The sequence below is a fragment of the Choloepus didactylus genome, chromosome 14, assembly GCF_015220235.1.
Source record: "Choloepus didactylus isolate mChoDid1 chromosome 14, mChoDid1.pri, whole genome shotgun sequence".
NCBI classification, from domain to species: Eukaryota; Metazoa; Chordata; class Mammalia; order Pilosa; family Megalonychidae; genus Choloepus; species Choloepus didactylus.
Genome location: NC_051320.1, coordinates 45,801,853 through 45,946,031, shown reverse-complemented (window position 1 = coordinate 45,946,031; position 144,179 = coordinate 45,801,853). Strand labels below are relative to the sequence as shown.

At 38.3% G+C, this 144,179-nt stretch overlaps 1 long non-coding RNA gene across 1 annotated transcript; it reads right to left on the bottom strand.

Annotated features, from left to right (window-relative positions):
• Nucleotides 1-53,201: 53,201 nt before the first annotated feature.
• On the bottom strand, nucleotides 53,202-140,031 carry LOC119508978. The gene is made up of 3 exons (XR_005211607.1): nucleotides 139,869-140,031; nucleotides 76,224-76,334; nucleotides 53,202-53,303 (listed from the first exon to the last, which is right to left on the bottom strand). It is a non-coding gene; the product is annotated as an uncharacterized LOC119508978 (long non-coding RNA).
• Nucleotides 140,032-144,179: the final 4,148 nt, after the last annotated feature.

Genomic DNA, 144,179 nt, shown 5'->3' with positions numbered 1-144,179 from the left:
ACAGAAGCCCTCCATCAACCAGGCTGGCATGCTGTCCCAGAAGCTGTAATATTTGACTATCCTGGCAACATTGTCTCTTAAACAAAATCTTTAGGGATTTTGAAGCCACTCAACACAGACTGCACCAAAGCAGCTTGTCCCAAATCCTGAGTTGACCTAAGCTGTAGTCCCTGTTTTTATTGAGAAGAGGTTTCCATTATTGTAATCATGCCAAGCAATTTCCAGGGATATGTGTTCTACTTATGCAATGATGCACTCCCACCATCACCCTGCCAAGCACCATAATGCAGCCCCAGCTCCTATAAGAGATCTCTACCAGGTCTGCTTTTTCATCTTGCCCATAACGTTTCTGTCTGCTTCCACATTTCTGTCTATTGTTGGTTAGCCTGCCATGACTTTTCAAATTGAATTTTTTTAGTGTAAAAAATTCTGTTTGAAGATGATGATCCCTGTCCTTAAGGAACTTACATTTAGAAGGGGAGAACAGACATATACCTAAATTACTATGATACAAATCCCTTGGTAGTGCACTGTTAGAAGGAAGAGATCTCAGAGTTGGAAGGGTGGAAAGCTTCACAGAGAAGGTAGCATCTGAGCTAAGATTTGAAGGCTGACTAGTATTTTGAGCCACAACTAGATTTGAGGAGGAGTTGGCATTCCAGGCAGAAGAAATATTCAAGCAAATGGAAAAAAAAATCAGAAAATTATATGTTCAGAAAACATTTAGCAGCTCAGTTTGGGCTAAAAAACAGAATTCATGAAAATTAGTAGAGGTTGGTTAAGGCTGAAAAGACATCTTTGGGTCATACTATGAAGCACCTTAATTTTCCCGAATTAAGGAATTAGGTTAACATGGAATAGAGGGGAAATGCAAGAAGGGAGCAATGCTTTAGAGGTTAATTTGACAGTGGGATGAAGAATTAATTGGTCAGGGAGAATGGAAAAATAGAATATTATTGAAATAGTGGCAAAGCACTGTTACAGTGTTAAAAGTGGGAATGTAAAATAACTGAGTGTAATAATAAGGGAGTATGAAATAAGGTATAGTGTCAATATATGGCAACTAGCTAGGCAGTGATAGACCTGATAGAGGAGTTAGATAAAAAGGAATGCTATTTTACTCCTCTCTGTATCCTATACAGCATCTATCATTTTGCTTTGCATACAGTAGGTATTCAATAAATATGGATTCAAGAGGCCCTAAATAGTAGGCTATGAGCTCTACTCTGAGGAAAGTGCATGAGCTTTAGTGTGTGACTCTTAATATCTAATTAAACTATTCAGGCTCTTTTGGAGTTAGACTCAATTTTTTTTGCAGCTAATTAAAAATGCTGGATTTATAACTCCTGGAAAATGAAGTATACTATAATATTAGTGATATATTATCACTGTAATTCACTGCAAATTTTACAATGTGCTATCATAAATTTAATCTTTACTTTTTATTTACAAAAGCAAGTCATACGTGTAACAAATTGATAGAATATAAGAGAATATAAAATGAGGGTTGCAAACTGCAGTGCCCCTGGGGACCTGGCAGGTAATGTGATGAATCAACTGGATACTGAGAGAGGCTATATGCCTTTCAAAAGGGGCAACGTTTACCCTGATCCAGCCAGTTGTTGTCAAGCAGCAAGGCAGGAAAGCAGGTCCTGGGCTTGCAAATGTCTTTTTTTTAAACGAGACCAGGAAATCCAGATTTTCTCATGAATTCTTTTAATTTTTAAAACATTTACTCTCTCTCTCTCCTCCCCTCCCCTTCCTTCCATATGTGTGTTCGTGGGTGTGAACAAGATATATCTGCTGGTTGAAGATAACCTACAAGTCACCAGTTTGAAGTCTCTGATATGAAGTAAAAAAGGAAAGTCATTCTGCCCTCTAGCCTCATTCCTTGAAGATGTGCATGGTTGACAATTTGGTGTATGTGCCAAGAATCATGATATATCTATTATTCTCCAAGTTGCTTTTTGAAATTAACAATATATTGAGGGCATTCTACATGCCAGCATATGAAGATACTCCTCTCTCTCCATCTTTTCCTTTTCCTTCTTCCTCCTCTTCTTCAGTCTCAGAGTTTTCCATTGTTAGGATTACCATAATTAAATTACCTGTCCACTCCCTCTTAAGGAAAAATTTGTTATTTCCTTTTTATTCCATTGCAATTGACAATAAATGAAACTCCTTATAGATGTATCTTTGTTGTCTTGTGCTAACAAATTCTGTGATGTGACACTGTTGGATCAAAAGGAAGGTGCAGTTGAGATTTTAATAGATATTTCCAAATTGCACTCCTAAAAGGTACTTATGCTGTTAGAGAATGCTAGGTTTTTCATCCCTTGTAAATGCTGGGCATAAAACTAAAACTTTTCCCCCTACCTGATTATTGAAAAGTTGTATTTGATATTTTTTATTTGTGAGGTTAACCATCTTTCCCTATGTAACTGGCCATTTATACATTTTGCTTACACATAATTTTTTTTTTTAAATTCAGTTTTGAGATATATTCACATACCATACAAACATCCACAGTGTACACAGTCCCATCGTATAGTGCATTCATCACCAAAATCAATTTTTGAACATTTTCATTACTCCAAAGAATAAAAATAAAAATAAGAATAAAAACACAAGAAAGAATACCCAAAACATCCCATTCCCCCATCCCCCATTATTCATTTAATTTTTGTTCCCATTTTTCTACTCATCTGTCCATACACTGGATAAAGGGAGTGTGAGCTACAAGGTTTTTACAGTCACATAGTCACAGTGTACAAGCTACATAGTAATACAATTGTCTTCAGGAATCAGGGCTACTGGGTTGCAGTTCAAGATACTCAGGTGTTCCCTTCTAGCTATTACAATACACTAAAAACTAAAAAGGAATACCTATATAATGCATAAGTCCAGAACAACCTCTTGACTCCATTTGAAATCTCTCAGCCACTGAAACTTTATTTTGTTTCATTTCTTTTTCCCCTTTTGGTCAAGAAGGCTTTCTCAATCCCACAATGCCATGTCCAGGCTCATCCCTGGACACCTATATATTGTTGTTGCCAGGGAGATTTACACCCCTGGGAGTCATGTCCCACATAGAGGAGAGGATAGTGAGTTTACCTGCTGAGTTGGCTTAGAAGTGAGCCCAAATCTGAGCAACCAAAGAGTTGGGGGTGACTCTTAGGCACAATTCTAAATAGGCTTAACCTCTCCTTTGCAGTAGCAAGCTTCATAAGGGCAAGCCCCAGATCAGGGGCTCAGCCTTCTAAATTGGTAGTCCCCAATCCTTGTGAGAATATCAGTAATTCCCCAGGTGGAGACATTTAATATTTCCACATTTCCCCCCAGTCCCTCATGGGGGCTTTGCACATACATTTTTATTCTCTGCCCAAATTACTTTGGGATGTATAGGGGTTTCACACTAACCTGTATAAACCAATCAGATCTCACTCCCTATTCAAATTTCCATGTAATTATTACACATAGCTTTCACTTATTTGTCTACTAGATTGGATACTTTGTTTTTGTTAATGCAATTTTATTGAGAGATATTCATATACCATACAACCATCCAAAATGTACAATCAGTTGTTCACAGCATCATCATATAGTTGTACATTCATCACCACAATTAATTTTTTGAACATTTTCATTACTCCAGGAAATTAAAATTAGAATATAAATAAAAATAAAAGTACAAAAGAACACCCAAAACATGTCATACTAGCCCCCCCACCCGTTATTCATTTACTTTTTGTCCCCCTTTTTTCTACTCATCTGTCCATACACTGGATAAAGTGAGTGTGAGCTACAGTGTTTTCACAATCACACAGTCACACCGTATAAGCTATATAGTTATAAATTGTCTTTGGGAATCAGGGATACTGGATTGCAGTTCAACAGTTTCAGGTTGAACTAGCTATTCTAATATACTTAGAACTAAAAAGGGATATCTATAAAATGCATTAGGATAGCCTTCAGAATGACCTCTCGACTCCATTTGAAATCTCTCGGCCACTGAAACTTTGTTTTGTTTCATTTCTCTTCCACCTTTTAGAAAAGAAGGGTTTCTCATAAATTAGATACTTTGGTTACTGATTTGGAAGACTGCACTGTCTTCTTTCATCCTCTTTCCTTTTGGCTTTGCTTTTGGGCTGTCTGTCACTACATGGAAATTTTAATTTTTTTATATCATCAAACCAGAAAATCACCAAATGTTTCCTATATGGCTATTGAATTCTAGGTCATATTTGGAAGGACCATTTTCTCTTCAAGAATATAAAAGTACTCACCTATATTTTCTGCTAAAGTTTATATATGTGTATGTGAATACACCTATATATATTACGTCTAGATATTTAATCAATCTGAAATTCATTTTTCTATATGATGGTGAGAGGTATCTTTCTGTTTTCCCCAAATGTCTTGTTGTCCAAACACCATTTGTTGAAATACATCTTTTCCCAACTGTTTTGAAGATCACCTTCAAAACAGTTTATATTTGGCCTCTCTATTTTATTCTACTGATCTATTTACCTATTTTAGTACTAGTAACAGATTTTTAAATATCTGTAGCATTATACAACATTTTTGTATCCAATAGGGAAACTCCTTTTTAAATTATTTTTTTTTTAATTTTCTTGAGTATATTAGAGAATTACTTTCTAGCTAAAATTGTGAATCAGTTTGACATCTTTACCATACTGAGTTTTCTGATTCAGGAATAAATTACATCTCATGATTAATCCAATTTTTTTCAATGTAATTTGAAAAAGTTTTAGAGTTTATTCTTAAATGATTTATAGTTGGGGTTGCTGCTATGAAGGACATCTTTTTTCCAACACATTTTAATACTTGGATATGCTTGTCATATAGTAAAGCCATTAACACTTACAGTATTGGGGGGGGGGATTGTCTTATCTAAGCACATGATTTCAGTTCCCTGTTCTGTAAGATGTTGAGAAGAAAACAGTCTGTGAGTTGAGCTGCCATAGAATGCCGAGGTTTCATCTCCATGAAAAGTTTTCTCAGAGTATGCTATGGTTTTCTGTGACCTACTAATGCTCCATAAAAGGAAAATGAGGTGGGTTCCCAATACTCTTTGCTGGTTCAGGAAACTCTCCAATCTAGGCAGTGTTGATAATACATGTTAAAGCAAATTAACCACTAATTGAAAATAAATTAGGATGTTGGCTTGCATTCTCAAAGGGACAGCAGTACTCACTTTAAAGCTCTGAAGAAAACTGAAATATATACTCTGCTAGGAATGATTGTATTAAGAAATCTTAGTTTGAAATGCTTGCACTAAAATTCAGCATTTTATTGAGGTGGAATTTTAAAAATTGACTATAAACCTGAATCAATAAACATGTTGTATACATAGCTATGGGATTACATTGAAAGCTTGAAAAATATCAAGCATTTTTATAAGTGAATTCTAACACTACAATTTTGCACAGCTTTATAAGATTGCATTGCTCTTCTATATATTGGAAGTTGTTTATGAGTCATAAAAATCCTGTGAAATGGAGAGGGAGACTCTAATATTATTCCTGTTAATGAAGAAACTGAAGTTTAATGTGTTTAAATGAGTTGTCCAAACTCTTATAACTTGAAAGTGGTAGAGTTGGGGTTTTAATACAAATGCTCTAATGCTTATGCTAATGTGTACTGCAATCCTGCAGCCTCCCAATAGATCCAGCTTTTCTTAAAATAAGATGTAAAATGTCCTGACTCTGACCACCTTCATTACATTTTTGTTTACCCATGGCTGACCTCTTTGCCATGCAAGTCTGATGATTTACCTTTTTGCCATGGCCAATGACTTATTTGGCTTATTTTTATTTTTAGTGTCTACTGACTTTATCCTAAGCAGTTGTGTCCCATGTTATAATCAACTGCAGTATAATTCTTAAAGAAAATTGTCAGGTTTTACATTCTAAGTTCAATGAGCTTCCTACCCTACCATTGATATCACTATTTGATGCTGATACAGTTTTGAAGATTTTTTGTGAGTTTTAGAAACTAGAATATTTTTAAAGCATTTTAAGACTTTTTTAAAAAACGTGAGACTGTAGAATTCCTTGAATATTATTTTCCTATCCCCAAAATCCTCTTTACTGGTAGAGAGGGGCTAGAACAAAGAGATGGAACATTAAGAACTATGTTTATCTAAAATGGTCAGTACTTTCATTCCCCCAAATCCTGCAGTGAATGTCCTAGTGAGGCCTGGGGTATACTTTGAAATAAATTGGGCTAAAGGAATTAATTTTTTCTTCAAAAATCTTAAGATTCATATATTCTAAGTAGTACAGTCTTGTCATATATTATTATATATTTAGTTAATTATATCCCAGAGCCCTTCAAAATTTTTTTGAGATGATCTTGTTTAGGATCTTTACTTCCTGTCTTATACATTCTTATCCTGCCCTGCTCTTGTAACATCACTTTTCCCCCCAAATTCTAAACCAAATTCATGGTGGTGACCCCTATATTCAAAGCCAGCCCTATACAAGGAAGTGTCAAATAACAGATATGAAAAAGAATGAGTTTTCAAATATTTCAAGTTGAGGAATAATTTAGATCATAAGAGAATATCTTGTTAAGAATTAACTTCAGAATTCTCTTCTATGCTGGCTCTTTCAAGCTTCAATAGTTTGGACATTAGATTAAAAAAAGAACACAAGACCTGAAAGTTAGTAATCAAAATGAAGTAAAAACAAAATTCTTTTTCTGTGAAACTCTCAGAGAGTTCCACTTGTATGAGGAAATGTTGATACACCCTAATAAGGTCGTCCCTTTGTTTAGACATATGCCAAGACTTCACACAGCTAACTCACAACCCAAATAACAGCTGATGGGAAGCCTCTGTCAAGACAAGTCACTGCAGTGAAGGTTGCCTTAAAATATTTAACCCACATCATCTTGGTCCTTCACAAGGACTGATTAAGGATTAAATATATGTCTGTATGGCTTCAGAGTGTTAATATGAAAATGTTCTGTTTAAATAATCTTTTGTATTTTGTAAAACTACTATTAAGATACTAACATGCTACAATAAAGACCATTATAATAAATTCCTATTTGAGTTTAGTTGCAAGAAAAATTTTGTCTCAGTAAGCTAAAATATACGCTTTCCTTTTAAAAATTATGTACCTTGGTGTATTTCCTTTTTTACTTTATCATCAAGAAAGTTTAGAACCAAGTATATTGTCCAAAAGCTGTAATCTGCTGAACTTGTGTGCCTGGAAATATCTACTCTCTGCTTCCTTTAGAGGTCTCTTTTGTTGTATCCTTACATGCCTCATCTTGATTTAATTCATAAGTCGTTTTGAGGCTTTTCAGAAATGGAGGAAAAAATTATAACAAGTTTTAAGCAAATAAATGATAGTACATACTCACTAGAAGTAATGATCTGTGATATTCCCAGAGAAGTTAGAATCATTAGCTAGGGAACAGCATTTGGATAGTCTTGAGCTCTTAGCAGAGCAGCTCTGGATTTGAAATCAAAAACAAAAAACAGAGGGAAAGGAAATTTTGCCTTTGGGGTACAGACAGTCACCAATAAAAACAGCAAATATCCAAAGGTTTTCTCCATATAGTATTTGGTCAGTTCAATGACAGTAGTACTTTCAACAACTGGTTCATTATGTCTACAAAAGGCCCACCTTCTTTTGTGCACATTGAGATGGGTAGGGGTGGTACAAGATGGAGGTTTCTTAGGAGAAACAAGCAGTCAAACCCTCAGCATAGAGACAAAAGGCCAAGTAGGGAAGCTCAACTGTGATTGTGGCAGCCGGGCTATACTGAGACAGCAAAAGGGGCTGCAGATAAGCAGGCAGCTTGGTGTTAAAAATGAAGAGAGCCAATGAGTCAATATTGAGTATCAGTGAGGTTTTCGACTGATGATGCAAACTGCAGTTTGCACTCCTACACCAAAGCCTGTTAAATCAGAGACACTGGCAGCCCAGAATGGCACAGATGCAGGGGAACAGGGAGGAGAGCATGGAATTCAAGAATTCACCTGAACCTTGGCAATCCAGCAGGTGATGGCTGTTTCATACACAACAACATGCCAGGACATGCCAGCCCATACATTCCAGCAGCCCAGCAAGGGAGCTGGAGATAAAGATTTGCAGCCCCTTTCTCTATGCTGAATGTCCTAAGATGTGCCCTTAGCTCCACATCACACTCCCTTGCCCCCAACTACAACTGCAGTTAGTGCTACATGAACAGTCACGTGTTCCAGGCCCTCAGATAATATATGATCTTATGTACCCCTCACAATAACTCTGTGAAAGGGATACCATTTAACCTGGGTTTAAGGTAAGGAAACTCAGGCTAAGAGAAGTTAATCAACTTTTCCAAAGGTAACCCAGCTGGTGAGTGGCTGGACAGGAATTCAAATTTAAGTCTGTCAGAGTTTCAAGTGTTCCTAACCACATTTTCATGGTTTCTGAACCAGAAAAAAAGTCCCTTCCCTGTTCAGAAACCTCCAGAATCAATATTGTCTAACACATTGTGTCCTTCAGGAAAGTATTTAAGGCTTTCTACAAAATGCCCACCATCCCCTTTCCAGCCATCATCATCATTTCATAAATGTCATTGCTTCTTGTACTCCGCGGAGCTGCTGACTGCAGTTTAGCTCTGGATACAAGGGCTTTTAGATAATTATGCCCACTTGGAATCAGCTGTTCCACTCAGTCTCTCAGGATAACTGGTTACACCCCCAGTGTGACCCAGTTGGCCTTTGCCTCTTTGCAAAGCTAAAGATCTGGAGTCACAGCTACTTACATCTGAACTTGTTTTATGCAGGAATTTTGATTGCTGTGGTCTCACACAAAAGAAAATTACAAGTTGGGGCATATGGAGCTTGCCAACAAGCCTTTCCTTCCTTTTCTTGGCTTACATTATTGTATTTAAGTCAATCAACTATATGAACACTCATATTTTGAACTTTAAAAACAGGGGCCCCAAATATCTGAAATGTCACCATCATTTCTATTTTTTACCAAGAATCCCCGGACCTGAGAAAATGATAACCCCATGAGAGTATTCCACTCAGTTTTGCTAATAAGGGCTGAAAGATTACAATCGGAAGCCCAGTGGTGGGCCTTAAAAGATGCAACCCCCCTTTTCCAGGAAATGGGCTAGTTAATGTGGACATCAAATTTTGCCTTTAAAAGCCACTGCTCAGTTGACATATATAGGTGGATGTCCTATATTTGCAAGTAATGGTAGGAGAGTTTTTCGAGTTTCCTTGAGTATATCCCCCATGCTGACGCAAGTGCTGAAGGTTAGGCTTTTGCACACTTGGTCTATATTCACTGCTTGTTTTCAAGTATCTGGGTCAAATTGTAGGTCTGGTGAAATGCCAAATAACCCTATACAAAAGTGAAGCAGATTATAGATTATCAAAGAATGCAAAATAAATGTGCATGCCTATTACAGTCATTTTTGTGTTCACTGTGTAAACCAGTTAAAATGTGGCCACTATTTTCATTGTACCTTCCTGTGGCTTGTAGGAATTTATATTCAAATCCTCTTATTCTAATCAGACTTCACAGAAGACTTTTGGATTCAGCTACTTTCCTTTTTAAATTTCACTCTCAGGAGAGTAGAGCTAATGATAGTGGATCTGTGTGGTGGTTATTTTAGAGAGGTTCTTAGGTTCATGACCCAGTTCTGCTGCTGCTCTGATTTCTTAATCCTGCATGGGGCATGGCCAAAGCACCTTAAAGCCACTTTCCACATAGCTGTGGTGATTTCAGGGCCCCATGGTACTGGCTCATCTCAGTAAGACTAGTCGCTCACTGAGGAGATGAGTACACTAGGAAAAGGAAGTGCGGAGATGTGTCCTGGCCTTACTTAAAATGATTTTGTGCAAGATGCCATTTTGTTCTTTGTGGCAAGTGTTCCTGGTTTAAAAACACAGAACTGCAGGAAGTCTTCCAATTTTGATCAGGAGCTATTTACCATAATTCAGAAATTCATGACTGCAAACCTTTTAAAGATTTTCCTTAATAATGATTAGGTGAAGATTTGCTGTTATCTAATAGAAATGTTTTAGTTGAATGGAATTTGGATCATATCTGAAGCTGCTATTTATTAACTATTGCTCCGTTATATTTCTTATACATGTGGGTGCCATTTTAGTGTGCAAACTGGAGAGCAGATACTGGCTTCAGAGCCAAAGTTGCAAGCACTGAGTGGTGGCAAGTCCTTCCTTTCTTAGCTCATTGTTTGTGAACACTTCAAGATTCAGTGGATCATATTTGTTGAAAGAAATTATACACTTCAAGCATGAATATCCTCCTGAAATAATATGATTCATTATGACCAGGATTATTTTCCACTGAATTTTCAATATCACATCTAAATTAAGTAACAATAAAATATATACACTCATTTAAAATAAACATTATTCCTTGAGTATAAGTTACTTTCAGGGTAAATAACGTCTGTGACTGTTTAGCATATTTGATTTAAACTGTTCAAAAATATTGTCTACTGAAAATAACTTGTGCTTCTAACCATTCTCTGAGATATTATTTTCATTTTTACGAATGAGGAAACTAAGGCACCAAGAAGAAACTTGCCCAAGGTCATAGAAATATTAACAAATAGGTTTTAAGTGGTTCTCCGATTTACCTCAAAGATCATGCTTTTTCCACTATAGTACATGCTGGATGTTACAAAAATTAAGAGGGCATGGTCTCTACCTTTAGATAGCTGATAGTTAGGAAAGCAAAAGCACTTACCCCAAAATTGTTAGTGCCAGGTGGAAAGAAATGCTGTAAGAGATGTATGTACACAATTTTATGCAATTTGAGGGAAGGATAGATTACTTTCAACTGGGGACATTAAGGAGAAAATGGTATTACAGGAGAGTTCCAAATATTTTATACACAGAACAGGGGCTGAGGCTGGGGCAAAATTCCAGGTGAATGGAAGGAAAAGAATCTGGAATTATGGATTAATTATGGGAAACAGCAAATAATTAATTTGGGTCAAACTTGTGGGGCAAGTCTGGCTCCCCTAAGGATTGATATTTTCTATGTAGAATGTATGAGGCTATTGAACATTTTTGAGTAGAAGACAAGCATAACTGGCTTTAAAAAATTGTTTTCCAGGATTATGCAGGATGAAATTAGGAAAAAGAGAGGCTATTTTAGTAATTAAGCAGGATGCCGTGGGATTGTAACAGTGAGAGAAGAGATGAGCAGACTGATAGGAGAGCTATTGTGGATTAGTTAAATTTTGTGAAGAGTGAGCATGACAAAGTCAAAGTTGGTGACTGCAAATCTGAAGATGGATCCTGAAATGATGGTGATGCATGGGTTTAGACAAAAGATCAACTCAGTTTTGAACACAGAATTTGAGTAGCTAATGACAGGTCAAAGTAGAAATATCAAACAGGTCACCAGAGATTTGGAACTGTATCTCAAAAACCCAGCTAAGGCTGGAGCTACAGATGTGTACATCTTCTGCTGGAGGAGAGAGCAGAAAGTGGGTAGACAGACAAGAGAGAAAGGGAGAAAGAGTCTGTGGGTTAAGAAGAGGGACAAAGACAGGACCTTGAGGAATTTTCTTTTAGAAGGAAGAAAAAGTTAAAGGGGTCATTTTCAGACTCTAAGATCTGTAAAGAAAGGGGTGGAGTCCTTTTGTTACCACTATATCTCTAGTTTCTACAGCACTTGCTAAGTAGTAGGTCCTCAATAAATATTTGACATGACTGAATAAAATGATCCTAGACATCAGCAGGTCAAGAGAGAACCGGAACATAAAGACTCAGGAAGGCAAGTTGTAAGTGGGAGGTAACCAAGGCTGCAGAGGAAGTCATCAAGAACGCAAAAAAAGCTTTTTCAATTCAGAAATAAGAAGTGATTAGTGCCCTTTAAGGGGTTAGTTTTTGTAGGGTCAAAGGAAAGAAGTCAGGTGGTAAGAGGTCAAGGCATAAGTGGGTCTTCTGGAAGTCTCCAGACACAAAGGAATGACAGGAAGCCAAGAGGCAAGCTGGTGACTTGGTAAGCGGGCAGAGTTGCTCAGACAAACTTGCTTAGGGTACAGGAGACAAGTGCTTGTGGGCTAAAAAGAAGAATGCAATTCAGAGAAGAAACTGAAAATATGAAAGAAGGGAGATAGTGGCATGAGGTCAGAAGAGGCAAGAGGGCCCAGGAGAAGTTAAAATTGTCACAGAGGAAGAGGACTTTCATGGACTCAGAGAGAAGAAAGGTGGGGATAAGTACTGATTTGCTAAATTTTGAAATGGAAGTTGAGGGATGTCAGATGACATCTGTGGTGTCAGTGAGGAAGATACAAGGGAAACTTGAAGAGGGGAGATGGTTCAGGTTATGTTTTGTGAATAATGTGATAGAAAGTCAATGAACGATGAATGAGAAGAATTTTGAGCAGGAGGGCTAGGGTGAGGTTGCAAACCTAAGTCTGTAAGAGAACAATCTCTGGGCCATGCTTTCTGAATTCTAGAACCCGCACCCTGAGTCTATCAGCCAAGCACCGAGGATACACGAAGCCCAGGATAAAGCCAGCACCCCTTCTTCTGGTGTCAATTTTATGTGAAACATTTGGTAGGAAATTTCAATAGTTTGAGTTTTTAAAATTTTAATTATTTTCATATAGTGGTATGGAATAAAAAATCAGGGTAAATTAATTTTTTAAGATAAAATGGGAAACTTCAAATAAATTAAAGGCTTGTGTTCAACTGCTCTTGATTAAAACCCTCATCTCTCTTTGGTCTGCTACAGTGTCTGTTGATTTTCTTCTTGCCAGTAGAGGAATATCTGTGGAAAAGTTTGAAAAACACTGAGCCAGGATTGCTGGTTTATTCAGCCGGGTAGACAATGGGAGTAGGAAGGGAGGAAGCAGGGGGTGGGTTTCACGCTGGGATTGTCAGAGGCTGTAACCCAAAGAGGGATTCTAAGGCCCTTGTACAAAGCCCTGCACTTGGTGCTTTGCTCCATGGGGTAAAGTGAATCTCACAATCACTGAGTTAGATGTTATATTATCCCTATTTTAGAGATTTGACACCTCAGAGCGGGGAATAGCTTTCCCAGGTCGCACAGTTGATGAGCAGCTGGGAGCTGAGTGTGGTCAGAAAGGCTCTGGTGACATAAAATCAGGGGGCAGTGAAGGGATCAATTCTACTTTGTGTTTGAGGGCAAACAAGGGCCAGCAGGAGGCAGGACCTAGACAATGTAGAATGACAGGAAAGGAAGACACTGCTATTTATCAGTTGTTTGATAACAAAAGCCTAGGCTTAGAGTTAACAAAATTTTGTAAGCTCTGTACAAACACTTCAAAAGACCTTATACCTCCATCCACCTGTTCAGGGCTGGGGACAGGGGTGGTAGTGGTGGTTTTTCTCCACCTCCCCACCACTCTTTCCCAGTTGATAAATGTACAATGAGACTGAAGTTCCTTCTTCGCTTGTGCATGGATCACATATAATACAGACTTCAAGAAACTGGAGTAGATGATATTGGATTAGTTCTAAAAAATTCAGTGATCCTCCAAGCCATCTGTCAGAGGAAATGAGCAAAACTCTAGTAAATTGTCTCTTTCTGTTTCTCCCTATTAACAGACATATATTATGCCAAAGATTTGGGAACTTATGAGTTTCTGCCCCACCAGCTACACATCAGTGAGTTCTTCGTGATTTGGGTTTAGACTCTTCCCTTTCTTTAAAAGGATTTTTCCATGCTAACATCAAATGTGACCTTTTAATTGTCTTGGGATTTATTATTATTTAATAATTCATTTAATGCAAATTTCTTGAATGTAGACTACATTTCAACATGTGATACAATTTTCTTTTTTGGAAAGTCACCAAGGGACTTACGACCCAGGGATCATCTTTAGCTGCTACCCAATTTACTTACAAATCAGCTGGAAAATCATCTGCTTTCTGACAGATAGGAACTATGAAAAGTAAGATCAAATACAGGAGAGAGTTTGCAGTAAGTCTGGTTGGTCCAGTTTGGAATCTGGTCTTTCCAGAGAAGCAGAATACAGGAGAGTGTTAAGAGTCAGACAAAGGAATGGGGCCACTAATGTGGAGCTACAGTCGTAGATCATCAGAGCTGGAAGGTCTGAGTAAAATTCTTACACATTACATAGGTCAAAGATGCACTCAGTGTGCTGTAACATGCACTCATGGGCTGTCTGCCCAGCAAGCAGGACTCAGCCTGGGCAGCTCAATCCTTAACCGTGATTCCCTTCCTCAGTTCAAACCAACAGCAGGAGCAGCTGCTCGTAAAAACAGCCAACAGTGGCTCTATTTCTGCTAATCCAACCCTCAATTCCTACTCCATAGAAGGTAGTATCTCTATCGGTTGAGTCAAAAAATGTCCCCCTGACATGAAAATAAGTGGGGCCAAGGAAGAGGTGAATGCTGGTTAGGAGAGCTTGCCGTTCCTGAGCAAGGTAGATTTTTTTATTATGAACAAGGAACAATCTTGGTGCTTTGTCTGGGAATCGGGATTTCCAGATTCTTTTGACATATTTTGACCATACAGTGGAGGCTGATCGGAGGAATGTGACTGCTTATCAGACAAGTTAATTGTTAACCGAATACAAAGTCAACTAATCTAACATGTGCATCTAGTTGGACCAGGAGGACCTCACTCCATACAAATCAGTTTTCCGATCAAAAGAATTTTTGAGATCATATCATTTCACTGTCTATTTGGACTATCTTTTAATGGAAAATACTGAAAGAATACATAAGGCTAAGACACGAATGATTCATATTGTATTTTGAATGCCACATTCGTAAAGATCCAAAAATCACTTAGTCATCCCAAAGCAATACAGAAGTGTCATGAGGAACAGAAATGTTGAATCCATAAAGTACCATCTGAGAGACATTTGGCTAATAGTTTAGCGGAATGGGAGCAGTGTAATTTAAACAACAACAACAACAACAACAACAACAACAACAACGGCAACCAGCCCCATGAGACCTTTCTGTCCTACCATTAGATGTTTATGCTGCAGGTCTGAGGATACTTTCACAGGGAGTTTGGCGATTTTATCAGGATGACTTTCTCCTTTGTGGATTATACTGGGAGGGGACAGATATCAGGTGTCTGCCACTCGTGCAGTCTTTGAGAGGAAATAGCCTTTATAAGAGTACACCACATCCCCTAACCATTTAGGTGTGCAATCTGCACCAAGCATCGGGCTAACTGAAAATCGACTTGCTCCATTTTTCTATCATTAAATGGAAAGGGGGTAGGAGGATATGGGGAGAGGGGCAGTGTGAAAATAGTGGTAAGAGGGATTTGCTAAGAACATATGGGCAAAAAACTCAAAGGGTCCCTTAACTCCTGGGCAAATTCAAGTATGCTTAGGAAAGGACATTTAGAAATCACGATTATAGCATGAGTTGGAAATTTGGTATCAGAGTTTGCTTTTAAGTCTATTACAACAGATATAGGTGGAATTTTATATACAAGCTCATGTAGATATTTCCTTATGAAGCCAAGTCAAGAATATAATGCTTTCATTTTCATTCACCAATGTGAATTATTTTCATAAATCCAGGAAGCCTTATTATGACTAATTATTGTTACTTTCCTTTATCCTGAAACCCTGTTCACTTTTGCCTTGACTGACTAGAAAATGCTTTTCCAAAAGGTGAATTCATGTTGCCTTCAATTTTCTATATTCCTTTTGGAGTGGTCCAGGTAGCAGACAGTTTTAGGAAGAGCAACAGTTGATTGACAGGCACCGCATAACTGAATGGTGGGGAGGGCACGTACCACATGGCTCCCTCAGGTCCACCCCACCCGTGTCCAGCAGCCTGGTGTCAGTATAAGCACCAAGAATTATGGCCTGCAGGACTCCTCTTCATTCAATCCTCTTTCAGTTTGGGCTCTACTTTAAATCAAAAAGCACTATATCCCTTGTCCTCACTGAGGAATTGACCTTTAATGTAACAATTTTCTCTAAATTTAGACTTCAGCAACTTTACACCTGAGACCAGAGATTGGGTTATAATAGCAGCTATTTAACGTCTGTTAATCTCTGGCATTCAAAAAGAGAGGTTGTGTCCCTTGAGCAGTTTTTCATCTAAAAGGGAGGAGGAAAATTTAAATGTGAAAGTCATTTCCCCATCTGTATCTAGAAAAGAAGATATTTAAGAATGAATAACCTTTAATGATTATGATGATGACAATAAAAGGAAGCTAACACTTCCTGAATTCTTTCTATGAGCCAGGCACTGGGTACGGCTGTTTACAGGGGTTATGCCATTTACGTGTCAGGTTGACCTCTGAAGTCTCGTCCTATTATTTTAATTTAATTCACACAGCTGGAGAATGGCCGAGCAAGGGTCAAACACAGGCCCGTGAGCACTTCACCACCGCAATTCATTGTTTGTTCCTACTTAGCATTTTTTTTCAGGTTGAAAGAAAAGGAAAGTAAGGATGTTATTGTGATAAATACAGAAAAGATCACTGGTATGGGGAAGAGAAGAGAGAAGAAAAAGTCAAGATGAGAACAGAAGAAACACAGAAAGATAGCAAAGAAGTCCAAGAGTAACGGGAGGAGGGAGGAGGGGGGGAGGAAGAGGAGGGTACTAGTAAAGGGAGAAGGGGAAACTGAGGCCACATGTGTTTACAGCACAGGGTGCTGCCAGAATGCAGGAAGGACAAGTTCCAAACCTGGCTCCTCCTCTCAGGGGGTCTGCTGTGGCTTGTTATTTAGTGGGAGGAGACAGTGTAAGGTAGGAGTTAAGATGGTGGGGTCCGGTGGCCTCCTGCCTATTTCAAACCTCAGCTATGTAGGCAGGTTATTTAACCTTTCTAGGTAACTCAGTTTTCTCACTTGTAAAATAGGGATGAGACTAGCCTTTATCTCACACTGTCATAATGAGGATTAAAAGGCCACATGTAAAATATCCAGAACGGTGGATATGGGCTCATATCCATGGCGTGGGCTCAGTAGGGATTCACGCTGTTATACAAAAAATGGGAATCTCATTAGCCTTGGGTATTATTAGGATTAGAAACTAAGTAGAGAAAAAATAGTAACTACCACATTTATTGTTATTTCTATACTGAGGTTTAAAATGTTCTTTCTACTTAATTTTTAAAGGCTGCTTTCTTTTGCCAACTCTTAAATCAATGTTTGCAGTTTTCTGAATTGATGTCTTTAAAAGTCTGGCTCTAGTAGTGATACATTCTAATCTCTGGGTATGTTTCCTTACAAGGCCTTTGCCCTCAATAAACCAGTTTGATAATTTAACTTCAAAAATGCAGAGAGATATTATCAGCCCATTCCTATCAGAGCAAATTCAGATTGAAGAACCAGGCTGATCTCTGCCAACCTGTAGCAAATTTACCCACAATTCACATTGGGATCTTTTGTTTTTATTCAGGAAGTTTTAGAAGAGATCAGTCAGGTTGTGATGGAGTTCAAGTAGAAAATGCCCAGAGAGGAAAGAACTCCAACCCAAAGCAGAAAACAAAGCTAGGGAAGAGGGAAGGAAGAAGACTCAAAAAGCCCCAAAATGAACATAAAATCCAGATGAGTAAATGTGTGCATAATGGAATCACAAACCCGACTTTTATTCAGATTTGAAGGGAACAGTAATTTGATATAAATTTTAAGTAGCCACTTATTTGCTAATTGAGTTCACCAGCTGGTCTTATTATGTACATACTAGCATGCATGGCTTGCTTATAAACTGGGTGCAAACAAACTCCAGGAAGCTCTTGAGATATTTTGAAAGATCCCAATGTTTGATGGTTGTCTTTAAAAAAATGCCAGGATTTTTAACTGGATCATTAAGTTTCTGTAACAGTGCAGGTGACAGTAAAAAGATTGTAAATGGTTGCTCAGGTCTTTTTTACCCCATCTTTACCGGTGGTGACTGCAGTAGGCTATCTGAATTGCTTGGCACTGATGGCAGTGTCTCACTAGATTTGAGAAAGGTGTGAGGAGTGAAGCAATATTAAATAAAATTTAGAATGTGTATTCTGGCCCTTCAATTCTTTACAGAAGTTCCAGTTTGTAGGTCTAATGAAATATGGACTCCTAGCACAGAATCTGTATTATAAAAACAAAACCCTTCTTTTGGCCACTAGACATTAGTAAGTCAGGCTGAGGCAGAGGCTGGAAGACTGGGGTGATAAGAGGCTGTTTTCCCTTTCCTTCTAGAGTCTTCCAAAGGCTTCTTTCTCACTTTTTAGTTAAAGGTAAGAAAGATCCTTAGAATACTGAAATTAGAATTTTACTTGGTCTGACAAGATGTTTCTGTTTATTAAAGTATTTAGCTTTTATTATTTGGCTCTTGGAATCCACTGTATGTGGAAATACCTGTCAAAACTTTAAAACAGCGTGTTTAATGATAGTATTGTCTTTTCAGGGGCCTAACAATGGGCATTCTTAATTTTAGGATGCAAATACATTTGTATGTCCTTTAGAATCTGTCCCTATATTTTGGATACTTTGTAAAGAACTTCATTATTGATATAGAGTTCATTAAATCCTAACTGCATTTCTATGAGCCCACCCTGTAGTACTGCATATAACCACAGGATGGCAGGATGCTAACACTTTTGACCTAGTATTTCACTAAACCTTGGTTTTATCTTTGGAAGTTTTTACAGTCTTTTTTGGACCCGTGTGTGTGTGTGTGTGTGTGTGTGTGTGTGTGTGTGTGTGTGTGTGTGTGTGTGTGTGTGTGTGTGTGTGTGTGGGGGGATGTTTAAAAGACTAGCTATATATATTTTTTGAGTGATGAGTGAAATATTAATATTTGATTTGCAGGAATACATTTTTTATTAGCCTTAAACCAAATAATGTTAGAGTTTTATGCATTTCTGGAACAAATGAACCCATCCTAAAGACTGGATTTACCACAAGTTATATGTGTGCCAGTTAATTAGAAGCAGATATGTAGCTCCATTCGCTAGGTAATGTAGAAGCACCAACAGACAGGTTTATTGATCCTAAATTTTAAGGCTTCCCTAAAGAAGAGACTGAGAAGTTACACTATTGTTTATAAAAGACGTACTGAAGAAGTACTACTGATAGCCTATTACTGAATTTCCGAGACATTTGGATTTCAGAAATAAGCATCTTAACAGGGCTTTTCAAAGCTCAGAATCAAAAAGCTTAAATCTAAATGAGATATCAGAAAATCATGGGTTAAACTAGTAATATATGTAGATCAGTCTTTGTGACTATTTCTTCTATGTCTGTTTAGAATTCTTATTTTTTTATATGTAGTGCTATTTTATGATTAATGCTTGAAAAAGAAATGAATAATACTTGCAATACTTCAGACACTTAAAAGAACTCAGTTTAGAGAAATAAATTTGAATCAAAGAATCAAAGTAGTTTGAAAATCTAATTTACTTAGACAGGGTAACATTATAAGCCTTTCTTCTGTGTCATTGAATTTTTTTTTCTCATTTTTTAAATATATTTTTTATTGAGATTGTTCAGATACCATACAACTATCCAAAGATCCAAACTATACAATCAGTTGCCCAATAGCACCACCATACAGCTGTGTATCCATTGACACAATAATTTTTTTTTCACTACTCCAGAAAAGAAATAAAGACCAAAAAAAAGGAAACTCAGATCCTCCCATACCCCTAACCACGCCCCCCTCTATTATTGATTCATAGTTTTGGTATAGTACATTTGTCACTGTTGATGAAAGAATGTTAAAATACTACTAACTGTAGTATATAGTTTGCAATAAGTGTATATTTTTTCCCTATATGCCTCTCTATTATTAACTTCTAGTTATAGTGACATACATTTGTTCCTGTTCATGAGAGAGATTTCTAATATTTATATAGTTAATCATGGACACTGTCCATCACAAGATTCACTGTTTTATACATTCCCATCTTTTAACCTCCAACTTTCCTTCTGGTGACATATATGACTCTGAGCTTACCCTTTCCACCACCTTCACACACCTTTCAGCACTGTTAGTTATTCTCACAACATGCTACCATCACCCCTGTCCATTTCCAAACATTTAAGTTCACCCTAGTTGAACATTCTACTCATAATAAGCAACCGCTCCCCATTCTTTAGCCTCATTTCTATATCCTGGTAACTTATATTTCATGTCTATGAGTTTACATATAATTAGATCATATCAGTGAGACCCTGCAATATTTGCCTTTATGTGTCTGTCTTATTTCACTCAATATAGTGCCCTCAAGCTTTCTTCATCAACCCATCTCTTTCAAGATGATTTCGTTCACACACCATACATTCCGTCCTAAGTAAACAATCATTGGTTTCCCGTATAGTCAAGTATGTATGTTTTGAGCACTATTGCCACTCTTTATATAAGGACATCTCCATTTCTTCCACAAAGACAGAGGAAGAGTCAAAGAAGGCAGAGAGGCAAAAGAAGAAGAAAAGAGAGAGAGAAAAACAAACAAAAAAACAACCAAAACTTGATAGCTGGAAAGAGACAAAAGGAAAGATAGCATTAACCTAAAGTAGAATAAAGAGTCAGACAACATCACCAATGCCAGGAGTCCTATACCCTTCCCCTATTTCCCACCCCCCATATGCATTTAGCTTTGGTATATTGCCTTTGTTACATTAAAGGAAGCATAATACAATGTTTCTGTTAATTCTAGCCTCTAGTTTGCATTGATTTTAGCTTCCCCTCAATCCCACCCTATTTTTAACACCTTGCAAGGTTGACATTCATTTGTTCTACCTCACATAAAAACATATTTGTACCTTTTATTACAATCATTGAGCACCCTAGGTTTCTCTGAGTTACACAGTCCCAGTCCTTATTAGTTCTTTTGTTCTGGTGTCCCACATGGTCCCAGCCTTCCTCTTTCAATCATATTCACAGTCATCTTTGTTCATTGTACTTACACTGCTGTGCTACTATCTCCCAAAATTGTTTTCCAAACCTCTCACTCCTGTCTTTTCCTTTCTGTCTGCAGTGCTTCCTTTAGTGTTTCCTGTAGAGCAGGTATCTTATTCACAAACTCTGTTATTGTCTGTTCGTCAGAGAATATTTTGAGCTCTCCCTCATATTTGAAGGATAGTTTTGCCAGATATAGGCTTCTTGGTTGGTGGTTTCTCTCTTTCAGTATCTTAAATATATCTCCCCACTTCCTTCTTGCCTCCATGGTTTCTATTGAGAAATACAGTCTTATCAAGCTTCCTTTGTATGTGATAGGTTGCTTTTTTCTTACTGCTTTCAGATTCTGTCTTTGATGTTTGATAATCTGATTATTAAGTGTCTTGGCATAGGCCTATTCAGATCTATTCTGTTTGGGGTACGCTGTGCTTCTTGGATCCATAAGTTTATGTCTGTCATAAGAAATGGGAAATTTTCATTGATTATTTCCTTTATTATTGCTACTGCCCCTTTCCCCTTCTTTTCTCCTTCTGGGACACCAATGACACGTAAATTCTTGCTTTTTTTTTGTCCTTAAGTTCCTGGAGACATTGCTCATATTTTTCCATTCTTTTCACTATCTGTTCTTTTGTGCATAGGCTTTCAGGTGCCTTGTTCTCCAGTTCCTGAGTGTTTTCTTCTGCCTCTTCAGGATCTGCTGTTGTATGTTTCCAGTGTGTCATTCATCTCTTGTGTTGTCTCTTTCATTTCCATAGATTCTGCCAGTTGGTTTTTTGAACTTTCAATTTCTACCTTATGTACGCCCAGGGTTTTCATTATACGATTCAGTTCCTTCGCCATATCTTCCCTAAACTTTTTGAATTGACTTCTTATTAGTTGTTTCAATTCCTGTATCACAGTTGAAGCGAAAGTTTGTTCCTTTGACTGGGCCATAACTTCATTTTTCTTAGCGTAGGTTGTAGTTTTCTGTTGTCTAGGCATGTTTTCCTTGGTTACCCCAATTAGGTTTTCCCAGACCAGTATGGGTTCAGGTCCCAGAAGAAAGAAGTATTCAGTATCTGGTTTCCCTGAGGGTGTGTCTTAGAAAATTGGTACACCTTGTGATGCCTCAGGTCACTGTGCTTTTCTGCCCAGCAGGTGGCGCCTGTTAGCCTGTAATTCTAGACTGGTGTAAGGAGTTGTGGCCCGTGGTTATTTTCCCCCAGGCTCTGGGGTCTGGTTCTGAATGGAAGGTGGCTAGTAGATCTGGGCCCTACCTCTTTCCTCTTAGAGAAGACAGACCCCATATGGGGAGGTCATTACATTTCCAATGGTCTCTCTCTGCCTGTGCTATCTCCATCCCTGTGTGGGTCAGAGCACTGGGAACTGAAAATGACTAAGGCTTTCTCCACTGAGCTGAAAAAGGAACAGAAAGTTTCTTTCAGGGCTAGTCCACAGCGATGCTCTGGCTCTCCAAGGTCAGTCATCACCCAAAGCTTCTGTCTGCTTGTTGGGGATTCATAGCTTGTAGTGAGCAGTTCATACTCACTAATTAAAACCCCAGTTGGAGCTCAGTTGAGCTACATTCTCTTGCTGGGAGAGAGCTTCTCTCTGGCACCATGAGGCTTTGCAACTCAGGCTGTAGGGGGAGGGGTCTCCCAGCTTGGATCTGCAGTTTTCACTTACAGATTTTATGCTGCAGTCTCGGGCATTCCTCCCAATTCAGGTTGGTGTATGGTGAATGGACAGTCACGTTTGTCCCCCCGCAGTTATTCCGGATTATTTACTAGTTGTTTCTGTTTTTTTTTAGTTGTTTCAGGGGGACTACTTAGCTTCCACTCCTCTCTATGCCACCACCTTAGATCCTCCCCCACTGAATTTTTCTAAAGTGATATTTTGAAGCTTTTTGAAAAAAATTTGATTACTTCCATTTCATACATACTAGTTTTTAACACTTTAAATAATTTGTTTTTTCTCTGAGATACACATATACATAAATTAACATGAGTCTATTTTCTTCATTTGTAAGCTCACTTAGGGAAATTAAAATATATTATCACATTTATAATTCTTCCTGGAAATAGACCCCAAAGACATCAGGCATAGACAAAGAAAATAGAAGCTCATGAAATTCAGTTGAATGAATGACGTTTTGCAGAAATTAGTTTAAAAATGATTTTATGTTTTTATATTTTTTGTGTACATCATTTATATTTATAAAATTATTTATGCAGGGTAAATATAATTTAATAGTGTTGTATATGTATTTTGATATAAGCTGAATGTTAGAAATTGTCTTATATAATGAAATTGAAGTCTTCTGCCTATGTCTTTTCATATAACCAATGATAGCATATTTGCTACTCTTCTATTTATTATAAAAAAAGGATAGTGTCCAAAGGAAAACTGACTCCTGGAAATTTACATAGCATTTTTGTGACATTACTCTGAAAAAAAAAATCTCTTTCCTATAGGTAACTTTCATTGATTTGTGAACTGTGGAATAAATGTAGAACTCTTAGCCCAGTTCTTGACAAATGTTAGTCATGATTTTCAAAGATTTGAAAATATTAAAAAGCCTTTATATTTCCAGATGCTTTCCCCTAGTTTTGAGTGTTTGCTGTGCCTGTCTTAGAGTTCAGAACTTCTTTGCAAAGGAGGGAAAGAGTGAATGTCTGCATCTGCTCTATGCTGTCGGATGCTCTGCAGTTGTGTTTTCACAGCCACGCATCACGCTGTGTAGTAACACACTTACTGGTGGGGTGATTGTTACCATCGGTCTCTCTTACTCAATTTAAGTTCCATGAGGCCAAGACTGTATCTGTTTTGTTCACCATTATATCCCCAATGCCCAGAAAGTGCCTGTAACTTAATAAATGTCCCCGAAACATGTGTGGACTGAATGGTTTGTGGCCGACTGATATTCCATGAGGCTGATATAGCACATCTGACTTCTGAGGGCTGCCACGTAGGCAGTCCCCAGCCCTACCCTCTACCCAACTCCATTCAAAACTCTCTCCCAGGCACATCCCTCCATCGGAAGATTAAGGTGGGTCCCAGGGTTTTCATTGGAGAAACAAGTCGTCTCAGGGAGGCGGAACTCAGTTGATTACTCACACCTCAGTGCCCATTACTTGGAGGAGGTCATCACCTCCTGCTTAGGGTTGCTTTTCCATGGATGAGGAGTAAAGGATATGAGAAAAGAGAAAGAGGAAACATAACAGGAAGACCCTCTGGACATCCTGTCCCTGTAATTGCCAGTCCCCCTTCTGGTTGGTCTCCTACTCACCCAGATGGAAGGACAATATTTAATACCTGAGGAGGTACAGAGTGTTAGCTCATGTAGAGGGAGAAAGAGGTTTCACATCAATTCAGTTAAGATTTAATCCAGAGCACGTATTTTGGGGCACATATGGTAGAATCAGTTAGATTCTCATGATTTCCTTGCCCCATATTAGGATCCCAGCTTTGCCACTTTGTTATACAATTTTGGACAAGCGGATTAACTTCTTTAAGCTCAATTTCTTAATAATACCCACCTCATAGACTTGTGAGGAGAAAACAAGCTAAAATACATTAAAGGCATAAAATATACTTGCTACAGCATAGGAATTCAATAAATGGTAGCTATTATTGCTATTATAAAATAATGAAATATAATCATGGATTTAATACCTGAAGAAATGGAATCTTCAGCTAGCTCTTCGCTAAGTGTTTAAAGAATTTTCTACAATTCACAAAGAAGATTCTTCACAGCACATATATTCTAAGGAACTTGAAGCCATGGGTAAATTTTGATATTGGGTAGGACACAAAAAAAGGGGTGCATGTACCCAAGCCACTACCTCATGGTGGTCTGAGGAGAGTTGACTGCAGTGTCTCCTCCTTCAGTTTCTAAATGTCAGAGTGTCTTCTCTTCTCTGTGTACTCTCATGACTTTTGTAATCACCTCTATTATTGCCAAGCACCATCAACAAACCCCATCCAGGGAAGTTCTCCCCCCTCGCTCCCGAAATCCTGTCTCAGCTCTCCAGCTGCCTACCAAACATGTCCACTTCAGTGACCATAAGCATCTCAAACGCAACACGTCCAGAACCAAAGTTCTGATCTTTGCCCCACTCTAGGACTGTGCCTCTCAAGTCATTTCAGGAAGCTGCAACTCTACCCTTTCAGTTGCTCAGGCCAAAAACCCTCTATCCCTCTCTTTCTTTCACACTCCACATTCAGTCCATCAGCAAATCCTATTGTCTCCTCCTTCAAATACGCTACATACATATACATGTATATTTGTGCTCACACACAACACATATACATACACATACACACATACACACACACACACCCATCTACACATGTAAACATTTATACACACACATATCTACATAGACACAAATACATGACACACATACATGCATATAGACACATACACATTCTCACATACACACTCCTATGTGTGTGTGTGTGTATCTATATATACACATATATAAAGAACCCTTTTTTTAATGAAATCACTTCTGCTGCTACAATTCTGGTTGGAGTCACCACTCTCTTTCATTTAAATTATTGCAATTACCTCTGTACTGATCCCCGATTCCGCTTTAGCCCTTTCAGTCTATATTCTCACTGTACCAGCCAGAATGGTATTTCTAAAAGCTAAGTCAAATCTCAACATGAATTCTCTGCTCAAAAACTTCCATTGGCTTCCCATTTCGGCATAAAAATCAAGTCCTTACAACTGCTTATTAGATCTGGTCCCTTTACTTCTCTGTCCTCATCTCCTACTGCTCCCTGCTCAGACAATTCTCTCCAGTCTCACTGGCCTCTCTGCTGCTCCTGAAGCCACTGTGCTAACACCTGCCTCTGGACCTTTCAGCAGCACATATTGACAGTTATGGACCACAAGTTCTTACAGAAAGATATTTACAAGCAACAATATTCTGTTTTCTTTCTAAAACTGTGTATCAACATAAGCTGGAATCAGAAACTGTCTCTTTAATGTTTTTTTTTCTTTTTCTTTTTTGTTTCTTTTCAGTACAGCATGAAGCTTCTGTAATCTACTAGAACATAAATTTTAAAAGCTTTCCCTTATGTCTTGGTTCCCTTTCCACAGAAAAATCTTCAAAACATTTTAGAAAAAAGGAGAGTTGTCAGGAACAAAGAATTTTTAAAACTAAAAAAATATAAAGAAACCCATGTTTGAAAGATGGGAAGAGACAAACAGTGGAAGAAATTTAACTTGGAAAGCAAAGCAAAAAATAGATGTGAACTAGAACAGATAAGAACAAAGTTGAACATTAAGGCACCTCCTTTTAAGTTCTGGAATAACAGGCAAACCTGGAGACTGTAAAAAGGAAGTGAAAGGAAGAAAAAGAAGACGAAGTTGGAAAAGTATTTAGAAAAAAGGTATCAAAACAACATTAAGCTATGAATCTTTTGGCTTTTTCTTTTGTTTTAATTTTTTAAAAAATATATGATAATATACTTAAAGTTTGACTGGACTTATTTTATTGCATCATTTAAAATTTCTGTTGAAAATTTGGGCCACCACCTGACTAAAAACTCCTTCATGAAGAGAAAGCAACCCTATGAGAAGAGAAGATTAGCAGGAGGGCAAATAGAAAAGAGAGGTAATAAAGAAGAGGAAACTAATCAAAATACCACAATTACAAAAGTACGTTTGCAACATTTGGGATAAGTACTAGGTAGTAGTTAAATTTTTTAAAGTTAGATAGCTCTGGATTTAAATTCAAACTTTGGCATCTGATGGCTGTGACTTTGGGCAAGTTAATTAATCTTGTCTGGTTCAACTTGCAACCCCTGTGCCTAGAGCAGTGCCTGGTACAGAGGGAATGCAATTAGTGTTTGCTGAGATAATGAATGAATGAAAGAATCCTATAACACAAATAATAATTGTTACTTAATTGAGTTGTGGTAAGGGTCAAATTTGACAATATCTAGTAGCTTATCATTAGACTAGAACCTGAATTGAAAGTGGACTATGTTCTAGGTAATGTTGGAGTTATACACTAACGGGGCAGCTTTTCACAGGTTCTTAGCACATATTCTAGGATCCAGAGTTGTTCTTAGTCATATGTGGCCCCTGAGCTGCTTCTGTGTTGACAGACTATTAATAGATAACCTGCACCCCCTAACCTCTAACATCCTGTGCTACAGGTTACCATATACCTTGTCCCATAGTATATAGGTATATAATATACAACCTCATACACAGTACTTAAGTGCAAGGAAATTTGTGATTAAGCAACCAAACCTTATACAGCGCTTGAAAATTCAATAAATGGGGTAAAAATCTGAACAGTTGGGGTAAATGTGGAGTTGGCACTCCATCTATACATCCTTCTCATCCTTAAAGACACTGCTTGATGAAAATGGAGGCACATAGTGGACTGACAGATGTGGAAGTTTCCACCCACTCCTCTGAACTGCCCAGCTCTATACATAAAGAAATATCAGACAATATGTGTTAAAATATTATCTTAAATAAGTTGAAAAGCAATAACAGAAACTAGGAGTCTGACATAAAGAGGAAGCTCAAAAAGCCATCATGATGACTGAGATTTGAAGCCAAGTTTAGCCTTTGGGAGTATGAGCTATGGAATATTATTCCAACGTCTATGAGGGGGCTGGAGATAGAGGTCATAGGAAGTTGGACTCCCTGAACAATTTGCCAGTTCTTAAACTCGGAGATTAAGCCTGTCCATCAACAGCAGCACTTGAGCACAGTTGGGTGCCAGATCACTGTCAGGGCTATGAGAGATAGGCACATACAAGAACTATGAACACCAAGCTCATTGGTAGGGTGTAAATATACACTACCTTCATGGGGAAGAAACTCAGCTGAGAAGCTAATATAATAACTGGTGTGGAATGAATGAAAGTCATAAAGTTTTAGTGGAGGCAAACACAAAACCATCCTAGGCAGGATTCCCCTGCAATCCAAAGCACAGGAAGCATTTTTACAATCACCAAAAATGAGCTCAGTCAAAAATAATATAATACATGCCAAAACTCACCACCAGTAGAGATTCAGAACACAAAACAACTGTGACAATTCACAACTATAGATCTACAGATGTAGAATGGTATGAAAGGGATTTTTCAAGTAACTATTTAAACTAAACAAATAGATAAAGGAATGAATGGAATCTATGAGATAAAATCAGGACATTAGGGAAAATGATATTTGGATTTATTAAGAAAAAAACAGTAATTCTAGGAAAAAACAGTTATTCTAGAAATGGAAAATAGAATAATTGAATTTTAAGATAATTAATACATTAAACAATAGGCTAGACCTAGCTAAAGGAAAAAATTGTGAATTAGAAATTAGATCTGAGGAAATCACTAAATGCAACACAGTGGGAAAAAGATGGAAAATATGGAGAATTATGATACAGAGATAAAAATTAAAAGCTTAAACACAAGTATTAGGAGTTCCAAAGGTGAATATAAAGAGGATGGGTTACAGATAATGTTCAAGGTGATAAAATGGCTAAAATATTCCACAACTGAATTAAAAATAGAGTGGGGAAAGTATCCATCTCAGAGCTTACTTTTCAGAGTACCTTGCCTGATCCCACAAACTAGATCAGCTGCCTTGATGTGTGCTCTGATAATACTCTTACATATTTTTATCATTGCCTCTAACTCTTTGGACACAGAAATGAGGCCTTATTTATCAGTGCCTAACACGCTTGGCAAACAATAGGTACTTGACAAGTATTTTTGTAGGAAGGAAAGAAGAAAGGAAGGAAGAAGGGAAAGAGATGAAGTGAGGAAAGGAGAAAAGAAATGGATGGATAAGTTAGAGAGAGAGAGAGAGAGAGAGGAGTCTATTAGCATTAAATATTAAAGAACTCTTTGAAAAGATATGTAGATGCATATTTATATGTGCATATGAATGTATATCTGTATATATCTGCACAAACACAACACATGCAAAACATACACACATGCCTACACTATAGGCATTGCATAGCAAAACTGATTATATATAAGCCTATTAATTGTCACACAAAGGGCCTTGTCCATTTCCACTGGGGAAAGAAAACAATTTCTAAGGAAAGTGCTACATATTCAACATCTTTTCAAGGCTCAGCTATGATGAATAGTTATGAGTAATCAGTTGTGCAAGAATCAAGTACAAAAGTTAGCAAGTACAGTGGCTGTTTAGTGCTCACTTGGACATGACATCCTGCCTGATTTCTGAATGTATCTTACAGATTCAGGTGATTGAAGTATTTTCACTTCCTACTCAAAGTTGAATCAAGTTGTATCTGCACACCATTTAAAAACTGACATATTCTACCTCAGAGACTCTGCCTTTTCAGCACTGATTGACATGATAAATGCTGATGTTCAACTTATAAAATAATTTTCTTTTTAAAAACATAATAATTTGAAGTCATGAAAATCATGAGAAAATTGTTTGTGAAGGAATTTCAATATATTACATCGGACAAAATTTATCCTTTCAAAATAAGTTTTAATAGACTTTCTAGAAGTATTTGGGGACTAAACTTCCACCTATTGCAGACTTCTGCATGCTCTCCAGTGGGCAACTCACACACATTATATCCTTCAGTACTTTCCCAAATCCCACTTTATAGATAAAGAAATTGAGGCCAAGACAGATCATGTATATCCCTTAAGGTCACACAGTAGGAAAAGTAGAGTTGATAAGGGCCTGCTATCTCCAAATCCCTTCCTCTTTCCTCCATCAAGTACAGACTGTTTAGATCTCTACAATAGTCTGTGGGAGTGGTGTTTGATATGTAAACATGAATGATACGAAGAGTTAATGTGACATACTTTCCTATCCAGCCTTGAGGAAATAACTGGCACCAGACTAGTCCTCCTGCTGCAAATAACAATAAAACTAGACAAAATATATGATGGAGACATAGGACAACAAGCACCACAGGGACATGATCCCTAAACAAAGAGAAACCCATGAGTGAGCTTCACAATCACCCTAATCTTCTGCCTGGAGGCACTTTTTGGACCAAGATGTAGGATGTGGAGCCCAAGCAGAGCAAGGAGCTCTTCCCGAGCTGATGAAGCAGAGACTGGAGTTCAGAAAGGGGAAAAACTAGAATGAATCCTGGAGTTTTGGATTGAAATTAAGGGTATTAGGTGATCTCATGATTTATAATAAATGTATGTAGATACAGAAATAAATGTAGATGCAAATATGTATATGTAAATATACTTACTATATATTTCCTAGTTCTACCCACTGAGAAGGCCTTGGAGCAGCAGTACATCAATAGCAATTAGCAGATCTAGAGCCCAAATTTTGACTTCCAAATATCATTTTTCTCTAAAAGGAATTAGAACTTCTTATATAAACAGCTAATTCTAGATATAGGTCAGTGGAAGCATAAGACGAGCCTGGGATATCTCATGTCCAAAAGTAAGAAAGTGTTGAAAGAATGATTGGAGCATATCAAAAGGAAACAAAAGCTCTTGCAGGCCAAATCAGGGATAATTTGAACATGAAAGTAAGTAATGAGAATAACAGATCCTGACTTGAATAAAGAAGAAACCATGAAACCACACAGATAGAAAGAAATAAAAATAAATGAATAAATTAAAATTTGGTGGAAAATGAGATGTTTATATAGTTTGAAAGTAGCTTCTCATGTAACACTTACTACAAACAGGGAAAGACTAGCTTCATAGTGGAAAAAACTGGCTGATGCCACCCTAATCAAGTGATCAAAGCCCACAACATGAGTAATAGAAAAGTTTGATATCATGTACTCTTTGATAGGATGCAATGAGAAGAACTCAGCATCATTTCTGTGATATTCTGGTCAAAGACATATCAACCAAATCTAATGCTGAGGAAACATCAGACAAACCCAAATCAAAGAACATCTTACAAAATAACTGGCATGTAAACTTCAGAAGTGTCAAGGACATGAAAGTCAAGGAAATTTTGAGGAACTTTCCCAGACTGAAGGAGACTAAAGAGACATGACAAAAAAATTTAATGAGTATTTCTGAGCTGTGCTCTATTCTGTAAAGATATTAGTGAGACAATTAGAAATTGGGTCTGAGTTTTCAATGGTACTAATATATCAATATTACTTTTCTAATTTTTGTGCTTGTACCTTGGTTATGTAAGATTGAAATAATACAAGTATATTCTATGACTATGACAAAATTAAAATAGAAATCAGTAACAAAAAGATCTATAAAAATCTTCAAGTATTTAGAAATTAAGTAAAACATTTAAAAATAATCCATGGATCATAAAGAAATCATGAGGAAAATTTAAAAAATTTTCAAAATGAATATGATTGGAAACAGTTACAAGTTACTAAACTGCCTCAAGAAGAAACAGAAAATCTAGATTTAATATAAAGTCTATATTTATTAATGAGATCAAACTCATAATTAAACACCTTAGCAAAAGAAAACTCCAAGCCCAAATTGCTTCACTGGAGAATTCTACCATACATGTAAGAAAGAAATAATACAAAACTTACACAAACTCTTCCATAAAATAGAGGAACAGGAATTCCTAACCATTTTAAAAAACTAGCATAATAGTGCTAACAAAACCAGACAAGGGGATAATAAGAAACCTTTAGACCAGTATTTCCCATGAATATAGATGCAAAAGTTTGTAACACATATTAGCAAATTGAATCCAGAAATACATAAAACTTTTATCATGATCAAGTAGAGATTCATGCCAGAAATGCAATATGGTTTAACATTCAAAAAATAACGTAATTCACCATATTAGCACAATGAAAAAGAAATTACATTATTATCTCAATAAATGCAAAAAAACCATTTGATAAAATTCAACACCCATTTGACAAATGCTCTCAGCAAACTAGGCATGGAAGGGAAATTACTTGCCATGATAAAGAGCTTCTATTAAAAAAACAAAACAAACAAAAAGAAAAAAAAAAAAAATCCCTACTGCTAACAACTTGCTTAATGATGAAAGACTAAATACTTTCCTTCTAACATTGGGGAAAAGTGCAATGTCCACTCTCACAATTTGTATTCAAAATTGTGTTGGAGTTCCTAGCCAGCACAATAAGATAGAAAACACAATATAATACAATAAAATGTATGCAGATTGGACAGAAAAAAGGAAAGTTGTCTTCACATACAGACATAAGTGTGCATGCAGAAAATCCTAAGATATTTAAAAGAACAAAAACACATACATAATGCAGCAGAACAACAAGTGAATTTAGCAAAGTCTCAGGACTTGAAGTCAATATACAAAAATCAATTTCCATATACTAGCAACAAATAGATGGGGAGTAAAATTAAAGCCAATACTATTTAGAACAGCTTCAAAAACAGAAATACCTAGGAATTTAATAAAATATTTGCAAAAAGTACTCTGAAATCCACATAAAACAGCCTAAATAAATGGAAGTATAGGCCATGTTCATTGATTGGAAGACAATATTCTTAAGATGCCCATTCTCCCCAAATTGATTTAAGCATTAAGTGACTTCTAGTTAAAATCCAAACAAGCCTTTTTTTTTTTCAGTAGAAATTGGCAACTTGATTCTAAAATTTAAATAGAAATGCAAATGACCTAGATTAGCTAACACAATATTCAAAAGAAGAACAAAGGTTTAGGGTTCACACTACCTGATTTTGAAATTTTTAATAAAGCTGCAGTATAGCTCTGGAGGTCACCTGACCCGTGACTTGGGTAGAGAGAAGCACTTACCTGTGGAAACCAAAGGAGGGGAGCCAGGTAGATAAACTCTTTCTATTCCTGAGGTCAGTTTATTGATACAATGAAGGTCAGCTCTCAGGACACAGAACAGGGTAGATAGGAGTGAAGAACAAATCTGGAGAAGAAAATGGAAATATTTCAGAAATACATTTCATATAGCCACATATTCATTTCTAGTTTTTTTTGTGTGGTCATATCCTATAAGACTGTGGAGGAAAATGGGAAAGGACCTTAGAATCCTCTTCCTATATAAACTCTGACCACATCTCATGTGAGTAACTCACAAGGGACAGATAATTATATATCACATACTTAAAAATGATGCACATTAAATCAATGCCAAGGAAAATGAAGATGATTCTCATCGGAATATGTTAACTCTGCCTAGTACTGTTACTGTTAGGTAGTTATACTAGTTGAGTCTTATTTAAGGCCATTAGGCCTCTGCATTCACCAGTGTATGATCCCCAGGGCTATCCACAGACAAAACAATGAAAAAGTTGAGACTTGTCTTCATGTCTCTCCTTACCCACTTATTTGTGTATCCTTTGGACCTCAGTCAAATGCCCTCATGCTACCCCTGGTTATCCAAGACCCCCTCCCCCACCCGCCCCCCAGTGATGCAGAGTTCAAGTCTGTACTCATGAAATAATCTACAGTCTAGATATATTTTTTTCAAATATATTCTCAACCCTTAATAACGCTCCCTTCTCTTGGGTCCCATTCTGGTAGACCCTGCCTGGGACACATAAATTAAGAAATCAATGCCAACAGGGAAAGGTTTAATGGTGAATAAATTTTTAATACATTGCCCTGTTTGTTATATAACAGGGATCTTCAGTGGCTCAACACATGGAAAAGTTTGAAGTAAGGGGATTTGCTCACACCTTTCAAATCACAGTGGACCCACATTGACTACTGTTTTAGTTTCCAGGCTGCTAAAACAAATACCATAAAATGGATTGGCTTAACAAGACATATTTATTGGCTTACAGTGTCAGAGTTTAGAGGGCTCACTTCCTCCTGGGGTCGGTATCTTCTGGCTGACTGCAATCTCTGGGGTTCTTGGGCTTTTCTCTCTCTCATGGCAATATACATAGCAGCCTCTCCTGGATTATTTTTCTCTTCCTGGTTCCATTGACTTCCAGCTTCTGGCTGCTCTCTGTGACTTCTCTTTCCATTTGACTTTCACGCTGCTAACAATGGACTCCGGTAATCCAGATAAGAGCTCAACATGATTCACCTGGCCCACTCCTTAGCTGATGTTGGAGAGATCTTATTTACAGTGGGTCCACATCCACCAGAATGTAGACCAAGACCAAGAACACGTCCAAACTGGGGTACACAATTCAATCCACAATCACCCAGGGTATAAAGCCAGGGCTGTTTTTTTTAATCTTTAAACTGTCAAGCATTTGTTCAAGGTCTGCTATGTGGCAGGCATCACACTGGTGTTAGGAATATTGAGATGAAGTGGTGTTGTCACCCTCAAAGTGTCCAGAATCAATATTTATCTGAGCACAGTGAGATAAAGTCTATGAAGGCAGAATGTCAGGGGCTATTGGAGTAGAGAGCAGGAGAAACTATTTTCAAATTGGGTAGCAGAGGGTAAGGGAGAGTCAGGAAAACTTTCTGAAACAGTTTATTCTTCAGCTGAGCCTTGAGAGAATTGGGTAGGAAAGGGTTAAGTGAAGAATAGAGGGAAGGTTTTCCAAACAAAGAAACCACCTGAAGGCAAAAAACATTTGAAGGACACCTGATGGAGAAGGGAATGCCTTGGGGGCGGGGGGGCAAGAGCTGGGATTGGAAACTGAGGAACGAGCAGATTCTTAAGTCATTTTAGGCCAAGTACAGGACTTTGGAATTTATGCCTAAGGCAGTGAGGAATAATTTTAATTGGTGTGTGTAAAACCCAGGAAATTACACACAATGTGCGTGCCTTTGTGTTATTTTGTGAAGAGTTGTGACGATGTCAATTATAAATGTTAACTTAGCTATTTCACTTTCTTTCTAGTCACAAAGAAGACTGCATTTCCCAGTTCCTGGGAACTAGCTGGGGCCAGAAGACTTGTTTTAGCCAGTGGAAGATGTGCAGAAGTGATGTGCCCTACATTAGGGCCTGGCCTCCAAAATGTCCTGTGTCAAGCCCCACATTTTCTCAGTTTGCTTGTGAGCTGGCTAAATGGAGGCGATCCAGTAGAGGACTCCATGGAGGGTCAAAGGGACAACAGAGCTACACGATGGGAGAATTCCTATGTCACCACTTGAAAACTGTCCAGGGAGTATCCTGCATTGGACTATGGCATGAGCAAGGATGACCCTTTGCTGTGGTAAACTGCTGCGACTTGGCAATATATATATATATATATATATATATTTAGAGCAGATAACATGAATTACACTGACCAATAAGAGAGAATCAATCAGGTCTTCAGCAGGGGGGTGATATCTCTATATTTTAGCAAGCTTACTCTAGCAACTGCAGAGGGAATAAACGAGTTGGTTTGGGGAATCTAGAGGCAGGGAGACCTGTCCAGTGATCAGTGTGATAATCTATGAAGGAAATGAATATATCTTGAATTACAGCAGTGGCTGTGAAGATGGGGAGCAGAAGATATACTCACAGGATATCAACAGCCAGAGAAAAGTGCAGAGTGATTAGTTTCATGGCTCCAGAGCAGTGGTTCTTAACCCTGGCTGCACACTAGAATCCATGCTGCACACTAGAATCACCTGAGGAGCTTTTAACAAGGCTATGTCCAGGCTTCACCTGAGATCAATTCAGTCTGAATCAGTATTTTTTTTAACTCCAGGTTGATTCCAATGAGCATCCAAAGAGGAGAACAGCTAGTCCAGAGGAGTGGCTCACAAAGCGTGGTCCCTGGTCCAGCTGTGTCAGCATCACCTGGGAACTTGTTAGAAATGCAAATTCTTATGCCCCAACCTGGGGTCACCGCCTGTCCCAGTTTCCCTGAGATTGAAGGGTTTCCCAGGGGGTGGGTCTTTCAGTGCTAAAACTGGGACAATCTGGCTCAGCCGGTCTTCCGAGCCCCCCGCACCAGAGCCACTGAAACAGAAACTCTAGAGGTGGGGTGAAATTAAAGCATTTTTATTCACCTGAACTATTATGGAAATAAATTGTAGCCTGTCCATTGAGTTTGAAAGACTTTCCTGACATTATAATCCAATATAGTAAAACCTATTCAGATAGAACTTTTGATTTCCTGAAATTAAAGGAGCCAAATGCTGGATTTTTTTAAATGATCACACAGTTCAGTCTTCTCATTTACTTTTAAGGAAAGTGATACTCAGAAAGGTTAAGTTATATATTCAAAGCCTCACTTCATATGTGTGGCAGAGTGAAGGAACACAGTCACTCTAGGGCAAGAGCTAAATCTCTTTCTCAGTTATATCATCAGCCCATAGAATTGTGCTTGGCGCATACTAAGCTCGTGCCATTTTGCTGAATGAGTAAATGAATGGTGCCTCCTTCACTTCAAAAGTGTCCCCGTTTGGAAGATTAATTATATGGTTGCCAAACAACTGAGGAATGCAAATCTGGCAAGTTGATGTAACCAAACCCCTGTCATAGGTTAATGACAGAAAAAAATTAAAGATGTTCATCTCTTTATATATTAATCTGCTTTTCCAATGGTTCCTAATGGAAAAGTTTTTAGTTTCAAGTTTTAATTATAAACATCAGTGCAGTATTTTGAAAAAATATATAGCCTGTCTCTATGTTCATTTTGGAGTCATAGAGGATCCTGAGGAGGATGATTTCCGGCATAATGACACTAAGTCCAAAGTTTCTGATTTTAAAAATCCAATATAAATGACGCAATCTCATCCCAGCATAGTGTGGCAGTTAAACATACAGATTTTGCAGCCGGATACCTATGTTTGGATCCCAATGTTATCAATAACTAGCTCTGTTGCTTTCATTTTTCCATGCCTCAGTTTCCTTGTTTGTAAAATACAGATGATGATGATTAAACCAACGGATGAAACTCCTAGGATTTTTAAAGAATTAGCTGAATTAATTATATATGAAGCACTTAGACTGATGCCTGGTACAACACAAGTGTTGTCATCACATCATCTGCCACAAACTATGGTTCTCTCAGCAGCACTTCAAGGATTAGCAATGATGATAGACCTTGTCCCTGATCATGTTGCTTCAAGAATCTTGCACATGATGGTTATAAAACTCTATTCTAATATATTTATATAGAAGTCTTTCTCCCATTTCCAAATTTGACTATCTCAAAGACAGAGGCTACAGCTTATTGATTACTGTGTCCCAACCAACAAGTATGGAACAATATATGCTCTTGATACCTGCGTCTTGAATAAATGAATGAATAAATGGACTCATATGTGAGAAACAGAGGAAGAGAAACTCTGAATAAAGAGACAAGGGGCTGCCACTAGGGAGCTGGATGGTCCTGTTACTGTGGTGGTCCACTGAGCACAAATATCTGGAACTTTAAAATTCTGTTTTCCTATACTGCCTATCATTCTAACAGTTGGACAAGAATTTCAATTAATAAGTATCTTCTTTGTAAAAGTAGAAACACCCATGGGAAGGGTAAAGTATTAACAATCCCCCCCAAATCAGACAATTAAGTTCAACCAGATTGCATTTTTCCTGTTACCAAGTAACCCACCTGCACTGAATTTAATGGGTATTCTGATTGCAAAAGTGGAGGAGCTGGAAAGAGGAATTAATTATTTGGAGCATGGGAAGGGGCAGGACTGGAAGTATGTCTTGAATGGCTCAGGACCAGGGGACAAGGGTATTAAGAGACGATAAGGAGATACACAAACAGAGGAATATTTAAATGCTTCCCTGGTTTCTATTTTTTTTTCTTTTTTTCCCTAGAGCCATCCCTAAATGCAAGAAAGAAGAAAAACCTTTCTTTTTGTTTTGTTTTCTGTTATTTTCTCTCATAATTATGTGGATACTGCACCCTCATGGAGTTTTTAATAAATGTTAAGCATAGCATCGAAACTACTTATAGATACAAAAGCAAGAATGAGTTATGTTTTTAAAATTCACCTTGATATAATTAGAGAGAGACAAATGTATTTCTAAGCTATAACAGTCAACTTGTCTATATTAATCAAAGGAGACAGAGGTATAGCAAATTCAAAATAACCAGTGTTCCAGTTTGCTAATGCTGCCATTAAGCAAAATACCAGAAATAGGTTGGCTTTTATAAAGGGGGATTATTTGGTTACAAAGTTTTAGTCTTAAGGCCATAAAGTGTCCAAGGTAAGGGAATACCTTCACTGAAGGATGGCCAATGGCGTCTGGAAAACCTCTGTCAGCTGGGAAGGCATGTGGCTGGTATCTGCTCTGGAGTTCTGGTTTCAAAATGGCTTTCTCCCGGGATGTTCCTCTCCAGGCTTCAGCTTCTCTCCAAAATGTCACTCTCAGTTGCTCCTGGGGTGTTTGTTCTCTCTCAGCTTCTCCGCAGCAAAAGTCTGCTTTCAAAGGCCATCTCCAAAATGTCTCTGTAAGCTTTAGCTCCTCTCTCAGTTCCGTGCATTCTTCAAAGTCTCCCTCTTGGCTGTAGCAAGCTGGCTCCTTCTGTCTGAAATTACATAGTGCTCTAGTAAACTAATCAAGGACCATGCTGAAAGGGTGGGGCCACACCTCCATGGAAATTATCTAATCACAGTTATCACCTACAGTTGGGTGGGTTGCATCTCCATGGAAACACTCAATCAAAGAATTACAATCTAATTAACACTAACATGTCTGCCCCACCCCCCCCCAAGAGTGCATTAACCGATATGGCTTTTTCTGGGAGACACAATATATACAAACCAGCACAACTAGAAAGCCAAATATTTCTAGTCTTTAAGCTTCTTGAATACAGGGACTGAGTCTCACTCATCACTGGCTCACCATAACCCAGCCCAGGGCCTACCTCACAGACTCCGGAATGAATGAATGGGTGAAGGTGCTTTGGAATCAAGCCAGAGACCACTTTAGTCTCTGTTTCTTGATTTGCTCTTCTGTTTCCTCTTTCACCTTTCTTTTAGCCTGACTGCGTGGTGCCTTTCTGGCTCAGCTCTATTGTCTGAGGTAGGAGTTATGCGAAACTTCTCCAGCCAGCTTATGTTAAGGACATACATAGAATTCAGAGAAGAACTGAACCACCAAGCCCAGAAAAAGTCCCTTCGAGGAAGGATCCACTGCAGGATCACCTGACATTAGCGACAGCTTCCCACATTCTCAGCCTCGTCTCTTTCTTCAGATTTATGAGGGACTGTTACTGGCTACCCTTGTGTCAAATGTGAGCAGGAAGGAGGGGTCAAGCAGCCTACGTCTTCCCTCCTTGGTTTGAGGACAGGGCTCATTTCCTGAAAGGGAGGCAGGAAAGTGTGGGTATCTCTGGTATTCCTATTACTGAAGACTCTACTCTGATGGGTTATCTAGGGAGAGTAACTCCAAATGAATGCTCATAGATAACCAAGAGCAGATGGTATTGGACATAATATTTTGTACCCACCCCCAAAACCCCATTTGTAAAGCAAAAACATTTCTTTACAAAATAGCTAGAAAACAAGACTTTTTTTTCAGTCAAAGAGGGCCATAAAATTCTTTTTATTATCATTCCCGACATCTATTCAGAAACCCAAATTACTCCTAATTTGATGTGTGAAGTCATCCTGTCCCCATTTCATTTTTGAAGTATGTGTTACACATATGGGATATAGTAATTATTCCTGACATTGGAAACTGGCCCTTGATGTTTTGGAGAATACTAAACCAAATCAGTACAAACCACCTTATAAAAGGCATACCAAATTAAGCTCATGCTCAGTTTTCAATTATTCATCACCCCAGGGCAGGGGGAGTAGAAGCCAGAGTCAATGCAAAGGAAAAAAGCAGTCTGGGTTAGGGCCCTGTGGTATAGAGCTGTGCACCGTGCAGCGGAGACAAGAAGGATGTGACAGAATGAAAATGCAGTTCCAGCTCTCTCTGTTGCTGCCTTTGAATCCTACTGGGCAACAGCAGCCCCTGATCAGTGGTGTCACTGTCCTTATAAACTATGCATATGCACAGCAAAGGAGGGACAAGTATGAAAACAGAATGAGGAAGTGAAGGAGATGCAGATGTGGAATTTGAGAGTGCCGCCTGTGTATCAAGGGCAGCTTGGGAAATAACACTATGGGGGAGCTTATGGTGGACCAAGTAGAGTTCAAACACCTATGTATTTTCCTTTATACTCTGATTCCCTTAATTTAACCTAAAAGTGAGAAAAAATCCAAAGGTTTGGCTAGGTAAGGAGGTGGTAGTTGTTTAACTTCAGGATAGATTCACAATTCTGATACCCATGTTTTCTGCTATTTAGTTTATTCTTAAATTAGTAAAAGAGTGGTTTTATTTCATAGGAGGCCATGGACATAAAAATCAGCTGAGGTGGAGCTTCGGCAGATACAACCTGACAGCACTCTGCTGTTCCCAACAACCATTAACATTACCATCTCCACTGCCTCATTTGTTTGTAATAAACCAACCCACTAATGATGAGGCTGACTTATAGGCCTTTCCACTCAAAACCAAAAGGGCAGTATTTGTTAATGGTTGTCCCCGAAAGCACTGAATTCGACAAATTGTTTTATTTCTCTTGGACTTCGTAAAAATATCTTAAGTACCTGGGCTGGAGTTTGAAAATTCAGAAGGGAAAGGGAGAAAGGGTTTATAAAGATGGTAGAATGGAAGAGGCACTGCATGTTTTATCAATATACAATTAATAATACTTCATTTATTAATGACAGTGTAGGAAGGAGAAAGCAGCTCATTTAGCAAGTAGCTAACATCTCAGAATCTGATCCAGGAATATGCATATTCTCATTAATCTCACAATCATTCTATGAAATACATTTTCATCATGGCAGAACTGTTTTAGTACATTTGATTATTGTTTAAGTATGAAAACTTTACTGTTTTGATTTTCCTTCCCTTCTTTGCTGCACTGGAAAGGTGAAAGGAAAATATTCCCTCTATTCCCTCCTCCCTCCCCATCTTCCTGGGAGGGTTCAAGATGAAGTTCTTCCAGTTCTAGATGAAAAATGAACTAGTTTTTATTGATTGATTTTGCTTTCTAATGGGCCTTTAGGTCCATTAGGAAATTAACAAAAAGAAGAGTGGAGACATTTCCTAAGAAGCAGAATGACTTGGAGGAAGGAAGGGGAAGCAGGAGCCCTCTCCAGCCTATGAAGAAAAAGGGGCAGGGGAAGGGGTGGGATGGAGAGAATCTGAAGTACTTGCACACTCTTGCATGGCAGCACCCCTGTGAAGCTGAAAGAATCCAGAGAAGGATGGCTGTGTGATATGGCCAGGGGTGTGCATCATAGGGCCTCAAAAAATGCTCCACATCCCAACCTGGAAGAGCAGAGAGAAGGGGCCACGGGGACCATGAAGACCCTGGAAGAAACCTGTGTGGAGAGATGACCAACGACAGGGAGACTCTCTTCTTTGCTCCTTGGCACTGCAGATGACACAGAAACTGTGGGACAGCCTCGGGGGACCCAGGAATGACTGTGGGTAAATTTCCAACCACTCAAGCAGAATGGGTGCTTGTGATTAAGATACATAAATAAATGTGGCATTTCTTGACTCTTGGGTTTGTAAGTCTGATCTGTACCCCTTTTGTATTTGGCTTAAGAAAACAAAACCAATGATCAGAAGATTTTAGTAATTTGCCTCATTTCATGGAGAGTAAGTGTGATTCTTATTCAGATTTATGCTTTAAACGAATCAAAGCACACCTGTCACCAGTAGTTAGATCTAGAAAAGTTTTAAGGTGTTGTTAAAAATTTAGATGTGGAGAAAGGAGTTGAAACATAGCCAAACGTAGCAAAAACAGTCTGAGCTGCCCTGGAGTTCTCCAAGACAGTCAATAGTCTGCTAGAGGCTAGGCCTGCCTATAATTGTGCCTAAGAGCCTCCTCCTGAATGCCTCTTTGTTGCTCAGATGTGGCCCTCTCTACCTAAGCCAACTTGGCAGTGGAAATCACTGCCCTCCCCCCTAAGTGGGATCTGACACCCAGGGGAGTGAATCTCCCTGGAAACGTGGAATATGACTCCTGGGGAGGAATCTAGACCCGGTATTGTGGGATGGAGAACATCTTCTTGACCAAAAGGGGAATGTGAAAGGAAATGAAATAAGCTTCAGTGGCAGAGAGATTCCAAAAGGAGCCGAGAGGTCACTCTGGTGGGCACTCTTACGCACAATTTAGACAACCCTTTTTAGGTTCTAATGAATTGGAATAGTTAGCAGTAAATACCTGAAACTATCAAACTGCAATGCAGAACTCATGAATCTTGAAGGCTATTGTATAAAAATGTAGCTTATGAGGGGTGACAATGTGATTGGGAAAGCCATATGGACCACACTCCCCTTTATCTAATGTTTGGATGGATGAGTATAAAAACGGGGGTAAAAAAAAAAAAGTCACCCAGTGTGTTCTTTTTTACTTTAATTGTTCTTTTTCGTTTTAATTCTTATTATTTTTGTGTGTGTGGTAATGAAAATGTTCAAAAATTAATTTTGGTGATGAACACACAACTATATAATGGTAATGTGAACTGAATGTACGCTTTGTATGACTGCATGGTGTGTGAATATATCTCAATAAAAATGAATTAAAAAAAAAATAGTCTCCTGCTTGTTCTTACTCCAAGAAGAAAACAACAGCTTCTGGGTAGAACAAACAGCAATTCTAAAGTAAAAGAACTTCATAGGACAATCGATCACGAATGATGTCAGGAGAGCTATGCTAACTCATGACTTAGATAAGCAAACATTTTCTTGTGGATGGTTAGTTTGCTTTGGTGGCAGGATTCCCTGGCTAATAGGTCACTTTTGCTGAACATCTTAATCATGGATGTGCTAGACCACCTTGGAGTTCTAGCTGTCATAATGCATAAGGCTTCCCCCTCCATTTCTACCACTACTGCTCTGGTCCTCGTTGTCATTACCTCACAGCTGCTTTGCTGCACCATTTACAGGCTTGATTTTTAAAATAAGAACTTAGTTCTATCATGCCACTTTTTAAAAACATTGCTTCCCACTGCTGAAAATGTCAAGTCCTAATTTCTGCATTCTGGCATCCAATACCTGTGCTGACCCTAGTTTATCCTCTTGTCTAAACTTACCCTCTAGGATTTGTATTCTCAAATATTCTAGCCACATTTATAAACATATTTATCTATTCACTTTTTGAATGACTGTTTTTATGATCTGCTATTTTAGAATTATATATGGTCTTTTGATTATTTTTTGTTTCATGTGTTTGATCATAAGTTTCTCTAACTCAGAGGCTACATAAGGGAAAGGATTATTTCTAATACTTCTTTGTCTTCCCGAAATAGTGGTGCTCCAATCCTTATATAAGTCTTATTCTGACTCTTTTTTATTTCATGGGTTTGTTCCTGTTTAGAGGCTCATAAACTGAAGGTGCATTTTTAATATTTCATCATCCTGAAAGAGTAGTGCACTTATCCTTATAGAATTGATTCATATCATGGAAGACTTGCTACTGGAAGTCAAACGATGTTTTCCATGCACAGGAATGGTTTGAAATTTCATTTAGTGGAGATCTGTTTGCACAGTCACTATTTCTTATGAGTAATTTAATCAGAGATAGTTTTTGGCAAAGAATCAACTAATGGTTTTTAGATATTGAGGCCTTACAGCTTGCATTTATATTCTTATTGCACATTTATTCAAGATTAGCCACACAGTTTTTCCTACTGTTGTGTAACACATCACCTTCCTCCTCCCTCCACACATTGGTTCATGCTGTGCGTCTGCCCATGGTGTCTTATCAATGGAGAACGAGCAAGGGAGGCTCGGGTTCAGCTAATGAGCCAGAAGCATGAGAGAAGGGTGGAGTCCAGGGCATCCGAAAAGGAAAAAGCCAGGAAAAGTCAAGTAACAGAGTGGAAGATGAGAAACCATAGCTTGGAAAAGTGGAGGAAAAGTTCACAAGGGGTTACAAGTAAAAACAAGAGATGTTACAAAAGATGGGGTGTCAGGCAATGAAGCTTAATTCTGGAATTAATTCTGGCCCAGAACCAATTTAAAATGTTTTTACTCCTGCACAATGATATCATAATTATAATAACAATGATACTGACATCTAACAATTATTAAGGGCTTTCTATATTTCAGGCCTGTGCTCTGTATTCTTATTTCACAATAATAACATGAAACTTGGATAATTTAAGACTTAGAGCATTAATGGAACCATCATTTGCTTAGTAGCTTTTAATTGTCTCCTTCCCTCATCCTTCACATGGTTCATTAACAAGTCCTGACAATGTCTAAAATAAAACAGTTGGGTTCCAACCACATCTCACCAAGCTCCACAGTTATTACCACCAGTCAAGTTTACCCTCATCTCTCCCCAGACTATTGCAAATCCTCCCTCCTTCCTCCCCACTTCTTTATTTGTCCTTCCCTTAATACTCTTTATTTTATCTAAAACTCTTAATTACTATATGTTTAGTTATTTAGTTTCTCCACCATTAGACTAATGAAAATAGGGAGTCCATTTGTCTTGTTCACTGACACACCCCAGTGCCAGAGGGGGACACTCAGGTTACTTGGTCAAGGCTACAGAACGAGTAAGAAAAAGTTCTGGGAGTCAAGAAATGTCCAATTGACTGCCAAGTTTATGCTATTCAAATCATGTTATAACTCTTTATAGTATATCTCTATTTGACATATTTCACAAATATTTATGTGATGCAGGATCCAAATATTTAGCAGGTAATTGAAGGCTAACCCTGACCTTGCCAACCCATCAAACTTCATTTCTGGACATTTTCTACCCCCTCTCTCTCCATGTTCCTATATGCTGGCCATATGGCACATAGAATTTGAAGTTCCTCTAAAGTGCCATGCATTTTCTGGTTGGGATGCCTTCAAAGTTGTCCTTCCAGAAATACCATTTTTCTTCTGTCTTAACCTGGAAAAACCGTATACATCTTATGAATCTCATTGCAAGTGTGATCACCTCCAGGAAGCCCTCCTTGACTTCTCCCCACCTGCCTTTCCCTGTCAGGGCTAGTTGTGAATTCGACTTGGTACCCTGGCCATACGCTCTCCGGTGTTGCCATTACAAATTCCAACAGCTAGAATCTACCTCTCTTTGCCTGAAGGCCTTCTCTGACTCCTATACCTGGACCCTCTCTGCTTGCTCACCTGGCAGGTGGGCCACACCAGTGACAGCCCTGCCCCTCCGACTCAGAGGTATGTTCCACATTGCCTCCATGAGTTCCTGGCAAGGGTCAGCCCAATGGTTCCAATGGTAGCTTGCTTCAGATTGCATCCTTTATTGGTTGTCTTTCCTTCCTTTCTTACTTCCTCCCTCCCCTGAAGATATTTCCTTCACCTCCCAAATAAATTATTTTCACTCAAATCCTGATGTAAGGTCTGTTTCTTTCTTTCTTTTTTTTAGATTCTTTGTAATTGGACTTTCTAAAAATTAAATTGTTTTATTGAGACATATTCACATACCATACAATCATCTATGGTGTACAATCAACTGTTCACGGTACCATCATATAGTTGTGCATTCATCACCCCAATCTATTTTTGAACAATTTCCTTACACCAGAAAGAAACAGAGTAAGAATTTTAAAAAAGTAAAAAAGAACACCCAAACCACCCCCCCATCCCACCCTATTTTTGTAAGGTCTGTTTCTTGTAGAAGAAAACTGACAGAGCAACCCATAGCTCTTATTATAGTGCATTACTACTATCAATACTTTTTTGTGTGCTGTCTCAGCATCCATCTTACTTTGGTTAAGCCATTTGCCTCAACACAGAGCTTTGGCCTAGTGAATGAACAGCTTTTCAGCCCTGGGGCATCCACTCCCCTAGAGCCCAAACCCACCTCTGCACCTCCACCCACTCACACACCTCACCCAAAACCCATGGCTGGTCCCCAATGATAAGCTAACACTCCGCACTGCTCTCGGATCCCCAGTCTCTTTCCCTTTTTGCACGCATTTGCTTTAAACTCACCAATTTTTGAGTCCCCCAGGAAATTTACTAACTTCCACCTCTGGACCGCTACAAAGGCACAAGCCCACAGGTCCCTCTTGCTCTGCCTGTGTTAGCCCTGCCAGCTGGTTGAGCCACCCAAGCAGATCGTGCTTCTGGTCCACATCTTGTGGTGCCCCTCTCTCTCTGGGATACGTAACAAACTACCTTTTCCCTCGCAGTATGGCCTCCATCTCCCAGTGTGTCGCACCTGACTTCCATCTGACCCAAATTTAAAGTCCAACTTAATCAATTCGAAACACAGTGCATTATAACTATTTATTTGCTTTTGACTTGAGAGCTGCAATTGTGTTTTCTATCTGTATTCCCTGCACTTAGCAGAAATCGTGCACAGAGTAAGCATGCAGCCAATGTTCACCGAGTCACTGAACTGTGCTTAATAGACACCTGCTGAGCTGAACTATAAAATAGGATTTCTTAATCCAAGAAGGAAAGGGACAGGTATTTCTCACATGGCTTTGCTTTGGATGCTTTTCAGTTTCTTGAAAGATTTCTGCAATATAATACTTTTAGTGGAGATTTGTAGGATAATTTTTGTTTTCTCCAACTCTGATTTTGCTCATTTCATTGCACTGATTATCCATAACTTATCATTTAGCAGCACTCAGTGTTCTGAGCTGCTCTTCAGAAATGAATAAATATGCTGATGTTAATCTCACAAAGTCCCTTTCCTACACCTCGCAGCATAGCCATCAATTCAGGGTTGTGTATTCTGCATTTGCTTTTAATTCTGGAAAATAATGCTTTCTGCTCTTCATTTTAATTCTGATTGCCATCACCCAAATCTATTCAGAAAAAAAAAAATTTCACAGAGGTAAAATATTTTCTTGTTTATAGTAACAATTTTGGACTTTATTCCTTTTGGATATTACCAGTCAGTAAGCACAGTAATTACATTTATTGCCAGCATCAACATAGCTTCTCTTAAAAAAAAAAATAAAACTAAAACTCCAAGAAAGTTCCTGTCATCAATTGTTGTCCATTGGAGCAGAAATATTTTTCAAATACCCTGTCCCAAATAAAATGATGTTTGCTTCCCTTTGGTGATAAACTCAAATTACATTCTGTAGGGATTAAAGCTGCCTGTGCTGTGCCGGATTAGCCTGTCTAATTCCCTCTTTATATCAACACTTGTTTTCTTTCTCTGGAGCCCTGGCCTTTGATTATTCCTGAAGTTTATGATTTCATATATAAAGTATTTTTGAAACTTCCAAATAAAATTTTTGCTTTCCTAACTCCACTTTAGAATTTGCAACTGTTGTTGAGTAAATATTCATTCTTTTCCTTTTCCCCTATCTCAGCACAAAGAGAAAACACTCTCTTCCCACTGAAGCTGGGATGTGAGTGGATGTGATCTACCCTACACTCAGGCAGAGGCTTTTCATGGGCTTCTGTGGTTTGGCTTGGCCTCTGTCACTGCTGCTTGTGCCGTGAGAAGGATGTGACCCAGCGGGCCCTGGCCTGGGTCACATAGGAAGATGACCTAAATATGACCTTCAGTGGAGCCACCTCAGCCACCCACAGATCTGTGGATAAGACACTGGTTTATGTCGGCAGCCATTGAGATTTGGGGGGGGGGGCTTCATATGCAGCATTATTACCCCAAAGCTAACAAATACAGCACATATCCCTGTGAATAAGTAAAACAGATAAAAATTTAATGTACAAAAATAGATTTAAAATTTGGCAAGAGCTTATTATCTATGTCCTCTATGAACAGAATTCAAGAATTGATCTCAGGTAAAATACGTTAATAAACATACATGTAACACTTTGAAATTGCCTTAATATCAATGAGTTTTCATTTTTTACTTCCTCCTTTTTGAAGTCTGTACATTTTCCTTCATTTATACATTCTAATATCCCCATGTAGAGTTACTTGACTTTCACCAAAATATCACAGCTAATTAAAGGTTACCTCGGACTGCTTTCACCAGTATATTTACAAGACAAATTTGGGTGGCTTGTGTTATAGGGGTAGACTCTATACTTTGGGATTGTGCCAGTTTGAATGTATTATATCCCCCCAAACACCATTATCTTTGATGTAATCTTGTGTGGGCAGACCTATCAGTGTTAATTAAATTGTAATTCTTTTGAGTGTTTCTATGGTGATGCGTCCCACCCAACTGTGGGTGATGACTCTGATTGGATAATTTCCATGGAGGTGTTGGCCCGCCCATTCAGGGTGGGTCTGAATTAAATTACTGGAGCACTATATAAGATCAAACAGAAGGAGCAAGCTGCTACAGCCAAGAGGGACACTTTGAAGAAAGCATAGGAGCTGCAGATGAGAGACATTTTGAAGACGGCCATTGAAAGCAGACTCTTGCTCTGGAGAAGCTAAGAGAGGACAAATACCCCAAGTGCAACTAAGAGTGATATTTTTGAGGAACTGCAGCCTAGAGAGGAACATCCTGGGAGTAAGCCATTTTGAAACCAGAACTTTGGAGCAGACGCTGGCCACGTGCCTTCCCGGCTAACAGAGGTTTCCAGACACAATTGGCCATCCTCAAGTGAAGGTACCCAATTGCTGATGTGTTACCTTGGACACTTTAAGGCCTGAAGACTGTAACTGTGTAACCAAATAAACCCCCTTCTATAAAAGCCAGTCCATCTCTGGTGTTTTGCATTCCGGCAGCATTAGCAAACTAGAACAGGGAGGGACCAGAACAGTTACCTTTCCTTGTATTCATAAGTGGCACATGGTAGGTGATTTATAAGCCTATGATAAATTGAACTGCAGCGTCTTGATGCTACTCCACTTGGTGTTTTCCTGCCAGAGGTAGGGAAACCATCATAGTAGAACAACAATACTGTAAGGCTTCCAGACAACAACCTTGCAACTCAGCTGTGCTTTCCTTTCCACAAGCTGAAAATGATCATTCAGCCTTTCATTTATTCATAAGACAAATGGTTATTGATCATCACACATATACCAGGCCTGACTACCTACTGTTCCCATTCCCGAAGAGTTCACACTATAATTGGAGAGAAAATGTGACAAAGGTAAGGGATGCTTTGTCACCTATCACTGAGGATAGCAAGCTTTGTTTCCTTTCTATATGAGGAGAGGGAATCAATGGCATGGTGATTATGCTTATCATTAGGGAAGAAGAGTTGTCAACATAATTTGATTCTGCTTGAGCTAATTATGATGGCAAATTTTCTTGACCATTCATCACCATTTTAGCTTCTAGCAATTGTGCCAATAATCTTAGCATCTGCTTAAAGAAAGGAAATAAAAATGTTCTATTGAATTATGAAATATTAGCACATTTTACCAAGAAATTAGAACATGGAACAGATGCCTGCAGTGCTTATTTCTCATCAAAGAACACAGCACTTTGTTAGCTTCAGACCTTACTTACAATTGATTTAATCAGGGAAACAATCCTTTGTATAGCTAATTAATCAAGGTCAAATCTTCCATTTTCCTGCTGATACAAAGAGCTTTACAGTTGAATTCTAATGTGCCTAAGGCCCTGTTAATTCTAGGAGGAAAGCCCTTGTGAGACTTCCTTTCTCCATTATAGAGATCAGCATATTATGACCCATGGGCCAAATTCATCTGCTATTTGTTTTTTAAATAAAGTTTTATTGGCACATGCCCACACCCATTTGTTTACATATTCATGATAACAGAGGCATTATAGCCTGCAAAGACTAAAATAGTTACCATCTGTCCCTTTGCAGAAAAAATTTTCCCATTTCTGCTCATCCCATACTGTGATCAGTGACAGACTGATTTTTCTGCATTATTACCGAAATCTAACTGATTAAGGCATTATCTCAATACATCATACTTTAAAGCCCCCTTTGTTAGGAGATTTGAAGGACATTCACCTTGTTGTATTTGTTTGTCCCTTCAGCAGGCCTGTGGGTAAATGTCAGTTCTTTTGATTTCCACTTTGTGGATATCTTGATGTGGTATGAGCAGTGATAATTAAAGAAAAGGGTTAATGTATGTTGGGTGGTAGGAGGATCAGAAAAATTTTCAAATGATTATGAGTCTCTTAAATTGCCTTTCCACTTTTTCTGGGTATCCTTTTTTAATGCACTGTAAATATGGACAAACATGGAAGAAACAGGAAGTAAGGAAATTGAATTCCTTTAAAAATACTCTACAATTCATTTGTTTATAGAAAAGTTTCTCCCTGCACAGTTTGAATTTAGTGAGTTTCTATAATATCTTCTGATACCCTCTCTCTATTCCTGTGTCAAAACATCTATTATCTCTCCAGGGACAATTAGTAATTGTCCAGATCATTTGCGTTACTGAGATTGAAAAGAGACTATAAGTGATTTTTGACTTGCTATTTGCTCATGTTCTTGTATTTATAAGATACTGCCATGATTACTTGACAAATTGTCAAAGTGAACCACATCTGTTGGTTCTGAGCTGGCACAGCTGGAAGTTCCTTAGTTTCTGTACTAAACTTTTTATATGGATATGATTTTTAGTTGCCTATTCTGCCTGTATTTATGCAAATTACAGTGTTATTTATAAGCAAGTAAATAATCATTTCTAAGACAACATCTGCACTTCTCTTTGATTATTAGACACCTGCAAAGTCAGCTTGCTCTGAATGGAAGGCCAAATAGTACTTGGAATAAATTTCAACCATTTGTATGCTTATTGATCTCAATCTTGATTTGAAACAAATATTTATTGGTGATTGGTCTTAGATGTGCTTTTTATTTCAAAACATTTTTAGATCTTTCAAATATAAAACTCTGATGCAACAAGAACTGAAGAGAGCTATATGCTTTATTTCGGGACTCCCCAGTCACTTAACAACTATCTGACCTTGAGCAGATAACTTAACCCCTTAGTAACTCTTTCTTCATCTGTAGCTATAAGAGCACCTATCTCTTAGGGTTATTCTGAGGATTAAATGAGAAAATGTATGTAAGCATTGACCTGACATTTAGGTCTGCAATAATTATTGGTTCTCTTTTTCCACATTTCTCTTACCCCTTCCTAATTGTAACCATCCTTTCCTCCAGCACACCAAAAATGCCAGTAACACTTTGTAGAAGGACTTTGGAGCCAGAAAGAGGGTGCCTGAGGAGGTCCCTAAGCTATGCCTATGATTACTAGAATTGCTTATTATTCAAACTCATAATGGTTTCTTTTGGGAAACAATGTAAATCAAAAGGAAAAGAAACAAGATGGAGGTAGCAGTATATCATTTCAGTATTAGAATGTATTGCATGTAAGAGGATGGGGCTGTGCATACGTTATTTTTTAAAGCAATTTATGTAATGACTATAATGCCGTACAGCTGTTTTACCAAATATCTGAAGATTTTGTCAGATATTAAAACACAATTCGGGAACTATATTGATTTTTGTGTTTTCTCTAGCACTAACATTTCTGCTACCTAAACAAGCTCACTAACATGTTTATAACGGAAAACTGAGTTAAAAGAGAACTTATAATAAAAAGTTATCCAGGTCAGAATCTATTCTGTTTAATGAGACCTACATTATTCAATTCATTTTCTGCATTCACTTTTTTTGAGGAACTACTAGCCAATTACAGTGAAATCATTACTGCTTGTTTTCTTAACTACTCTATTGATCTTTTCCTCATCAATTGTGCTTCTACATCTACCCCATTTGTTAAATGTTTGTTTTTTTTTTTTCCACCTCTAATCAATGCTGAACTCTATTCATTAAAGATAACATCTGTGGACCTGAAAACAAAAGTGCTGGGTTCTCATCTTTTCTCTGCCACCAGTTAGTCATACAACTCTGGATAAACCACTTATATTCTCCAAGCCTCCAATTTCTTCTTTTGTTGGGCTCTTGTGCATTCTTGGAAGAGTTGTAGATTAGTTGAAGAAATACTGGACCCAAAGAGAGGAGACTTGAAATCTAGTTTTGTGTTGACCTTGGGTAATTTAATTAACCCTATTGGGCTTCATTTCCCTTATTTGTAAACTAGTATTTCTCATTAGTTCAAGGAACTTTAGCCTTAGAAAGGATCTTACAGGGCACATGTCTTCTGACCCTGGGTTGAGCTCTTCTTACCCTTCCCCTCTGAAGTCCTTTACAGCTAGATTATAATTCTAATAAGTAACAAATGAAAACCTGTGTTTTGAAATCTCATAAAATTATATAAATTTAAATTATCAAAAACAATAATGGCAATTCAGTTATCTATTTAAATGGCTCAGCAATAATGGTAAAATAACCCTAAACAGTGCTTGCTACTATTCTCTCAGTATAAAAGCAGGAGATTCTGCATATTTGCAGGGTGACATCCTCTACTCCTCACCTGCCTTTGCTTCCTGTGTAATCAGAGTATCCTGCAAATTCAGTTAGCATGAGCCGTGGTTGGTCTAGAAATCAGGCACCCTTTATTTGTGACTCCCAGCCAAGAAGACATCCTCAGATGTCCTCTGGGACATCAGACACTGGATCCCTAGCTTGGCTTGGATTGGCTACAAGGATAGAGAGGGGGAAATTCTGGCTTTCATTTAGTGTTTCTGTTTGGCTTAGGAGATCTGAGATTCTGGGCTCACTGACTTCTCTGGAGCAAATCTGAGCACACAGTGCTGGAGGATTTGGGGGTGGGGTGGGCAGAACTGACTAAGTCATCCTGGAGATGCAGACAGGGTTGGATTGAATCAATCACCAGGCGATATAAAGCACAATTTGGAGAATCCATGCCCAAATCTTCCTTTTATAGAATGGAAAATTCAGGGCTGAAATGTTGTGCTTTCAGAGTGCTAGACCTTTATTTACTTGTCAAATTCCAGGGCAGTAAGATACCTTAAGTCCAATCCCCTTATTATGTGGAGTGGTAAAAGGAAGTGAAGTTAATTTATTCCATCAAGTGGACATAGGTATTCATTGATAGATGCAAGACCAGATTTTGGATTTCCTTAGTCCATTTTACCTTCTACAATATCATGCTGAATCTAAGAAAAGAAAACCATTATCTTGATGGACTAAAGAATATGCTTACTGTGTGTCAGTGGATGGGTTATCTTCCAGGAAAGTGACACAGTGAAAGAGGAAAAGATCCCCAAGACCATCAAGTATTATGTGGGTGGAAAAGGATTCAAATTTAAAACATTCCCAGGCAAGGGGCTATCTGGAGCAAACATATGTTCAACAGATTCTATTTCAAGAAGATGTTTTTTTTTCTTTCTTTTTTTGGTACAAGTTTTATCCATTAGGATACCATATTCTGTGTCATTAAGTAAAAAATTGCAGAAGACAAGTCCTACTAACTCTTGTTACATTTGACTCTAATGGATAGTAACAGAGTTGAGTCCTTACCTTCCTTTCTTTTTGCCCGTATGCTAATAAAACCTTGATCTGTTTCTGGGTGGCAGTTTAGTAACAACAGAAAGATTTACAACATTTCTTTGGGCTGCAGGGCAAGGATTCTTACCTGTTAGCAAATGTAATAGATCACCAGATAAGTTTGCTATGAGGCAGATCCATATATGTCCTCCCAGATATTCTGAATCAGTTAATCTGGAGTGGGGACCAGGCATCAACTTTTCTACATGTTGTTCTTGGGATTTCATATGATTTACCTCGATCCTACAGCCAAGGACCTGGGGGAAATAAGGTAACTTGGGCTGCAATGACAGAAGACCAATTTGAAAGTCTTAACATTTCTTTAAGAGAAATGAAAACAGCCTAACATAGAAAACAAAACTGAATCTTATTGGCTTGGGAGAATTTCCCAGAATTACTAGTGTCATCTACATTTATAACAGCTGAGCATTTGGTTTGTAAATGATCTGTGGCTGATAAAGGTAGTTTATTTAATAGATTGTATGTCATTTGGTCTGCTATTCTGGGCACTGGAATTCTGACTAACCACTTATCTTTAGCAACATACTAATTCTTTATAATGATGACAAAATAAGAAATCAGTAATAATCAAACCACACTCTGAAATTAGAATTATATACAGTTGCTGTGCAAAGAATTTGAAAATTTTTATCTAAACAAGGGATTGCAAATGAATTGAAGATAATTCTGTTATAAGCTTCCTGGCCTCCTCCTTAAGGAAGTGGTGAAACCCCTAAGCAAGTGGGGCTGTGGGATTAACTTTGCTGTTGGGTGTGTGGCTATATCTTCTCCCGCTATCTTTGTTCATTGATCCTTTTTTCTTCCTGTGCCTCACTGACATTTTCCCTTGCCAGTCAATGCTGCAATACATTAAGTTTTGAAATGTCAATTGTGGATAGATTTTCAGAGGATTTCTCAGATTCTCTATCTGCAACTGCTCAATGGTTAGATTTTAATAAGAAATTGCTTACCAAATGAATCATTAAAGGTGTTTGCTCTTAACTATATGCTGTGCAAAACTGTATTTATGAAAATTCTGGCTAACATTCTCTGTTCTGCTTGTGTATCTCTAGCAATTTGCAGCACGGTTTGGGAAGAAGATAAAATTCTCCCTTTGGTCAGAAGTGGAACATGTACATCAAAACCTACTTGAGATGAGGTGATGTCATCAACATGGTGGTGACTCAAGACATCCCCTGGAAAAGTCTTCCCTCAGAATTAGCTAATAAAAGGACAAATCCCACTTGTATTCAACTTTGGAAGATGACAGACATTGGAGAAGGACTCCACGCCAATGACCGAATAAAAAGAAAAATAACCTATAAAAGCAGGTAGGAAATTTCCATCCCAGACCTCCTGGTCCCTACCTTTCCCTCTTACTCAGACCTGCCCCACTTGGGAGTCTCTTGGAGGTAATGTAGTCCAGGTCCCTCTTGCAACAGATGCAGATTACAGAGCCACTCACAGGAACAAGATAGAACTCCATGCATATCCAGGCACAGGGACATAAGTCTGCAGAGACCAATACCAGAACACAAGCCACTGAGTCATGCTGCATACAAAAGGGCCCTGGGGGTGGGGGGAGGACTGCAGCAGAGCTGATAATAAGAGGTGTGCTTACTAAATCCAGTTTCTGTTGGCTGGATCACCTAAACGCAAAATGGTCTTTTCTGGAGTGGCCCCATCTGGCTCCCCAGGGTGGGAAACCCTAATGGAGAAGAAACCAGAGACAGAAATTCCTTTTTAAAAAGGGTGGGGAAGGGGTTAAACTGAACTGTTGTAAGACAGGAGGGTCCCAGAACTGAAAAGTGTAAGGAAAAGGGAGCACTAAGTCAGGGGAGAATTTAAACAAATCATTGGAGCTGGGAAGAAAAGTCTGCACAAAAACAAACAGAACAGATTAACCTAGAGAAGGAACAGAGGAAAGGAAGTTTTCTCCTGGAGTGGAAACAATTGCACAAAAAGTACAGTCTTAAAAATTGTACCACATATCCAGAGCAAGAATCAGATGAAGATGAGCTAAGAAATTCTGAATAGTTAAACATGGGCTACTCTAATGGTCTGGAATAAGTTGCATCAAGCATCAAAGAAGAGCCTTAAGACAAAGCCAATTAGCAATAAACTCTGGACAGGAGAGAAAAACTGACCTTCAGAGTTAACTCATCAATGCCCAGAATTCAGCAAAAAATTACAAGCCATAATAAGAAACAGGAAGTTTTGGCTCAGTCAAGGGAACAAATTAAAACTTCAGAGGAGACAGCTAATCAAAGATGTTCAAATAAACCTCCTAAATCAATTAAGGAGATGAAGGAAAAAATGGATAAAGAGCTAAAGGATATTAAGAAAACAATTTGTGATCATAAAGGAGAATTTGAAAGTATAAAAGGAAACAAAACAGAAATTATGGGGTGAAAGGCAAACTAACAGAGATTAAAAAGACCCTAGAGGTATACAACAGCAGATTTGAACAGGCAGAAGAAAGAGTCAGTGACTAGAAGACAGGACAATAAAAATCATACAGACAGAAGAACAAATAGATAAAAAATTGGAAAAATTGAACAGTGTCTCAGAGATTTAAGTGACAGCATGAAGTGAGCAATCATATGTGCCATAGGTGTACCAGAAGGAGAACAGAAAGGAAGAGGGGCAGGAATAATATTTGAGGAAATAATGGCTGAAAATTTCCCAACTTCTATGAAAGACATAAACATACATGTCCATGAAGCACAATGTACTCCAAACAGAATAAATCCTAATAGACCAACCACAAGACACATACTAATCAGAATGTCCAATGCCAAAAATAAAGAGAATTCTGAAGCAGCAAGAGAAAAGCAATTCATCACATACAAGCTATCCTCAATAAGACAGTGTCAATTTCTCATCAGAATCCATGGAGATGAGAGCAGGGATATGATATATTAAAGGTGCTGAAAGAGAAAAACTGCCAGCCCAAAATACTTTATCCAGCAAAACACTTCTTCAAAATGAGAGGTTGAAATAGTCACATATAAATAGAAACTGAGAGAGTTCATCAACAAAAGACCTGCTGTACAAGAATTACTAAACAGAGTTCTGAAGATTGAAAAGGAAAGATGGGAGAGAGTGGCTTGGAGTAGTGTGAAGAAATGAAGATTAACAGTAAGGGCAACTATAAGGGTAAATGCAAAACACAGTAGTACATATCCTCAATATACAACTGTACTAGAAGAGTCAGGATAGAATGGAACAAGAAAAAGGCATATTTCCTGATAATGGACATGCAAAATATAAAGCGGTAAATTAGGACAAAACAACATAAAGAGGTGAAACTGAGGGAGACAGGAGCAGAGAATATCTATACTATTGTAGCAAACTGGTATGTTTTTAAATTAGTAGGTTATACATTTAGGTTGTGTAACATAAACCCTGAGATAATAACAAAGAAAGTAAATAAAAATATACACAGAAACAGAAATGAGAAAGTGATCTGTCAGATACATCACAAAAGATCAACTATACAGAAAAGGAAGTTGAAATAAAGGAAAAGAGGAGCAAAAAAAGATATGACATATAAAAACTAGGGACATAATGGCTGAAGTATGTTCTGCCTTTACAATAATAACACTGAATGTTAATGGATTAAACTCTCCAATCAAAAGATGATAGATTGGCAGAATGGATAAAAAAGCATGATCCAGTTGTATGTTGTTTACAAGAGACTCATTCTAGACCCAAAGACACAAAGAGGTTGAAAGTGCAAGGATGGAAAAAGCTATTCCATGCAAATAATAACTAAAAAAGAGCTGGGATAGCTATTCTAATATCAAACAAAATAGATTTTAAGTCAAAAGCTGTTATAAGAGAAAAAGGGCAATCTACCAATAAGAAATAACAATCATAACTATTTATGCACCTAACCATGGTGGCCCCAAAATACATGAGGCAAACATTTGCAAAACTGAAAGGAGAAATACACACCTCTACAACAACAGTTGGAGAATTCAATACACAACTCTCACTGATAGATGGAACACCTAGATAGAAGGTCGATAAGGAAACAGATAACTTGAATAATATGATAAATTAACTGGACCTAACACACATATACAGAACACCATACCCCAAAACAACTGGATGTACATTCTTCTTATGTGCTTATGGATTATTTTCCAGGATAGGCCGCACATTGGCTTACAAAAAAAGTCTCAATAAATGTAAAAAGATTGAAATTATACAAAGCATCTTTTCTGACCATAATTTAATGAAGCTGGAAATCACTGAGAGGCAGAGAACTGGAAAATGCCCCCAAACATGGAAGTTAAATGCCACACTCTTAAACAATTGGTGGGTCAAAGAAAAATATTTCAAAAGAAAGCATATCATATCAAAGAAAACTACCTCGAGATGAATGAAAATGAGAACACAACAAACAAATATATTGGGATGTGAACTTTTGACATATGCAAGAATGATCTTTAATTAATGTTGAGCTGTATCTGCACATATCCAAAATAAAACTGATAATTGAAATTATTTGATGACTTTACCTCAATCCTTCCCCCCCTCCCAGTTTTCCTTTGCTTAGAAATCTAGCAACTTCTATGTAATCTTTGAAAAGTTCATGGGGAACAAATAGTATCATTAAACTTATTTCTGATCAATATTTCAGGATATAGTTAAGAAAATCTATTCTCAAAAGAAAACATACTACTCTGAAGTCTTATTTGTAATAAGCTCCATAATTTTGAGCTACTGTAAATAAAGCACTTTTGAATTTATCCAAGACAAATCTTGCCACTGTAGTCTTATGAGCACCTGATGGGCAATTCTTCAATAATTAATCTAAATAAAGCTTACCAGTTGATGAATTCAAACTGAATTTTTCTAAGTAGCACAGTATAGAAATGGGTATTTCCTACTGCCATTGTATATTCTTGAATATGCATAAAAGGATACTGATGAAAATTATATGACTTGCTTAGATGACTTAACAATGCTGAATGGAGGTAATTGGACTAAATTTTAAATGCTTGGATTCATTCAATGAAGTCTTTCCTGTGCGTATAAATATATCCTTTTCCAAAGCCCATATGTACACTGCACAGCTTATACCTCAAGAATCTTGTTTTAAATATTGGGTCACATTTCCAAGAGGAAAAAAGACCATTTATTATCAGAAGTAGAATATATCCTCTTTTAAAAACCTAACATATATTTAATATATGCTAAAGACTGTATTTAACATATTTGTCAGCTATGGAGCATAATCAATGGATTTAATGACCATTTTTATTTTATTTAAATCTTCCAAGTCCATCCAATGGACACTGTTTTGTGTTCCTGTTTGGTCCATGGTTGGAGATGCAGCCGGGAACAAGATTCCTGGGAGGTAGCTCACTCTCCCTATCTGTCATCTCTGACTTGCAATCACTGCCTCCATCTCCTGCCTCTCTGAGGACCTGCCTAACAAAATCTCACCATCTCCAAATTCCTGTGTTTGCGTATCAAAGGTCCAGTTACACATGTAGACCAATTCCCACACATGTGAATCTGACTGATTTGGTTTTATTAGATGTCTACCCTTCGACTAAACTACCATTTCCAGGGAGATGGGTCACAGGGTCCACCAAGGCTGCTGGGGTCCTGTCTCTGGAGATTTGGGTTGGCACCCAGAGAAGGAGGTGCACGCTGAGCTGGGTAGACAGCCTAAAGTTGTCCACAGTGAAATACCCACTTGCCATGTCCTGGTGCTTGGCTTGCAGCTATTACTTCCAGGAGAATAACCTGAATTCCTGGCCTGTACTCAGGCAGTGACGCTAAAGCAGATACTGGTTATGGGTATTACCGTGATTGTCAGATACTTTGTTCCAAGCTTGTTTCTGTTGATGGAGCAAATCCTTGTTTTGTTAATCCTCTTAGACTTCTCAGTTGCGTGAGGTGGTAGATAGCTATGCTTCGTCTGATTATTAGACATCCCTTTCAAAAACCAGTTTATGTAGGGTGGATAATACAGGATTTTCTCTAATTACCTAGTTGCCTCTTTAGTGCTTGTCCTAAAACTTGAAAGCTGCAGGGAAGAAACTTGCAAAGAAGTATCAACCTGTATCCTACATATTGATATTTTTAAATATTGGGAGAAAAACCTTTTCTTCCCTCCCTCAGGAAAAATTTCAGCACATGAATCTGTACCTTTATCTGGAGTACAGTCATATGATTTTTAGGTACAAAGAAAAAAATTTTAATTTTTCAGAGAATTTTAGATCAGGTCAGTAAGCACAAAGCAAAGGATCATTTTTTTTTCCAGGATAAATTCACTGAAGATTCCTAACATGATCCTATGAACCCCATCTCAAGACTTTGGTTAAGATAATAGACCAAGGAGCAGAGAGCTATTTTAGTTCTTATTTAACACACAGGCAAACTGGAGACTTCTCTTCACTCCATCCCCAGCCCCTTGCATAATACTGCAGGAGAGTGGAGTTGCTCAGAGCTTAGGCTCTGCAGTCACACAGACCTGGCTGGAATCCTGGCTCTGTCTCTCTCTCTATTTGTGTGACACTGCTAAGGAACTTGTGCTCTTTGAGCCTCAGTTTCTCCATCCATACAACGGGGACAATAGGTGTACTTTGTGGAGTATACAAATTAATACTGATAAAGGACGTACTGCAGAAGGGCTCTGATTAACACTCAGCAGGAATGGGTATTATTTATTGAGCTTGTACTATATTCCAGAGACCATTCTATGCACTTTATATATTCATCTAATCACCCAACCATCCTATAGGAAGATGTTACTATTATCCCTATTTTCCAGATTAGGAAATTGAGGCATAGGCAAGTTAAGAACCTCGCCCAGGAAAACCTGGCCAGTGACGACAAAGCCGGGATTTGAACCCAGGCGGTCTGGCTAGTGTTTGTGATTTTAACGTCAAATATTGTGCTGCCTCCTCAACAAACGCTAATTATTGTTAATTGATGTTACTGTTGCCGCTGCTTCTGTTACCTGGAAATTTGAGCACTAAGGAAACTGCACTCACACAAAGTCATCTTTCTTTATTTTGGGAAAGAGCACTTACTTTCCCAAAAGGGCAATCGGATTCAATATATTTAGAAAAGGGCATTTTATTGTATTAGTGTGTCTGGAAAGTATTTTTAATATGCTCATAGGTCACAGTTCTCTTTCTCTAATACTCACCCTGTCTCCAAAATATCCTAGAAGTTTCAGAACTGCCTTTGTCTACTCAAGGTCCCAAAGCTGCCTTCCCCAACTACTTCTTGTTCCATAATTACTTCTACTTTCTGTCCTTCATCAACACTTCTCATTGGTGACATACATCACACCCACATACTAGAACTAAATATAGCTAGTTAACTTGTTAACCCACTAAGGTACATTAATTGATAGCATCTCAAAGTAGAAACAATTTGAAATAAAAGCACATTAGCAAATAAACTAATCTCAGACACTGTGTTAAAGTTAAGAGATGATATTCAGATGATACAGGGGTCAGGGTAGAGAGGAGGATTTGGCTGGAAGCGTTGATATTCTGGTAGCTAATATCACACCACAGATTTCTTTTCTGCTATTAGACAGAAAAATAAAGTTATTTTTGTATAATGAGATAACCTCTGGGCTATGAATTATAATGTTCCCTAAGCAGTATTTTGAGTAGTTCTTATCTGCCCAGCTGAGGAAGTGCATTTAGCTCTTCTCAGTGAGATCATTTTTTACAAGTTAGCTCTTCTCCATAAGAATTAACACTTCAACTCGTATTAGTAGTATGGGGAAAATGTTCTACCAAGAGTCTCTCAGTTCATGTAAGCTTATAGGAATATGGATTCTGAATAATAAAATAACCAGAGAGGAGCTTGACCTAGACCCTGTTTTGCATGAAGATACATTTTGATGACAGTTAATAATTGTGAGTTTAAATAAATAATGCATTTAAAAAATTATGTTTCCTATGATAGTGTTATGACATTCAAAGTATACTTTTATTAAAGATGTGTGTATACCATTAAAATGTGTGGCATACAATGCATACAAACATGGTGTACAGTGTGTAATGTATGCCATTATGGACTTTCATTAAATATATACTTTCATTAAATATATACTTCTAAGAACAGATGCTAATAACTAATGTTTGGACTATGTTAGTCAATCCTCATGAGAACTCACGAGACAGGGACTTGCACTGATATCAAACCTATTTCAAAACGAGGAAATGGGAGCTCAGAGACATTGAGTGGCTCCTGCAGTGCCTCGGCGGGCCCATGGTTGAATTGAACTCAAGTCTTCTGACAGCAAAGGCAGGGTTCCATGCAGGATACCTTAAGGGGGAGAGTCCAGGCTGTCTTGGTATCTCCCACAGTTCCTCTCGCTGCTTCACGCCTGCAGTAATTGTTCAACCTTTATATATGCTTCAACTCACTCCTTCATATATTTCTAGCTTCTTTTCTTGTCACATCCTGCCTGCCTCTGAACTAAAAGAGTTACACACTGTAAATCAAAGCACACATCATATGTTTTTTTCTCCTCCAAACTTTTGCTAACAATGTCCTCTCTACTTGGAACACCTTCCTGTCAGACCAGATCCCCTACTTATTCTTCCCCCTTTTGGTCTAAGTGAGTCATAGTCATCTTTGAAGTTTAACCCCAGTCGCCACCTCCTCCAAGAAACCTTACCTGGTTCCCTGTGGGTGTCCTAGGCCTTTTTCTTAGCTCATTTTATTACAACCATCTATGCATGTGTTTGGCTACATGTACTAGACAGTGTGACAGCTTCAGAGGAGAAATTGCATCTTAGACACTGTTACCTCCTCACACCTGGCACATTGCCTCAAATTCCTTCATTAAACAAATAAAGGAAAATTAAAGACACAAGAACTCTGAAGATATGCTACCTAGAGAGGGAATAAAACTAAGATGTAAGTTTGGGCTAAGCACAGAGGAAACAAGTGAGTAAGACATATTCCACCCTCAGGGAGTTCATAATTTAGCAGACAAGGTGGACTAATAACAAGCAATGGTGGACACAAGACTTTCAAAAAGAATTCATGTCAAGAGAATACTATGATCATTTTTAGAGCACATTTCTAACATATAGAAACATTACGGACTTATGTGCATTAATCTTGTATCCCGCTACTTTGCTAAATTTGTTTATTAGCTCTAGTAGCTGTATTGTTGATTTCTCAGGGTTTTCCAGATATAAGATCATATCATCTGCAAACAATGACAGTTTTACTTCTTCTTTTTCAATTTGGATGCATTTTATTTCTTTGTCTTGCCGGATTGCCCTGGCTAGCACTTCCAGCACAATGTTGAATAACAGTGGTGACAGCGGGCATCCTTGTCTTGTTCCTGATCTTAGAGGGAAGGCTTTCAGTCTCTCACCATTGAGTACCATGCTGGCTGTGGGTTTTTCATATATGCTCTTTATCATGTTGAGGAAGTTTCCTTCAATTCCTACCTTTTGAAGTGTTTTTATCAAAAAGGGATGTTGGATTTTGTCAAATGCTTTTTCAGCATCTATTGAGATGATCAATTGATTTTTCCCTTTCGAATTTTTAATGTGTTGTAATACATTGATTGATTTTCTTATGTTGAACCATCCTTGCATGCCTGGAATGAACCCCACTTGGTCATGGTGTATGATTTTTTTAATGTGTCTTTGGATTCGATTTGCAAGTATTTTGTTGAGGATTTTTGCATCTATATTCATTAGGGAGATTGGCCGGTAGTTTTCCTTTTTTGTAGCATCTTTGCCTGGTTTTGGTATTAGATTGATGTTAGCTTCATAAAATGAGTTCGGTAGTGTTCCATTTTCTTCAATGTTTTGAAAGAGTTTGAGTAAGATTGATGTCAGTTCTTTCTGGAAAGCTTGGTAGAATTCCCCTGTGAAGCCATCTGGCCCTGGGCATTTATTTGTGGGAAGATTTTTGATGACTGATTGGATCTCTTTGCTTGTGATGGGTTGGTTGAGGTCTTCTATTTCTTCTCTGGTCAGTCTAGGTTGTTCATATGTTTCCAGGAAATTGTTCATGTCCTCTACATTATCCAGTTTGTTGCCATACAGTTGTTCATAGTATCCTCTTATAATTTTTTTAATTTCTTCAGGATCTGCAGTTACGTCACCTTTTTCATTCATTATTTTGTTTATATGGGTCTTCTCTCTTTTTGATTTTGTCAGTCTAGCTAGGGGCTTGTCAATCTTGTTGATCTTCTCAAAGAACCAACTTTTGGTGATGTTTATCCTCTCTATTGTTTTTTTGTTCTCTATGTCATTTATTTCTGCTTTAATCCTTGTTATTTCTTTTCTTCTACTTGGTTTAGGATTGGTTTGCTGTTCATTTTCTAGCTTCTTCAGTTGATCCATTAATTCTTTGATTTTGGCTCTTTCTTCCTTTATAATATATGCGTTTAGTGCTATAAATTTCCCCCTTAGCACTGCTTTTGCTGCATCCCATAGGTTTTGGTATATTGTGTTCTCATTTTCATTCATCTCTATAGATTTAGCAATTTCTCTTGCTATTTCTTCTTTAACCCACTGATTGTTTAGGAGTGTGTTGTTTAACCTCCAGGTATTTGTGAATTTTCTAAGTCTATGATGGTTATTGACTTCTAATTGTATTCCATTGTGGTCAGAGAATGTGCTTTGAATAATTTCAATCTTTTTAAATTTATTGAGGCTTGTTTTATGTCCCAGTATATGATCTATTCTGGAGAAAGTTCCATGAGCACTAGAAAAGTATGTGTATCCTGGTGATTTGGGATGTAATGTCCTGTATATGTCTGTTAAATCTAATTCATTTATCAGATTGTTTAGGTTTTCAATTTCCTTATTGGTCTTCTGTCTGGTTGATCTATCTATAGGAGAGAGTGATGTGTTGAAGTCTCCCACAATTATTGTGGAAACATCAATTGCTTCCTTTAGTTTTGCCAGTGTTTCTCTCATGTATTTTGTGGCACCTTGATTGGGTGCGTAGACATTTACGATTGTTATTTCTTCTTGTTGAATTGCCCCTTTTATTAGTATGTAGTGGCCTTCTTTGTCTCTCAAAACATCCCTGCATTTAAAGTCTATTTTATCTGAGATTAATATTGCTACACCTGCTTTCTTTTGGCTGTAGCTTGCATGAAATATTTTTTTCCATCCTTTCACTTTCAGTTTCTTTGTGTCCCTGTGTCTAAGATGAGTCTCTTCTATGCAACATATTGATGGTTCATTTTTTTTGATCCATTCTGTGAATCTATAGCTTTTAATTGGGGAGTTTAATCCATTTACATTCAACGTTATAATCATGAAGGCATTTCTTGAATCAGCCATCTTATCCTTTGGTTTATGTTTGTCATATTTTCCCCTCTATTAATATCCTTTATTGTACCCATACCGAATCTCTTTAGTACTGAACCTTTCTCCAAGTCTCTCTGTCCTTTCTTTGTTTCCTGTCTGTAGGGCTCCCTTGAGTATCTCCAGTAGGGCAGGTCTCTTGTTAGCAAATTCTCTCAGCATTTGTTTGTCTGTGAAAAATTTAAGCTCTCCCTCAAAATTGAAGGAGAGCTTTGCTGGATAAAGTATTCTTGGCTGGAAATTTTTCTCACTCAGAATTTTAAATATATCGTGCCACTGCCTTCTCGCCTCCATGGTGGCTGCTGAGTAGTCACTACTTAGTCTTATGCTGTTTCCTTTGTATGTGGTGAATTGCTTTTCTCTTGCTGCTTTCAGAACTTGCTCCTTCTCTTCCGTGTTTGACAGTATGATCAGAATATGTCTCAGAGTGGGTTTATTTGGATTTATTCTATTTGGAGTTCGCTGAGCATTTATGATTTGTGTATTTATGTTGTTTAGAAGATTTGGGAAGTTTTCCCCAACAATTTCTTTGAATACTCTTCCTAGACCTTTACCCTTTTCTTCCCCTTCTGGAACACCAATGAGTCTTATATTAGGACATTTTATTTTATCTATCATATCCCTGAGGTCCGTTTCGATTTTTTCGATTTTTTTCACCATTCTTTCTTTTATGCTTTCATTTTCCATTCTGTCATCTTCCAGGTCACTGATTCGTTGTTCAACTTCCTCTAGTCTTGTACTATGAGTGTCCAGAATCTTTTTAATTTGGTCAACAGTTTCTTTAATTTCCATAAGATCATCTATTTTTTTATTTAGTCTTGCAATGTCTTCTTTATGCTCTTCTAGGGTCTTCTTGATATCCTTTATCCCGTACTGTGGTCTCATTGTTCATCTTTAGTTCTTTGAGCAGCTGCTCTAGGTGCTGTGTCTCTTCTGATCTTTTGATTTGGGTGCTTGGGTTGGGTTGTCCATATCATCTGGTTTTTTCATATGCTTTATAATTTTCTGTTGTTTTTGGCCTCTTGGCATTTGCTGAAGTTGATAGGGTTCTTTTAGGATTTGTAGACCAATTGAAGTCCTTATCTCTAATTTATCAGATCTACAGATTCGTGGAGTACACTTTCTCTAACTAACCAGCAGGTGGCATCCACGAGCCACCTGTTCTCCACAAGTCAGTTCTCCCCTGCTTAGCCTTTGTGGTGAGTGGGGGAGTGAGTCTTGTGGGGTCCAATTGGTGTACCTAGCTTGCGTGTGTAGTTGGTGTTGCCCGCCCTGTATATGGGGCGTGTTTCTGGGCAGTCAGGGAGGTGGGGTGGCTCCAACAATCAAATCTCCCTGGTGATCCTGGAGTTTTAGAGCTGCTGCAATAGTCTAATCCTTCAGTTCAGTCCTGCCACAGTTTGTCTCTGCCACTGACCCACAAGTCCTTGGTATTGGCGTATGGCTCCTGAGACTTGCAAGTGGGCCCCTCTTCCAGGCTGTGCACCCCCTGGTCCTCTGTTGAGGGATGACTGTGCTATGTCACAGGTGAGTGCCGTCCCCCCAGGGCAGTTCTGGGCTGCTGGGCTGTGTAGGGAGGCTCCCAGTCTGCTGAAATGATGGCTGAATGGGGCTTTGTTAATTCACACTGCTCCACCTTCCCAACTCTGGGACAATCAGCTGAGGTTGCAGGGAAGGCTAATGTCCATGCCCAGTTTTGTGGTGTGTGCCTGTTATTTGAAGCACTTCCGTCACACTGGGTTGTCTGGGGCAGCTCTGGGCTATGGGGCTGGCGATGGGCAGGAGTGTTTCCTGTCCACCAGGATGATGGCTGTGAGCGGACACCCCCCTTTTCTTGGGAAGTTGTAGTGTTTAGTGAATTTTCTCAGCCACTGGATTATTGCCTTTTGTCTCAGAGCTCTCTTAGTTCTGCTCTTGTCTTGACCTGCACAAATTGCAAGTCTTTGAAGCTTTCTGTATTGGGCTTCTTAGAGTAATTGTTTTAGAAAAAGAAAAAAGGATTTACAAAAAAAAAAGGGGGGGGCCCTCCTCAGAGATCTAATGGGTTATTGAAATGCTAAGAGACAAAGCAATTAGGGCTATTAAGGAAAGGTCCACAGGGCAGAGAGATCAGTTTTTCTTCGGGATTTGCATATGAGCCTCAGGGCCTGAGCTCTGCCCTTCCCCTTTCTATGTTCACCAGAACTCCAAAAATCCTCCGCTTTTATTTTGGAGTTTTTCGTGTTGTTTTTTTCTATGCCTGTCTCCTCTGCTGGGCTGGCTGCTCTCAGATTCTCTGGTGTCTGGTCTCAGTCTATCTATGGTTGGAGTTTGGATCAGTAGAATGAGTTTCTGATAAGGGCTGCCATTGAAGTTCTCCCTTCTCCTTCCCGGAGCTGACAGCGCCTCCTCCCACGGGACTGAGCCTGGCAGGGAGGGGTGCGGGTCCCCTGGCCACAAAAACTTAAAGATTTCGCTGATCTCAGCAGTTCGACGTTTTCATGAGTGTTGTATGAAGTATGCCCAAAGTCAGATTGCTCTGTTGTGTCCAGTCCACGCAGTTCCTGGCTTTTTACCTACTTTCCTGGAGGAGTAACTAAAACATACAGCTCACCAGTCTGCCATCTTGCCCCACCTCCCACCTAGAGCACATTTCTAAAAGAAAAAAATGTGGGAAGCACATCCACCCCCAAATAATCACATTTATTCATTTAATAATAAAATGCATGTACTACTATATTATGGTATCATGTATATTATGTAGCACCCTTGAAAATGGACATTATAAATGGATGAGATAAAAATAAATACAAATAGAATTTCTTGGATTTTCTTCCCATGCCCCATTAGATCATTGTATGCATTCCACTGTGGAGACCACTGGTCTAGAGTAGCAGTTCTTACATAAGACTTGTTAGGAATCCTTGAAGAAAATGCACATTCCCAGGCTCCCCCTCAGGCACTGGATTTAGTGGAGATGAAAGCAGGAGTTTGTAATGTTTAGGGCACAGTTCAGCTGATTTTTTTTTGTTAAATGCCTTTCCTAGTGCCTTTTTAAAATGCAATTTTAATGAGATATATTCACAAACCATACAATCATCCGAAGTGTACAATCAGTCGATCACAGTACCATCATATAGTTGTGCATTCATCACCACAATTTTGAACATTTTCATTACTCCAAAGAATAAAAATAACAATAAAAGTAAACAAGAACACCCCAAACATCTCATCCCCTCCTCACCCCCTTATTATTCATTTACTTTTTGTTCCCATTTTTCTACTCATCTGTCCATACACTGGATAAGGGAGTGTGAGCCACAAGGTTTTCACAATCTCACGGTCACACCGTGTAAGCTGCATTGTTATACGATTGTCTTCAAGAATCAAGGCTACTGGGTTGCAGTTCAACAGTTTCAGGTATTTCCTTCTACCTTTTTGAATACACTAAAAACTAAAAACATATATCCATATAATGCATAAGAATACCTACAGAATGACCTCTTGACTCCATTTGAAATCTCTCAGTCACCGAAACTTTGTTTCATTTCTCTTCTCCCTTTTGGTACAGAAGTCTTTCTCAATCTTATGATGCTGGGTCCAGGCTCATCCCTGGGAGTCACGTCCTGCGTTGCCAGGAAGATTTACATCCCTGGGAGTCATGTCCCATGTAAGTTGGGGGGGTGGCATGAGTTTACCTGTGGAGTGGGCTTAGAGACAGAGAGGCCACATCACTTCAGGTGATTTTGATGAGGAATTTCCATAGATCACACTTCAAGAAATACTTTTGTAGAGAAAAGGCGATGCTTTGAAGCCACCACTTAGGAAAATGTGAGTTCATCTCAGGATTCCTTTCTTAGCAGTCTTCATAGGGCTCTTGCAATAGAAACCATTGTGAACAGAAGTGTAACAGTTTTTGACTGGCATGTAACAAACCATGCCAAAACTTAGCTGCTTAAAACAGAAGTCATTTTATTTACTCATGATTCTGTGGATCACCACCTTCGTCTGTCTCAGCTAGGTCATTGTTCTGCTGGTCTTGCCTGGCTTCATTCAATGCAGCTGCAGCCACCTGGCAGGTAACTGAGGGCAGTTTGGTCCAGGGAGCCTCAGCTAGGATGTTTTCTCTTCGCACCACGTGTCGTGTCTTCCAGCCGGCTAGCCTAGGCTTCTTTACTTCTTTACTTGGTGGTTTCAGGGCAGCAAGAAAGGACAAGTATAAGCACTTTTCATGTCTCTACTTGCAAAACTATCGTCAATGTCCCACATTGGCTCAGAGTCAACGCAGGAGGGTATTATACCAGGGCATAGATACAGGGCTGTGCTTTTCACTAGAACTGCTGGAACAACCGTAACATGGACCCATTATTTTTATGTAGACCATCCACAACACTTAATGATTTTTTTATTAAGTTAAAATATAATCTATATCGATTTTGCTGATGGTACTTAAAGACAAGTGTTTTTTTTAGAAATAACTGAGGAGGCATCAATTTTTATACTTTTAGCTGACTCTGCTTCAAATAGACACAACAAGGAGATGGAAAAAAAAAATCATGGCCTAGGCCAAATAGTACTTTTGCTTTAGAATTTATTTTTGACTTAGAGAAGAAATGCATAGTAGATAACCCCCCACTTCAGATTCTGCTCAACAGCAGCTCAAAGGTTGTCATGGAAAGGTAGCCTGACAGCTGCCCATATATCTGGGTCAGATTATATCAAGCACCAAAGACCAAAGAAGTGGTTTGTAAAACTCTGTGTGTGGAGCTGGCCAAGCAAAGAAACAGTGTGGAGAGATGGCAAAGGAGAATAAATCTCTATTGTCATGTGACATAAGCTTTTAGTTATATTTGGGCTGAAAGTATATCAGTCATCAGGAAACAGAGCTTTGTGCTCTGCAGTTAGTAACTTCTTAGGATTTTTAAAATGAAAAAGCTACAGGGTAAAAGCAAGAGCTAAAACATAAATGGATTTGTGGGGTAGCATAGGGGAAATTCATGTCATATTAACCAATGTAGCAAAGCATTAGTGTTTTCATCCACATGTGTTTATTTCATCTAGAAAGCTGTTAACATGGGTATGACTAGCCATTCAGTTGATCAATCAATACTTACTTCATAGTACTTCTATATGCAAGGGACTGGATGTGTTAAGTATGATATTCAAACTAAAATACATAAAAGAGCTGACAGTTAAATCAGTTAAAAAAAAAGGCAAACCATCTCAAGTCTTGCTTTTTAAAGTTATGTTTATAAAAGGGAAGTTGACTACATTAGGAGTTGGCAGGAAACATTCATTTAATTTTTGCTCTGAAATTTTTATCTTGCATTCTACCTTTTTTGTTTTTCTGGATAGTCTCTAAATCCACACTCTTAGTGTTCTAGATCTCTAGTCATGGTCCCAGGTTAACAACACTTGGTTTACAAGCACATGTGTTTAATCAGCTATCTAAATACTAAAGTTGTCTTCATTCTAAAAGGCTTTGATTTTTTTTTTTTTTTGACTTTGCTTGCCTCCCTTGTATTGCACAAGACTTTTTGTTAAGACTACGTTCACACAGTGCAAAATGAAAAACACGTTGGTCATTACTCAATTTATTTGATCCATACAGACATCTGGACCAGAGCATCGTGGCTCGGAGGGCACTCTTTCATCATTTTTAAGAGAAATAACATCAGCAAAAGGGAACACAGATTCAAAGCTGCCTGATCCCATAGAAATCATCTCCACAAAGCCAAGAAACAAGGAATTCAAAATAAACACAAGACGAAGGAGTTACTTCCTGAGAGCTCTCGGACCTCATTTAAGGGTAGATGTTTCCTCAGCTTTCGTTTCATAGTGGTCAGATATAACCCTCAGTCACATTTCAAATGTTTTTCCCAGAGTAGATTCTCTCTCTCCATTTGTCTCCAACTCCCTGCCTGTCTTGCTTTTCTTTTCTACTGAAATCAGTTTTGCCCATGATGAGGATGGGTGCAATGTATACATGCTTTAATGATGCCTAGTATTACACCTGCAACATGTATTTATCGAGGGCCTACCATATGCCAAGCATGTATTTTCAGGTGCTGGGGATATGGCTATGGAACACAACAAAATCCCTGCCCTTGAGGGATCAACATTTTCTTGGGAGTGACAGATAATATATAACATGATAGATGGATGAGCACCATAAAGAAAATAGAAAGCAGAGTTAGGGGACAATGTGATGGTGGTTATTATTTTAGCTTGGATGGCTAGGGAATGCCTCTCTGAGGAGGTGACATTTTAGCATAAACCCAAATGAAATGAGTAGGTCAGATTTAGGGGAAGAGAATTCCAGGCACAGGGAGCAGCAAAGGCCCAAGGCATGAGTGTGCTTGTAGTCAAGTGAAGAGGAGAGCGGATGCCAAGAATCAGGTCATGGGGGATCTTGTAGGCTGTGATAAGCAGGACCATAGGGGTGGCATGATCTGGTTTACATTTTAATTATTCCTCTTGAGATTGTCACTTTGGCTAATAATACCAGTAGCTCCCATTGATTGAGCAATTGCTTCATGGCAACCATTGTTGAGCTTTACATATTATTTCCTTTAATTCTCACATCAACCCTACCAAATATATAGTATTATGCCCATCTTACAGATGGAGAAATGGAAATGTAAAGGGTTTAATTAACAACTTGCCTCTGCTAATAACTGATGGGGCCTGGGATTCAAGCCCAGGACTGTTTGGCTCTGAAGCCCATGCTCGTTCCATCACAGGGCTGCTTCTCCTACATAAGGAACCTCACAGGGGCTGAGCAACCGAATCCAAAGGAACATTTCAGTAAGTCAAGGAGACAGTGAGTGAGGGTTGGTTGTGCATCTCTGCTCCTTGCTAGATGAGTTTTTTTCTTCCCTAAAGGAGCCTAGAGAGAACGGACTGGGGATGGGCAACATCTCGGTATTGACAGCAGGACAGCATGGAAGGATCCTGGGTTCCTGAACCTTGGGTCCACCATAGCAGCCTTGAATGGTTTGTTTTAAGAATGTTACATAGGAGAAAAATAAACTTCTATCTTATTTTGGGGCCTCTGTAAGAGCTGCTGAGTCTTGATTCTAAACAATACAGAGCATAAATACCTTGAGAGCAACGCTTCCATTTCGTATAATGTGATCAGTTATCATCCGTGATTCTGGTCTTTATGTTGTAGGTGTCAAGTATTTTCTTAAAAGATTTAAGTGTATTTTTTAAACGTCTGTTTCTGTTTGCGACAAGGTGATGTGTACATAGTTTTGCATGTCCAAATAATACTGCAAATCTCATCATAAAAATATCTGTCTTCTGCTTCCATATTCTCCTCAGCCTGTCCCAGCTCCCAAAGGCAAACCCTGCTACAACTTTCAGCTGTTCTTTTCTGGCTTTTGTCCCCATATTCCCAAATAATATGCTTACACTGCTATTTCTTGATATTTCAGGTTTTGGTAGCATTGATTGACTTCGAGCTTTGGCAGATGAAGATTTAGCTCCCAAAACACACACCACATTCATGCACATATACACAGATTTCTTACACTTCATTTTCTCAGCATATTTATATTGCTATTTTGTCCTAAATCAACATTCAACATTATATTGTTCTATAGTCATAATAATGGTGTCCTTTCCAAACACAACCAAAAATCTACTTTTCATCACTCTTTCATTGACTACAACCCTGGTCCAAGCTACCCTCACTTCTTCTCAGAATATTGCAGTAGCCTCTGAGCTGGTCTTCTTACTTCTGCCCTTGCCCACCTACAGTTAAATTTCAACAGGGCAGTCAGAGTGATCTTTGAAACACTTAAATCAGATCCTGGCAGTTCTAGGCTCAAACGGCTTCCCACCCACTGAAAGTAAAAGCCAAGGCCCTTGTCACGGCCCCCGATGGAGCACTGCCTGCCCTACCCACCTCTTTAGTCTCACATCATTTTCCTTTAGACCACTCCTCTTCAGCCATGCTGGCCTCCATGATATTCCTCAAAAATGCCAAATGTGCTTCCCCTTAAAATCCTTGATATTTATATCCTTTCCTGGAGCAGTCTTCCTTCAAATACCCCAAGGCTCAATCATTCACTTCTTTCCGCTTGTATAAAATATATCTCCTTCTCCTCAACACTCCATTTCCTCTTTACCTTGCTATAACTTTCTCTGATTTATGATATATTTAATAGATATTTGTTAATTGTCTATATCCACACATTCTAATAAGCTCCACAAGGGCAACAATGTTGCCTGTTTTATCCACTGCTCTATTCCCAGTACTTAAATAATGCCTGGCATATAACTGGGGCTAATTGCATATTTGCTGAATGAATGGATGATTGATTGAAGGAATGAATTGTCCATATTTGAGCAATATATATATAATATGATTTTTCATTTCTTGTGCAACTCTTTGTCTTCCCCAGTATTAATGTTGCTTTTGTTTGTTAGATTCTTTGGTTTTCTATTTATTTAATCAGCTTAGGCTAAGTTATACTGAGGTAGCAAATAACCCCTAAATCCCAGAACCTTATAATAATGAAGGTATTTATCCCTTGCTCTGTTCTTTTCCATGTTAGGGTATCTCCTGGTCACCTCCAGGTTTCCTTTTACCAGGACCCAGGATAAAGAAGCAGTCCTTGTCTATGATCCCCTGGCTACCTGGCAGATAGAAAAGATCAAATGGAAAAACCATGTGACGGCTTTTAAAACTTTCACACAGAGGTGACTATGCAACTTTTGCTTTCATTCTATTAGCTCAACAGGGCACATGGCCATCCCTGACATCAGTGGTACAGAAAATATATTCCTCCCCTGGGGAAGATTACTAGGAGATATAGCAATTATCTTTGAACAAATAATGCTGTCTACCACAATATCATTATTTCTTCTCTTAGCTCTCTTGTAGAATATCACTCCATTCAGTATGATTAAACACATCAGGCAATTTTCTGTTGGAGGTGTCACTCCTGAGTGTCTGTCCTCCAGTTTGGACTGCTTGTTTTCTAGTTCTGCTACTCATTTTATCCTTCAACTTCTCTTCACTATCATCTTTGGAATTTTCTTCTCCCTTTTTCCTGCATTTGATCCCCCAGCTCCTTGCACTTCTTCTTAGTGACCTTTCTACTTTTGGTGAAGCACATCCTATAGTTGCTTCCCAAGAAAAAGATTCTGGGCAGTACATTTTTGAGAACTTTCATTTTGGTTAATGTCCTCATTTTATCTTCACACTTAATTAATCATATATCTACATTATATGTCATTTTACCTAAGAATAGTGTCTAATAATTATACACTCTAGGTTATAAATAGTGCTGCCTGAGCATCTTGAAAGCATTATTCTATTTACTTCTGGTGTCCAATATTGAGTGTCTGTGGCCATGCCAATAGGAATGCTCTGAATGCTAATGTTCTCACATCTTACCCCACAAGATTTTAGGATTTTCTCTTTACCCCTGCTGTTGGAAAATTTCATGATACTGTACTAAGTCATTGGGTTTGTTCAGAAATGTAGAATCAACTGTAGATGTTTCAAGTAGAGAGAGGTTTAATACAATGATCTATAAATTTATACAAAACTTTGGAGACTGGGGGTGGTGAAGGTTAGGGAGTGCGGGTCTCACAGGAAGGCCACAGATCTTGAGCACAACCTTCTTTACCACTAAAGTGGATGATTCTCAAAAGGAGTCCAAAACTGTGGGAAAACTACATCTGCAAAGCCCATGAGCCTCTCCACAGCTGCTACCCATGAATAATGACTTTCCTTCTCTTCTGCTTTCCATATATCTTGTGCCCGCTTGTCATCGATAATTCAACTGAAATCCTTAGGTAAGAAAATCTGGGCAATACAGTTTCTAGGTTATGTACCCAGTACAAGAATGAACTTAGAAAGTCAGGGATGAAACTGTTTAGGCATATCTGCCTTGACATGAGACTTTATTTATTCCACTTGTACTTGCTGGGCTTTTCCAATCTGAAAACTCATGTTACAGGAAATTTTATTGAATTCTTTATTTGATACCTTCCTCACTTCTATTTTCTTGGCTATCTCTTTCAGGAACTCATTAATAAAATGTTGACACTACTTGAGCTCTTCATTTTCTTAAGCTTACTCTCCTCTTTTCCATCTTTTTTTCTTTGTATTCCATTTTCTAAGAGATTTCTTAAGTTTTCTGATACTATATCGAATTTTCAAATGTTCTTGTATCATTGAAGAAAAAAATATTCCAAGAGCAATTTTATGTTCTCATACTATTGGCTTTATTTTAATAGCATTTATTTCATGTTTCAGGTAGAAATATTTTCATTATATTTAAGTATATTAATAATAGCTTTTCTTATAAGTTTGCTTACTCCATGAATTATCTCTGTTTCCTCTTTGTAGTTGTTACTGGTGCTATTCACTACTGTTTCTACAATTCTGTTTTCTAAGCACATGTAATATTGTGTTTTTGGCTCCTTTGTTGTTGAGTGGGGTCCTCTGACTAGTTCAAGCCCATTGGTACCCAGCAGAAGGGATGTGGGTCACTTTCAGGTCAGAGAATTTAACTACTCATTCCAGGCCCTCCAGCATCTTTTTTCCTCATTCTCTGGCATGGTGATTACCCAGGGTTGAGAGGGTGGCTGCTCCATCAGCCTAGAACACTGAGTAACTATGATGTGCCTTCTGCCAAGCCATGATGTATACAGAGCATGAGTGAAAAGTAAACCAACGTTATTTTAGACCACTGAAATTTTGCCGTCGCTTGTATTGCAGTATAATTAAGCCTATCCTCACTAATTGGGATAGGCTTATAGTTTGGTTTGTTTGGTCCTTGTCTTTATTGTTACAGAAATTCTTCAAATACGTGATGAGCTTCTATAAAGGTGATACATAGCAGACCTGGGTAGGTTTTCCCCTAGGGTGGCTATGCAGATGTAGGGCTCCATCTGTATGCCTTTTAGCTTGGGTTGGCTAGTGTCCCCTGAGGAATTCTCCAATATTTTGCCTGGTAGAGTCGGAGAGGTGGAGTTATAAATCTGGATTCCAGATTCTCTCTCCCTCTAGGGCTGGCAAGGGTTTTTTTTTTTTTTTTTTTTTTTTTTTTTTGTCTGGCTGAATAGGATAGGGATAGGTTCTTGAGTTCTAACTTTTTATAAATAGATTTTCAATCTGTCTTCCTATTTTCTGCCCCACCCCTCACCTCCCAATGTATTCCAAAATCACTTTGCACCTTAAAAAACAGGTATCCTTTCCTGCAGCTGCCAAAAGTTTAGCGTTTTATCTTTCAAAAAATTGTTGACATTCCTTGTTTGTAGTTTTCTTCTGGGTCTTTGTCCTTGTACATTTACACCTTTTTAAATTATTTTAGTGCCATAATAGTGTTATTTGAGGAAGAAATGGAGATAAATGTCTGATCAATCTTACATTTTAGCTATTTGTCCTATCTAATGCATATGCTATCATTAAACTTGACTTAAAGCTTCTACCAGTCTTCTGCAAAATGATAACTCCCATTGCATTTTTTGTTATCTAGCTGTTTGCATACTAAGATTATCATTCCCTGATTATTGCACTATACAGCAAAAGAATGGAAAAAGTGAAACTCTATCAGGAAATTTGCTACACACTTTAATCTTCATTGAAATATAATTCACCCTTTTAAAGCGTACAATTCAGTGGTTTTTAGTATGTGCTACCTGCTATGCACTTTTTGGTTATTGGTTTTTCTATTTCTGCTTTTAATTGCTATGGCGTTGAATCTATAAATCAATTTAGATAGAACTGACATCTTAATTCTATTTTAGTCTTCCAATCCATTAGGAATCCTAACTTCTGTTCTGTATTCTTTCCATGCTGTGGGAGACTGAGGGAGGGGGAGGGGAAAGAACCCATGGCCCGGAACGGAGTTCTCCTACCTGATCTCTCTCTTCTTCTTCAATTCAGCATCTGTAGGGTCCTTCTCCCATCCATACCCTCCTCCAGAGTTCTGAACAAGGTCAGGGTTATCCCCCTTTTTCACTGAATATCTGGGGAGAAGTTTTTGACAGCTGTTTATGTCGCCATACTGATGACATCACCGGCTATGCACTTTTTACAAACTTTTATTTAATTCTATCAGTCACAACAGTAAGTACCATTACAATAATTTTCATGATAAGCACACTGAATCAAGCCCAGAAAGACTAAGTAACTTGCCCAAAGTCTTACAAGTAGGAATGGTGGGTCCTGTATGTAAACCCAGGTCTGTCTGTCTTCAAGGTCCAAGATTTCCCAGTGCACTTGTCACCAAAGAGATGGTGAATTTTTATTATGTTATTGATCCTGCCATGAGCCCTGTGATGGTTTAAACTCTCTGTTCAGTTTCTCATTCACATAATGTAAAACATAGTAACTTCTACCAAACTTTTACATTTTTATGGAGCTCCTTCACATATATTACCTAATTTGATTCAAATGGTTATGATGTGAATTTATTATGTAACATTAACCAAATTCAATTAAATCAATAGCTACGTAAATTTAGTAAAAGATAACAACCTAGCTAAGTTGAATATTAGATCCTTCATCCAAAATTATATTTTCGTCTCTGTTCCTGAGGTATCATAGGTCAGACCTCTTGTACTCCTTTAAAAAACTCATCTAAAACTAGGCTGAGAGTAAGGAGCTACGATTCTGCTACAAAGACTTGGAGTGTGGACTGAAAGTTTTCAGAATACTTAGTGTAACTTTTTCCTTGATGATAAATTTTACATATTTTACAGATAATTCCCCAATATTGCCTTCTGACAGTTGCATTTCAAAACTTCATGTTCATGCATTAATACATGTCATTTAAGAAGGAGCACAAAATCCTGATGCTATGTGAAAAGATGTGCCATTACTACCTGGACGTATTGCAGTCATGGTAACAGAAATTAGATATAGTGAAACTGTATTTCATGGACCTGATGTGTGGCCTGTTTCTGTTTGGATGAGTGCTTGTATGCCATCAGGATCTGTTATTAAAAATGTCTACTGGAGAGAATGAGAAGCACCCTGCCCTTCCAAAACAAATAACTAGAATAAATATTTTCAATGAATACAGATAATTTGTTACTTTACATAAACTCATAATAAGAATTGAAATGATTGATGTAGAGTAGTGATTCTCAAACATGGTCCTCAGGCCAGCAGCATCAGTCTCACCTGGAAACTTGATAGAAATGCAAATTCATGGGGTGAACCCAGATGTACTGAATCAGAAACTCTGGGGATGGGACCCAGCAAGCTGAGTTGACAATTCTCCCAGCCAGGTGATTCTGATGCCTGAAAAAGTTTGAGCCCCTGTGCTGTAGAGTAATGTGAAAGAAATATGCAAGAGTAACAAATAATCATATAAATGGAGATCATAAAATGTACACATTTGGGGGTGGTGGTATTCTATAGCATAATGATCTGACAATTGACCCTGAATGGAACTCAAGGACACATTTGGTCCCAGCCTTTCCATGCAGTCAGGTGGATCTTAACAAAATAAGATGGATTTCTATTCTCTTACCAATTTATAATTTGAGGAAATAGAACTGTTTCCTTTCTTTTCTTTTCTTTCTTTTGCTATTATACACACCTCTTTAATGAGCATCTTTGCACATAAATCTGTATCTAAATTCTGATCATTTCCAGTGCATATTTTCTAAAAGGTAGAATTATTAGGCCTAAGGCATTTTAAAAGCTCTTGATACTTATTGCTAATTTTTTTCTATTTTATTTTTCCATGTTATTCCTTTATCTTAATTTACATTTATTTGATTACTAATTAGGTTGAACATATATTCAAATGTTGATTAGCCATTTGTATTTGGTCCTTTAAGAACTCTTTGTTCATATTCTTTGTCCATTTATCTTTTGGGGTCTGAGTGTTTTCCTATTGATTTTATGAACTATTTTTCAAGGTGTTTTCTTTTTTTTCCTATTAAGAGTATAGAAAGTATTGAGTCTGTATTAAATAACACTAATAAAAAATGAGAAAAGTCAAATATTAGCCCAGGCAAAATTCAATATAAAAGCTTGTTTGCAGCCATCATCTTCTTTGAGAGTGTTTGGTGGATGATCCCACCCCTCATTCTGTGGTCACATCAAAATACCTGGGCACCTACAAAGCCCCTCTCTCTTTCAACCTCTGTCACAATCCTCCACCAAGACCTGTCCTATTTCCTTCTCAGCTTTTTGGATTCATTGTTTGCTTCTCTCTTGTCTAAGCCATTGTTGACTCTCACATGGGCTATTGTAAGCACCTCCTGATTGGTTTCCTGGAATTGTATCTGTTCCCATTTAATGGAAGTCTTACTATATCACCTCCCCCTGCTCAAGCCGAAAACCTTTCAGGGTCCACCTATGGGCCTTAGCATTAAGAAAAAAATCCCTAACACAGACTGTGTCTCTCTTCCCAAGCTTCATCAGTCCCAGGCTTCCCCTTCCTCTCTGTGCTCTACTCGACTGTCTCCTCCGAGTTCTTGTCACTCACAGTGCTTTCTTTGGAACAGAATTTCTGCCCATGCTCTTCTCTCTCCCTGGAGCATTTACCAACACACACACACCCCCACTCCCTTCATCTACATAACCCCTAGTATTCCACAACCTTCAAGTCTCAGGGCAAACTTTTTATGACATTTCACCACTGTGCCTCATCCCCAAACCATCTAAGTTAGGTTCCTTTGATTGGTCCTTCAGAGATCTGTGTTGTACTCCACTGTAGCACCACCAGATTTCCAGAACTTAGCATAAGGCCAGACACTTTATAAGTGCCCAAGAAATACTTGTGACTGGTAGGCAGGAAGGAAAGAAGGAAGAGAGGTGGAAGGAAGAAGGGAAGGTAGGAAGGAAGGGGTAGGGGTGGAGCTGAGATGCCCTCATGAAGGTCATAGTCCAGGAACACAAGTTCACTAAAATACTGAGACCAAGTCATAGGATTATAGAACACTTCTCCCCCTACATCTTACCACCACATCAGTAGAGTTCATCTATAAAAGCAAAGGTTTACAACTGAAAGGACTACAAGGCTCAGATCTTATTTAAGAAGTTTCTAGGGAAAGCCAAAGACAACAAGGAAGACTAAAACAAGGACACCAGAGGAAATTTTATCCTCTGGCACTTACAGCTACAGCAAATAATGACATAGCCCAACTCCTAGCCAGACAAACATAAAACCTTACACTAAATACCTATTTACTTTAGTTCCTTTTTACCAAGTACATTACATGTGGCTTTCAGCAAAAACATCTAGCAGTTTCTTACAAAGCTAAACATATGTGTTCAGCAATAGCATTTGTTAGTGTTTACCCAAATGATTTGAAAATATATTTCTGAACAAAAACCTGCACATGAATGTTTATAGCAGCTTTATTCATAATTGTCCCCAATTGCAAACCAAGGTGTCCTTCAACAGATGAATGGATAAACAAACTATGGTACATCTTTACAATGGAATATTATTCAGTGGTAAAAAGAAATAAGCTTTTGAGCCATGTGAAGGCATGGAGGAAACCTTAGATACATATTGCTAAGTGAAAGAAGCTGGTCTGAAAAGGCTACATCCTATATGCTTTCAACTACGTAACACTCTGGAAAAGGCAAATTTATAGACAGTAAAATGATCAATGATCCCTGAAGGGGGAAAGGGCAACACAGAGAATTTTTAGGGCACTGAAACTACTCTGCATGATACTGTAATGGCAGATCACGATATTATGCATTTGTCAAAACACATAGAACAGTATAACAGAGTGAAGCCTAGTATCAACTGTGGGCTTTAATTAATAATAATTTATCAATATTGGTATGTCAATTATACCAAATATACCACTTCAATAAAAGATATAATAATAAGGGAAATTGTACGTGGGAGGAAGGGGAGAAAGTATATGGGAACGCTTTACTTTCTGCCACTTTTTTTTCTGTAAACCTAAACCTTCTATAAATAATAAAGTTGATTAAAAAAATAAACACACATAAAGGGGAAAAAAGCAGCAAACAATGAAAAACATTTTCTTCTGTAAAAAGAAATGTGATGAGGGTTTAAAAGACACTGTTTTTAAATAAGAATTCTAGAATGATTTAGTGCTTTTAACTATGTGAATGTATAATTTGATGTAAAAGTAAACTTTAAACAATTAAATGGGCTAGAAATTGAATAAAATAAAAAAATTCAGGTCCTTAGCCAAAATAGCCACATTTTTAAGTGCTCAATAACCACGTGACTACCATATGGGATAGCCCAGGTCCAGACCACTACCACAGATGCATCTACAGGTGTCTCACATCTTATTGAGGACTTGGTCTTAATTCAAGGGATTTATAAGACAGAGGAGGGAATTTGAAGTGCATGCAAAATATGTAACAGGAGTTTGGGTTCCTCTTGTGCTTCTGCTTGCAGTGATATTACCCACTGGTTTTGTGTTGGATATTCTCTGTTTGGCTTTCCCGATTCACCCCTTCACCTTTTCTTCACCTTGTTATGTATCCAGAGAAGCTAATCTCTGTGGACTCCATTGCTCTATGACTTCTAATTAGGGTTTGGCAATGTGGGGCATTTATTCCCATCAGTAGAGGTAGGTTGGGGCATTTATTCAGTTGTTTCACTCTGCCAGGCTATGTTATTTTCCTGTCTGCTAAGACTGCTACTTTATAATTGGTTGCTTAAACAACAGGAATTTATTGGCTCATGGTTTTGTGGTCAGAAGACGTCCAAAACTGAGCTATCAGCAAGGCAATGTTTTCTCTTTGAAGACAGTGACATTCTGGGGCTGGCTGCTGGAGATCCCTGGTCCTTGGCTTTTCTGTCACATGGCAATGTACATGGCGATGTCTTCTTTCTCTTCCAGGTTCCATTGACTTCAGTTTCTTGCTTTTCCTGTGGCTTCCTGTGCGTCCAATTTCCTTTGCTCATAAGGACTTCATCCATTTTGGATTGAGGTCTAGGCTCATTCATTTTGGGCACACCTGAACTAATAACATCTTCAAATGGGTCCTATTTACAAATGGGTTCACACACACAGGACCAGAGATTGGGACCTGAACATACTTTTTGTGGGTGACTTGATTCAATCCCCAACAGTATGCCCACTGGACTTCAAAAAGACATGTTCTTCCCACATGAGAAATACATTCATTCTATCACAACATCCTAAAAGCCTTAAGTCATTTTCGTAACAATGCTAGGCATAAAAAGTCATCAAAATTGGTTATGGTTGTGGGGCACAGAAAGCTGGGGCACAGAGCACACCCTCTCTGAGCATTGGGTGGTGGCAGTCTCCTTGAACAAGGCATGCCCCTCAAGCATGTGCGTTGGCCCATTCTCTTGGCCTGAGGAGATCCTTTAGGTCCAGACCTCAGCTTCCATGGTTCTGCCATTGAAGTCATTTTTCCTTCAATTCATTCCTTCTCTGTCCCTTCCAGGCATTGTTTCTGTTCATACAAATTTCACAAAAACCTTGTTGGGCTTTGTGTGCAATTCTAGGGACTCTGAACCATCAGACAATAGAAATTTCCATACACCCTTCCTAGATAACTGCATTTTCAATCCTGATTTCCAGCTGACTGGATCTATGTTCAGTCACACCTTCACGAGCAAAGTGTTGTTCAATTAAACCCTCACACGGAACCCTGTTCTCTGAGACTGACTTCCTGAAAGCTCCCTGACAGAGCTACTTCTGGCCCTAGTCTCAGAGCACACTCTGGATAGGCTGAGAATTCAAAAAATCATCACTTTCTTGTTTCTTTGTGTTTAAGAATTCAGTTCTCAGCTTCTCTCTTCCCTCTCACATTTTATTATAAGCTGCAAAGAAGAGCCAGGCTGTACTTTCCACATTTAGTTTGGAAATCTCCTCAGCTGAAATGCCAAGTTTATCACTTTCAAGTTCTGCTTTCCATCCAACTCAGAAAACAATTTTGCTAAGTTCTCTACCTTTTATAACAAGGATTGCCTTTCCTCCAGTTTCCATAACACATTCATAATTTCCTTCTAAGGCTTCATCAGAAAGTACCTTTAATCTCCATATTTCTACTGATTTCTTCAAAGCAACCTAGGCTTTTTTTAATCAAGGGCATCACAGTTCTTCTAGCCTCCACCCATTGTCCAATGCCAGAGCCATTTCCACATTTTTAGTTATTTGCCAAGCAGCACCCCACTTTCTGGTAACCCAAACTGTTTTATAGGCCATAGTTAGCAAGAGATGTTTTTCCCTGTGAAAGTCCACAGATTCTTTTGGCAGCCCTCTACTCTAGATAGTGGTCACTGTAGATTCCAGAAACTCTTCCCGACTTGCTCCTTTTGGCCCAGGGTGATAATGACTCCCTGCTTTTGGGAACTCTGGAGTGCTGCATCATCCCTTTCTGGTTTTCCTTAATCCAGCCTCCTCTGTGTAAATAATTCCATCCTTAAACTCTCTGCAAGGAGAACCCAAGATGGCAGCTAGGTAAGACAGGGCAAAAAAACACCTCCATGAAAAATACTAGATAAAAGCCAGAAAGTGACCCAGAACACCAGTTCCAGCAATGCACCAGCTGGACAAAGTCTGCTAAATCCACAGGGACTGTACATTTGGTGAAACCGGGAGTCTGCATTCTGAAACGAGTGAGTGAGCTGGTTGAAAGTCCAGCGGCCACATTGTGTGTGGGGAAACTGTGGGTTGATGTTTGGAGATGCTGATTGTCTCAGGGCCAAGAGGGCAGAGGGGAGCCAAAAGGAGAAAGAAACCGCGTCCCATGCAACCATCTCCCTTGGTGGGCTGGGGACGCTCCTGCCCAGGGCCGGACCCATAGCCCAGAGCCATGCCGAGGATCCCAGTGTGATGGGGAGTGTTTCCCGCAGCACTGCGCACATGCCACAATATCGGCCATGGACAGTGGCCTTTAGTGCACCCATAGCTAACTGTTCCAGAGCTGGGAAGGCAGAGCTGTGCGAAGAGGGGAAAATTAACACACCCCATTCAACCATCTTTACAGCAGTCTGGGAATGCCCCTGCACAGCATGGTGGCCCAGGGCTTCCCTGGAGGGCCGGTGCACACTTGTGATGTGGCACAGCCTTCCCGCAGCAGGGGTCCTGGAAGAGCACAGCTGAGAAGGGGGACCTGCTTGGAAATCCCAGGGACCCTACACCAGTGCCAGGGACTTGTGGGTCAGTGGCAGAGACAATCTGTGGTGGGACTGAAATGAAGGCTTGGAATCTTGAAACAGCCATAAATCTCCAGGAACACCTAGAAGGTTTGATTATTAAAGCTGCCCTGCCTCCCTAATTGCTCAGACACTCACCCCACATTGAGGGCCGACACACTCAAAATTAGTGCACCAATTGAACCCCACAAGAATCAGATCCCAACACACCACAAAGACAAAGTTGAGGAGAACTGACTTGAGGGGAATAGGTGACTTGCAGATGCCATCTGCTGGTTAGAGAAAGTGTACGCCACCAAGCTGTAGATCTGACAAATTAGAGATCGCTATTTTTTAGACTCTGAAAGAACCCTATTAAGTAATGCAAATGCCAAGAGGCCAAATACAACAGAAAATCTTGAAGCATATGTTAAAACCAGATGATATGGATAACCCAGGCCCAAACACCCAAATCAAAAGATCAGAAGAGACACAGTACTTGGCATAATTAATCAAATAACTAAAGACAAACAATAAAAGCATGGCACAGGATATAAAGGACATGAAGAAGAGCATGGCACAGGATATAAAGGACATAAAGACAACCCTACAAGAGCATAAAGAATAAATTGTAAGAGTAAACAAAAAAATAGAAGACCTTACAAAAATAGAAGAAACTGTTGGCCAAATTAAAAAGACACTGGATACTCATAATACAAGATTAGAGGAAGCTGAACAACAACTCAGCATCCTCGAGGACCACAGAATGGAAAATGAAAGAATAAAAGAAAGAATGGGGAAAAATAAAAAAAATTGAAACGGATCTCAGGGATATGATAGATAAAATAAAACGTCCAAATTTAAGACTCATTGGTGTCCTAGAAGGGGAAGAGAAGGGTAAAGATCTAGAAAGAGTATTCAAAGAAATTGTTGGGGAAAACTTCCCCAACATTCTACACAGTATAAATACACAAAGCATAAATGCCCAGTGAACTCCAAATAGAATAAATCCAAATAAACCCATTCCAAGACATATCCTGAACAGACTGTCAAATACTGAAGAGAAGGAGCAAGTTCTGAAAGCAGCAAGAGAAAAGCAATTCACCACATACAAAGGAAACAATATAAGACTAAGTAGTGACTACTCAGCAGCCACCATGGAGGTGAGAAGGCAGTGGCATGACATATTTAAAATTCTGGGAGAGAAAAATTTCCAACCAAGAATACTTTATCCAGCAAAACTCTCCTTCAAATTTAAGGGAGTGCTTAAATTTTTCACAGACAAATGCTGAGAGATTTTGCTAATAAAAGACCTGCCCTACTTGAGATACTAAAGGGAGCCCTACCAACAGAGAAACAAAGAAAGGAGAGAGAGATATAGAGAAATTTAACAGACATATATAGAACATTACATCCCAAATCACCAGGACACACATTCTTCTCTAGTGATCATGGATCTTTCTCCAGAATAGATCATATGCTGGGACATAAAACAAGCCTCAATAAATTTTCAAAAAAATTGAATTTATTCAAAGCACATTCTCTGACCACAATGGAATACAAATAGAAGTCAGAGACTTAGAAAATTCACAAACACCTGGAGGATAAAAATGAGGGGGAGATGAAAACATTCCCGGATAATCAAAAGCTGAGGGACTTCATCACCGGGTGATCAGTCCTATAAGAAATGCTAAAGGGAATTGTGCAGGCTGAAAGGAAGGGACACTAAACAATTGACTGAAACTGCATGAAGAAATAAAGATTTCCAGTAAAGATCACATGGTAAATGTAAATACTAATACTACTGTATTTTTGATTTGTAACTCCACTATTTACTTCCTACAGGATCTAAAATGCATAAACTGTAATGAGAAATCAGTGGTTTTGGACTCAATTTAAAATATGTAATTTTTGAGAAGAACTACATAAAGGTGGGAGAATGGAGGAGTATAGGAACATAGTTTCCATGTCCTATTGAAATTAAGTTGGTATCAAAGAAAAACAAGATTGTTATAGATTTAAGAGGTTAAATTTAAGCCCCACAGTAAACACAAAGAAGGTATCAGAGAATATGACCATAGAGATGAAAAGTAGAGTAGGGGTTATGAGAAGCGGGGGAAGGGGCAATGGGGAGTTAAGAAATGAGTGTAAGCTTTCTGTTCGGGGTGAAGAGAAATTTCTAGTAATGGATGCTGGGAAGGTGATAGCATTGCAGCATTCTAAATGTGATTAATCCCACTAATGGAATGCTAGGGAGGGGTTGGAATGGCTGTATATATGTTTTCACAATTGGTGGGAAAAAAAAAACAGACAGTCTAAATAGATAATGACAATTAAATGCCAAGGATGATCCTGGATGGGATCTGAGGATGGAGGAGAGGAGGCTCAAAGGGACACAGTTGAGACATAAGAATAAAAAAAAAGGAAATATAGAATGTAAGCTTTGTATCAATGTTGAATATCAATGTTGAATTTCTTGAACTTCTTAGCTGCGCTTAATGGGAATGCATAAAAGAATGTTCTTGTTCATGGGAAATGTATATATGAATTATATTGTTTGTTCAAGGATGTGTGCAGCTTGCTCTCATATGTTCAGAAGACAGAGCAATAGATGATGGATGATAGGGAGGGAAGGAGGGAGGGAAAGAAAGAAATGGTGGTGTGACACGATGTTAAAGTTGGTGGACTGGGGTATCGGGGGAGGGGGGTCAGGGTATGCTGGAGTTCTGTGTATGGGGTTTGTATTGTTTTGCAACTGTTCCTGTAAGTTTGAATTTATTCAAAATAAAATTAAAAAAAAACAACTGTCTGCAACGACGTCTTTTGTGTGCATCAATTTTTTTCCTGTTACAATGCTAAGAGAGAGAGCACTGGTACCAGGAGTGGTCCTAGGAGAAACATCTTCAAAATGGGATTCTATGATAGCTTTTGCTCACATAATTGATGAACATACTGACGACCTGTTTGCCTGGAGAGAATGGAACAAGTCAGTCCATGACATCACTTTTCAAGGAGCACTTCATCGATCAGAAGCTACTGGCCTGCAAAAAGGGTAGAACGATCTGCCAGTGGGAAAAAGTCTCTTGCAAGGCTGAGGTTTTGTCCCAAAAGATTTTCTTTATCCTTTAAACTAAAACCCGATATGTGGTACTCTTCTGTACATAGGCAAAATTCACAGGCCTACACATCACAGGGAGGAGGAGGAATAGCTTCTCTCAATATGACTAAAAGGCCTACTGAGAGAATTTTTGTTCTCCATCCCAGCAAACCTGGGCTTATAGTTGGATGTCTTAGTGACCAAAGGAGTACACACACCAGAGAACTCAGTTATGATTCATTTAAATTAGAAGCTGAAACTCTGACATGATCAGTTTGGGGTTTTCACATCACTGAAACAATAGGAAGAGAAGGTGGTCACCAGAATGGCTTCAACACAATGGGATAAGAAAACTATGTCTGGAACCCAAGGCATTTACTGGAGTACCTCCTAGTGTCCTCTATGCCAATAAAAAAGACATGGCAACCTCAAAGGACAGGACCATCAAGGATTTAAATCATGTTTAAATCATGCTGCCATTACGCAAAATACCATAAATGGATTGGCTTTTATAAAGGAGATTTATTAGTCTAAAAAGTTACAGTTCTAAGGCCATGAAAGTGTCCGAATTAAGGCATCAACAAGAAGATACCTTCACTGAAGAACGGCTGGTGGTGTCCGGAACACCTCTGTCAGCTGAGAAGGCACATGGCTGGTGTCCCTGTTCCTTTGCTCCTGGGTTGCATTTCAAAATGCCGTTCTCCAAAAATGTCTCTGGGCTTGTCTCTCTCCGCTTCTCCAGAGCAAACTTGGGCTAGCATCTTAAACTGCCAGCAAGTGCCTGGGTCTCCTGGCTTAGCATGTCCCAGGGCATTTTCCTCTCTCTGCTCTCTGTGAGAGCTCCCTTTAAAGGACTCCAGTAAACGAATCAAATCCTACCCTGTATGGGCAGAGTCAAATCTCCACGGAAACTTTCAATCAAGAAGTCACACTCTAATCAAAAAGATTAATCAATTTGCCCCCACAAGATTGCATTAAAGAATATGGCTTTTTCTGGGGGACATAATATATACAAACTGGCATACATGTCTCAATTATCTGGTAAAGAACTCTTCCTAGACAGGTATTAGTGGAGGGTTAGGGGAGCATGGAGTAGGAGGTAGAAGAAGGGAGCTATGCTTATCCACTTCTACCTTGTGACCAGCTACATAAGTGGGGGGATACAGCACTTGTGTTTTTAAAAAATTGTTTCTTTTCCACCCCTTTTCACCTCTGCCTTGTAGGATAAGTACTGGTGGTGGCAAATGCCTTAGGTTTATAGTGGGAATATCAACACATTGACATTTTCCCACATTGATAGGATAGCTGTTGGGATTTTTTGCATTTCTTGTGTTGAGGACACCTTTTATTTCCATTTGGACAACTAACTGCTGAAGGGCAAAATGGGTGGTCTCAGCTAAATATTATCCAGTTCTCTCCACCCTCTACCCAGTTCTGGGCCTCCAGAGGCTGATTTTTGTATCCTCTTTGCACATGGCTCCCTTCCCTCTGGCTTTCAGAGGGATTTAGCCAATGGGGTGGGGACGGGGGACAAAGGCAAGAAATCTAGAGTGGGAGGAGGGGGAGATAGAGTTACTTATACCTCCAGATGCCTCCCTGCTGCCATGCAAGTTGGCTGGTCACCCCCTAAAAAGCCACAGCTCCTTTTAGGAAGCCTTCTACAGCTCCTGTCTCTATGAGGTCATGTAGATTCTCACTCTGCGGTGGTTTGTACTGTGCCCAATTGCCTAAACTAAAACAGCATTTCCCAGAATTCCCATCCTGTATGGTTCTAGGTTAGCACTGGCCAAAAGAGTAATTCATGGGAGACCTGGAAGGCAGAAATCAGCCTCTATGACTGCCAAAGGTCACTGTGGTTCGAAGTGGTGAGAGACTGATAGAGTTGCCAATGGATTCCAGTCTGTCCTCACTCTCCTCTACTCTGAATCTTGCTCTTCTTGACTGCTGGCTTTGCTGATAAGCAGCAACCCCAGACCCACCACCTAACACAGAGGCAATAACCTTCCCTAGACTTCTCCCAGCTCTTCCTCACAGTCCCACTACAGCAGCTGCGTATGCTTGACTTCAGGAAGGCCAGTGAGGACTTTTCTCTGATCTTCCAAATCCATCCTTTCAGACCCTTACTCCCCCCAGCTTCTGCCACAATTGGACAATGTCTTATTCCTATAATAAATCCCTTACTCCATAATCCTTACTCTAATTCTACTTCCCTGATTGAACCTAATACCACCCCCACCCACACCCACACCCCCATTGCCCCTTCAAACCTAGGCATGTTTGATTGGATTCCCTCCACCTTTCCCAGGTCTTTTAAAATAGTCCCTCCATTAAACTGTCCTCAGTCACCCTGACTGGGCCTCCTGTTTCCAGCCAGGACTCCAAGTAGTGGGATTTGAGTACACAGCTTCTCCTTTCAAGTCCCATCCTCCCCAGGGAGCAAGTTCCCTAACTTCTGCTCAGGATGCTCGCAAGTCGCCATGACTATTGATTGACCATTATTCCTAGAGATGGTTCAGTTGCGTTGAGGGTTGAAGGACCAAATGTGAAGGAACTTTTTTTATCGTCAGAGAGTACGTTCTGCTCCAAGGCCTCTGGCTATATCTTCTCATTTTCCTCCCTCCAATTCCTCCTTTATCCATTCATTTTCATTTCACCTTCTCTTTCCTTTTACCCTTAGTCTGATCTTGTCTAATATCTTAGAAGTTTTTTTAAAAATGATCCTGTAAAAATATCTCCAAGATGAGAATCTTTGTCTTGAATTTAGGTCAGCTGTTCCTTTGAATCTTGTTAGTACTCCAGTAAAAGCAGCAGAGAGGGGAAAAAAGGCCCTCTGGGTGCTAGTGAGGGAGTGAAAGGGAGCAGAAACATCACTCACAACCAGATTAATATCTTGAGATATAATCCTGCCTCACACTCAAAAGTTTATATCCTCCACAGGGCCCTTTGTGGGTCTACCTGCCCCAGCTCCTTATTGGGCTCTCTTGTCCAAAGGTAGCACTGCTTTGTAAAAGCTCTTCCTTCTCCCAATCTCCATACTGTGAATCTCCACTGACCTTTTAGATAATCCCAACTCCTTTCACCAAAGTGTGTTCTTAACTCGGGACCCATTCTCTTCTTCCCTCAGATATCAAACATTTATTGAGAATAGGGGATACCTGTAGCAATGAATAAACAGAAACCAATCAACCCAAAACTTCCCAGCTTCACAGAATGTGTATTTTAGTGGAGAGACACTGACAACAAAATAATAAAGAAATGGTACACTCTAGCAGAAGATGAAAAGTGCTATACTGATTTAGTCAGGAAATGGGTGGAGAAGTTCAGGGAGGAGCTAACAACTTTAAATAGAAGGCAGTCAGCCTAGGCCTCATTAAGAAGATGTTATTTGAGAAAAGACTTAAAGGAGATGGGTAACTGGAGGAAGAGCTAGAGTTTCTCAACCTCAGCACTGTCGACATTTTGAACTGGATAATTCCGTCATGGGGGGGTCTATCTGTTGCATTGTAGGACATTAAGTAGCATCCCTGGCCTCGATCCACTAGATGCCAATAACATGTGTCTCCCTGTTGTGATAACCAAACATGTCTCCCAACATTGCCAAATGCCCCTGGTGGGCAACATTAGGCTTGGCTGAGAACTCCTGAACTAGCTCAGCATAGGCCTAAATCCAGACCATCCTTGGGTTTATTCATTCGTTGCCCAAGGCTATGGCTAATACCTAATGCTGTCATAGTGCCTGGCACACCCTAGCCCCTCAACAAATACTTGTTGACTTATTCCTCTCTGAGCGTCCTCCAATTTCCCCAGCACAATCCGAAGAAGAAAAAAATGAATTGAGTGTTCCAACGTTTTCTTTTTTTAATAAAAATTATTAAAATAATTTCTTAATTAGAAGAAAGTAATACTTCCTGGTTTTTATGTATCAGAATAATCTCATGTATCAGTTTCCCTGGACTCCTGATGGGTGGGGGGGGGGAGGATTTTTTTGTTGTTTGTCTTTCCCCTTAACTTTGTCTTTACCCTTTTTCTCTCTTCTCTATTCATCAGTTTTGCTCTATACCTTCTTCTCTTTCCTTTTAGTTCCCTCACACTTTTTTGTTAGGATCCTTCTGATGAGACTACTAGAGATTCCCACCAGGTAAGATCAGCCTTGGGAAACTCAGAGGATTTTAACTGATATCCAGAGATGAGAGAGATGAGACGGAGAAAGAGAAAGGGGAGGGGGTGTGAGAGAGTAGGTAAGAGAGAAGAGATTATTGGTAGTAGGTAACTTAGCCCATTATCTTAAATAATTGAGAGGCGACAGGCACCCTGTGTATTAGGAGCTAATGCTGGTGGCCCATCTTTACTTTTCCACCTTGATGATTTATTTGGATTGACCTACTTATCCACTTGTAGGGTTTTTAGTTCAGACTCCTGGTTGTTACCAAGGTGCAATTACCTTTATTATCTGGTGATTATAAACCAGTAAGCAATAACATCCTTGCTTGATGGTAATATCCCCATCTCTGAAGTTTCCAACACTTCATTTTTAATTGTCTCATTACACTTATCACTTACTATCATTTATAATAGTTATTGGAATATAGATTTTCTCTCTTCTGTTAGGCTGCTTGAAGTCAGGAAATTCATCTTAAATCAATCTTTACAAGCCTCACTGCAGCTCACTCAGTTCATTCTCAGGCAACAATAGAAGAACAGCATGAGGCAGAAACCTCTATTTACTGACCCCAAACCATCCTAGTGAAAAGATTTGCACCAAAATCCCCCCTTATCTTCTCTGTGATCTGGCTGGAATGGCAGCCCTCCCGTGGGCTAACTGAACTGGTGCTTATCACTGCCTCGCCTCTCGCACGTCTTGACACTGTCCAGGAGGCAGTCCTTCCATCTCTTTTGCATCGCTGCTCCTTCTTTACTGGCTTAGTGAGTAAGCCAACTATTCAAGTCTCTAACTTGAAAACAGGTGGAGGAGAAGGAGGGGAGGAGTGGTGGGGAAAGGGAATGGGCCAGGACCCGGAGGTCACTACTCCATTATCCCTTCTAACCCCAAGGCCCTTCAGTTCCAAAGCAATCAATTTTCTTCTTTGGAAATCCTTCCCTACTGAGCTCACCTAATTAATTACTATTCACTCCTCAACACTCAGATTAAGTCACTTATTTCAAGAAGTCTTCAGCAGTACTGTAATGTGTAGTTAGGTACTATACTCTGCGTTCACGTAACTGAGATATTTTCAGTGCTGCTTTGCTCATCTGTTTCCTCTGTTAGACCATAAGCATCTATATCTTTCAGTTCTGTGTCCTTGAATGGATGAACAAATAAGGACTCAATATACATTTGTTTGCTGAATGGATGGTCTATTCCCATATGGCTTGGTTTTTAATTAGGGCAGTATTTATTTTAATAAAATTATATGCCTAAATACTGTGTTAGTTTTAGGTTCCACCTGGGAAATTTCAACCTTTTAAAAAGGTTTTATATTATGTTTATATTTTGTAACACAATGTTATATACCTGTTATTAAATATTCAAATATACTGAAAAGTATAAAGTACAACTGCATGCTTCTCCAATAATTCATTTCTACTCTCCAAAAGAAACTACTGTTAAAACTCTTTTAAGATAAAACATAAACAGAGCCAAATATCTGAAGACATAGAGCTTTAGTTTTAAATATGGCTAGAGACCAATTTGAAGTTGTTTCTTTTTTTCCCTAAGAAACAGTATTTTCTTTAAAAATACAGTTACCTGTTGCTCCACATCTACTGCATGTTCAATAATTCTCCAAAATCCTGAAGGCAGCTCTCATATATCAAAAGCTAACAGCAAAACCCACATTTTCCTGGAGTGACTCTACTAGAGAGGAACGCAGAATGAAATAAGTTGGACTAGATTGGAAAGAGATGGTTTAGAACAGGGTTTCTCAACCTCAGCACTTCTGATATTTTGGATCGGAACCTTCTTGGTTGTGGAGGCTACCCTGCATATTGTAGGATGCTTAGTAGCTTCCCTGGCCTCTACTCACTAGATGCCAATAGTATTGTCAATAGTATCACCAATTATGACCACCAAAAATGTCTCCAGGCATTGCAAATGGCCTCTGCAGGCAAACTTGCCCCTGGTTGAGCAGCACTGCTATAGAGTAGTGATTATCATTACCTACTGCAACACTCGATGGATAAAGACATGTGCCAGTACATTATTTGGATATATAAGAGGTTGTTTATGATTTCTGGTCCACTGGCTATAACTCTACTGCTTTGTTTCCTAGGGGTGGGTACAGGGAATATATATACAGACACATATATATACACAAACACATACACACGTGCATATACACATACGTATACATACTTTTACATATATAGGCCAGAGAGCAGTAAATGACAGTAAAAGTAACATAGGATAAACTTGAAATTACTATGGTTAATTTTAAGGGACCCATTTGCAAATCTCAGTACTTTAACTCTTATTAGGAGCAAATTGCAAAATTCATTATTGGCTATGAATCATCAGTGTGTCATGACACCTAGTTTAATAATCATTTATCTAAAAGAATCAAAAAACTGTGTTTATATAAAATTTGTTACTGAGAGATAGAATAAATAGCTACAATGTCCTAGAAACTAAAGTTATTGAAAAAATGTTTATTTTATTCAGTAAAAATGGACTGTAACAACAGGAAAAGTAGATTTGTACATTGAAAAGAGTGAGCTGGGATGCACACATTTTTTTAAACTTTGTACTTTATATTTTCTTACATCACTAGAAACATTCAAAATACATAAAAATACAAATAAAATAACAAACACGTATATTCTGACCAACCCAGAATTAAAACTTTTAGCATTTTGTCATATTTGCATCCCATCTTTTTGTTCTGTTTTGCTTATGGTTTCTTTTACTTAGCACAATACTTTTTTATTATTATTTTTTTAATTAAAGAAGTTGTGAGTTTACAGAAAAGTCATGCAAAAATGCAGCATTACCATATAGCCCCAAATTGTTGACATTTTGCTTTAGTGTGGGATATTTGTTACAATCGGTGAAAGTATATTAAAATATTACTTTAATTATAATCCATGGTTTACATTAGGTATATTTTTTCCCTATATACCACTATATTATTACACCTTGTAATAGTATCATACATTTGTTATAATTCATGAAAGAACATTCTTGTAATTGTGCTATGAACCACAATCCATAGTCCACAACAGGGTTCACTGTCTTATACAATCCCATGATTTATCTTTTAACTTTCCTTCTAGTAACAACCATGGCCCCAGATTTCCCCTTTCAACCACATTCACCAACATAATTCAGCACTGTTAATTACACTCACAACAATATGCTACCATTACCGCTATCCATTTCCAAAATTTACAATAAACTAAGAAAGAAATTCTGCACAAATTAAGAATCAGCTCCTCAATCTTTATCCTCATTTAATCCTCTGGTAACCTATATTCGAGATTCTAAGTCTATGAGTTTGCATATTATAATTAGTTAATATCAGTAAGATCACACAATATTTGTCCTTTTATGTCTGGTTTATTTCCCTCAACAAAACATCCTCAAGGTTCATCTATGTTGTCACATGCATCAGGACTTCATTCCTTCTTTCGGATGAATAATATTCCATTGTATATATAAACCACATTATGTTTATCCATTCTTCAGTTGATGGCAATTTTGAATAATACCACTATGAACATCAGTGTGAAAATACCTGTTCAAGTCCCCACTTTCAGTTCTTCTGGGTATATACCTAGTTAACAGGATTGGTGGATCATATGACAATCCTACATTTAGCTTCCTGAGAAACTGCCTGTTCTAGTTTGCTAATGCTGCAGAATGCAAAACACCAGAGATGGACTGGCTTTTATAAAAAGGGGGTTTATTTAGCTACACAGTTACAGTCTTAAGGCCATAAAGTGTCCAAGGTAACACATCAGTAATCGGGTACCTTCACTGGGGGATGGCCAATGGCATCTGGAAAACCTCTGTTAGCTGGGAAGGCACGTGGCTGGCGTCTGCTCCAAAGTTCTGGTTTCAAAATGGCTTTCTCCCAGGATGTTCCTCTCTAGCAAGCTTCCTCCTCTTCAAAATGTCACTCACAGCTGCACTGAGTTCCTTCTCTTTGAGTCAGCTCATTTATATGGCTCCACTGATCAAGGCCCACCCTGAATGGGTGGGGCCATGCCTCCATGGGAATATCTCATCAGAGTCATCACCCACACCACTACAGCTGGGTGGGGCACATTCCAAGCAAATCTAATCAGCACCAAAACGTCTGCCCCACAAGACTACATCAAAGATAATGGTGTTTGGGGGACACAATACATTCAAACTGGCACACTGCCAAACTGTTTTTCACAGTGACTGTACCATTATACATCCCCACTAGCAATAGATGAGTGTTCCTATTTCTCTAATCCTCTCCAACACTTCTAGTTTTCTGTTTTTTAAATAGTGGCCATTCTAGTAGGTGTGATAGGATACTTCATTGTGGTTTTGATTTGCATTTTCCAAATAACTAGTGATGTTGAGCATTGTTTCATGTACTTCTTAGCCATTTGAATTTTCTCTTTGGAAAACTGTCTACTACAGTCTTTTGCTCATTTCTAAATTGGGTTGTCTTTTTATTGTTGAGTTATAGGATTTCTTTATATATTCTGGATATTAAACCCTTATATGATACGTGGCTGCTTTTTCACTTTCTTGACAAAGTCCTTTGAAACACAAAAGATTATAATTTTGAGAAGGTTCCGTTTGTCTATTTTTTTCTTTCATTGCCTATGCTTTGGGTGTAGAGTCTATGAAACCGTTGTCTACCACAAGATCTTGAAGAGGCTTCCCTATGTTTTCTTCTAAAAGTTTTATGGTCCTGTGTGCCAGTTTGGTTGTATTATGTCCCCCAAAATGCCATGTTCTTTAATGCAATCTTGTGGGGGCAGATGTATAAGTGTTGATTAGGTTGGAATCTTTGGATTAGGTTGTTTGCATGGAGATGTGACCCACCCAACTGTGGGTAATACCTTTGATTAGATTATTTCATGGAGGTGTGGCCCTGCTCATTCAGCATGGGTCTAGATTAGTTTACTAGAGCCCCATAAGAGCTCAGACAGAAGGAGCTCAGTGCTGCTGTAGCTTAGAGAGACATTTTGGAGATGGCCATTGGGAGCAGGCTTTTGCTAGCCCAGAGTTTGCCTGGGAGAAACTAAGAGAAGACCCCCAGATGCCTACAGAGGAATGTCCTGGGAGAAAGCCAGTTTGAAACCAGAACCCTGGAGCAGAGGGCAGCTACATGCCTGTGCCTTCCCAGCTAACAGAGGTTTTCCAAATGCCATCACTGAAGGTTAGCCGATTGTTGATGCCTTTGTTTGGACACTTTTATGGCCTTAGAACTATAACTTTGTGACCAAATAAACCTCCTTTATAAAAGCCAACCCATTTCTGGTATTTTGCATAAAAGCAGCATTAGCAAACTGGAACAGATTTTGAAGGGCCAGTCTCTTGTTGATGAACTCCCTCAGCTTCTGTTTATTTGTGAATATTTTAACTTTCCCTCATTTTTGAAGGACAATGTTGCCAGATAAATAATTCTTAGCTATCAGTTTTTCTCCTTCAGTACCTTAAATATATTATACCACTGCCTTCTCGCCTCCATGGATTCTGATGAGATATCGGCACTAAGTCTTATTGAGGATAGCTTGTATATGACACATCATTTTTTTCTTGATGCCTTCAGGAGTCTCTATCTTTGGCATTTCACACTCTGATTAGTATTTGTTTTGGAATAGGTCTATTAGGATTTATTCTGTGTAGAGTATATTATGCTTCATGGACATGTATATTTATGTCTTTTGTAATAGTTGGGAAATTTGGGGCCATTATTTCCTCAAATATTCTTTCTGCATCTTTTTCCTTCTCTTCTCCTCCTGGGACACCTATGGTGCATATTTTGAGTGCTTCATGCTGTCATTCAAGTTCCAGAGACCCTGCTCATTTTTTTTCCATTCTTTTCATCTTTTCTGTCTATAATTTTTCAATTGTCTTGTCTTCCAGGTTCACTGATTCTTTCTTCTGCCTGTTCATTTCTGCTGTTTTATGCCTCTAGTGTATTTTTAATCTCCTCTATTGTGCCTTTCATTCCCCTAATTTCTGTTATGTTTCTTTTTATACTTTTGAATTCTTCTTTATGTGCACCTGTTGTCTTAATATCCTTCATCTCTATGGCCATATTTTCTTTCCTTTCTTTTAATTGATTTAGGAGACTTGTTTGAACATCTTTGATTAGTTGTCCCAAATTCTGTGTCTCTTTCAAAGTTTTCATTTGTTCCTTTGACTGGGCCACATCTTCCTGTTTTTCAGTATGGCTTGTAAGTTTTTGCTGATGTCTAAGCATCTGATCATTCTGATGAGTTTATTCTGAGGTCTATTTTTCTCTCTTGCCTAGGATTTTACTGTTGATTGGCTTTGTGTAGGGTTCTTCCTTGACACTTGGTCCAACTTATTCTAGACCTTTAGAACTGCCCAGGTTTTACTCATCAGGTATTTTTCAGCTTTTCTTCATCTGATTCTTGCCCTGGATATGTGATACAATTTTTTAAGATTGCGCTATTTTTGCAATTGTTTCACCCAAAGGAAAAAGCTTCTTTTTCTCTGTTCCTTCTCTGGTAATCTTGATCTGTTCTCTTTCTGTTTTTCTTCCCTGTTATTTTTTATTATTTTATTTATTTATTTATTTATTTATTTATTTTAAACACTCTTTTCATTGCCTCTAACTGCTTTTGCCTGAAGGGTAAATTCTTTGAGTAGGGTCACCCCAGAGATGACTTTCCCAAGTCACTATTTTCCAGCCAAAACATGGCCAGTGACCCCTGACAGCATCCAACTAGCTCTAAAGATCTCTGGGGAGGGGGTCAGAAAAGCCACCAAAAGCCTTTTTGATAAGTCTCTGAAGATGCGCTTTCCTGGCTAGCCTAACATATGATGTACTTCAGCAAATTGTTCCCCTGTTCCTGACAGCCCTAGGGAGGTACTTTGTCTTTAAACCTCCACTGCCTATGCTCCTGAAAAGGTCAGTGTTGAAACAATGATCACTCCCATCCTCTCTTGGGCAGGCTGAAATAGCAGCTCAGAGCCAGGTCCCAGGGATGTGAATTTACTGATCAAAAGCTGGGATCAGTATTCGGCCATGCACCCTCCCCACCATGTTGTTCTTGGGTAAGAGGACTTCCATGTCCCTCTCCATCCACAACAGCCAGCCAAGGACCAGACCGTGAAGCAACCAACCTCAAGACTGAGGGATGGGTGCCATAATCTGCCATGGGGCAAACTACTCACAACTCTTACTGCGCTCTCAGCCTCTTCCTCCTGCTCTTTCCTGGGAGCTGTACTGTATTCCCCTGACTTCCAGAGCCCCGGAACAGCTTTTTTTTTTTTTTTCCCCCAGACAATTCCACCTGTTCACTAGCTGTTTTGGAGGAGGAGTGAGTCCTGGAGCTCCCTACTCCAACATCTTCCCCAGAAGTTCCTCCACACAATTACTTCTTACATTTCTTTTTCTCATGGTCTTGTGTTGCTGAGTTTGTTTAATTTTGGAATGATGTCAGAAAAACATTTTTAACTTACAAGTTGACCTTTATTGTTTTTTTTTTTTCTGTATCTGACAAGAAACATAAGAACAAGAAGAGTTGAATTTAAAATATTTGTAGATATAGGACTGTTGCCAAAATCATATATCAATCAGAAAAGGAGATCCAGGACAAAGCAAAACTCTTCTCTCAACTTCACTTACTGGAAGCAAGTGTGTTGTTTTAAACACCAGAAATTAGCCATGATTCTAAGTAAATATCATTGAATTTTAAAAGTAGGACTTACAAATGTAATTAACCTGTTAGCCATTAGCAACTCCTATTCAATATGAAAAAATAAAACAATTATTTTCAAAACTTCGTGTTAATAAGGATTTCTGATTTCGATTAAAGGATATGTGAATCATGAAATGTCAAAAAATCTTAGATATTAATTTAAATTTAGAGAAACAAGATATGTAAAGGTCCTTAAAAATTGTATTGTACACTGAATTAGTGAATTCCACGAGTTTTTACATGATGTAGACTGTGCTGCTACAGGGACGGTGGTCTTAGAATTATGTTAATTATTGATGTTGGACCTTTAGGCCATTTCTTTAAAATTAAAGCATTCTAACATTGGGTCTGCAGCAGCATCCTCTCAGTTATGCTGGAAATGTCTACACTAGTAGGCAGGTATACTATCAGAAAGAAAATAATTCTACTAACACATGACAATGAACATGTATGAAACTCAGAAGTTGGGGACCATGCATTACATTTTCTGTCATATCTTATTTCTGGTTAAATCAGTTATGATTCTTGGTTGTACACAGCAGAAACTAACTCTAGCTATCTTGAGCAGAGAAAGGGCTTGGCAGCTCTCAAAACAACAGGAACACTAGAACATCAGACCCAGGAAATGAGCAGAAGCCCAGGGTGAACAAGGTCTGCTCCAGGAAGGGTTTGGGGTCTTTGCATCCACTCTACCATTATGTGTACTATTGCCCTAAAATAATTCTAGTCTTCCTCTTTGTCTTTGCTCAAGAGGTGAAGTTCTAGGGCAGACAAGCCTTTGGTGGGTTGAGCATAGTCCAGTAGCCTCTGTACCACCTTCCAGGAGATATGAAGATCTCTCTCGTCTCAAATAGAGGATTTTACTTTCTAAACGATATGTGCCCACTACACAAGTCACTGTGGGTGGTTTTCTTTTGATCCCTTTACATTTTCTATCCCACCATGTTCCCTCATGCTTTTCTACCTCCTGTCTTGGCCTCGGGATCTTGGCTACATCCAGGAGGATCGTCTGGATGCTCAGATCACTGAGTGATGACTGCAGTGCTCTAGTCTGGGGATCAGTATTGAGACCTAGTGGCCATTCATTAAAGGAAAAGACTCTAGAGTGGATAGGGACAAATTTTCCCTCACAAATATTGATTTTAATGCCCACTGTAATATCAGTGGATTACATCTTAAAAAATACTTTAATACTGTCTTATCAAAGAATCTCTGGTCACTCAGAGGGAAAGGGGTGGGGACACTGAGGAAAGATGAAAGAAGAGGATTAAGGGATAAGAAAAATCCCAGCCAGCTACCTTAAAATGATATATATAAACTTCAGTGACTTAAAAATAATTCACATCTTTTATAGATGTAAGACAGAAGATTCATGGTCATCATTAGGAAATATATTTGACACATCTTAGTCATCACCAAGGAACATCTCTAACAAAGAGCAAAAGCATGCTAGAGTCAGAGTGAAGATTCTCTCTGACCACAATCCCCTTCCAAAAATCTGAATGTGACTATAATGACTGTTTTATTGTTAAAAGAAACAAAAGCTTTAAAATTATCTCAAATTCATTGTGGCTTATAATTAGAGCCTTGGTTTTAGTTCTTTAGTTGAAATTTAGCATACTTTGAAAAAGTATCTTTTTTTTTTTTTTTTTTTTGACCCTAGACTAGGCACTGTGCCCTTGAACAAAGTGAGCTGTGGAAGGATAAAATATGCACAATGGTGCGTGCAGTGGTGATAGATTCCATGGCCAACAGGTACAGGTATAGGTGGGGGACAAAATATGGTTGGTGGGGAGAGTAGGCTTCCTGCAGAAGGTATCATCTGAGTTCTTAAAATAGAATTTTTAAAAAGTCTTATTGAAGTATAATTTACATACCATAACATTCACTTAAGTGTCCAATTAAATGATTTTAGTAATTTTTCTGAGTTGTGCAACCATCACCACAATCTCTGGTGTCCATTTGGAGTCATTCTTCTTTCCTTCCCCCAGCCTCAGGCAACCACTAATCTACTGTGTCTATAGATTTCCTTTTCTGGATATTTCATGTAAATGGAATCATAAAATTATTTGTGGTCTTTAATGTCTGGCTTCTTTCACTTAGCATGTTTTTGAGGGTCATTTATCTTGAGGCATTTATCAGTATTTTGTTCCTTTTTTATTACTGAAAACATCTTCCATTGCATGTAGTTATTTGGACTGTTTCAGTGTTTTGTTATTATGAATAATGCAGCTTTGAACATTCATATACAAGATTTTGCATTGACGTGCATTTTCATTTCTCTTGGGAAATACCTAGTATTGGAATTGCTGGGTCATATGATAACTTTGTATTTAACTTCTTAAAAAACTGACAATCTGTTTTCCAGAGTGGCTGCACCCTTTTACATGCCCATCAGCAATGTATAAGGGTTCCAGTTTCTCTACATCCTAGTCAGATTTGTTATTGTCAATCTTTTTAATTACAGCCATTCTAATAGGTGTGAAGTGCTATCTCATTGTGGCTTGAATTTGCATTTCCCTAATGATTAATGATGTTGAGCAACTTTCATGTGCTTAACATTCGGGTATTTTTGTTGAAATGTCTATTCAGATATTTTGCCCATTTTTAATAGAATTATTTTTAATAATCTTTATTATTTCCTTCCTTAGAAATATAAATTTAACAAGTAGAAAAGGAAGAGGCAAGGCAGAAAAAATAACATCTAGAAAGGCCCAGAGATATAAATCTGGAGCGTTGGGGACGTGGCCAGGGCAGGAAGCCTGTATTGGGCCTTGAATGTTGCTCGAGTTCTTGGGCAACAGGGTTGGAGGCTCCTGGGAGTAGGAATTATGTGATGTCCTCTTGTTTCACAAAGAATATCTGGTGTCACTTGAAGGATGTGTTAAATTGAGGAGAAATTGGAAATGGGGGGTCAAACAAGGCATTATTGAAACAATACAGGCAAAATAAAAGGTAGTTCTGAACAACAAGAATAGCTCAGAATACTAAAAAGGAGAAAGCAAATCTGATTTTCTGAAGGCAAAATTAGAAAGGGATATAGCGAGAGGTACAGGATGTTTGAAATTTCTCAGTGGAAGTGTGTCACGACAGGGGCAAATCTGGATTGTGAAGAAGACTTCTGCATGCGGCAGGCAGGCTCTTCAGCACCCTTGGCCCCACCCACTAAATGCCAGTCACATTCACCTCAATCTCTGTGACAATCCCAAACTCCCTACAAATCCCAAGTGCTTTCAAGGGATCCAGCACATCCCTGCTGAAGAACAGCTACGTAGATGGTGATGCCATTAATTGGAAACACAGTAGATGGACCAGATTGGAAGATAAGATGAATTGTGTTTAGCTTACATTCAGTTTGAAGTGCCTGGGAGGCTTTCATAAGAGCGTGTCCTTCAGAGAGTTAAAAAGTGGAACTAACTCTTCCTGTGAATGAGGAATATCTTCACAGAAGAGACATATGTTTGAGAGAAAAATATATAGTAAAAAATAACTGTACCATTATCTCCTGTTTGTTTTGGATTAATTTTAAAAAGTTAATTCCATCTTTACCTGGTCAAACAATGTCCACAAACTTGTTTAGACTTACCACAGAACACAAGAAACTGGGTAAACTGTTATGTAGTCTTACGGGACAGTTTTGAAAGTTTAGCAGAACATGAAATTTTAGAGACCCTTATTAGGCATATGATGTTACACATACGAGGTGAATACCTGTGGTTCAACCAATGTGTCGAGTAAGCTAAAATACATGATATGCCAGTTCTAGACCAGCAGGGGATCATTCAATGGGATAAAAGAAAACTGAAAGCATATTCCTCCATAGTGATGATGGCATTACACAATTAAACCAGGGTGAAGTTACTCTTAAGAAAATACACTTAGCACTACCAGGAGGCTTACAAGTATACAGGAGCCCATGTTTCTAAAGCTTATTTTATATTAAAAGTAATTTGCAAGGCTCATAAAATAGAAGGTCAAAAACTCATAAATTCTTATAATAAAGCATGAAGCTTCAGAGACATTTCAGAACTTCAGTAGAAACCTTTAGGACTATGTTTGTAAATGTGGGTGATACATATTTACTTTGCTTTGTTCCTGTTATTAGAGTTGGAAAATTTTGAGAAACACTTTCTTATGGGTCTCTGTCTATTTTGCCCTGGTCTTCACATTTACGTGAAGACAATGTCTCGCTCTTCTCTTGAGTAAGCAAAATCTGTTGCAGTACTAAATAGCAGCCTTGTGCACTAAAAAATTTAGACAGCTTTCATTAATTCCTAAGAACTGAATTTGGGTAATCAATTCACAGATTATCCCTGGGATTTAGGATTTCATTTATACCTAGGGCCATGCCCCCTTCACCTTCTTGGCTATATCAAAAACTGCCAGAGGGAGGCAGGGCAAGATGGTGGAGTGGTGAGGAGCAGAATTTCGTCTCTCCCCTAGAGCAGCTGGCAATTACCCAAGAACTATATGAAACAGTGTTTTCGGGGTCTCCAGTAACCAGTCGCACATTGGACGCAAGTTTGGACTTGGAGGAAAAGCTGAGATCGCAGCGAACATTGTAAGTTCCCCGGACCAGGGGTCTGGCGCCCCTCCCCACCCAGACCTCACAGACTGTCTTACTGCCGGCTCCCTGAAAGGAGGGGAAAAAAAAACACCAAAAAACAGCAATCTGCTGAGGGCAAGAAGGGAGGCTAAACCCAGCCTCAACTGCAGAATTAATCAACAAATTAATTAACTAACTTTGGGAGCTGGGGTGCTAAAGAAGGGCTGGGCTCCAAGAAGCGGGGGCACGTAAAAGCGGGCACCCATTCCCAGACTCCAAAAAAGCCATTTTTTTTTCCCCTACATTTTGTCCCTTCTGGCTTCTCACTGATCCCTTATCTTTTTGCATTTCAATAGCCCCCAACAGGGGTGGAACTGAAGCAGTTGGAAAGTAATTATCAGACAATAGCCCAAAGCATACCTTTAAAAGCTCTATTCTGACACTGACAAAACTTCCAGGCTTTTAAAAGAGACTCTTTTTTTTTTTTTCCTTTTTTCTTTTTCTTGATTTCTTTTCTACTTTTTTTTTTTTTTTTTTTTTTTAAATCTAAAAGTGATATATGTGGTTATTTTCTATCAGAAAGCCCAGGTTGGGGGACTGGGCTGGGCTTGGGGGAGACAGAGTACCCACAGTGTCTTTGAATTCCCTATTCACTACTGAAGGCCTCCACCCCCATCTTTAATTGGCAACTCAGGCTGACCAAGGAATCTACCTGGAGAGGCCCCAAAGAGGAGAGAGGAGAAGGGAATAGTGCCCCTGAGAGACAACTGGAGTTCTGAGGATTGGGAGAGTGGAGGGAGGTCCAGCTCAACTGGCAGTCCTCCTTCTGGGAATTCAGACCCCAGGGGCTGGAATTCAGATTCCCGCTTCAGTCAGCCACGCCCCGACAGGATCAGAGTCACCAGGAGAACTAAAGGCTCCATACCTCCTTACACTGGTGGGGGAGCTGCGGGCTGGCTACCGCCACCTGCTGGACAGGAGAGGAAAAGCACCAATTCTAAAGGCCTCATAGGAGGGTCTTATTCTCAGGAAAACTCCATACCCTCCCAATGAGACCTGGGCCTCACTAGACTGGGAAAATCTGACTAGGGTCAACCATATCTGAGGAGACCCACTCACAAAAAGGTTACATAGAGGCAGAGCAAGAAACAGAAAAAACAAGAGGGGAAAAATTCTGATCAACTAAATAGAACCTAAGTTAGAAGTCTAGAATAAGTGGAACTGAATAACAGAGGCCAGAGAACAAAGCCAACCAACAAGAAAACCACTAGGTAAAAGACAGAAAACAAGCTCCAAAATAAACTAATCAAGAAAATCAGATGCCTAGACAACTTAAGATAACGAGCCATACCAGGAAACACGAAAACATGGACCAGCCAAAGGAACAAACTAATAGCTCAGCTGAGACACAGGAGTGGAGGCAACTAATGCTAAATAAATTTGATGAAATGAAGGAAGATATAGCAAAAGAGCTGAAGTATATAAAGAAGACACTGGATGACCATAAAGAAGAATTCATAAACTTAAAAAAACAAATGGCAGAACTCATGGGAATGAAGGCCACAATGGAGGAGATGAAAAACACAATGGAGGGACATAACAGTAGATTTGAACAGGCAGAAGAAAGGATCAGTGAACTGGAAAACAGGTCATTCGAATTCATACACACAAAAGAACAGTTGGTGAAAAAAATGGAAAAATATGAGCAGGGTCTTAGGGAGCTGAGTGACAACATGAAACGCACAAATATACATGTTATGTGTATCCCAGAAGGAGAAGAGAGGGGAAAAGGGGCAGAAAGAGTAATAGAAGACATATTCACTGAAAATTTCCCAACTCTTATAAAAGACAGAAAACTAGAGATTCAAGAAATACAACGTACCCCAAATAGAGTAGATCCCAATAGACCTACTCCAAGACACCTACTGGTCAGATTGTCCAATGTCAAAGACAAAGAGAGGATTCTGAAAGCAGCAAGAGAAAAGCAATCCATCACATACAAGGGAAGGTCAATAAGACTATGTACAGATTTCTCTGCAGAAACCATGGAGGCAAGAAGACAGTGGCATGATATATTTAAGATACTGAAAGAGAAAAACTGCCAACCAAGAATTCTATATCCAGCAAAACTTTCCTTCAAAAATGAGGGAGAGATTAAAACATTTTCAGACAAACAGACACTGAGAGAGTTTGTGAATAAGAGACCGGCACTACAAGAAATACTAAAGGGAGTGCTACAGGCTGATAGGAAAAGACAGGAGAGAGTTGGAGAAGAGTGCAGAAACGAAGATTATCAGGAAAGGTAAAAGGAGAGGAAAAAATAAGATATGACATATAAATTCCAAAAAACAAAATGGTAGTAGAAAGTACTGCCCTTACAGTAATAACACTAAATGTAAATGGATTAAACTCCCCAACAAAAAGACACAGACTGGCAGAATGGATTAAAAAACTATATGCTGTCTACAAGAAACTCACTTTAGACACAAGGACAAACATAGACTGAAAGTGAAAGGTTGGAAAAAGATATTTCATGCAAACAACAACCAGAAAAAAGCGGGAGTAGCTATATTAATATCAGACAAATTAGACTTTAAAAGCGAAACAATTAAAAGAGACAAAGAAGGACACTATATATTAATAAAAGGGTCAATTCATCAAGAAAACATAACAGTCATAAATATTTATGCACCAAACCAGAATTCCCCAAAATTCATGAGGCAAACACTGCAATCACTGAAAGGAGACATAGATACCTCTACAATAATAGTTGGAGACTTCAATACACCACTCTCATCAATGGATAGAACATCTAGGCAGAGGATCACTAAAGAAACAGAGATGTTGAATTGTATGATAAACGAACTAAACTTGACAGACATTTATAGAACACTACATCCAACAACAGCAGGATACACTTTTTTCTCAAGTGCTCATGGAACATTCTCTAGGATAGACCACATGTTGGGTCACAAAGCAAGTCTCAACAAATTTAAAAATATTGATATTATACAAAACACTTTCTCAGACCACAATGGAATGAAGCTGGAAATAAATAAAAGGCAGAAGGTCATAAAATTCACAAACATATGGAGGCTAAACAACACCCTCTTAGAAAACCAGTGGGTAAAGGAAGAAATTACAAGAGAAATTAGTAAATACCTCGAGGCAAATGACAATGAAAACACAACTTATCAAAACTTATGGGATGCAGCAAAGGCGGTGCTGAGAGGGAAATTTATTGCCCTAAATGCCTATATTAAAAGAGAAGAGAGAGCAAAAATTGAAGAGTTAACTGCTCACCTGGAGGAATTAGAGAAAGAACAGCAAACTAACCCCAAAGCAAGCAGAAGGGAAGAAATAACAAAGATTAGAGCAGAAATAAACGCAATTGAGAACAGGAAAACAATAGAGAGAATCAACAAAACCAGAAGTTGGTTCTTTGAGAAAATCAGTAAAATCGATGGACCACTGGCTAGGCTAACAAAAAAAAAGAGAGAGCAGATGCAAATAAATGCAATCAGAAATGGGAAAGGAAATATAACTACCAACCCTGCAGAAATTAAGGAGATAATGAGAAGATACTATGAGCAACTATATGCTAATAAACTAGACAACTTAGATGAAATGGACAACTTCCTAGAAAAGCATGAACAACCAACATTAACTCAAGAAGAATAGATGACCTCAACAAACCAATCACAAGTAAAGAGATTGAGTCAGTCATCAAAAAGCTCCCAAAAAGGAAAAGCCAAGGACCAGATGGTTTCACATGTGAATTCTACCAAGCATTCAAGAACGAATTAGTAGCAATCCTGCTCAATCTCTTCAAAAAAATTGAAGAAGAGGGAAAGCTACCTAACTCTTTCTATGAAGCCATCATCACCCTAATACCAAAACCAGGCAAAGATACTACAAAAAAAGAAAATTATACACCAATTTCTTTAATGAATATAAACGCAAAAATCCTCAACAAAATACTCGCAAATCGAATCCAGCAGCACATTAAAAGAATTATACAACACGACCAGGTGGGATTTATTCTAGGTATGCAAGGCTGGTTCAACACAAGAAAATCAATTAATGTAATACACCACATCAATAAATCAAAGCAGAAGAACCACATGATCATCTCGATTGATGCAGAAAAGGCATTTGACAAAATTCAACATCCTTTCCTGATGAAAACACTTCAAAGGATAGGAATAGAAGGGAACTTTTTCAATATGATAAAGGCAATATATGAAAAACCCACAGCTAACATCACACTCAATGGAGAGAGACTGAAAGCTTTTCCTCTAAGATCAGGAACAAGACAGGGATGCCCACTATCACCATTGTTATTCAACATTGTGCTGGAAGTTCTAGCTAGAGCAATTAGGCAAGAAAAAGAAATAAAAGGCATCCAAATTGGAGACGAAGAAGTAAAACTTTCACTATTTGCAGATGACATGATTCTATATGTAGGAAATCCAGAAAAATCTACAGCAAAGCTACTAGAACTAGTCAATGAATACAACAAAGTAGCAGGCTACAAGATCAACACGCAAAAATCTGTAGTGTTCCTATACACAAGTAATGTGCAACAAGAGGAGGAAATCAAGAAAAAAATCCCATTTACAATAGCAACCAAAAGAATCAAGTATTTAGGAATAAACTTAACCAAGGACACAAAAGACCTTTACATAGAAAACTATAAGAAACTGCTAAAAGAAATTGAACAAGACCTGAAAAAATGGAAGAACATACCATGTTCATGGATTGGAAGACTAAATATAGTTAAGATGGCAATTTTACCTAAACTGATTTACAGATTCAATGCAACACCAATTCAAATCCCAACAACTTACTTTACAGAAATAGAAAAACCAATAACTAAATTTATTTGGAAGGGTAAGGTGCCCCAAATAGCCAAAAATGTCTTGAGAAAGAGGAATGATGTGGGAGGTCTCACACTACCTGACTTTGAAGCATATTACAAAGCTACAGTGCTCAAAACAGCATGGTACTGGCATAAGGACAGATATACTGATCAATGGAATCGAATTGAGTGTTCAGAAGTAGACCCTCACATCTATGTACAACTGATCTTTGATAAGGCAGTGAAGCCGAAGCAACTGGGAAAGAGCAGCCTGTTCAATAAATGGTGTTTGGAGAACTGGATATCCATTTCCAAAAGAATGAAAGAGGATGTCCATCTCACACCTTATACCAAAATTAACTCAAAGTGGATCAAAGACCTAAACATTAGCACCAAGACCATAAAACTCTTAGAAGAAAATGTAGGGCAATATCTTAAAGAGCTTGTGAAAGGAGATGGTTTCTTAGACCTCACACCCAAGGCACGAGCAACCAAAGAACAAATAGACAAATGGGATCTCCTTAAAATTAAACACTTTTGTACATCAAAGGACTTTTTCAGAAAAGTAAAAAGGCAACCTACACAATGGGAGATGATATTTGGAAACCACAGATCAGATAAGGGTTTAATATCCCAAATATATAAAGGAATCCTGCATCTCAGTAACAGAAAGGCAAACAATCCAATTAAAAAATGGGCAAAATACATGAACAGACATTTTTCTGAAGAGGAAATACAAATGGCTCAAAAGCATATGAAAACATGCTCAACTTCACTGGCTATTAAGGAAATGCAAATCAAAACCACAATGAGATATCATCTCACACCTACCAGAATGGCCATTATCCAAAAAACAGAAAATGACAAGTCCTAGAGAGGATGTGGAGAAAGAGGCACACTTATTCATTGTTGGTGGGAATGTAGAATGGTGCAACCACTCTGGAAGACAGTATGGAGGTTCCTCAGGAAGCTAAATATAGATTTGCCATATGACCCAGCTATTCCATTGCTGGGTATATACTCAGAGGAACTGAAACTTAAAACACAAACAGACATTTGTAAACCAATGTTTATTGCAGCATTATTCACAATTGCCAAGAGATGGAAACAGCCCAAATGTCCATCAAAGGACGAGTGGATAAACAAACTGTGGTATATACACATGATGGAATATTATGTAGCCGTAAGACAGAACAAAGACATGGATCATGTAATAATGTGGATGAACCTTGAGGACATTATGTTGAAGACATGGATCATGTAATAATGTGGATGAACCTTGAGGACATTATGTTGAGTGAAGTTAGCCAGAAACAAAAGGACAGATTCTGTATGGTCTCACTAATATGAACAGACATTAATGAACAAACTTTGGGAGTTAAAAGCTGACAACACAGGCGACCAGGAGATAGAAAGAGGGAAGAGATCAGCCATTTGATGCTGAAGGACTACAGAATGTTTAGGATTGATTGCATAGATCCAGAAATAGATAGCATAATACTGTGTGATGGTAGTAGCACGGTATTGTAAGTACACTGAACAAAGATGTCTGTGAATAAAGCTGAAAGAGGTGGGATAGGAGAATGTATGACAGCAGAGGTAAAGATAGATGATAAAGACTGGGACTGTATAATGTGGCAAAAACTGGAGTGGCCAATGACTGTTACTAAATATACAAATATAAAAATGTTTTTGCATGTGGGAAAGCAAATGAATGTCAACCATGTAGAAATTTGAAAAAGAGATGGTATTCAGGAAAAAACATAATCAAAGCAAACTGGAGTCTATGGTCAACAGTAACATTGTAATATACCTCCATTAAATGTAACAAAGGCAATATGCCAATGCTAAATGTATATGAGAGGGGCATATAGGGGAGTAATATGGGATTCTTGGTAGCGGTGTTATTTGCTGACCTTAGTAGTATATTGTATTGTATGACATGTTATTTATCTTTTTATCATTTTTTCTTATTGCTAAAAAAAAAAAAAAAAAACAATTTTTCTTCTAGTAATCAGTATGTTCAAATGCTGATTGTGGTAATAAATGTACAACGTTATGATGATACCATGAACAACTGATTGTACACTGTGGATAAATGTATGGTATGTGAATATAACTATAAAATTGTAGGAAAATATATATATATAGGAGTAAAAGTGTTGGAGACAACATGGTGAGAGGGATGATGCCTCACCAATATGGACTAACTACAATGTGTAAACTCAGAATTGAATCTTAGAACATAGCCTAACGTGGACACAATAATTGTAATAGTCCCTAGATTGTAAGCTCTTCCAGCAGTTAACTCTATCGCTGAGTTGTAAGGCCTATCTCTAAACTTTGAGATGCTGATCCCCTAGCGTATAACCTGATTGGTCTCTGGAACAATGCATATCTCTAAGACACCTGAAACTCAGAGCTAGAGCTCGGCAGATATGAATGTCAGTATTAGTGCATACAGCCACTGTCAAAAAAAAAAAAAAAAAAGCTGAAAAAGAGCCCAAACTTCAATTAGTGATATGAATGAAGCAGGTCTGGTTAAGACCAGGGCAAGCCAGGCTAAAGGATAAAGGTTGAATCTGACTGTGTTTTAAAACTTCAACTTTCATATGAGACCAAGGGAATAGATATCTATTTGGTACAGGATCTAAATTTTCTAAACGGTACAATTCTACAGTCGATTTGTTCAGACACCACAATCGCATGGAACTTTGAATAGGAAGTGAGATATGGTAGGTTAGTATAGGCTGGAGTGAAATAGTGACACATCCTAGAGTAATTTGGGCAGACAATAAAAAATATATTTACAGCCTCCCCCTCCCCAGCCCCAAGGATCTGGTAGAAGCTGCGGATGTGTTGGACATCCTCACCTGGACTGGTGTTGATGTTGTCTCGAGTATCGGGACTGGCGGTTTGATGTGCTGAACCCTCAAGCATGGGACTTGCCCTTATGAGGCTCATTACCACAAAGGAGAGTCTAAAGTTGTATGTAATGGTGCCTAAGAGTCTCCCCCTGAGTACCTCTTTGTTGCTCAGATGTGGCCCTCTCTCTCTCTAACTGAGCCATCTCGACAGGTGAACTCACTGCCCTCCCCCCTACATGGGACCCGACCCCCAGGGGTGTAAATCTCCCTGGCAACGCAGAGTATGACTCCCGGGGATGAATGTGGATCCGGCATCGTGGGACTGAGAGTATCTTCTTGACCAAAAGGGGGATGCAAAATGAGACGAAATAGTTTCAGTGGCTGAGAGATTCCAAATGGAGTCGAGAGGTCACTCTGGTAGACATTCTTATGCACTATATAGATAACACCTCTTAGGCTTTAATGTATTGGAATAGCTAGAAGTAAATACCTGAAACTACCAAACTCCAATCCAGCAGTCTGGACTCCTGAAGACAATTATATAATAATGTAGATTACAAGGGGTGACAGTGTGATTGTGAAGACCTTGTGGATCACACCCCCTTTATCTAGTGTATGGATGAGTGGAGGAATGGGGATAAAAACTAAAGGACAAATGGGGTGGGATGGGGGGATGATTTGGGTGCTCTTTTTTCACTTTTATTTTTTATTCTTGTTCTGGTTCTTTCTGATGTAAGGAAAATGTTCAGAGATAGATTGTGGTGATGAACGCATAACTATGTTATCATACTGTGGACAGTGGATTGTATATCATGGATGATTGTATGGTGTGTGAATGTATTTCAATAAAACTGAATTTAATAATAATAAAAAAAAAACTGCCACACATGCCATGCTCATTTTTGCTGCATCTAATAAAAATTAAAAACAAGCAATTAAAAGACCACGATGGGGTGTGTAGGGGAACCAAGGAATATACTGAGTAAATCACCACAGCTCCCTCTTCTTTTATAAGCTTTCCTAAGAATTCACTCTTTTGTGATGGTGCACATTTTGAGGAGCATGTGTGTTCATTACATCCATTTCCTGTAAGGCTGAAATTGTAATGTATCAGACTCATTACTGTTGGTGAAAGATTTATTGAGTGCATTACATGCGACAATCACCGTGTTCAGCACTGAAAATGCAGATAAATAAGGCCCAGTCTTTACCTTCAAGTAGCTCCTAATATTAAAGGGAATCAGATACATAAAGAGATAAAATTTAAATGGAGTATTTGCAATGACAGGGCTACGGACAGGATACTATGCAAACATATAAAAGGGCACTCTGCCTATCCTGGCAGAGGGCTGTCAGGGAAGGTTTTCTAGAGGAGGTAACACCTGAGTTGTTTTAAAGTAGAAGTAGAAACCAGACAAAGTCAAGGTGAAAGCACGGGCCAATCCATGCTAAGTCAATGGGATCAACAAAGAACATAAACATGGAGAAAAGCAGCAGCATGGTGTATGCTGAAAATAATAAAAGTTTTTGTTGCTGTTGTTCTGGAATAGAGCATAAGACAACTGGATCAGTTATCTATTGCTGTGTAACAAACCACATCAAAATTCAGTGATTTAAATCAAGATCAACCCTTCATTTTGCTCACAAATTTGCAACTGGAAGTGGCCGGGGCAGGGGTGGGTGGGTGAGGGGATGGCTTATTCTGCTCCCACTCAGCTGGGGTTGCTCCAAGGAATCAGGGAATCCTGTCTTGTGGCTGATGTTGACTATTGGCTGGGACCATATCTGGGACTGTTTGTCAAACCTTCTACACGTGATGCATCTGTGTGATCTGGGCTTTCTCACAGTGTGCAGGCTGCATTTCAGGGATAAGTGTCAGGCCCCTTTTCTGACATTATCTCAGAAGTCATGCACCATCACTCCTCCACATTTTATTAGAAGACACTAAGGAAGGACTATGTTTAAAAGTCAGGGAATTAGACTCCACCTTTTAATGGGATGAATGTCACAATATATGTAGACATGTTTTAAAACTACCACAGCAAGAGATGATGAAAATTAAGGTTGAAGAATTAGGAGAGCCTCTGAAAAGAACACATGAGAAGGAATTGATTTGAGGGAAGATGCCCTGCAGGAATTTATAGACAGTCATCCATTCAAAAATTATTTATTGAGTGTCAGCAACATGTTGGACACTCTTTGGCACTGCAGATATCACAGTGAAAAAAAAATTCCTGCACTTGTGGCACTTGCATGATAGAGGGAGACTGGTAACTCATGAAATAAATAAGTAAAATACAGACTCATTGAGAAAAGCAAATTGAGATTCTTCAGCCTATTTTGTTGTTGAAACTACATGTGAGAGAAGAATCATAAGAAAACTTCTTAAATCAATATATAATAATCTTTTGCCTCTCTGGAGGAAGAAGATGGAATTAAACTCAATGTTAAACACTTTACATCAAGATTCAGTTTCCCATTTCTGAAAAGATGGATTGTGTACATATTGACACAAAAGAAGAAAACTTATAATTTTGGCAAAATTTATGTGAAAAATTGCTCTGTCAATAGAAACTTATTTCAGTTTTATGTTTCTGTTAGAAAACAGAGATAAATAAGGCAAAATGTTTGTGATCAGGTGTCCCCATTTAATTTGTCTTAAATGCGGTAGAAGAGTTGTTACTGGTGTAGTTGAAGATCCTCTGACCGTGCTCCAAGGCAGGTCACATCTTTAAAGGAGAGATCCAGTTTTACTGATGATGCTTGGCTGGGGGTTTTGAACATGTTCTTGTGTTCACTGATAAGCCTAAGTGAGCTACACCTGATCAGGAGTTTATCAGAAATACAAACATTTAATTTTTGGTAGAGACCTTGAAGATTTGTTGGCAGAATTTAAATGTTGATTGTTGTCTTGGAGAGGGAACAAGGACACTTTATTTAATGGTGTCCTGAAATTTCCATTTCATTGTGATGAACTCAAATAAGACCTTGGCCAGCAAAGGGAAGCAGTCCTTAATTTTGGCAGGCCCTAGAACACCATGGTGGTGAACCAAATCCCCTGTAGAGAGTATATACACAAGCATGGCGAGTGCTGTGGGTCAAGAATGGAACCCTGGGGGATTTCAGCACAAAATAAATAGGCATTAAAAAACAGAGGTAGGAGGAAAACCCCAAAACTGTTGAAAAACAGAGAAAAATAATGTGTCAGCCATATAAAAAGTAGCAAGACAGTCCTTCATTCAGGCAAGGACTGAAAATACCGCTTGACTTGAGTATGCAGGTTGCTAATGGAGGATGTTGACCACTACTTCCACAAGGCTAAATGAGAAGGGAAGGAAGAGATCCAGCTGTAGCTAGGGAATGATACTGGGAAATGGGTGAGATTCTGGGGTTCCCTCACTCCAAGATTAGAGAGACTTAGGAACATGTATAGAGAAAGAGGGAGCAAAATCATAGAAAATATGAGAAAGACTAGGATTCAAATCAGAAATGGAGAGATTGGTCTGAGATTGGAGGAGTAAGCCTCTAGATGGGTAGGAAGGATGATGCTTTTCTATATAGACAAATGAGGTAGCCATTGAGGTACTGTCTCATCTTGGATGATGAGGGAAGATGGAGGCAGAATAGGAGTCTTATGTACCAAGATTAAGGAGATTTGAGTTCTGTTTCAAACTCTGTTTATTTTAGCAAGCTAAAATGCTTCACGGAATAGATCAAAATAAACAATTAAAACAAAATAATACACACACAAAAAATAACTATGTGAACCAGACACACTTAAATTCTTTGGGCCTTAATACTCTTGTCTACAAAATGAGAGGACCAGATTAATTTCTATAATTCCCTATAATTCCAGGATTCTAATCAATGAGAAATTTAAATAGGACTATAAATAAGTGATCAATAAATCATTTCCATCTATGAAATGGGAGTTGCTTTTCTGCATTAAAAGGCTAATATAAAAAGCAAATAAGACAATGTATATGTTACAGTGTGCCTCAGTATGCCAGAGCTGCTCTGACAAATACCACACACTGGTTGGCTTAACAACAGGAGTTTATTGACTCAGGGTTTGGGAAGCCAGAAGGTCAGAATCCAGGCATCGGCACAGCCATGCTTTCTCCCTGGGCTCTAGGATTTTGGTGCTGCATTGCTGTAAGCCTTCGGCTTCTCTGGGCTTCCTGTGCCTCCTGTCACATGGTGATCTCTCTTTCCTTCTATCTGGTTTCTTCCTGTGGCTTTCTCTGTTTATAAGACCTCTAGTAACATGGGTTAAACTTACCCTGATTAGTTTGGCCACACCTAAGTAGGACCTTAGATGATCCTATTCACAAATGAGTCCACAATTTAACTGATAATGTATCTTCAAAAGATCTTCTTTACAATGGGTTCACACCCACAGGAATAGGAATTAAGATTAAGAACATGTCTTTTTTGGGCGTACATGACTCAAAATACCACACACTGACTTGATAAATATGAAGCTCTGTCATTATTACATCTAATGTTAAGTTATTCCTGTAATTCTTCCTGTCTAGTAACACTGCATTTTCAGATTACAAATGAGTTCACAGAGTTGATATGTTTCACTAGCCTCAGGTAAAAGGCACCATGTAAATAATACATAATTGTTAACACAATTAGGAATAACAATGCTATTTCTACATCAGTTACCCAAGTTTTATGAGCACCTCTTCCAGGAAAATTATAAACACATTTCATTTTTTAACTGCAATTAATCTTGACAGATAGATCTGGCCTATATTGTTCCCAGAATGACAAGGAAATTACCTCAACATGTTAATATGTGATAGCTCTTCACTCTGACAAAGCTAGTTCAAAATTCTATCAATTTGCTATCTAAATGAAAGAATAAATGTCCCTTTATTATATGGGGAGAAAGAAGTGATTAGAAAAGTCACAAAAAGAAAAGAAAAGGAAAGGAAAAACAGTTAATTTGTTGTTTATCTGTTGTTTACCCAAGTAGTGGCCCAGTGATGGAGAACTCAGCACAGACTCAAGCATTGAGGAGGAAAAGTCCCTAAAAAGTTATCTTTAGATCCATGGCCCTACTAACTTTCATCCCAAAGTACTGAAATCATACAATCATATTCTCTTTCATTTTATAGTCCAAGAAATTGGGGCTCAGAGAATTAAATACCTTATTCAAAAAGAATGGAAGGAAATGATCTTTGGCACAATGATAGGCAAGCAGTCCTATTTCCTTTGACCAGAACCATGTTCCCCCAGTTCTCTTTTAACTGCTCTCTTTTAGATTTATCTTTTAGATTTTATCTCATATATCATTTTCTCAGGGAGGACTTTTGGATCATATTATCTAAAATCAAATAATCCAGAAAGTATCATATTTCCTTTTTAGCAATTATTTCTATCTGGAATTACCTTGCTATGTATTTGTTCCTTTATATCTATTATCCCTCTCTCCACTAGAAAGCTCCACGATATCAGAGGCATTGTCCTTTTTTGTATTTCCAGCTACTGGTATAGTACCCAGCACACATAAGTACTCAAATATTTGTTGACTAGATGAGTAATATGTTGGCTAGGTATTAGCACCCCCATCTTTCAAGTGAGGAATCTGAGTTCCAACACTGTAAAATTATTTTTGCAAGGACACAATTTAACTATGAAAACCAATTTTGAAATTCATGACAAATCCCTGAATATTGAGAAAACAAAATATAGGAAAATAAGCAAAGATGAGGAAACATGACTACTTCAATTCTGATATGAGGAAAACAATGGGAAGGGAATCATGAATCCATTTAAAAACACCTACAATGAACACTCATTCATTAATTCCTTCCAACAGTGTCTACCAATGCTAGGTAAAAGTCCTAGCAGATAAATCTATGCTTCTAGAAAAAAATGAGAGTTCTAGGTAATTGTGGGGAAATAGAAGTATATGTTAAAGCTTCTACATATTCTGCAGTAAACTAAGAATGCATTGATTTAGACCAGTGGTCCTTAAATGGGCTGGCTTGCAACGTAGCAAGGGGACAGAGCGGGGAAGGGAAGAGGAGGAAATATTGACTCTTCCAGTATTCTCCAAAAGGAGTTGATGGACTCAGCCATGTATACCTGATGAAGCCACCAAAGTAATTCTAGATTTTGCTTATTTGAAAACATTGGTCTGAGGTAGACCAGAATGTGCATCAGAATCACCTTCAGGGCTTGGGAAAACAGATTTCTGGGTAGGTCTCCAGCCTTGCTGATTCAGTAGGAATGGGATGGGGTTTGAGAATTTTTTTTTTTAATTCCCAGATGTCAATCTGCGGGTTTGATACCCACACTCTAAAAAATACTGGTTTAGACTCTATAATAAGTAAAGAAACATTCCATGAAAATGGTCAGAACTTTTATAAATATAGTATTGTCATCCTGAAAGCCTCATTCAAGTAATAGTTCTAAAAAGTACATGTCTAACCTACATCAGTCCAAGTCACTTTGAGGCCCTATGTGGCTCTGTTTCTCATCGAAAGAAATATTAATCCTATATTCACAAAGAATAATTTGAAAAGTTGCACAAATATTTACTGAAGCCCCTCAAAAGCCTGAAGGTGAGATTCAATTCATAATACAATGTAAAATTTAAATTTTCCCATCTCTCTCTCTCTCTCTCTCTCGTATGACAGCTGCCTCTCAAGTTCTTCTCCATTTCTCTCACCTCCTCCCAATCCTCCCAACCTAATCTGTACAGGAACTCATCCTTCCCCACCTTTCCCCTCTCACCACCCAAATCTATTTGTTTCCTGTCCTTTAATTTTTCATTGCTCTTTCCCCTGGAAATCTCATAAGTCACCTCAGACTTCTCAATTCTCTTTCACACCTCAGCTTCCAGTTTATTTATTATAATTGCAGTCATATAGCAAACAATATGCTTCTTCTCAGACTCAGGACTAATTTCATCAGATGGAGAATCTATTTGGTCCAGCTTGGGACAGGTATCCTCCCCGGGTCCCTCTCATCATTACTATCAGAGGGGCAATATGGCCCCACCCAAGCAGCTACCAGAGCTCAACCGCAATGACTTGGGGACAATCTAGAGAGCAAGGGGAGTACGGAGACACCCTAACAGGCATCATCCTATTTAATGCAACAGAATGAAGTAAAAAATATAAAAATTCATTGTAAACTGTCAAATGCTATTTAGAAAGAAGATAATAGCATTGCCCTAAATGAAGACTTGACAAGAATAACTTTTACTTGTAGGTCTCTGTCAATTGCATTTCCAAAGATGGTAACCAATTCTTCTTACAAAAAGTTACTATTAGCACAGTTCTTTATTGGTTTCACAGAAAAATACTTAGGGAAGATTTGTATGTGTGTATGTGTGTGTGTGTATGTATGTGTGTGTGTGTTAGGGGAGTTAATAATATTAAATTTGCCCTCAAAGAGTTTATGGTCTGATAGGTTATGGTGAAAGGGTGGTCATTTATTTGTTCAGGAAATATTTTAAAGTTTCATTTATCGCCATCTGACATATGTGCTTTTTATTTTAAATCTTTCTCCCATTACAAGCTAGGTTTCATAAAGGCAAACATTTTGTCTGTTGTATTCTTTGTTCACCCTTAAATCATCAGTGCCTAGGTGGTCCCTGGCTTAAACTAGAAACTCAAAATCTTTTGGTATGTAAAAGAATGAATGACTCTTCTGGGGGCTTTGTACCGTGATGTGTGGATGTTTGCGAGGGCAACAATTATGAATAAAATAGACAGGAATTTTGCTTCCAGAGAGCTTGGCAACCCAGCAAGGAAGAGACATCAAACCAGCCTGTTCACAAACATGTAATTAAAGCAACATGATGGGAAGGATTACACAATTATACCTGAACTGGGGGGCAGCTTACTCAGAAAAGTGCATAGAGGAGATACAGCCTGAGCTTTCTTGAAATATGACCAAGAGATGTTCGGGCAAAGATAATACTCTTCTAACCAGAGAAAAGACTTTCTCACAGACAGGAAGCAACATGTATAAAGACTTAGGGTTCTAAATATCCTGGTATGTTCAGGAGACTATAAAAAGTGAGCAAAGGCACATAGACTGAAGTGGCCAGTGCTGGATAAACTGAAAGTGGTTCAGGGCAGCTGGGATGGAAGGTGCTGGATGGACAAGGCCAGAACAAAACCAACTTTGGGCCTCATGATAATTTGGACTTTTCCCAAATCAACTAGACCTAATGAAGTTTTAAGCAAGTGAGTTTACAAAGAGCACTTCATTTATATTTATATGTAAAATACATATAAGGGAGCTTTATATTACCCAGGTATGGAAAGTCTAAAATCTGAAAGTAGAGGAAGAATAACAATCATATTGGTGAAGAAATGGTTAGGATAGAATGGGGAAACCCAAGTGTTTAGGTTTTACATAGAGGAAAATTTGCAAAACCTGCTCCACTGAAGAGGTATTAACTGGGGTTTATTTTTATTTTTTATGATGAATTATGACTCTGGGGAGGAGAGAGTTGATTTACAGCTGGACTGGAGATGCCTTATACCTTTATCTCTGGGGATGCCTGGATGTCTTGTTTTGCCTCTTGGCCAAGATAATGGCAGTCCTGATTAGAGATGTGCTTTGTAAAATCCAAAACTCCCCAAGTGACCCCAGGGTCAGTTGCTTATTGATGGTTTACGATTGGCATAAGCTGGGCTGACTATGTCATCACAGGGGCATGAAAGCCCTGCTGGGAACTTCTGCTTTGAGCTCTCCCAAAGTCAGGGTTCCTTGCACAGGTCTTGGAGAGATTGCTCGTGGGTTACTACTCAGTCCACCAATGCTTGCTGTTCTCTCTCTCTCTGCACTGTACTCTTTGCCTTTAAAGCCATGAGTGTGCTCTGTGGAAGGTGGTAAGTCCTTTCAAACTTCCAAACTTGGGAAATCTATGCAGACACTAAGAGAAACTGATGCTCTTATTGTCCTTCCCATTACTAATGTTCTTTTATGATTTTAGGGCTTTCAATTTGACCTCTTAAAACAAATATTGCAGAAGATATTAAACCATCTAGAATTCTTTTCCTTCTTTCTTCAAACAACAAAGTTGCTTTTTTTTTTTCCAGACAACTAACCCCCATAGCTCAAAAAAAGTATAGTGTGGGTGGCTTTGGCTTATAATTCCCATTTCTGATATACATGTTTTTACTTTATGGGAGTTAATTCATTTTAGGTGTGGCATAATATCTGACAGGCTATGGGTCCATGTGCTAATGTGCACGAATCGAGGAAAGCAACTTGACTTGGCAGAATTGAAGGATCAAAATTTCAACTAGATATATATCCTTTTGAAAACAGAACAAGGAGAACTGGGAGTTTTTGCAACCGTCCCATACTCTGGTTCTGTACCTGAGGATGGTTTCTAAAAACCGGCTCATACAGGCTTAACCCAGAGTCTGGTTAAATTGTGCAAGGGTGGGATGTGTGTATTTACTTTTTAAGAGCTCATCAGGCCATGGTGATGTGTAGCCTGGGTTGAGAACTACTGAATTAGAGGAAATGAAAGCTCCATTTTACACTGAGTAGATCACTTATATCCTATGGTCCCTGTCTCAAACATGAAATGAGACTTGGGACTGAGCCAGGGTTAAAAGATGTGAGGGCTAGCACAATGCTTGTTTGATAGGAAAGAAGTCTTGATATTATCACAGCTTGAAACCATTTGATTTTTCCATTATTTTCCTCTATTTCTGTGCTACTTATACAATTTAAATTTAATTTAGAGTTCTTAAGGGTTACTGTGATACAGTGGTTTTCAAACTGCAGAATCCTAGGATCCTTTGTGGTGTGTCAGGGACCAATTTAGAGATTGGGTGGGATAGGTAGAAGTCTAGCAAGGAGTCTGCGAGTCCCCTTCCTTTCAGCCAGAGCAGCTCAGCTCTGCTTTCTTTGTTCAGTGTGTATTGTTCATATATACAAACACACAGTCATATGCACACACAGTCATATATATATATATATATATATATATATATATATATATATATATATAAACACATGCACATTTTCTACTGGGAAAAAGGAGTGATTTGCAACTTCAGAAACTATTTGAAAATCATGGTTTCAGAATATTTGTATTAGTCAATAAAATCATGCTCTCAGATAACTGCTGCTTCACTCTTTAAAGACTCAAATGTTTAACACACTAATTCTTGAGCTACTGGTAGACAGAAAGGAGAAAGACACTTCCTTTGGCATAATGATGCCACCAAGGTTTAAGTAAGTCTCAAAACCTTTTCTTTATTAAAAAAGTGGCTACTAGAAAGTCCTGGGGGCAGGGGGAGGAGGATAATCTATTTTTATATACACATACACATATGAGAAAATATCACAAGCGGTTGATATACACTAAAAGTTGTTGCTGTGACAAAAGAAAATGTCCAATAAAAATAGAAATTAGTTACTCTGAGAAAAACTTTAGTAGCTGAGAAAACACTTATAATTGCTTACATTTCCACTGTGGAATGAATGATGACCACTCAGAGTTAGAATCAGTCCGTTTTCACAGGGTTAGAGAGAGTAGAAGCCGGTAAAAGAGAGAATAGAAAGTTCTGGCAAGTCCCCACAGTAAGCTGGACCAGGAGCTACTGACAGGCAGATGATACAGGCCCCAGCTGGGCAAGGGTCTCTGGGTGGGTGTCAGCCTCTAGATAACAGGGTGGGAAAAGTAGGAAGTGGAAGGTGGTAAGAAATACCTTAAACGAAATATTAAATTGGTGAGCTGGTTAGGTAGTAGAAAGGGCATACAAGAAGGTGTATTTTAACTGGTGGAAATGCTGAAAATTGCTGCCACCTCCTGGGCATTGCTTTTGCAATAGCCTGTTGCCATGGTCACTTTTATTCTATGAAATAGATGTTTTCATTAAACGAATGAGAAAATGGGGCTGATTTTGTTGTGCTTGCAGACAATGCTGATATTAAGAAGGAAGAAATAATATCTTCTAAGGTCAGATAACAGATGCTGGCTATTTTCAGGGGAACCTATTAGGAAGTAACACAGTAGTAAATGTCTACTTACAGATGGAAAACAGCACACTTGTAGAGAAGTGCTTTAACCTAAAGACAGGTTGAAAGGTTCATGCAAATAATATTGAAATAAATGATTGATAATATTTGAAATGAAGTTGGAAATAGATTAAAAAGTTTAAAAACTAAGAAAAATTATTGCCTGAAAATTTAATGTAATTGTTTTTTGTAACATTTTACTGTAAAAAAAATAAAAATAAAAAACAACCACTGCAACAAAAACAGTGTGCATTTAAATATTCCTTCCATTGCTTACATTATTTTTTCCAAACCCATCTATTAAAAATCACCTCCTACACTGAGCTACACAATTTATGTTTCATCAAAATTCAGAAAACAGAAGCTATTACTAAAAATTCTATTTTCTTGGCAATGATGCCTGAAGGCTTACTTTTTTTTTTTTTTCTTTCTGTCTAATTGGAGAATCCTCGTAAAGAGGCAAGTAGACTGAAATAAGCAAGGAAAGATTTGTGCCAAGAAAACTCAGCTAGCTATATAGAAAAGCAGGGCTGGGAGTTAGCCAACAAACTACAAGGCAGTCTTTTAGGTGTGTGTGCTGATACTAATGCAGAAAGAATTATTTTCTTTAACATTTGCTGATTGCTAAATGTTAGGTATGAGGCATCAAGCACATATCCACGTGTGCACACACATCTTGCCCCACTCCCACAATTTTTCTGCAAATTATTTCTTATGTACTTTCTCATATAAATCATTTTTTCATTCAAAGGAAACGAGTTACGAACTAGGAAATTTGCTAAAGACACCAAAAGAGCAAAGAAATATTCTGGTTGGGGGGATTACAACCAAAGAAGGTAATGACATTCAGTACTTGGACCACCAGTTGACTGGAGGGCCAAGTATTTCCTTGTCTGGAGAACACAGGTCTTTCCTAGCATATTTTTAATTGGCTGTAAAACATTGCTGCTGCTACATGGACCATTAAGAGAAGAGACCCTGGAAAAATATATGCCCACTGATGGCAGGACCTGCTAGATACTACATATGGGGAGGATAACAGTTAACTCCAAGAGGTTGGTTTTAAGATACAACAGATAATTTGGTAGTTAGACTGGAGCTTGTAGTTAGACTGGAGCTTATAGTTGAAAGACTTGAACATCAGGCTGGGGAAATGGGATGTTATGAAGCTACTGCAGTTGAGTAGTAACAGACACCTCATCCAGCCAGTGGAGTAGAAACTATAAAGAAGGAATGAATGTAATTAGAGGAGGTACTTGATAGTGTGAATGTTACTGAGAATTGCATTCAGTCCTCAGTTTGAGAATCATTGGTTGAAATCCCAATGGAAAAAAAAACAACAAAAAACTTGTGTATAATAAATTTACCTAATGAAGTTGTGCCAGTTTGAATGTCTTATGACCCCCCAAATGCCATTATCTTTGATGCAATCTTGTGTGGGCAGATGTATTAGTGTTGATTAGATTGTAATTCTTTGATTGTTTCCATGGAGATGCAACCCACCCAACTGTAGGTAATAACTGTGATTAGCTACTTTCCATGGAGGTGTTCAGCATGGGCCTTGATTAGTTTACTAGAGCACAATGTAAGCTCAGACAGAAGGAACAAGCTTGCTACAGCCAAGAGGGACACTTTGAAGAACAGAAGCTTAGAGAGGAGCTGCAGCTTACAGAGACAATTTGGAGACGGCCTTTGAAAGCAGTCTTTTGCTCCTGAGAAGCTAAGAGAGGACAAATGCCCCAAGAGCAACTGAGAGTGACATTTTAAAGAGGAGCTTCAGCCTAGAGAGGAACATCTTGGGAGAAAGCCATTTTGAAAACAGAATTCAGGAGCAAATGCCAACCACATGCCTTCCCAGCTAACAGAGGTTTTCCGGATGCCACTGGCCATCCTCCAGTGAAGGCACCTGATTGTTGATGCCTTACCTTGGACACTTTATGGCCTTAAGACCATAACTGTGTAACCAAATAAACACCCTTTATAAAAGCAAACCATTTCTGGTATTTTGCATAATGGCAGCATTGGCAAACCGGAATAAAAGTCATTTAGGAAATATGGCTAGAACCAGATGCTGTACCATATTTCCCCCTTAATTACTTATACCCCAAATCTCCCTCTGCAACTCTTTCTTTGAAATTCTTTAGTAATTTTCCATTACCAATGAGACCCTTTGGGGAAGGATACAAATCACAACAAATTACAAAGTGCTTTGAACAAGAAAGTGAGGATGAGTTGGGTACTAAAAATTTATTTTCAATTTTAATTTAGAGAGGGATTTAATTCTTAGGTATTTGACGAACAGCTGCTAATGGAACCAAAATGTTATTAATAGACTTGAAGTTCTAATCAGCAAGAAGGTTTTCATTCACTCCCTTAATAGGTACAAAATATAATTCTATACTTAGGAGTTAGTCAGTAAATGAAACCATACAAGGACATAATATCCTATTATAAGTACATAAAATCCCATTCCACAGCATGTCAATATCAAGAAAGGAGTACATATTGTAGTATTGAATTCTACTTAGCACAAAAAGCCATTTAAGCAGAGAGTAGACAGAAAGTTCAAGGAACAGACCTACTTCTGACTTTGCCAAAGCTCAGAGGAGTGAAGGATACTCGTTTGCTTTTGTTCTACTTGTAATAGCACACAGCAGTAGAGCAGAACACCAGAAATTGAATCATTACAAACAAAACACGTTCCTTTCCCAAGATGTTTTCCTCCTTCATATGAGGCCAGTGACAAGCTATTACCTTCCTACAAAAGATACACATGATAAACACCACCGAGCTCTAGATGTTGCTGCAAAAGTAGCACCACGATTAAAAAAAGTGGTATTTGTAGTCTAAGGAGATAGTTCCCAGGCTCACTTTGTCATTAATTCATTGGGTGATCTTGAGTCAACCCATATGATTAGGAGTGATATTTGAAATATGTAACAGTTGATAAGGCTCAGGCTAACCAGGACAGATGCTGACTGCTGTGCTGTAATAGTGCCAATAGACCAAACATTAGATCTGCTGATGAGAATGGAAGGGGTGAGGTTACCAGGGTTTCTCGACGTCCACACTACTGACAGTTGGGGCCAGATGATTGTTGGTTCTGAGTGCTCTCCTGTGCATGGTAGGATGTTTAGTAGCATCCCTCATGCCAGTAGGAACCCCTTTCCCTCAATTATGACAGCAAAAAATGTCTCCTGATATTGCCAAATGTCCCCTGGGAAGGGTCAAAATTTCTCCCATTGAAAGTCTAGATTAAATCCATTCAGTGAAATGGTTTATCAAATATGTCCTCTTTCCTTCCCCAGCCATCATCTTCCTTAAATCTCAGTACCTTTCCCCAACTTTAAAGTAGCATAGGAACTACTTTTAAAAAACAAAATTGCTATTTGCTCGCATGGACTTATTAAAAAAAACTAATTTAGATCTTATTGAAAATCTTATACTGTAGGATTTTATATATTTCCATTTACTATAATAGTTAAAGGAAAATTAGAGTAGTTCATCCTTAACCAGAAAATTAAAATATTGTATATACTTCCTTGATCTCATGGATGGGATCTCACTTGGAAATATTTTTTTTTTATGTTTAGGAAAATATAATAGTAAAGGCATACTACAGTGTAATTGTATCTGTTATGTTTTCTACTAGTTTATATATATACTGGGAAAGTTGAGATGTGAAAACAATTTTTAATTGAAAACCTCTATGGGATTATTCCGATAGCTGAGTGAGGAAGAGTCCAGGAAAGTATACGGCTCTTACTAGGATAGAAATAAAATAATTGCTGTCATTTATTAACACTTTATATTGTTTTTTGCTGTAAATATTTCAAATGTTCTCATTTAATCTCCCAGTAATACATTCATCCAATAAATGCTCATCGCATGCTTACTTCGCTGCAGATATTGTTCTAAATGTTGGGTATACAGCAGTAAACCAGTCTTTGCCCTTATTGGTCTATTGGCAGGAATGGGGTGGGAAGCGAGGAAATAGGCAGTTAAAAACACAAATGTATTATGTTCCAGTGATGAAAGAACTATAGAGAAGAACAAATCAGGGTAAGGGGGATGAGAATATTGGGAGTGGGTAGGGGATAGATGTTTTGCATACAACAGTAATGGAAAGCCTCTTTAAAACTTTGACATTGGAGCAGAGACCTGTAGACCTTGAAAGAGCAACTTTCTAGCAAAAGAGCATTCCAACTGGGGAAATAGCAAGTGCAGTGGTTTTGAAGCAAGAACTTTCTTGGCATGTTCAAAGAAGAGCATTGGCCAGTGTGACAGAAGTGGCCAGGGGAAGAGCAGTAGAAAATGAAGGAGGAAGCTGCAGATCCTCCAGGACCTCTGAGGCTATTGTTACTCTGAGTGAGCTGAGAAGCCAGTGGAGGCTTTGGAGCGGAGGAGATAAAACCTCATTTAATGTTCAGAGGTTTTAGAAGAATAGAATAATGGACAAGAACAGAGTCTACTTAGTCTTACCTGATGAGGTAAACACTTAATTTCTCCAATTTACTGATAAGAAACCCAGGGCTTAATGCATTAAGAAAGCCAAGGCTTAATATTCAGAAAGATACACAGTAGATAAGTGGTGGCACTGAAATTCATTCACGCTCAGAGCAAAATTCACAATTTGGATTTTCTTTTCTGGAAATCCAAAAGGAATATAAACTCTAAGAGCCAAAGTATTGTGGTTAATATCATGTGTCAACTTGGCCAGGTTATGGTGTTCAGTTGTTTGATCAAGCAAGCACTGGTTTGATTGTTACTATGAGGATATTTCATGGATTTAAATCAGTCAGTTGATTTTATCTATAGCTAATGACATCTACAGTCAACAAAGAGATTGTACTCAGCAATGAGAGAAGTCTCATCCAATCAGTTGAAGGCTGAAAGGAAGAACTGATGATTTCAGCACTCAGAAAGAATTCCTATCTGTACTTCAGCCAGTCAGCTTCTCCATGGAAATTCACTGAAACCTTCATTGGAGTTCCCAACTTATGTCCTGCCCTACAGAATTTGGACTTACCACTCCCCACTGTCACATGAGCCAAGTCCTATAATAAATCATTTAATATTTACTCTTAATATTTATATATACATGAGTGTTTATATATATGAATGTGTGTGTATGTTAATATATACATGAGTGTGTTCTTTGGAGAACCCTGAGTAATATACAAGGGCTATTGACAATTATCAAGGGAGTGGAATTAAAATTCTCTAACACTATGAAAAAAAGGAACACATGAATATGATCCATAATTATTAAGTAATGTGCAAGATTTTTAATGTACCTAGGATTTTGCCTTTCTTCAACACTTAAATGTCACATATTAGGCTCAAAGTTGTGTTTTAGTGGTGTATAACTGGATACTTTAAAGTTCTAATTTTAAAGAGAATTTTAAAATGAAAAACATGTTAATCTAAGTATTTCTAGTAAGCAAATCTATAATGAGTGGTTGTTTAGAATGGTTGGCCATAAATCAGATTTCAATATCCAGTTGGGAGTAGCTTAATCTAACCTTAATTATGAGTCAATAGTTTCTTGCAAATTCAAACTTAGAAGAGAATAGGACATGTCATGATGACTTACTTGAAAAGTTTTACCCTAAAAAAGGTTTCCATATTGGCTCTACAGAGCTATCCAGAACAAAGACTCAATTATCTTAGCAGAAGAAACATGTCCCCAGAAATTCTAGTTTGTCAATTATATCACTTTACTGGGTCTCTTCAAGCCCTGTGGGTCTATGATTCTTGGGAGTTTGTTGGCTAAAACATAAGGGCAATGAGGCCAGTATCATAGATTTGATGCTTCTGTAGACCAATTAAACTCATTCAGTCTCAGGGTCACAGTCGCTTCATCCCTGTGTGTGTTAGGGTACGATGAAGCTGCTGTAACATATATTCAGTGGTTTAAATAGAAGTTTATTTCTCTTTCATACAACAGTTCAGAAGTGAGTGGTCCAGGGACAGTACAGCATATTTCCCAACCTCAATGCAGGTTATTTCAGTCCCCTGAGGCAGTGCACATGGGAAGGAGGAAGTCAGAGTATGCAGAAGTTGCACCCATCACTACTGGGAAATGTAGTTTCTAGCATGGACAAACATATTCCCAGGCAAAACTCAGGGAGGCCTATTACTGTAAGGAATGAGGGGAACTTATATTGGAACACAATTAGCAGTCTTGACCACACCTCAAAATTCAGGAAGCCATGTCACAAAAGCCATAGCATTAATATTAGATAATAAAATGGGCTTGTAACAATGGACAATAGTGTCATATTGTAATTGGAGAGATATTTCAAAGATTATTACTCTGTCAGTAGTTTTAGACTTATAAATGAAATACTATATCTGTTGCAATTATAGAATTCTAGAATTAAAGATTCCAGTGTCTATTCCTCTAGTAGTGTTTCTGTTCACCTACAACAAGTTTTTACCTGCTTAAAAAACAATTATTTTTGTATACACTACACATTTGAATACTAGAATGTCAGTGGTGCCTAGGAACGTATATAGCCCTCATAACAACATTGGACAACTCAGCAATAATGGCGATGAAATCACAATTAAAGAGTTACAATATCTTACAGTGCCTATAAAAGCATACACAATTACGACACTAATCCCTTGGCTGACCCTTCAGCACTGTGTTATATTGAATCTAATTATTTCCTGCCTGGGCTGTTCTTCCTTACATATTTCAGTACACCCTAGAGCTTATTTTGGCCCTGACTTAACATTTTGCTATGTCTCCTCCTGCTCACAGCAAGTTTTATCCGACTACTTGCACATGCACTGGGGTCCACATTCCACTTGGTAGAATGTTACTGTAATAACAAAATCAATCAAGGAAAAAATAAACTTTACATACTGAATGAAACTTGATGGGAAACATGTATAGAGTTCTTGGGACTCAGAGTGTGGCCACACAGCTATAACACTGCCCTAAGCTGCCCAGGCCACTCTCAGTGGCTAACTTGGGAAAGGTCTCTCAGACGCATTCCTTTGGATAGAGGTGTTCCTTTAGAAGAGAACAGAGACTTGTAAAATAAACAGTATGAATGATTTGCTCTGTATGTCAACTTAAGTTCAAACATAAAAAGTCACACAGAAAGGCATTTGGACATTTAATAGTTAGTTCTTTAGGTAATTGGATTAAAGTACCTCCCAGAAGAAAAATATTTGGTGCCCTAATAAAACAAAGCAGGAGAAGAAAGTAGCAAGAGTAAAGAGAAGAAAGTAGCAAGGTTCGAAGTGAAAGGAAATCCTTTTGCACAGATGCCACTTAAAAGTGGGAGTTTACTTTTTTAAACTGGAAGGCTTTTCCTCTCACATGTTGAATTAGAAAAATCATTCAGGACTTCAGATGAGAAGAAAGATTTTTCATTGTTTAGGAAATTGATTCTTTGTTGACTTGAAAAATATCAGAAGATCTTGAGTCTGGTCCTGGTGATGAAGGCCCAATTCTGACATTCAAAAGGCCACTTTCTTATTAATAAATTGTAAAAAAATATCAAGAGGGCTAAGTTACTTGAAAGTGCTTTATAAACTCTTAAGCATACATAAATGTAAGCTCTGATGAAGATGAGGATGAGGCTACTTACTGAAGTGCATTCTGAATGAACAAAATATTCAGGTAAGCTCAGACACACAAACAGTAGGCGAATTTTATCTTTGATATCATATCCTTGCATTTGATATATTTTTTCCTCTATCCTAGAACTGCTTCCCTCTAAGTATCTGTCTAATGTAGCATTCTTGCTAACTTTTTAGGAATCTGGATAAAGTATTTTCTCTACATTCATTCTACAAACACTTTCTATGGGTCTACCATTTGCTGAATTCCTGCTGTTTGGTGAGTTCATGGTCTTATAGAAAATAAACTTATAAACCAATTGCAACAGAATGTGGAATTTAATAGTCTCCTCATAGGGAATGGAACGTCTTCAATTGCCAGGGAATCTAATCTCTGAAAGAGGGTCACTGTGGATGGGAACATTTGGGGTCTGCAGCTCACCTCTTCCCTGGAACCCTTCAGATGACAGGCACTTACAAGACTTTTAAGTGAATTCAGTGGAAAATAAAAATAAAGGGTGGTAAGATGATTTATGATTCTTACAAACAAGATCACCTTAATATAAGTATTATTACTTTAGGCATATATATGATTCTGGAAAGCATGGAGTGATTTTTCTTCTCAAATTAATTTTCAAATCTTGAGCATACATCAGCTAAATGAATGGCAAAAAGAAACAGCTCAGAACCAAAACTATGTCACTGATTATAAAGAATTGTTTATAGTCTTTATAGAAGTTTGTTTTGTGAACATGAAATTTTAACTCTGATTTCAACAATGATGTTTCTGGATATAAATATTTTTTGGTCAGTACATACATTATTTCACCAAGTCAACATTTTTCACCTGCCTAGTAGAAGACATTTGGCAAAATATTATAGAGAATAAAACATGAGTAAAATTTACTGACCTTAAGGTGTTCATAGTGGGTTGAGAGAGAAAAGCATATAAAGAACCACAGAAAAGGGAGGTTCTGATTCAAAGAAAAGAGTCCACAAAATGCTATGGGAAAGAGTAATTCTGAGTATGGAATTAATTTATAAAAAAAAAAGTTTTAAAGTCTCGATCTTAAAAGTAAACATCCACTAAGATCAAGAAGTCAACACTTAACTAGATTTAAGTAAAACAACATTAATTTTCTTGGCTTTGCCACAAAACTAAATTGCATATTTTTTTTTTTTATCAAGGCACTGCAGTTATTACAAAGATGACACTATGGAACAATTTCAGCTCTAAATGAAGTTGAAAGATTGTTGATGAGATAATATAAATAAAGTAAAATATTTAAATAATATTTCAAGACCATGCTAGAAGTCCCAACACAGATGATGACTTGCTGAATGAATCCTTCAGACACTGACTGTGAAAGAGCTTGCCTCAACCACAGTGGCAGAAAAGATATATGGAGATTGAATTAAAGTTGGCACTGAAGTTCGGGAGGGATTTGCACAGTTAACCAGGAGGCAGGAAGGCACCAGCAGAAAGAATCATAAGGAAAAACACAAAGGTCTATGAGGGCCAGACATGTCTGCAGTGCCCTACCCTGTCTTCTCACCTAACTGAAACTCCTATCCACCCTCAAATACTTGCTGGAAGTCGCCTCCTTTGAAGGCTTCCCCAAATCCCTTCACTCTTCAGACTGCCCCATCCCCAAATATACATGCGTTCACACATGTACACACACACACACACACACACACACACTCACCATCATTATCACTTCTGGTCCATCTCTGTCCTTTGCACATTCATGTATTATTGTATGTACTGCAGTGTAATTACTAGTTTCTCCGAGTGGACCATGAGTTTCCTGAAGGAAGAGAGTCTGAAGTACTCGTTTTTATATCTTCAGTCTGTACACAGTGTTTGGCATATTGAAGACATGTAACTGTTACCCTGATTTGAGCAGACAGAACTCTACAGGAAAATAGGGATGATATGTATAGAAGAGTAATTTGGAATGCATTTGAGAAACATTTTAAATGTATAGATATAAGAACTGTGAAATTTATACAATAGATAGCTAGAATCCATTTTATTTTTTAAGACTGGGAAGTGGTCTCAAAATCATCTGTAGCTTTATTTCCTCAGGCATCACCAGACTTTGATCAAAATGTTTACATTAGCACCTGATTTTTTTTTTTTTTTTTTTTAGTACATGGCCCCCATCATCACTTATTTAGGAACCCCCAAACCACCAACTGGGTCTACTTAATTCTGGAGGTCCCAGAGAGTAAACTGCATATGCTTAGCAACAAATTTACTCATATTCTTCTCTCCCTTATCCTTTTGTGTAGGTCTGCTGCTCATAAGACATTGGAGAGGAGAACCCCAAGAGCCCTGCTGCTGTCAGGGTCACTCGGGAGACTCAGTGCTGCCCAGTACCCTATTCTCCATGACTACTCCATCAGGCCAGACTGTTATCTTCTGATGACTTCTCTGAGCCCTATGAAGCATCCAGATTTCCTTGGTAGAAAATATTCCTTTCCTTAACTAGGTGTAGAATTTTGTCACTAGGATACTGATGGTTCAGATCATGCCCTAAGCCCTATAGGCTTAGTTAAGTTCTTCTTTCCCTCCCTCTTATACAAAGGGCTCAATCCCAGGTCTCAGGCTGGTTAGAGAATGGACACTCTCCTTATCTCCCCGTCATCCCAGATCCATCTCCTTTACCTCTCCTCCCTCATCAAGTATCCACCCATGCTCCAACCTTTTTTTTTTTTTTTTTTAATCAAACCTCTGTCCCAAACAAAAACCTCAAATATATCCCTAGTCAGTGACGTGAGTCAGGAGTCTACAATTTCCATATACCTGTCTGACTCTTTGGGTCAGTCCAGATGCTCTGCTAAGGAAGAATAATCTGGCAATAGTGTACAGATGGGGCAGAGGAAAGAAAACGTGAAGGTTCATTAGGAAGTTCATAGTACAGAGATAAAATAAGGTATGAAAGTACTGGGATCATTGTGAGCATGTAAAGGAAAAGACAAATATCGAAGATGAGTAGAGTGGTGAGTGACTGTAAATACAGGGTGAGAAAGGAATTGAAAATGTTGCTGAGAAAATAATAGGGCCAGTCCTAGAGAACCAAGGAGCAAGGAGATAGTATGATTTTGATATCCAAGACAAATGGCTGAGTTTTAAACTTGTTGAGTTTGGGATGCTGGCAATGCTTCAACTGGGAATGCAAGACTTGAGCATTGGATAGGATTGAGAACTAGTTGTTTGAATTTCTCAACAATTTTATAGATTTGGTTTGATGTTCACAAAGGAATGTATCACTAGGGTGTAGGGTAGAAAGAGAAGAGCAAAAGAGAAGTATTTAGTCTCCACTGTGTTTCCGAAAGTACCCACACCTCACTGGTACTGAGTCCTTACAATCCCTGATATTGTTCTATAAGCATGAAGTAGTGGTGTTTCCCTCCACACAGAGGTACAGATGCATGAGAATGATGCAAGCTGGGAGAGACGTACAATGGTCACTTATATCCAGTTGGTTCCCAGCCTACTTGCGTCATAGAGAAAGAATGATAATGCTATCTTTTCATTATGCCTCTCAGTTAAATATTTCTGACTTGGGAGATCCATGTCACAAACATGGTAAATATTAATGCTTCCTAAGTTTGCATACATAGAACCATCACTCTTCTATATTCAAAGGCAGTAACAGAAAATTATCTCTGAATTCCCAGTATCTAGCAAGGTGTCTGGAACATAATAAGTGCTCAATAAATATTTATTGGCCATGTGAATGATTTAGGGAAAAAACCTTTTAAGTAATTCCCAAATGATAAAATGCAAAAAGCATGCATAAAGCTGTAAAGGCAATTTAACATATGGTGGTATTTTAAAACCTGATACAGTTTTTTTGCTTCTAATTAAAAAAAAAGAAAAAAAACTCTACCTTTAAAATAGAATTTTAAACCTTTTCAAGACTCAAATAGCATATTTACTTCCAAAAAAGAAACTGAAAACATCTGGCAGCAATGCAAACTCTTGTCCTTGGAGATTATTCCTTATTTTAAGACTTATCCTCTGGTGTTGCCATGGCTACTGACCACGAACTAAACTTGCTGTGTAATACATTCTATCTGCCGTTGGATTGTACCTTGAAACCTGCAGTAAATTTCTAATAATTAGAGGAGACAAGTTCAAAGGTGGACTTGACAGAGTCTTCAAATATTATGTGTCAAAATCTTCTCCAGGGGTTTAAGCTACTGATTGTTGATCCAAATGCTTCATTAGTATAGACAGGATGATTAAATGTGGAACTGGAAATTTGACCGAGGAGAAATCTTTTGGCCACAGTAAAACATTTCAAGTAATGTCAAAAAGGAAAGATAAAGAAAACCCAAGTCAACGTTAAATGGATGTGCATGAGTTGGCAGGTAAACGCTGGCTGTCTAAGAGCTCCTACAATACTGATTTCTGACCTAAGGCATTTTAATTTTGAGCTGGGTGGAAAGGGTTAACACTGGTGTCCACCTCCCTGAAAAAGACAGAAAGGACTCACTTGGCATGCTTACAGGTAATCGTTTACTCTCTCATTACAGATAGGGTGAAAAATTATTTTCATATAAGATAAAGCTCCTGAGTCATGTACCAGAAAGTTAATTGTGCTTTAATACCATGTGCTCCCACATAATTGCATTCTTCCTTCAGGCAGATAGATGGCTACATTTACCTAGTGTAATTCAGACTGACCAGGAAAACCAAAAGGCAAAAGGAGATGCTATTGTGATAGGATTCATGTCTGCTTTCCCCTATCAGAAGTGTTTGTTTTTTTTTTTCAATTGAGGCTAAGAACCATTCATTTTCCAAGGTCAGATGTGTCTTTTGTTCCTAGAACTGCTGTAGTCACAGCCCAGTACTTTAACCTGAAGGTAGAAACCAGGAGGAGCATTCTAAACAAGCTTCTACATCGAGTTAGATGATAATGGGGTCTCCAGAGTGAACAAGAGTGGACAAGCCCCTGTGCTCATCGTCATGGTGCTTCCACAGTAGTAGTGGGTAAGGTAGATCACCAAGTAAGAAAACAAGAATTAGAAGCAAACACACTGACAAATGCTGTGAAGGAAAGAAAACAGGATGTGAGGGAAAAAATAATGGATGCCAGAGGGAGCAGCTCCTGTAGACAGAGAGGTCATGCAAAGTCTCTGTGAAGAGGTGGCATTTACGAGAGATCTGGAGGCTTATACACTAGAGGCAGGATGGTGGAGTGGAAAGAATGAGAAGTGTGGAGTTTGAATTCTGCACCTTCCTTTTACTCTTCATTCATTCAATGAACATTATATTGAGCCTCCAATCACTCTGTTATATGCTGGAGGTTACCCCAGAGAATAAAACAGACATGGTCCCTCATTTATGGAACTTAAGAGTCTTGTAGGGAAGAGAGTTGTTAACCAAGTGGTTTGCACTATGATGGATCTCATTGTAAAGTTGTATATTCATTTTTAAATCAAGTGTATCACATTATTGGTGGAATACAAAATCCCAGAGAGATGAAAGTTTCCTTGGGAGCCATAGGACTTCAAAGTCCATAAGCTTCCCCAGAGATGTAAGACGACAACATGTAAAGGCAAGGGGAAATTTGTAAGTACATTGAACCCCATCAAAGGCTCTTTTTGCATAGACCAGAGCTATAATCGAGTAACCTAAAACCAAATTTGATATATGTGCTAGGGGGAGGGGAGGTAGGAGAGGTAAATATCCTGGGAGAAAAAAGCTTTTGCCCCACTGCTTTTGCTATACTTAAGAAATAAAGTCTAAAGAAATACACCACGAGGCACCCCACATGCACTCTGAATTTAATTAATTGACTTGGTCATCAGAATGAAAGCATCGTCCCCAGTGCTATAGTTGAATAAAACATCCTTGCCTTGACTTTGACCTTTCCTTAGGGAGGAAGTGAGTAGAGAAGTATAAGCTTCCCTAGCTTCTAACAGTGATGATTGAAACTCTTTCCTAAATTGTCAAAAGCAATTTAAACTGCTCTCCTGGGCCCTGAATCACCCCTACAGAGTTGTGGACTACTACACATCCTGTGTGACAGAAAAACGACTCCTTACAATCTTTGCTCAGTAATGAGAGGGTAGGAGGAAAGAAATCTAAAGAAGAAAGCATTACCACAGTTATACTGATACTCTATCAATGATTAAGAAATATTTTTATTGAAATAGTTAATTCTTAGGTTTCCATAGTGATATAATATCACCCAGCCAGTTTAACTCAGTATGTTATGATAAAAGCAGAGTCCTTATTTAGTTCGCAGAATCTATGACAAATCTAAGCCAAAACAATGATCTGTTGTCCTAAGAGAAAGTAAAAACTAACAAGTTTAGTGATAATTAAAGCTTTGCTTAAGCCCGGGCAAAGCTTTAATGTCTACGAATGGAAAGGCATTTGGTGATGCATGGATGACAAAGACAAATGTATGACAATTAACCACTGCAAAGGCAAATATATAATTATAAACCACAGCAAAGCTTTTATATTGAAAACTAAGAAATACAAGCAGATAAAACTCTGACTGCTTATATGGTTCATAATACTCAAGAGTGGCTTACTTTCACAAGGAAAGATCAGAAACTGAATCACAGAAACCTAACCATCAGAGAACACTTCAGTTCTATGAGGAATTGTCAACCTTCTTTCTCCAGCTAAAGTTAGGAAGAAAAATAGCTTGGATAACCCAACACAACTTTCATTGTGTGATTGTTTTACCACCATATTTATCTCATAGTTTGCTATGCTTTGGAAGGTATTTGCTTAAAAAAGAAGAGGCAGTGTTGAGTTGAAATCATGTAAACATAGGCAGGTCCTTGGATGTGGAGAATGCAAAAATCAAATTTATAGCTCACAAGAAAATAACTACAGGATAAGCATGTAAATACAGATCAGGTCAAACCCTATCCAAAAAGAATATATAAAACAATAAGCCTTGAAATTTATCTCTTAAGAATTTTATCACATTAAAATAACCTGCCAAGCAAGAGTACTCTAATGTTAAAATTAAAAGTGATACTTAAAATGTAAACTGGTATAAATGTAACTTAAGAGAAGAAATAAAAATGTAAGAAAACACAAAAGAACTATTATTGCAATGGTAAATAAATAGTTGTGATTACAAAATTAATCACTTTTGGAGGGGACCAGAGGTGAAAGTTACCAACAATCACTACAAATCTAAAAACACAATAATTAGTATTTTATTTTTTGTCTTTTAATGGTTAAAGTAGTTCATTTTATGTTATGTGAATTTTACCTCAATTAAAAAACAAACAAACAAACATAGAATACCTTAAAGGAAAATATGGACAAAGGACACAAGCAAGTAACTCACAAAAGAGGAAAAGCAAGTGACCTATAAAAACAAAATAACATTTCCAACTTACTAATTGGTTTCTATTTAATACTATTTTACTTTTATAATGTTTTATTCCTATATTTGAATGGGGGTCTATATCATTTTGCGGTAGTCACCTTTGAAATATGACATTCACATAATAAAATCCTAGTGTTATATTTACATTTCTTTCTATTAGGTGAGTATTCTTCCTATTCCACTGGGAAGAGATAGCATTACTATTTAAATGGTTAAAAAACTTTGCTTAAAACAGAAATGAACTTTATTTTCTTGAACCATTAATTTAGCTTAAAAGACATACTCTTCTAGCTCCTGCCAAGATATATTAAAAACCCTACTTTTATCAATGAGGAATGAATTAAGCAGAATAGATAATACAACAATACCTAAAACCTATGGGACCTTGAGCATTAACTCTATTAAAATGTATATTATAAAATATTTTAAAGGGGAATGCCAAAAAGCTAGTAGTCAATATAGGGACAGCTTGTATACTTAAAAGAAAGAAAACACATCTTAGAATATCAGAGAGGAAGAAATTAAGCCTTTGACATGTCAATCAGAGCAATTTTTTTAAAAAAAGCTCAGGTAATTAATAGAAATGGAATAATCATCTTTGGTACTAAATAACTAGTATAATTTTCTGTACAAATAGTGCAGTATGCCAAGATAAAACATTTCTCCTCTCAAGTACCTTCACTTTTGTTTTTATTGCATGAATCTGCAATTATATTTTACCAATAGAAGTACTATGATCTCACAGCAGAGAAGTTAGAAAATTTCAGTAGAAAATAAAAAAGTATAAACATGCATCCAAAATTTCCAGATAAAGATCTTAAATTTTACAGACTTGAGACATGCAATATAAAAACAATTTAATTCTAGAACTTGAGTATCTTTAACAGAAAAAAAGTTACCCCTCTTACAACTATACCTAACTTTGCACACAATTCAGTTTTAAAAATACATTGAAGACAAAAATGTTAAATGGGACAATGTTTGAATTAGGGAGAAGAGGATTTCTAGAAATCATGTGACTAAAATCTGGGGATGGCTCTGCCTTTGATAACTATGTGGTATGTAATGTGACCTCTTTATACTTCTGTATCCTCATCTGTAAAATGGGAAAATTAATTCCTTAATTTTTTGAGAGGTGAAGGGTAAAGATAATTTGAAATAATGTATATAAAGATGCTTTGAAATAATTGGATATTTTAAAAATATAAGGCATTGTTCCATGTTTAGGGTGTTGTTAAATATATGAAGTACGTTTTACATAGCACATAATAGAGGTCTAGTAACCTAATTAAGATTTAAAAACTAGGTTATACTAAATTTAAAAAAAAAATAACATCAAGTTGGAGTTTGTCTCTAAAACTTTATATTTTAGCTGGGTATTTTGAAAATAAACAAATGGAAAAAATCAATGATCGATTTTTAAATTAGGGTTAGTTTTTATTATCACTTCAGTTTACACTCTGAATACTTGCTGCTCAATTTGTGCAAAAGGGAAAAGTGAATTAATCCTTTATGGGATTCCAAAAGGAGGTCAGTGCCTCCCTTAGCATATCTCAGATTATTCTGGGAAAGGGCCATGCTGAACTATCGGGAAGAAAGCATTTTAATGAGAGACTTCATCAGGTGCCACATTCCTGACACAGGAACACAGTGGGCATCCCACAGAGACCTCAGACATCTTAGTGAACAGTGAGCACCATTGTTATTTGGATGGGATAGATTTGCTAACTGATTGCTCAATTTGCCACCCTGCTAAAATATACCCTGGAGTCTGGACCCAGCCTCAGTCCTAGTGTCTACTTAAAAGCCGTAGTTTGGACTGGCTGAAACCTCCACTCAAGGGCACTGGAGGTGACAGCTTCTTATATGCAGTCTCACCAGCTTTGACCACCATCGGAAGTGCATGCTTGGAAAAAGCTAGTCGCAAACCTGCAACTATGGCTATATAGGAAGAAACCATGACATGGGTTCTAGCATCGTTTCTTTTAGAATTTCAAGAACAAGAAAGTCTTATGAAACCCTCCAACTAAGACTCAGTTTAGCATATCAATCAATACAGAGATAATTTGAAACTGTCATTCAAGAACATAAGCTTAGTTGACACCTCTTGGTGGTCCACCTTGTGCCTTTTGTAAGAAATTTACTTACTTTTCTCATGCTTTCCATGATGGTTAATTGCTATTTGAATCAAATAATCAGAATCTCTATCTCCTCCCACCTGATTTCTTAATGAGTAACCTGGGCACCGAACTCAGGTTTTAAAAGAAGTGACCTTGCTTGGTGTTTAAATCCAACTCTGGGCTGATATAAACTATCTAAACTATTAGGCTACAAAACAGATGACAATGAAGCCAGGAGAACTCATAATGAAGGGGATCACTCAAAAATGCCAAGTATTTGAGTAAATTTCTTCCTAGAAAATTATGAAAGTGTCCAAAAATATTAAAGACAAGTTAATGGAAAAACTGCTTTGTCTCCTGTGATGAGGAAACCAGGTTCCTCTCAGATGACAACCCTTCCAGCACAGACTTGTAAGTCACATTTACTTCTCCATATTAGGAATTGTTCTATTTGCACTGGATGATTGGCAAGGCTGAAATCCATATTGCAAAACACTTTAATTATCCCCTTAAAAAATGAAAGCCAATTGTCATTCAAAATAGGTCTGTTAATGACACTAACAAACATTAAATCAGTACAGGTAACAAGTGGCTCAACAGAGAAAAAAACATATACTGACCTTACCCTAGATAATTTATTTTTCATTAACCAGTCTATTCACAGCAGTACTGTATATATATGAATGTCTGTGGTCATAAATGATTTCAGAGTGTAAGTTTCTTTAGATAAATTGCCCTTATTTCACACTTTAGACATTGCTGTTGCATAGTAACTATGAAAAAACCAATGACTGTAATTGTTGTGCCAGTAGGACTAAATTGGCTAAGTTACAGGTGGAATAATATAAAATAGAACCCTAAACTTCAAAGCCAGATTCTCCTCAGTTACACTTGGCTAAAAGGTTGGATATTTAGGAAAATACTACAATTCTTTTGACATAGAGGCAAATAGTTTTTCATTTGTGATATAAAAATAGATTGTTATTACATAAGACACCACAGAAGGAGTTGCTATAGAGGGTATTGTGGGAACACAGGCTCAGGCAAACAGAGGTTTTCAGCAAGTGGTTGACTTATTACTTACACTGCACAAAGGAGCCAAAGAGCTGGGGAAGAGAGCGCACCGTGGCTACCGTGAGAGTTGGTAGATGTCAGCTCCACACACCCTACTTCGTGTCGGAGATGAGGGACCAATTGTGACTGGTTCCCTGGGGAGGCCAAATGGTCAGCAGCTCTGTAAGCCTCTCTTCACAGAAGTGAGGAAAACTGCACTGACTACTTGAAGAGCTTTTATATACTTTGGGGGAGGGGAGGGGGAGGGGGAGGGGCTCTGCCAAGGAGGAACCTGTGTGCCCTGCAGGCTGGTTCTGGCGGCCAGCAGTCTCTTGCCAAACAGAATTATACCAAACACCTGATGCAAACAAGCACGAGTAGAAACATACCAAACACCTGTACACAAACAAGCACCAGGGGAAAAAGGAGGGTGTAGGTGAGGGCTGGGAGATGACTGCAGAGTGTGTCTGTGATTTCCCCAGCAGACACCTTTTACCAATTGCATTTATTGTCAGAGCACAGCTCTTTTTCTTTCACATGAATCTTTTCCATGTTTTTAAACTGTTATTTTGAAAAGTTTAAGAAGTTCTGTTCTGAATGTAATAGTCAAAATAATTTTTCCTCTTCTGAAAAACCAGCCGTCCAGGGGAGAGAAATGCGTGTTTTCCTAGGGTGGACTAAATTTAGGTTTCTGCCCTCAAGAGGTAAGTACAAAGGGATGACGCTCATTGTGAACCCAGAGTGAGCTAAGGGAAGGCTGAGAAACTGACCTAAAGGGGTTTTGATGCAATCCACTTCCTCCAAACATGATTTTTTCCCTATTCAATCCCATGAAATTCAGAATTTGGTCATTGTTTCCAAATTTTAATAATGCCTTATCACTTTAGTCTTCCATTTTGAATTCCCATTTTTTTTCATGCTAATTAGATGAAATACCTCCAAGGATGCTTTAACTTAATTAAAGGAAGGTGTCATGTATACTACATAAATAATGTCTAGATATTTGGATATTCATATTACCACCCCATATTACTGTTGACCCATTTATAAGAACAATTTCACTATTCAGAAAACGAAAGAAAATTCTTACAAAAGATAATTAAAAGAATAATGGGAAATATAGGCCCCCATCTTAGGATGGTCACTTTCACACATCCCAGTTGAAAAGTAGATAAGAATTTTTAATCAGTAAGCTTAGTTCACACCCTCACAATTTTTCCCCGTAATTATTTCTGCATCTAGTCCTTTCCAATCTGTTCTCCATGCTACAAGGGGGTCTTTTCTAAAAAAGAACCTTACAAGATCTCCATGCAAACCTGATTGAATCACGTTCTTGTATAAAATCCTCCAAAGGCTGCTAGCAACTGTCCAGATAAAGTTCGAACTCCTCAGCATGGTTGACAAGGTTCTTGGTGAACTGGAATCTGCTTAATTCTCCAGCCTCATCTTGTCAGCACTGTCAGCCTCTTGTCTTTACTGCAGCTTTCTAAGTTATTTTTCTTAGCTGCATCTTCAGGATCTATTACTTCAGAGTCTCTGCAAGTGCTTCTTCCACACTTGAAACACCAGCCCTACTCTCCCCTTTGCCTAACTAACTCCTATCTACACTTCACCCCTTTTTCTTGATGTGGTCAGAGGCCCTCCTTTCTGCTTCTGTAAAACCTTCTGCTCACCACTCAAAGTGCTTGCCATACTCTGTCATAATTATGCATTTAGTTCTGTCTCTTTCAATAAAATGTAATTTCCTCAAGAGTGGAGATGATATCTTTTCCATTTTCATGACTAACTCGTTAGAGTTTATTAGAGGCAGTATTTACTGATGACTAAGTGAATGGACCCTGCAGCCAGACTACCTGGGTTCTAATCCAAGGGCTGCCAGTTCTTAGCTGTGTGTCCCAGGGCAAATCTCTTAACCTCTATGTCTCACTGCCCCTATCTATAAAACAGGGACATATATTAGCATTAGTTGTCATGCCTGCCCTCAGCGCTGCCCACCATGTCTGACACAGAGTAGGTGATTCATACAACTTTATGACATAAATTAATGGATGATGAAATATAAAATATAATGATTTTCAATTATACCCTTTTTATTATCTACCCCCTATTGTTAATAATTGGTTCATTCATTCAACAAGCATTTATTATCTACTCCGATAGAACTGAAAATTATGTTGAAAATACTCACTTCTTTTTGTAGAGGGCTTTGGGAAAGAAAATGTACCTGTCAGAAAAATGATAGAATTGGGTAAAAACTCATTCTCCTTCTAGAATGCTCATAATAATCGCCTTCGGTTAAGTTTAAACTGGGAGCTCTCTGGGGTCTTTCCAAAGATGAAGAAAATGATCACAACATCTCATTTTTTTTTTTCATTTCCAATTTGTGCAAGCTTTTTAACTTTTTTCAGTACCTCACCTAACTATTATGAAATCAAGATCAAAGGCAATTTCTTAAAGGAAAGGAAAAGAAAAAAAAGACCTAATCTACTGTGAGGCTGGTTATTTCACAAAACTACCTCTTTGAAAAGCAAACCACATGAAAGAACTGGCCAGGTGAAAAGATTTGAAAAATTTCTATGAAATCAAAACTTGGTTTTAAGAAATCCAATTAAAAACAATGAACTTTATCAATGCTCTCTTGCTCCATATCACACATTTTAACTTTCTTCCAAAGGAATGTGCCAAGTTAGTTTGCCTTTCTCTAACTCTGTCTCCCACTGCCTTCCTCACTGTTTTCTTCCTGTTCTGTATACATTCTCCTTAATCTTGGAACCTCCCTTTGGGGAAGTTAGAGCCTGGTCTTACAGGGATAAATGGTCTGCAATCTCATATGCTACGGGGGTATGGAGGCCTCTGGAGAATCATGAGAGAAGAATTGAAGGGGTAAGAGTGTCTATCTCCAACTATTCCTTTCTGTGCTTCTCTTCTTTCCTCCTCTATAACTTGACCTCCCTTTTATCACACCAATGCCCTATGCCCATGGCGGCAGCAAGGTGGTCCTGAGTTATCTCTCTGTCTGGTTAACAAGGTCTTGCATAGCACAGGCTGGCTCTAGGTGGAAGCTGGGGATCAAGCATTTTGTTTGGAGTTCCACTGAGTCCCCAGCACATGGGGAAGCCCTGGCGTATGGTTTCTACTGAATGAGCACCTTCTGTGCAAAGATGAAAGGCTGGGAAGCCTGGATCTTTTCACATCCTAGCCTGGTGACCTAGGACTAGGTACTTCACTCTCTGAGCCTAAATCTCATTTAAAATGAGGAATAATGCCTATTTTTTAAAGCTGTTGTAGAGACAAAATAAAGCTCTAGTACAGTGCCTTGCACAAACAGGTACTCAAAAATGATAGTCATTATTTTTGGTAATGAGGGTGATGCAGACAAGAATGAGGATGGCAAGTCTTCTTAGGGTTCAAAGAACCTCCTGTCTAATGAGATTTGATGAACACAGCAAGATCCTTCCATACCTAATTATTGTATGGAAATTTAAAATGACAGTGCAAACCATGATTTTGTTAGATTCTTTTCTCTTCTTCTTAATTTTGTATAATGGATCCAAGAGTAAGCTATGGAAGGATAAGAGATGCTAGTTTTAGAATAACAATTCTGGTTCCTGCAAAAGTGATTCCTGGGGAGTGAATGAACCTCTCATGGCAAACAGAAGCCAAGGAAAGAAGGGAAGTCACTCTCAGAGGAGAAAGAAACATACCCTGTATGCCAGTTACCTGTAACTCAGCGGAGGAGAAGGCCGAGGCCTTCGAACTGAAGCTGCTTCCACAGAGAAGATGGGCTTGCTTGGAGCGACTTCCGCTTTGGAAAGAGAAAATTCCCTTTGGAAGGCCCTTTGAGGCTTCTGCTCACAGTTTAACATAAAGTGAAGGATAGATAGGGAAGTCCAAAGAAATTATATTTTTCATTCAGCAACATCTATTGTGTGCTAATTATACACTAGGAAAAGCTTTCAGAATGCTAAGGAAACACTGGTGAAAAAGTCTAGGTTCTTACCTTTGAGAAGTTCATTGTTTAGTGAGGAGGCAGACAATAAACGGAAAAATAATCACAAACTGTAACAAGGGTATGAGGGAAATCGTTAGCTTTGTGTAGTAGATGCTCTTGGTGCCCTATACCACCTCCTCTCAGTGCCACCCCATCCCACCCCCGACTTTGCTGTGGCTATGGGTGGAGTTCCCATGGTTGTTGGTAGCCACCATGTCTTCCCCAAGCCATAGGAGCTGGTACAGCATGAAAATGCAAGGGAGTCAAGGCCCCAGAGAGCAATCTTCAATCAACAGGACCTATTGGGGGGTTAGTGCCCCAGCATTCCAGTCTTCTGAAGGGCAACTCTGA